Source organism: Podarcis vaucheri (genome assembly GCF_965113315.1).
Source record: "Podarcis vaucheri genome assembly, chromosome: 1".
Lineage (NCBI taxonomy): Eukaryota > Metazoa > Chordata > Lepidosauria > Squamata > Lacertidae > Podarcis > Podarcis vaucheri.
In genome coordinates this window covers 37774755-37918933 of record NC_138759.1, presented here as the reverse complement: position 1 = coordinate 37918933, position 144179 = coordinate 37774755, and the positions used below count along the sequence as shown (strand labels likewise).

The 144179-nt window shown below is 41.6% G+C and overlaps 1 protein-coding gene and 2 long non-coding RNA genes across 4 annotated transcripts; 2 read left to right on the top strand and 1 right to left on the bottom strand.

The window, feature by feature from the left end:
* Window positions 1-30626: 30626 nt before the first annotated feature.
* PRKD1 (protein kinase D1) lies at window positions 30627-124942 on the bottom strand. Of its 2 annotated transcripts, XM_082239573.1 has the most exons (20): window positions 124780-124942; window positions 122937-123125; window positions 75568-75706; window positions 63114-63245; window positions 62097-62257; window positions 56483-56506; window positions 53254-53461; window positions 51312-51389; window positions 49606-49807; window positions 48878-49001; window positions 46649-46726; window positions 44135-44414; window positions 43414-43466; window positions 42376-42448; window positions 40271-40377; window positions 38587-38748; window positions 37167-37265; window positions 34160-34427; window positions 32517-32602; window positions 30627-31675 (listed from the first exon to the last, which is right to left on the bottom strand). In XM_082239573.1, the coding sequence occupies exons 1-20, from the start codon at window positions 124795-124797 to the stop codon at window positions 31457-31459; spliced, it is 2700 nt and encodes an 899-aa protein (XP_082095699.1). In that variant the 5' UTR covers window positions 124798-124942; the 3' UTR covers window positions 30627-31456. The 2 variants fall into 2 exon arrangements, with proteins under 2 accessions (XP_082095699.1, XP_082095700.1); XM_082239574.1 differs by lacking the exons at window positions 75568-75706; window positions 122937-123125; window positions 124780-124942 and adding an exon at window positions 62424-62600 and having other exon boundaries at window positions 63114-63242.
* Window positions 32609-104238, top strand: LOC309542824. The gene is made up of 3 exons (XR_014224458.1): window positions 32609-33420; window positions 33566-33725; window positions 104206-104238. It is a non-coding gene; the product is annotated as an uncharacterized lncRNA (long non-coding RNA).
* Window positions 53469-54664, top strand: LOC309542856. The gene is made up of 2 exons (XR_014224470.1): window positions 53469-53864; window positions 54286-54664. It is a non-coding gene; the product is annotated as an uncharacterized lncRNA (long non-coding RNA).
* Window positions 124943-144179: the final 19237 nt, after the last annotated feature.

Below are 144179 nucleotides of genomic sequence, written 5' to 3'. Positions count from 1 at the left end.
TTAAAATGAACACATCACCGAATCGGCTCAGGACAACTTCCACTTATACTTCTAGGTTAGATTACAGTGGTACCTCGGGTTACAGATGCTTCAGGTTACAGACTCCGCTAACCCAGAAATAGTACCTCGGGTTAAGAACGTTGCTTCAGGATGAGAACAGAAATCGCACCGCTGCAGCTTGAGCAGGAGGCCCCATTATCTAAAGTGGTACCTCAGGTTAAGAAGACTTTCAGGTTAAGAACAGACCTCCAGAACGAATTAAGTTCTTAACCCGAGGTACCACTGTACTGCAATGTGCCAAACTTGGGTCTGCCTTTGAAGATAGTTCAGAAACTGCAGCTAGCACAGAATTCAGAAGCCAGATTGTTGTATGGAAGTAGGTTTGATCTTATAACACCGATCCTGTCCCAACTTGTTTCTGGGCACTCAGTTCAAAGTGCTAGTTTTCACCTATAAAGCTTGGGGATCCAATACCTTAGGGATTGCTTCTCTCCATGTGAACCTACTCAGACCCTGCATTCATCATCTGAGGCTGTTCTTCATGTGCCCCTTCCAAGGGAGATATGGAGGGTGGCAACACTAGACCAGGCCTTTCTCAGTGGTGTTTCCCCAAGAGTGGAATGCTCTCCCCTGGGGAGATGCACTTGTACCATCATTATCAGCCTTTAGGAGCCTGGTAAATATGTTATTTAGTCAGATATCCCACTCTTATTTGGTTTTCATCTTTTAGGTGGGTGGGGTAGGATGAGCACTTCTGGTCAATAATGCTTTTAATATTTTGATGTCTTTCAATTTGATATTGTATGCCTGGGATTTTAAATGTATGTCACTTTCAAGCAAACAAAAAATATAGTAAGTACCAAATAAGTGCAATTAACTCACAACAGCTATGATATTGGCTCCTACCGATTGTGAAACTGCATATGAGGCAATGTTTGTGTATGGGCCGGAATATTAAGGGAAAGAGTGGATATGAGGCAAATATGAGAATAAACCTAGTGAAGGGGTAAATATTAGATAAGCGTAGGAGGGTTGTGAAGAGCAGCTGTGGGACTCTATAACAGGCCTGGACTGGACTGGACTGGACAAAGATGGCAGAAGATACAGGAGAGGTAAATGACTATTCTGAATAGGAAGTGAGTTGCCATCTTGACCAACTTTTTCCATGGACAGTGGCTAGACAGAAATGCTTAAAAAACAAAGTCAAGCTCTGTTCACTGTTTATGGACTCACCTATCTCTAGGCAACGCTTTTATATACATTCTTACCATTTTGTGGAGATGTTGCTAATAATACAACATTTAAAAGCTTGGTAGGTTGAGAAATGGTTAGCTTTAAGTTCAGCTTTTCTTAAATTTAACTTGGAAATTTTGAATTTAGCTTAAAGGAGGAGGCATTATAAGATACATTTCTTCATCTTCAATCTGTTTTTCTACTTGTCACATAGCCTCCACCACATTTTCCTCAAACTCTTAAGAGATTTCTACAACCAGGAGTTTAAAGCAAGAGCATTAAGTGTATTGACTCAACCTGTGTCCCTGAATCCAGTTAGCATGCAGTGACAATATCCTAATGGCAGTTTGGAAGCCAGAACTCAGCAAGTCGCCAAGTGCTAAATGTGCCTAAAATGGAGCTCCCCTAAGTCAAAAGATAAGAGCTATTTACACCCAAGTGTGCATGTGTTCACATTTACAGTTATAGCCACATAAACACGGTAACAGATAGCCATGGGAAGACATCTGTTCTTTTTGTGGAAGGAAATTGCCACCCAAAAGAGGAAAGTTCAGAGGGAAAGGCTGGAGCAGCCATTTGTCTGGTAACAACATTAGCATAGCTGCAGTACAAAGGGCTTTTTTTCAGCCGGAACTTGCCGGAACTCAGTTCCAGCACCTCTCAGGTGGGCACCATTGCCATTCTAAGAGCATGAGGGAGATGTTCATTGTGAATTTTGGTGCCTCTTTTTCTAGAAAAATATCACTGGTAGTATGAAAAATACACCTTACATTAGTTGAACTACATTTGTGTTCTGAGGCCTCACATATGCAGTCATTTTGAACCGCAGTATGCTGTAGAACAAGGATAGTCAATGTGGTGTCCTCCATATGTTGTTGGACCACAACGCGTATCAGCCCCAGCCAGCATGATAATGTTGGGGATGATGGGAGTTGGAGTCCAACAACATGCGCTGAACACTATGCTGGCTACTGTAGGAGTAAAGAATATGCAGCCATCAGGGGGGCCAACTTGAATAAAATATTGGATGGGGCAGGTAAGCTCCACCCCGCAAAATCGATCACATGATGTGGTGCTCGCCCTCCATTTGAATGGCAATGCCCTATAATGAGGGGTGGGCTGAAGAGACCTTGGTCCCTAGGAGTTGGCTCCTATGGCAGCCATTTTGAACTGTAATTTTGTATTTGCCATGCTACTTGATAATCCCTGTGGGTGTTTGGCTTTGTGTTGGCAACCAAGAAAGGGGATGACTATCAGGGATAGATACAGCCCCCGAGGAATGTAGGAGAGTGGTAAGGAAGTGACGCTATACGCAGAACAAATCAGCACTGGTACTTTAATTTCCATTACAGTGGTACCTCGGGTTACATATGCTTCAGGTTACATACGCTTCAGTTACAGACTCCGCTAACCCAGAAATATTACCTTGGGTTAAGAACTTTGCTTCAGGATGAGAACAGAAATCACGGGGCCGTGGGGCGGCAGCAGCAGGAGGCCCCATTAGCTAAAGTGGTGCTTCAGGTTAAGAACAGTTTCAGGTTAAGAACGGACCTTCGGAACAAATTAAGTACTTAACCCGAGGTACAACTGTAGTGAAACTGGACACACAGCTTTGTCTTTTGTTATCGGGTCTACCAGCTCTTGCAGTATTACTAACTGGGCTTCAAATGGATAGATGTATGTGGAGAAAAATCTAACTTCCTAAATACCTACTGGGAACAAATATGTGCCTTGCAATGAGGTTAGCTTCATTTTTAAAACATTTTTTTAAATGAAAATTTTGCATCGCCATTCTTCACGGCCAGGTGAATCAGTGGTTCATGGTGGGACTAGGCCATGTGAGGGTTCTAACCATGCCAATACTTTTTTACATTTGTTCTAGTCCTATTGCTTTGGCCCTCCAATCCAGAAGCATGATGGGCCCTACACATGTATGTTTACTTTATATAAGATGGCCCAAACAAATCCTGCTTATACGGCATGAATTTTGTGTTCACTAGGGGCTTATCCACACTTCCGTTTGTCCTAGGCATGGGTTTGAGAGGTTTTTTGTTTGTCTTGTCACTTTCCCAAGCGAAACCTGCTGTTTACTGATAAATCAAAACAAACGTCAGTCAGGTTTTCTGCAGATTGTCATTCCTGGAAATCAAAGGACTTAAGAAAAAAATTGTGGAATAAACGGAAGTGCAGATGAGCTCTAAGATTCACAAGAAAGCACTGTAAATCTTCAAATGCTAATTTGAAATTTCTTTTTGTGATTCTCCTTTATCAATCAAGTGTTGGTTAGGTGTTTAAAGGGCGCTCTCTCTCTCTCTCTCTCTCTCTCTCTCTCTCTGTGTGTGTGTGTGTGTGTGTGTGTGTGTAACTGGTGGCCAGTCTTTAAGTCTACCTCTGTTCCTTGACATTGGAAAATACGTTTCCATTAGATTTCCAAATTATGAAATAGAAACCAGCATTAAATATATTTGATAAGTTTCAGACTCTAAAAGACAAAAGTGCATTCTAGCACAACCTAAAAGGTCATCTAGGCCAGGTTTATGATAGGCAGCAGGGCGATCTCATCAAAGATCAATCAGCCTAATGTAGTTTGATACAGCCACACTGTATCAAAGAGCACACATCAAAAATCTTTGCATGGCTTGAACACCAGAAACTGTAAACCTAAAAACATCAAGTATCTTAAGAATCTGATGCAAATTATATTTAATGCTCCTAAAGCTTTGCTGGGCTGCACAGGGGTTCCACAAGCACAGTGCAGGATTTGTAAAAGAGACTAATTATTTCGTGATATATGCACGGCAATAAATTTGCCTAATGATGTTCCTGATTCAAACGAGATAATTAAAATGTGTATCTATATGACCCCCAGCTTCTGTCAGTTTCCTAGAGCTGGTAAGCTGACAGAATTCCCTGTTTGTTTAGGCACAAGGAGTTAGTGTTCCGTAACAATAAAATAAGCATTTTGAGGGAGAAGTTTGGCTTTTAAATGTGAAGAAGCTGCAATGGTGGTGCAATTACACTCAATTTCATATAGTGCAGGGCCCTGCAGGAGTGCTGGCTGTTATTTGTGTGTGGGTTTTCTTCTCTCCCCCCAGCCCCATCCGTACAATGTGTTTTTTCCCCCTGGTGTGAAGCATAAACCCTTCTCTAGCATCATGTAAATCTAAGCTGCTTCTTTCAACACCGAGAAAATTAATTAGAAAGGAAAGGAAGCCAGCATGCTTATCATTTGATCAGGTCGTTGACACAAGTGGTTTGCGCTTTAAAAAAAATAAAAAAATGGAAAAAATGTCCAAGGCTTTTCATGTACACCTGCTCTGAAGGCCTCATCAATTTTATCTGAGTGGAGGTAGTAAGTTCCTCTAAGCTTGCCCACTAAAGAGGTGTCAATTGTGATGGAGGAAGGGGGGGTGGAGAAAGAAATGCTGCGAGGCCTTTATCTCTATCTGGCTGTTTGTTTTTGCCCTCACGTCTGTAATGAAACAAAGAGGATTTTAATCTTGTCAAACAAAAGCCTCTTGGTACCCAGAGGGATCTCATTTACTGTGCTCCAAGTCTTCTCGGTTCAGGTTGCAACATCTTCCTCTTTCGCTGATCCACTAGAATGCCTTTCTTACCTGGGGCTTAAAATTGCGAGGTGTGAAGCTCTTCTTTTGTTTTGACAGGTGCTCTTTGCTAAACATCCAGCTTGCATTGGTGGTGCTAATACACAGGGAGAGAAGGGGGGCGGGGGAGAAACACAACTTTGGATATGCTAATGACCACAGTTAGCAAACCTCTGACTTTAATGAGTTTTTATTAGCTCGCTTCACTTTTAGTTCTTAGGGTAAAGTGGGGAAACAATTTGTGCTGATAGGAAGAGTGTGAAACTTGGGCTCCTTGTTAGGAGATGCATGAACATCTTCTATTTTCTACACACACACACACACACACACACACACACACACACGTACAACCAGATTATCTTAATGGGAAATAATGGTAGTGGAGAGATTGGAGCAACTCACAGATCTGAACCCCTTGCATAGTACAGCTTGACAATGGCAGTACTTTCTGCAGGAAATCTGTGACATGTTGCCACAGTTTGAATTGGCTTGGCTCATCCACATACCAATTTATTTTTAATGGATCATTTGGTACTGGTATCGCTCTGTAATATCAGTGGAAACGGAAATGAATAGAGCAATCTGGTGAAGGGAGGGAGGCAAGAGGGCTATAGTGGCAATAGATTTCTGGCCCAGTCTACTGCTCAATATACTGAAGCTTTTAGAGATTTAAGACATAATTTGGATTGGCATGTGGGCATAATAAACTTCTCTTTGAACCCTGCATTTTAAAACACCAATAAATCAAAAACTCAGTGAGTCAGAAATGACAAACCAGTGACTCAAGAACTCCCCCCACACAGAAAGGAATTTATATACACTTATGTTTCCACATAAGTAAGTAAGTAACTCACACTATTTTAAGAAAGTAGAACTTGCTTCCAAGTAAACATGGCTAGCATTGGACTGCAAGTTTCCCCCAGTTGTGCTTTTAGCCATTTATTTTCCTCTACCATTCATCCACTTGTACAATCCATTACTCCCTTCATTTGGCTATCTTATTTCCACCTTATTTGCTTGGGCATTCTTTCAGCCCATCTCCTCTTAGGGATCTCTAGATATGCAAATAATAATAATAATAATAATAATAATAATAATAATAATAATAATAATTTATTTATATCCTGCCCATCTGACTGAGTTTCCCCAGTCACTCTGGGCAGCTCCCAATCAAATATTAAAAACGCAATACAGCATTAAACATTAAAAACTTCCCTAAACAGGGCTGCCTTCAGATGTCTTTTAAAAGTAGGATAGTTGCTTATTTCCTTGACATATGATGGGAGGGCGTTCCATAGGGCAGGCACCACCACTGAGAAGGCCCTCTGTCTGGTTCCCTGTAACCTCACTTCTCACAGTGAGGGAACCGCCAGAAGGCCCTCGGCGCTGGACCTCAGTGTCTGGGCTGAACAATGGGGATGGAGACACTCCTTCAGGTATACAGGACCAAGAAAGCATGTCTTTCAATCCAGAGAAGATAAATTCCTCTGAGAGATGCCATTTAAATCATTGGGACTTAAGCTCTTTGAGGATCACAGCTTAACAGCCTGATTCAGAACAAATCTATTCAGGAGTAACCCTGCATAGTCCAGTGGGACTTACTGCCAAGTAAATTGTGGAAGTCTCAGTTCTGTTTATTTCTGATATACTAAAATGTATCCTGCAATATTCCTCATCTCATTAATAGCACTACTTCTGCCCCCATTAGATGAAAGTTTACATGATGCAATAGGGATCAACAGAAGCTCATTGTATGGCTCATGGTTTTGTTGGCTTCTGTTGCCATGCGTTCTCCCCCGCTGTAGGGGGCAGGCATACAGCACTGGGTCCAGTTTTGGAGTGGAGGCGGCTCAACAATATGCCTTCTGGTGTGCAAATCACAGCTCTCCTCACAGGTGTTCACACATATAATGCTACTCTTCCTTCCTGTTTGGTCTATTCCTTTTGAATAGCTTATACCCCAGAATTATACCAATCATGTTATAGTTATAGTTATAGTTATAGTTATAGTTAGTTATAGTTATAGTTATAGTTATAGTTATAGTTATAGTTATAGTTATAGTTATAGTTATAGTTATAGTTATAGTTATAGTTAGTTATAGTTATAGTTATAGTTATAGTTATAGTTATAGTTATAGTTATAGTTATAGTTATAGTTATAGTTATAGTTATAGTTATATACCACTGTATCATAAAAATTCATCACAGCAGTTTCCAACAATACCTAAACATAAAACAAAGCAATCGCATCATAAACAGTTAAAAACAAGTTAAAAACAGTTAAAAACAAGCAAAAGATCTTTGAATGAATGGTGGTATATAAGTTTAGATGAAGGGTGGTAAATAAATAAAAGGAAATTAAAAATAAATATCAATCATCCATTGTGGGTGATGTACTGTTAATTGCCTGCTTGGGGCTGGTGGAATAGAAGAGTTTTTAGGCATTTAAAAGTTGGCACTGAAGGCATCTGCTGAATCTCTGTCGGGAGGGTGTTCCACAGGACTGGGCCGATGACACTAAAGGCGACTGGAGCGTAACTAGCTTTTTAAGAAAAGGTTATGGAAATGGGTGTGGTTGCACAGCTACCTGGACAACCATTATGTCACAAAACTCTCTCCAATTTCCCCAGGTATAAAATGTAGCATGTGAAGCAGAAGTCCAGTGTTTGAAGTTTATTTTATACAGTTTATTTCATACAATTTGTACACCACTTGTGTAAAAAAAAACCAGTAATAAAACAATAAAAACAGTTTGAAACAATTATTCAAAACAATCAACATAGTAAGCTGACATCTAAAACCATGTAGATAGAACACCTAGTTTGCATGTAGAAAGGCCCAATTCAATGCCTGGCATCTCCAGATAGGGCTTGAGGACACTCCTGAAACGCTGGAGAACCAGTGGTATGACTCAATATAAGTAAGTCAGCTTCCTGTGAATTGTGGCCTGGAAAGAATATCTAGAGTATTCTAGAACTTATATGAGCCAAACTGAAATATCATGTCCTGTGTGAAAGCAGTTTTGGGCAGCCCACAGACCTTCGCCATATTGGTATTTTTGGCCGATTGCTATCTTGAGGAAAGGAAGCTATTTAAAGAGAGAGAATGGCAGCCAGTATTTGCACTTAGAGATGACAAGCTGATTGTTGCAAGGATCATTTGCAAGGAGATGGGGGACATGACATAGGCATATAAAGTCATGTGTTGGGTGGAGAAAGCAGTTCCTCCCCCTCTTTCATAATGCTAGAACCAGGGATCATTGAATGCTGAGAGATTCCTGACAGAGAACAGGAAGTACTTCTCCCAGCACATAGTTAAGCAATGGATCTGCTATCACAAGATGTGCTGATGGCCACCAACTCGGAAAGCTTCAAAAGTGAATTAGACAAATTCACATACTGTCAATGACTACTAGTCAGTTCTTACAGTACTGGAGGCAGTAAAAAGGTAAAGGTAAAGGGACCCCTGACCGTTAGGTCCAGTCGTGGACGACTCTGGGGTTGCGGTGCTCATCTCACTCTATAGGCCGAGGGAGTTGGCGTTTGTCCGCAGACAGTTTCCGGGTCATGTGGCCAGCATGACTAAGCCGCTTCTGGTGAACCAGAGCAGCGCACAGAAACGCCGTTTACCTTCCCGCCGGAGTGGTACCTATTTATCTACTTGCACTTTGATGTGCTTTCGAACTGCTAGGTTGGAGGGAGCAGGGACCGAGCAACGGGAGCTCACCCCGTCGTGGGGATTCGAACCGCCGACCTTCTGATTGGCAACTCCTAGGCTCTGTGGTTTAACCCACAGCGCCACCCGCAGTAGGTCTCTGTATTTCAGTTGCTGGGCATCTTGCGCTCATGTCCTTCTTGTGGGTATCTAGCTGGCCACTGTGAGAACAGAATGCTGGACTAGATAGGCTTTCGGACTGATCCAGCAGGTCTCTTTTATATTTTTATTACTGCTGCTAATAATTCTATGCCTATCGCTGTTCAGCGTACAAAATCTTTTACCATTTCTATCTGATTTAGGATACTAGAGTTGATACATCACATATTTAAAGTTGAAGACCTAGACAGTAACACAAGTGGTCCATCTTGTCCAGCTCTTAAGAACCCTTTACTTGTCTCCCTCCTCATATGCAGTGGTCTATGTATACCCAGTATGAAACATATGAAAACCTGGGCCTGAATATTTCAAATTATCCACAGGAGGCTGTTTCCTGAATTGGAATGTCTTGCAAACAGTCGACTGAGGTTTCTGAAAAATCCAGTTTCTTTAGCTTTGTATCTGGTTACACTGGCACTGGATGAAAGATTCAGTTGTGTGGGTGAATGAACAATGGCAATCAACCAGAAGTTAGTTTGTTTTCTGACTCTGTGTGTGTGCTTGAGGAAGAGGGGATACACGTGATTCACAAAATCATTTGATTTAATTATTTTATCTTTTAAAACTATGCATTCTGGGCTCAGGATAAGTTATCTAGTTAAACTGACATGTGCTAAATGCAGAGAAATTTAAAACTGGGTCAACAAATGAAAATACCTTGTTACATCTAAAAAATGTTCACGTTTGGTATTGAGTAGCATAAGAAGAACCTGCTGGATTATGACAATGGCCCATATAATCCTATTCTCAAAGTGGCCAGATAGATGCCTCTAGGAAGCCTGAGTGAAACAGTTCTCCCACTTGTGATTTCTAGCAACTGGCATTCAGAGAAATACTGATTCTGGCAGTGGGGGGTAAAACATGGATATCATGGTTAGTTGCCACTGATGACCTTATCCCCCATGAATTTGCCTTATATTTTAAAAGCCATCCAAGATGTTGGTCCTCACTACCTCTTGTGGGTGTTCAGGAAGATGGTGGCAGGACAGCTTCAGGAATGCTTGAATAGAACTGGCTATCTAGTCCCATTTCAGTCTAGCTTAAGACGTGGTTTTGGGATTGGTTGTCCTGAGTGATGACCTCTGTCCTTGACCTTTCATCAGCTTTTGATACTATTGACCCCTTCTTGGACTGCCTAAGGGATCTGGGAGTTGGGGGTGCTGCTTAGCACTCATTCCACTTGTATTTCCAAGGTCATTTCCAGATAATAGCATTGGGTGATTTCCGCTCACCCCCCTGGAAATCAGCTTGCAGAGTCCCACAGGGTTCACTCTTATGACCCATGCTGTTAAACATCTTTATGAAGCTATTGGAAGCAGTCATCAGGGGACTTGGAGCAAAGTGTCTTCAATAGGCTTCTGATATCTATCTATATGTTTCATCAGTATCTCAGCACCAGAAATGGCCATGCAGGTCTTTAATCTGTGTCTGGAGGTGGTAATGGGTTAGATGTGGGCCAATAATTTGAAGCGCTATCCAAAGCAGATAGAGTTGCTGTAGATGGGTCGTTCCTGGGTCAGAGAGTTGGCAGAGCATCTTGTTCCTGATGGTGTTACATTTTCCTGGAAGGAGCAGTTATGTAGTTTGGGGGGAAGGGTGCTCCTTGTCAGGCTCACATGATCTTGGTGGCTAGGAATACCTATGCCAGGCTTCCATATATATATATATATATATATATATATATATATATATATATATATATGCAGGTTTTGGTGTCTTCGGGTGTCTTCCCGTGTAAGAGTCGGGGTGTCTGGGAAGACACCCGAAGACACCAAAACCTGCATTCCTGTACCCGTGAAAATCTACGAAAGCATATATATATATATATATATCCCCGCATTCTCACGTACCAACCTGCCCATGCCTTAAGGTTAGGGATGATGCTCAACTGGTGGTCTTTGTGCAGGATGATGTGTATTCCTGTGGGTTATGAAAGGGCCTTCTTGGTGGAGGCTCGATATCTGCTGAATGCTTTTCCCATGGAGGGGTGCCTAGAGGGTCCCTGTATTCTTTCAAGAAAGAGATGGTGATGCACTTCTTCCAACAACCTTCCAGATGAGGGGGATTGCCAAGGAATGAATTAATGAACTGTTCCTTTTATTATGAACTGTACTGAGATGCTATTAAGTTTTAAAGGCTTTTGAGCTTTACAGCTGTGTTACACTGTTTTTTGTGTTGTATACCACCCCATGGCCTGCTAGCAAAGGATGGCATCTGCATTTCTACATAAACAACTAATAAATAAATAACCCTACTGATTGCTTCATACTGTTTTTGTGAACTTGTGACCATTGTGTGTATTCTGTTGTGTTTGTGTTCCAGTTTTATAAACTGCTGTTAGGGATATGATTGAAAAGAGCTATAGGAAATGCCTAGCACAAAACAAATACGTAAAAAGAGAAAAATTATAAACACCTGATGTTCAAAACCTTCTGGGCTTCAGTTGGCACTTTTAAAGCCAATTCGGAGAACGGAGGGGAAAAGCAGAAGTCACTTGTGGAAGCTGCTTCTTTCACTGCTTCTGAAATGAAACTGAGGACTTGCAATCTAAGGTCCTCCAGAAAGATGGCTGAGGGACCACAGGAAGCAGCATTAGTACCATTTTGCCAGGATATAGGATGAATGTACACAGGTGTCATGATTCACTGCAGGAAGTCCCTACTTACATGCTAGCTTCACTAGCTTAGATATTCCACCAGCCAGTTAAGGGATGGTGGAAAGTATCAAGACAGGGTACAGCAGTGGCAGGTGTCAGAAGCCACTTTGGTAAAGGTAAAGGACGCCTAGACAGTTAAGTCCAGTCAAAGTTGACTATGGGGTTGCAGTGTTCATCTCACTTTCAGGTCGAGGAAGCCGGTGTTTGTCCACAGACAGCTTTCTGGGTCATGTGGCCAGCATGACTAAACAGCTTGTGGTGCAATGAAAAACCATGACAGAAGCCAGAGCGTGTGGAAATGCTGTTTACCTTCCCGCTGGAGCGGTACCTATATATCTACTTTCACTGGTGTACTTTCAAACTGCTAGGTTGGCAGGAGCTGGGACAGAGCAAAGGGAGCTCACCCCATTGTGTGGATTCGAACTGCCAACCTTCCAATAGGCAAGCCCAAGAGGCTAAGTGGTTTAGACCACAGCGCCACCTGGTCCATCTAGCTCAGTTTGGCCTGCACCATACCTGGCAATGCTGCAGGTTGACCCTGACACCTTCTGCATGCAAAGCCTGTGGTCTAACACTGAGCTGCAACCCATCATGTCCCTGACACACGCACAGAAATGATACAACTCTATGTCAGCTTTGGTGTTGAGTCAATTAATTCCTTCCCATCAGAGCCAATGGGAAGGAGGAAGAAGGAGCAGCTCCTACCTCCCGCCATGTCCAAAGCAAAATAACAGGGCACTTTATGTGACAGCTACAGATCTGCCTACACAGAGAAACTTGGTGAGCTTGTTTTATTAGGCTGCAATCCTACACTTAACGTAATTGAGAGTGAGTCCCAGTGAACCTAACAGAAATGGCATTCGAGTAGACACGGGTGGAGCTGTGGTCTAAAGCACAGAGCCTAGGGCTTGCTGATCAGAAGGTTGGTGGTTTGAATCCCTGCAATGGGGTGAGCTCCCATTGTTCAGTTCCAGCTCCTGCCCACATAGCAGTTTGAAAGCACGTCAAGTGCATGTAGATAAATAGGTACTGCACTGGCAGGAAGGTAAATGGCATTTCTGTGCACTGCTCTGGTTCGCCAGAAGTAGCTTAGTCATGCTGGCCACATGACCTGGAAGCAGTCTGCGGACAAACGCCGGCTCCCTTGGCCTATAGAGTGAGATGAGCGTGCAACCCCAGAGTCGGTCACGACTGGACCTAATGGTCAGGGGTAACTTTACCTTTACCTTTAGACACACATTGGGTTGTGCTGTGACAGATCTTACACGGATTGAGGTTTGTGAACCCCTGAAGTAATCTGAAGCTCACAGTCCCACTTGATAAAATACAGGAAAGATTCCTGAAGACACTTTCACTGCTGCTTTTCAGCCTGTCTTTGTAAGGTTTTGTGTTCCCTTCATCTGATGGCTTTCCAAATAACACTAAGGAGGAGGTAGGGCAGCAATACAGATACATTACTTTCATTAAAGGAACTGGAACAGAGCAGATCTACATTAGGAATCTGCAACTTATTTGACATTAAGCACTTACTGCAAGCCAGCCATAGCGCATATATATATATATATATATATATATATATATATATATATGAGAATATATAATATGATTTACTTATTAATTTATTAGATGTCTAGCCCGTTCATTGATCAGTAATCCCAGCTATGCATAATGAACATTTTGTTGATCAATACGAAGCTATTGTTGATGGTTTGTTGCATTTCCCCCTGAAATCGACCCCTTGTTGAGGGCGGTCCGTTAATACGAGCAGTTTTTCAACTAATATTGACAAATTCCAGTGTATTTCGCATGTTAAACTAGTCCAATGCGGCTGGATTGTGACCCAGTTCTTCCAGCTGGGTCAGTCTATTTATGGAACTTTCCCCAAGAACCACTGAGTCATCATTTGGATTCAGGTCACATGATTCAGACAATGAGTTAAAGGCAACACAATCACTGAAAAAAGGTTATATACACTGGTTTTGTATATTTAAAGAAAATGGGTTGCATGAATTGGTCTAGAGAGAAGTGTCTAATTTCCCCTTGACATATTGATTTTTGTTTGTGTAACATTTGTTGTATCATGTTAGTCACCTGCCTTTTGTTCTGTCATTTGTGTGGCATTTCATTAAGAATACTTGGATCCTGGGAAGGCTGATGAGTTCTCCTCTCATTAGATGAGTCCTCCGCCAACAGGGGTGTTTTAGAGCCCCAATATAGCTAAATCTCATTGTCGAGAAGTCATGAGTCAGCTCCTCAAACTTAGAAGGCTTTAAAACCTAAGAAGCGTGGGAACCTTTTGTATGGCTTGCTGAGGCTTTGGTACATCTAAAGAATACCTAGACTGCACACAAATCATGCTCATAGTTTTAGGATCTCCCATCACTGAACTAGCTCAGTAACACTGTTCCAAAAAGCATCACCCCCATTGTGGGGGAAATCACTAACTCCAATCATATGGTTTGCTGAATTTGCTGTTAATGGGGGGTTCTTATCCCAAAATGAAATGTAGATACTTAATATCCTAGCAATACAATCCTGCTCCGCCCTTAAGATCTTCTGTGGAAGCTCTTCTTAGCATCCCACCTTTAAGAACTATACATTTTGTGGTAAAGTGAAAGAGGATATTCATCATAGTGGCATCTTGACTCTAGTAGTAGTAGTAGTAGCAATAGCAGTACCTGCCCTTCATCCACAGGCCCCAGGATGGGTTACAACAATTTAATATTCAGCAATGAAAACACTTACAACAAATTACAGTCAGAGGAATAGGGTGGGTCCTCAAAACACAGGTCTCAGGTGTCAAGAGGTGTGTGTTGAATCCAGTCTAGAGACTTGTGATCCAGCTGGCACCTCTATTAATGGAAGTGGAAGGAAGACCATTGTTGCCCATTTCCCCTCCACCTGCACCCTCACAGAGCTACAGTTCTCATAGTTGCCTCTGAAGAGGAATTGATTGCTAAACCACTCTGGGAATTGTACCTCTGGGGAGGAGAACAGGGTTCTCCTAACAACTCTCAGCACATTTAACACAATGCGGCTCATCATTCTTTGGGAGAAGTCATGACTGTTTAAAGTGTTACGGTAAGTGCTTTAAATGCACAAGTGTGAATGTGCCGGAAGTGTGTTTAATACACATGTGGTGGTAGTGGTGTGACAGAGTCCATGGTGGACCTTGGTGCCTCAAATTTCAGTGGCACCCTGTGTGATGCTAAAATCCAGTGCCCCCTCACCTCTCACCTTCTGTTGGATGTCATAATTGTGGCACCTGCTATGGTCACTCTCCGCTAGATCCGCCTTTGATAGAGTTTATCTTGAAATCTAATAATCTTATTCACTTAACAACTTTCTGGGTGTCACAGAAGGTTGACACCACTATAAGGCATAAGCTGGGATTTCTTTCAACTGAAAAAAAAAATGAACTCCATTCGAACCTATGCAGAAGTAACACCTCTTGTGTTGCATAAAGTGGACAAAGATTCATTAATGACTTGTGACCCTTCAGGATGTCTGGAATTCAGTTCATTTCACACATAAGTTCATATGGATTCATATATCTTTGTAAGACATTCATTTCGACTGCGTTCATTTGGGTTTATTGCCCGGAAAGTGTTAAAAAGATTGCAAATTGAGAAACAGATAGACAACAGATTCAGTTTCCCAAGAAAGGAAGCTCTTTTCCCCTCCCCCAGAAGCTTTTTCACTTCAAAAGTTGCTACCAAAATGAGCCAAGTCTGCTTTTACCTGCTCATACAATCAGCAAGCCATAGCTTCCACAAGAGTGCAGTCAATTTTAGTGAGACACTCATAATGGAAGGCCTTCTTGCCTGAATACTAATTGACAGGATTGGGCCCATGGTGAACACCTGGGGCTGTCAATATATTCAGATAAACAGATGGCTGTGAAGAGTTTGTTTGTGGCTCTCAAAATTATTTTGTCAATGGTGCCATCTCCTGGTAGATAATTGCTAAGAATAGCTCCCCCACAAAAAAAATGAAAAAAGAAGCTTTTGCCCCTGAAACCTTGCTAGATGTTTACTCAGTTTATGCTAAAATTACAAAAAGCATTAACATGAAGGGATAAAACTACTTTAATCTGGCTGGGTTGACATCCTTATTTTCTTCCACACAGTTTCAAAAGGCCCTGTGGTTTTTTTCCCCCTTTGGTAATTACTTAAAGATCACTCAGAAGCACAGTTCAGAAGATCTTTGGATAATTAGCCGGTTTTCAGGGAAAGTATGTCTCAGCAAATGTGCTTATATTTTATTACATTTTAATAGCTTTTAACTGAAAAAAATCAATGCTTTTATATTCATAATAAATATTTTAGGTAAATTGTAGAGCAAGGGGAAAAGAGAAACAGCCCCAGAACCTATTTAGCTTTGGAGCATCGCATGATTGACCAATTTAATAGCAATTTCTCCAATCATTGTTATATCATATCTTTACTTACAGTGACTCAGATGTGATTAATTGAAACTCAGTATCATAATAGAGATTAAATTCTATAACTGTGTTAAGTTCTTCCACTCTGCCTCCTTCCTCTCTCTAGTCTTTCCTTCACATATGTCTGAAGAAACCCCACGTCAAGCCTAACCTTCTCTATTTCATTCTTTACCATTACAAGGTCATCAAAAACACCCTCATACCAACCCAAACCAGCTATTTCAGCGCAATCTGTCTTTTAAAAGGGGCCTGAGGAAAGGCTGTGACTTGATGGACAGTTGCATGCCATAGGCACCCAAAAGATTATAAGCCGCCTGCCTAGACTTGCAGACTTCACTTGTCCCCTTCAGAACCTTCTGGAAAGGATGACATTGAAATTCTCTTTGAGCAGAGGGAGGGCTAACTATGGCCTGTTTAAACAAATTCAGCCTGTAGGGAATCATATTCCTGCAGTTGTAGAGCCAGGATTCATAGAAAAGGCATCTTAGCTCTTCTTTCCTAGAGACTGTTCCCAGGTGATGTTCCTCTCACTAAATTATGAGCGGAGCCAAATCCAGCAGCAGTGCAGCTACAATGGTTGGTAGCTCCTCCGCTCTGGCACTCAACCTCCTCCTCCTGCCTCTGCCACCAGCCCAGAGCTGCTTCTCCCACCCTCCTTCCCCTATGTGGCAGGAGGAGCCTCCAGACACAGAAGCCACACCGTGCTCTTCTTGGCTCCACACTAGGCCTCCTCTGCCCCTGATTGTTTTTAATCCTGGAGGGGGAGCCCCCCAAATATCTTAGTGGGGGGGCTGAAGGGACCTTGGCCCCTTAGAGTTGGCATCTATGGTACCTAAGATTCCAGGAACAAGGTCCCCTTTTCTGCTGCCCAATTCCTTACCACGTCATCAGAAATGCAACAGCGTTCCTGCATTTGGAACTGCACTCAGAAAACCTGAGATCTTTTTTTTCAAAATTCTGTAGGGAAACAAATCAGTTTATCAAGCCCAAGAAGAGGTTGCACAGATATTTAACACTGGTTAGTAGAAATAATTAAATTGTGGGGCCCAGAATTCTCCTCAATAATGTAAACATCTTCAGAAGCCTTCTGTGTCAGGCACCAGGAAATGTTGGCAGTGCCCTCAGCTATCCTTGCTCCTCCTCTCCATTTGCAGTATAGTTTAGTAGATGAGGAGAGCAGAGAAAATGGCAGCTGGCACCAAACTATAACAAGCTGAGCTCTAGCATCCAGACAGGGTGGAGGAGTTAGGATCACAAGAACCCTGGCCTGGGGATTTCTAAACCGGAGGAGTTCAGTTCCTACATCTTTCATTTCCACAGCTTGCTGATATAACTCATAGGTAGATATGGGCATAATCTATAAAATGAGAAACTGAGAGAAACCAATCTAAAGTTCAGTTTGATCCATTTCTGTATGATGTTGAACTTTTTTAAAAAAAAATGGCTGCATGAAAATTTGTATACATTTTTCTGGACTTTTCTCCGAATACAGGCAGTTCTGCAAACACTTCGATATAATACATTTTTGTCACCATGAAGATCTTTGTGCACACGTCCTCCTGACGTATTCTTTTTTGCACGACTCTTTTGGTTGGAGAACTGCCTCACAAACCCCTAGCAGTAGCTGCATTTCAGCACCTTTATTTGTTTGCAAAGTGTGAATTTGGCAGGTTCACGCTATGTGAGGGGCAGAACTTGCCCCATTCCTAATCACAGGAATACTTAAAACCAGGCATAGGCAAACTTGGCCCTCCAGATGTTTTGAGACACCAATTCCCATCATCCCTGACCACTGGTCCTGTTAGCTAGGGATGATGGGAGTTGTAGTCCCAAAACAGCTAGAGGGTCAAGTTTGCCTATGCCTGCTTTAAAAGGATTTCACCCTTCTGAGGTTACCTTCTGTTTGGTAGGAGGTTCTTTTCACTGCTGAATATAGAAGAGAAGAGTTTGGATTTGATCACTCCCCTTCAGGAGTCTCAAAGTGGCTAACATTCTCCTTTCCCTTCCTCCCCCACAACAAACACTCTGTGAGGTGAGTGGGGCTGAGAGACTTCAAAGAAGTGTGATTGGCCCAAGGTCACCCAGCAGCTGCATGTGGAGGAGCGGAGACGTGAACCCGGTTCCCCAGATTGCAAGACTACCGCTCTTAACCACTACACCACACTGGCTCTCACACCTAGGATCCCCCAGGAAGCAAGTAGTGTGCTGAATAAAGTTTTGGACAAAATTCTTCCCTAATGACAGTGCCATCCGTGCAGACCCAGCAGTTTTTACAGTTTGCCATGCGGACTAATGGAGAGCATTCTAGGAAAGGTATGTAGAACCCTTTTCAACTCCACGAGGCCCACATTCTTCCCGAGGCCACATTCCAGCAGTGGGTGGGGCCAGAAGGAAAAGTGGGCGGAGCAATGGACAGGACTTACCTTTTTGCGGTAGGCTGCATTTCAGCCACACAAAAGTCAGAAGGTTCTATATCCACACACAGGCACGTACCTCTTCATCTTCCATCCAGGCAAGAAAGACACATCCCAGTTTTTCGAGCTAGGTAAAAGCAACATAGGAGAGTGTTGGTGTGGGCTGTGTTGTGGGAGAGAAGGAGGGGGCTGGGAAGAGTCCCAAAGGCTTGGGAGCACACTTTGAAGGGAAACATTTGGCCCCCGGGCCTGAGGTTCCCCACACCAGGCTAGGAACCGGCACAGCTGATGCAGTGCATTCTAGACTTAGTCCCATGCAGAAGCATCTACCCACCCACCCTCCCTGAAAGCTCTCTGGCTGTTGCTTCTAACTCAAGAGGCTGTGATTGCATCAAACTCCTCCAAATTAGACAATACCTAGGAATCAAGCACCTATTAATGAAAAGCCAAATGTCTATTTGCGCTTCTCTTTATGCCACAAATATGAATGCAGCATAAATAGCTATAAAGCAAAATCAGCATTTACAAGGCTTGCAAAACAAGGCTGGCAGATTACGCATTTCCATGAAGTACAGCTGAAACATGCTCTGCGGAGTCCATTTGTGCATACTGTTAAGTAGCTGTTAGCAGATTCATGTAAATATCGCAAACTGCCACAAGGTGGCAAGGTACACAAATACACCAAAGCAGAGAGAGAGAGAGAGAGAGAGAGAGAGAGAGAGAGAGAGAGAGAGAGTGTCTTCTGAGAACAGGTAAATTCCACACATATATGTATGAGGCAGCTTGAGTTGTATAACAATAACTGTACTCCAAGGTCTCTTTCTTGAACAGATTCGTCTTTTTTAGTTTTTGTTGACATCCATCTTTTCTTGGGAGACAATGTAAGAGTGTGCCTTTGGGGGTAAAGTCAACCATTGGAGAGTTATGTTGCCTGCTATGGTTGTAGAGACCAAATAGGAGAGACATGTATTATTGCAGGTGGGGCAGATGGAGGTGTCTGCTTGTGCTGCGGCAGATGCGCTGTGGCTTTTCTTCTCTCTGTGCTCCCCCAGTGGTCATTCCTCCTCTGGTCATTGCTATGGTAAGGGTAAAGGTAAACGACCCCTGGACGGTTAAGTCCAGTCAAAGGCAACTATGAGGTTGTGGCGGTCATCTCGCTTTCAGGCCAAGGGAGCAGGCATTTGTACACAGACAGCTTTCTGGGTCATGTGGCCAGCATGAGTAAACTGCTTCTGGTGCAACGGGACACTGTGACAGAAGCCAGAGCGCACGGAAATGCCATTTACCTTCCCGCCGCAGAAATACCTATTTATCTACTTGCACTGGTGTGCTTTCAAACTTCTAGGTTGGCAGGAGCTGTGACAGAGCAACGGGAGCTCACCCCATTGCATGCATTTGAACTGCCAACCTTCTGATCGGCAAGCCCAAGAGGCTCAGTGGTTTAGACCACAGCGCCACCCGCATCCCTTTTCATTGCTATGGATACATGACCTGACTGTCTCCAGGCACTTCAGTCGTCTGTCAAAGATTCCCATACAGTGGGATTAATGTGTTATCCTTCATGTCATGTTTGCAGACATCTTTCTAACACAGAGTTCAGTTACTCTATGAATATCATTTGTTGAATTTATGAATTGATATTTAAAATATTCTTTGGCTATATGCCTGCTGCTGCTATTATTTTTGTTTTTACCTACTGTGTTTAGAGCTACTGAAGCAAAATATTCAAACATTGTCCTTCTTTCAGCATGTAGGTACATCACAGGCATGATTCTTCATAAAGTAGATGAATGAATTATCAGATTAATTTAGAAATTCACCATCCATCCTTTATAGGTTCTTTCCAAATGATCATCTCAGCTATCAGCATGTACAGCAGAAGCAATACAGTGGTACCTCTGATTGCAAATGGGATCCATTCCAGAGGCCCGTTCGCAACCTGAAAAGCCCGCAACCTGAAGCGCCATATCTGTGCAGGTGTGCGGCGCAATTTGGCGCTTGTGAGCATGCACAAAGTGCAATTTAGCGCTTCTGTGCATGCGCGAGCAGCGAAACCTGGAAGTAACCCTTTCCAGTACTTCCGGGTTGCGCGGGACGCAACCTGAAAATACAAAACATGAAGCAAACGTAACATGAGGCATGACTGTATATATGTGAATGTAAAGCAATCCATAGTAGAAAGGAAGGAAACAGGTGTGTCTAAAACTACAAGGCAAGAAAATATATATATTAAAAAATCAGAAAAAAATAGATGCATGGGTCTATTAAGAACATCATTGTAGGTGATGCCCAAGGGCCACAACATGCCCACCATACTTTACTTTTCTCCCGTTGAGTGCCAGACCAATGTGCAATATCAGATGATCTGAAAGTCCCATGACTTTCCCAGCATAGCCCACTATGAAGCATGGTAGGCTGCTGTTTGGGAAACATAGGTGCAAAGCCCCTTTGAGCATTTAGGATTAATTGTGTGGTTCCTTGTATCCAGGAATGAGGGGAAGGGAGGGAGCAGCACTGAATGATTTTTGGAGCAATAAGCGACAATCTTTTGAAGATGAATTTCTCCTTACAATTAGATTTGATTGATTGATAACTGACTGTAAAGGAGGAGAAAAAATTAGACTCCATTTGCTCTTAAAGGATAAACTCCCTAATATTCACTTTCCAAAACAATACAAGAACTGAAGCACAGTTGTTAGTCAAAATTCACACTTTCCTGAATTTTGCAGTGCAGTTCTCCAGCCAGGTTGTGTGTACAAAAATGAACATTCTGTGGTAAAATGTGCATAAAAATCCATATTTTGGTGAAAGTAACATGCAAAAGTGAATTGAATTAGGGGAGACTGCTTTGCAAAAGTATGTGTACTAGTCAAAATTGCACACACATATGAATATTAGGAAAAATTGAAATGCTGATGAGTTTTCAAGGAAATCCCCCCCCCCCCGTTCTTTTTAAACAGCAAACTGATGTGGAAATGTGGAGGCCTGGACTTGATACTGAGAAAATGAACAATTGAGAGATGCTGAAACTGACAGATTGTCCCATTTCCACCACCACCACTGCCCCCACAGAAAGAGAGAGAGAATATTTAGTCAGTTTGTATGGGCTCCTTTTGTTTTCTTTTGATGGAAATATGCTGCCATGTCCAAATCCTTCTTCCATGTTCTGAATGCCCTTGTCCAAGAGCAGGTTTTGTTTCTCTGCTCAAGAAACAGCCACAGATTTAACACTCAGACTTATGGATCACAGTGCACTTTCTTCACGTGAGGAACTTTTTTCAGACTCAAGACTGTGTTTCATTATGTGCTGCATGCTGGTGATGAGTTGAACCACATCTGGCTCCTGTTCCTGAGGGTCTTCACCCCTTTTGTAGGCCTTTGGGATTCTGTTGTCAGATTGAGCAATTAGGTTTTATCGTCACTAGCATATCACATGTCACATTCAGAGTATGACATAAATATATGAAATTTGCTACTGGGGCAATGTCATATTAGCATATAAAGCCCTTAACAACTTGGGACCAGTTTTCCTTTGAGATCATCTGACCCCACATGTGCCCACACAACCTCTTCGACCGTCAGAACTGGTGCCACAAAATACCCATTGCAGATTTGTAAGAACTCAGTCATTCAGTCTTGCAGCACCTACACTTTGAAACTCCCTGCCTATTGAGATCAAACAGGTGCCCTCACTGAACAGTAAGTCCACAACTTACACAGGTGTTACAATCCTGGGATTGCACCTGAAGTGAAAATCACATATATTCAAAAGACATTGGGTGCAATGGCGGGTGGGATTGCCAAAGTCTTTTTTCCCAGACGCTTGCCCTCTTTCCACTTCCTTTTTAATTTCTTTTCATTGCCAAGTTCATAAGTTAAATGCATATAAGTTGTGGGCTTACTGTACTTTTTTCAGTGCCTGCTAAAAACATTCTTGTTTAGACAAGCCTACCCAGATGCTTAGACAGTTGAGGTAATTTTAAACTGCTTTAGTATTTTAACCTTTGTCTGTTTTAAAGTATGGTTGTGAATTCTTCTCAATTTTTATGTTTTATCCTTTTGAAAACTAAGGTTGTTGGGGTTTTTTTGCTATTTTTACAATCAAGTGGTGTATAAGTTTAATAGATTTTTTTAAAAAATAGGGTCTTATTACTGCAGTGCCTATCATAGCTATGAGGAGCAGGAGACATAATTTTTGGTTGACCAGATAGTGTGTTTGTTCCTTGTGGGATCCAGACCCCACTGTAATAAATCAGGAGAATTTGTACTAGTCGTAACCCACTGCCACCAGTGTGTTTTCTAACAAGTCAGAGTACATAAAGCATTTCTTAATCAGCCTTCGAGGAAAACAAGAATGTTGAGAAAGTTTGGGTTATAGCCAACTAGGTCGTACTCAGAGTAGCAGACCTATTGAAATTGCTAGACCTAAATTAGCCATGTGGGCTAACAGGGCTAACACCAGATACTTCTCAAATGCCACTCAAAGGCTTTTTGTCCTGCCTGGAGAAGAAACCGTTTAGAATCCCTCAGATATTGTCCAACAAATGTACGATGACTTACTGCAACCGTTGTTAAGCCACTTCATTCAAATAACTCAGCAAATCGCAAAGCAGTCCATGGATGATATTCTGTTGTGTATTTATACTTGCATAAAATTCTAAATTCTGGAATTATGGGGCAGGTTTTCCACATGATCTCATCAGTCATTTTGTGACCCAGCTGCTGAGTGTGAAGGTATCTATCTGATGCTCTTCAAAGCTTTCCACTACGAATGTTCAGTATAATCTGCACTGATGGTACCAGTGTTGCCATTACCTCCATTTCATTTCTTAATAAAGCAATGGTCTTTATAATAAAGTCCACGGTATTGGCGGTTAGGCATTGGTGGGGGTACTGCTCTATTGTTATGCAGATGAAGGGGGGAAGGAGTGCCATCACCTTCCCCCAAACAAAAGGGTAGTCCGGTAAAGGATTCCGGGGGGCGTGGCCTTGTCCTAAGCCTATGGAGGTGTGGGCCCACGGCACGCCCCCACGCGGTGACCCCGGGGGGAGGTCCTAGTTGACGTGCCTCAGCAGGACTCCTCCCACTGGTGGTTAACCCTCACCGGCCTTCAAGCATGCAGGCTGAAGCTGGTTAGTTTTAGGACCAATGCCTAAGGCCAATACCGCTCAGTTCCTGTTATCAATAAAGTTGTGGCCTAATTTGACCCATTAACTCAAATTCTTGTGTCCTGTGTCTTTATTTCTTGGGGGGAGGCGGGAACTTGCCACGCAAAGCATTTCACACATCTGGTTATCTAGAAAACGGTAAGCAAGCAAGCAAGCAAACAAACAAACAAACAGCATAAGGTAAATCTGCAGGTAAGGGGTCATGTTAGGGTGAGACCATATTATTGTCTCTTCATTTCAGTAAACAAGTTGCAATGTTCTTTTTCTAGTGATTTTGGCAAGCATTCGGTTATCTTAAGAATTCATGAGAGTGTCTGCCTGATTGATTTGCAAACAGTTCTGATTTCACAGCATAAGCTTTTTTTGGACAGCAGTGAGGGGAAATGCAATTTATTCTGTTGATTAATAATGACACATTCTAGTATAAAAACCAACAAATATTTGTACAAGAAGTTCTCTAACATGTTTGGCATGCTCGGTAGCTTGAGTGAGGAGGCTTGAGGACGGGGGCGGGGTGGTGGTGGTGGCGAGAATTCACTGCTTGCACACTGGAACAAAAGCTGATTGCGATCATAGTTCAATGAGCCTCAAATAAAATATCTGCTAAAAAAAGTGTAAAGCCATTATTCAGCTCTCTTTCTCATTTATATGTGAGAAATTATATGCTTTAAATCTATCTATGGTACTTCAGCAAATTAATTACTAGAACCCCTTAACAGTAACTGGGCTGGTAGTATTTGTAATTATTAAGCAGTGTTTGCCACATTTTGAGAAGAATTTGGTCAAACTGGAAATTATTGAAAGCCAGAGTGGATATTTTGAGTTCAGAAGGTGTGTAAGTTTTTATTTTTTTTATTTTACTTTAAAGTATTTCTAGCTTGCCTTTCTGCCTGACAACAGACATCCAAGTAAATATATCACAATCATTCCTTTTTAAAGGCAGTAATTACTTTTGAAGGCTTGTGGGATAGGGAGAAGATAGAAATATTGAAAAGGGTCCCTAGGCCTTTGACCAGGCCTGGAAAACCTGTGGTCCACCAGATGTTGAACTACAACTCCCATAATTCCTGATCATTGATCATGTTAGCTGGGGCTGATGGGAGATGCAGTCCAAGAACATCTGAAGGGGCACAGATTCTCTATCTTAATTTTATTATTATTAGTTATGAATTTATATACCAATTATGGGCCAACATGGCTTCTAAGCAAGTTGCAAAACAAACAAAACACAGCAGCAAAGAAAGACCCACACAGAGTGCATTGCAATAGTCCAGCCACGAGGATACCAACGCATGTGATAGATTGGCCAAGTTATCCCTCTCCAGGAAACGGTGTAGTTGACACACCAGCCAAAGCTGATGATAGCTACTTTTCACCACAGACGTTGCCTGGGCCTTCATGGACAAAGGTGGCTCCTAGAGAACCCATAAACTACCTGCCCATTCATCCAGAGGGAGTGCAATCCTGTCTGGCAGACTCCCAATTCTGAGATCTGGGAACCACTTACCAACAGTGCCTTCCTTACCGCTGCTGAAGCTCTTAGACTGCTGGTCTTTGAAGATTTAAGGATAACTAAAGGTACAAATAGACCCTGTCAGGGCCAGCTCAAGACATTTTACTGCCTGAGGCAAAGGACAATATAGCGCACACAGAAGCCAATTGGACTGGTAGTTGAATCTTACTCCAATACTGGTGAAAGGACAATGCCTTCCACTGCACTTGAGGTTAGCAGGCCACATGACACTCCCTTCCTTAGTAGCTACCGCCTAAGGCAGCTGCTTCACTCTGTCTAATCATAGGGCCCGCCCTGGTCTCTGTTCTCCAAGTGTGCTAACAACAGTGAGGACCAATATATATATCCTATATAAAAGGATGTCACATAGAGGAGGGAGAAAGGTTGTTTTCTGCTGCTCCAGAGAAGCGGACACGGAGCAATGGATCCAAACTACAAGAAAGAAGATTCCACCTAAACATTAGGAAGAACTTCCTGACAGTAAGAGCTGTTCGACAGTGGAATTTGCTGCCAAGGGGTGTGGTGGAGTCTCCTTCTTTGGAGGTCTTTAAGCAGAGGCTTGACAACCATATGTCAGGAGTGCTCTGATGGTGTTTCCTGCTTGGCAGGGGGTTGGGACTCGATGGCCCTTGTGGTCTCTTCCAACTCTATGATTCTATGATTCTATGATTCTATGACCAAGTAGCAACAATTTTCTATAGGATGTCCATCATCTGCTCCCAGATGTTCAGCCTTCTATCATGCTAAACCATGGTTACTCCTACAAAACATTGGGAACAGTGTAGTAAAAGCAAAGGACTGTAGAAAGCTGTTGTGAGTAGAGTCAAACCACCGACACATCTAACTCAATATTGTCTACAACAATGGGCTGGAGCTCTTCAGGATTTCAGACAGGCGATTTTATGGCCCTTCCTTGTGGCATGAGCTTCTATGCTGCATTTCTGCAGCAATGAATTTGGCTGAAGTGTGATTGTAACATCATTTATATCTTCGATAGTGCAATCCTGTGCATTCTGCACACTTTCTAAGAGCGTGTCAACTAAGAAGCAAGTCTTATTGGGCAGGATTGAGTTAATGAGGACTTCTGCAGGCTTCACCCCTCTCCTTCTCCTCCTGCAGACCAAATTGGCATGTGGGGGCATGGGGGAAACCTCTGGAACAGGGTGCAGGGAGAGAAGAGGGCAGATAGTTCAACCAGGCAACCAGAAATGCTTCTGCTGATAGATTGCTATGTTGGATTCCTCCCACTGATTACAGTGAGATTCGTGTATCCAGTGAGTATAGGATTATTGCAGCATCAGGGGCTTGCACATACACTCTTTCAATGCCAGCTCCATGAGGGAAATGAAAGGTCATTTTGCCTGAGCCCATGAAAAAGAAGAGCTACAGATTGCAGTCAGTCAGGACGAGACAGAAGATGTGGTGCTAGACAGGGAGGGCGGGAGGGCAATTATCAGGAAATGGAGCTGGAGGCAAGGTGACGGAATAGGGCAGGGGAAGCCTTGAGAATATAGGAAGACTTGGTGCCTGGGAAATGATCAAACAAGGAGCAAAGAGCAAGCTTAGGACACAAAACATTTGTTGGTCTTTAACCCCCTTAAAGTTTCAGGGGAAGACTAATAGTGGTAGTGGGAAGGGCCAGAGCTCAGAGACAGAGCATCTGTGCTGCAGGTTCAATCCATGGCATTTTCAGCTAGAGCTGGCAATATAAAACCCCATCTGATACCCTGAAGAACTACTGCCAGTTGGTGTAGACAGTGCTGAGGTAGACAGACCAACGGTCTTATCCAGTTTAAGGCAGCTTCCTAAATTCTTAAAGCCAGAAGTATAGGAAGAGAATTAGTTTAGATTTGAACCAGCCACCCAAATCTTGAGTTTCTAGCTTTATTTGTAGGTTATTTGGTTTCACCTTGCCTCCTTATGTCCCCATGAAGAGGCAGGGTATATAAATTCAAATCTATAAAAACAAACACATTACATTTTGGCACAGACCTCTCCTTTCTTCATTTCCCCTCGCCAGAGCTCGTTCCCCTTGCACTTCCATGAGAGTAATTCAAAGCAGGCCTCAGAAATGTGATCCAGTTGGAGTTGGAAGGCAAACAACTCATTCAAATTGCCTCCTTTTGAAAGATTATACTAATTTGCAGCCTCCTTTGTATTGGTTTTAATCTCTAGGTATAACTCCCAACAATAAACAGGTTTTGTAAGTTTCAGAACACAATAAAAGTTAACATACTTTGCAGATTTTATGTATCCCATTCACGTCAGAGCAAATTTAACTTAATTATAATAATTGTGCAAAATTAGCCATACAAAAGCCACAGTTGTGTTGTTTCCTTGCATGAGCCTCCAATCTTGACAAGTTTTCAAAAACAAATCCCCCTGCAGACCATTATAAGGGGATGAATGATTCAGTTGGTGTTCAATGGTTAAAGCGTTTTTTAAATGAAAACAAATACAATAACAGTTAATGAGACAATTTGTGCTGCAGCGGAGAAAGAAGTTGGTTCTCACGTGGCTGTGTATGCTTTCTTTATCTGCCACATCATTTAGAAACTGTAAAGAATAGCCTCTTTGTTTTGAAAATATTTGCAAAGATATCGTCTATGAAGCATTCACTTGACCCGACTTTGCCCAACTGCTTTGTGCAATGTAAAATCAAGCTCCCTTGCAGGTGCTTTGGAGATAACCACACAGAAGTGAAAGAGCAGTGATTTCGAGCAGTGGCTCTTCTTATAGCCCTCCCCCACCTTTTTGGTCATTTTTGTGAAGCAAAACTCTTGAGTTGGAGGAATCATGTCATGGGTGTGCCAGTCCAACATGGACAATTGCCAGGGTTGGTCTGCAGACAATTCATTTTGTAGAGGATATTGGGTGGCTCCTGAACAATGTAGGATAAAGCATTAAAAAAAACAAAAAAACATTTGTTTGCCACATCAATATCCTAGCTTTTGCTCCAAGGAACTCAAGATGACACATAAAGTTCTCCTCTTCTTCATTTAATCCCAACAACAACCCTATGAGGTATGCTAGGCCGAGAGGCAATGATTGGCCCAATATGACCCCATGAGCTGACTGGCCAAGCGAGGTTTTGAATCCTGCTCTCCCAATCTCCTAATCCGACACTCCAACCACTCTTCCACCCACTTTGTGATGTGTCTGCGGGGGGTGGGGGATCCATTATCTTCCTTATCATAGGACCTAAGCCCGAACTGAAGTTCATAGAATCGTAGAGGGTCATCCAGCAGCTGCCCCCATTTTTAAGAATGGCTTTCTAGGGCGGTACAAGTGGCAGCAGGGGTGAGGAACATGTAACTTTCATTTCATAAACTTCCTTCAGTTAACTTAATTTAGGATCCAGGCCTATGCATTTTAACCTATTTTTGAATGAGTCGAACTAAACAAGGTTGCCGCTTTTCACTAGGTGCTCATCAATCTACATTGGCATTGTACGGAGGTGGAATTCAACATCTTCCAGTCATTCCATCTGCATAAACATTGTAGCTTGCCAGATGGAATGATCTCCCATCTCTTTCCACCATGTAGCATCATGAGGTTTCTCCCAACCCCCCGAGTCAGTTTTAGGGGGCATGTAGGGTGGGGTGGAAGCTCCGCTGTACAAGTGGAAGACATCGCTTGGGGTTTTCACTGACAGGGCTGGTTAGGTGAGTCCTGTCTGGAAGAATCACCTATATTGACCACTGTCACAATATGCATTCATAGGCACACCATCAATTGTACATGATCCATCAAGGACTCTCTCAAAAGGCATACATATGAATCACAACATGATTGCTCCTAAGGATTACTAATGTAAAATAAATTGTTTCACTGATGTGCAAAGTACTTGAGCGTAACTGGGTGACTTCATGAAAATACAATTTTATTCCTATATACTGTAAGGTTGCGTCTCCTTTTGGTTACGCCTAACACTTCTTTGTAAATATTCCATTTGTCAATGGCCATCTGCCACTGATTCTTATTCCCTTTACATGCAGATTTTCAAACCTGAAAGCAAATTAATTTAAAAAGAGTAGATGAATTTCTTCCCAAAAAAGTAGTTGCTAAAAATGACTGTTATTGGTCTCTGTAAGTTCACACATTAAGCTGAGACAAACCCAGGTATACAACTGAGTGTACACTCAGCTGAAGCCAATCCTGGGACCTTGCCATGTAAGTTTGATGCAGATATTTGCAAGCAAAAAAACCCTATTTGTTGCAGTCAACACATTTTAGGTGTAAGCTTAAAACTTACGAAGTGGGAATCAACTAAGTTTTACTCAGGGTAGCCGCACTGAAATCAATGGCTCTGACTTAAGCCACAGCAATTAATTTCAGTGGATCTACTCTATTTGAATACCACCTTTTAGATAAGACACCTAAAACTATTGTGGGTGAAACTGCCTTCAGCATATTGGTTTGACATTCTATAACTTAATGTACTCACTTATGTTAATAGTTTTATGCTGAGGACTCATATTTCTTTTCCATTCCTGACCACTTACCCTTATCCAGTCCCATCTCTGTTTTGCCAGCATTTCCTGGATATCTCATCCATCAGCACATTGGATACATAGGTTTTTCAACCCAACCCTGCTCCTTCCAGCACGTCTAAGCCAAACATTAACTCCCTCTCTTCCAGAGCATCACATGTAATTTTGCATATCACATTCAATACCCTCCTCTTGTGTCCCTGACATACGGCTGGTTGTCATGCCGAGCCACCCATAACTGTGTCTACCCTTTTAAAACCTTTGCTGTATAAGGCACACCTGTCATTTAGACTCCAGCTACTTCCCCCTTGCTAGTTTTCCATCTGATCCTTCTCCTAATCACCTGTATGTTCACAGCAACTGTGTTCATATTACCTTTCTCTCCTTACCTATTAAGTCTTTGCAAGGATTCTCTGGCTGCTTTTCATATTTCAGTCACCATCACTATCACCTGCTAATAGGGGTAAGGAAAGAGACAGCCCTCACCACACCTGTGCACAACATTATAGGATAAGCATGAAGTGCCAGGTAAACCCAGACCTCAATTTCTGTATGTACACTACCCTAGGATGAGGGTAGCTATGTCTTTAAATGGCTATAAATAGAGGGTGGCTGTCCTCACGTTGCAATTGTGGCCCTCCCCAAGCATCTCGTTGGAACAGAATGCTGGACTTTGAAGGCTTTTGGTCTGACCCAGAAGGCCTCTTCTTATTGTACTTTTCTTCTTCATTCCACTGAAGTTTCAGAGCTATATAGTGAACATTTCAATGGATTCAACAATGGCATGTGGTGCAGCAATAAAACTGCTAGCACACTTGCAATGGGGACCACGGGTTGAGATTCCTGCATTGCCCTTTTTGGCACCTGCTTAAAACATTTTTGTTTCAGCAAGCCTACTCGGAAATGTATTATAATCTCTTTTGCTTACTGTCGATTTTAATTATCTTTGAAACGATTTTAATTCTAACTGTTGCTTTTTATGCATAATGTGTTGGTTCTGGAAACCGCTTAGAGGTTTCATTACAATCATGTGTTATATAAATTTTGTGAAATAAAATAAATAAATATGCTGCCTTGAGCTCCTTGGAAGAAAGGTAGAATATGAAATTAAGGAAATAAACGAATAATTATTTTGGGGGAGTGAAACACCTTTACAATCACAGTAACGTAATGCTTGGAAAAGGATTACTTATTCTTATTTGACAGAACCTCAAGCTTGACAAGTCTTTGGACTGGTAAAGTAATTTAATATTTTTTTTTAAAAAAAGTATTTTTCAGCAGAATTTTATTCAAAACATACACAAAGGCAACATATTGTCCAGCTTCTAAATGTATATGTTACAGCAGCATGTCATAAGAACAAGCAGGGGCTGCAATTTACATTACTAAGGCATTTAGGCTTAAAGAGAGGTTGCACCATGACTGGTTGGGGGCATCCATATAAATGTCCAAAATGCTAGGGCATCTCATCTGCAAATTTACAATGCTGTGTGCTGCTTTTACATTTAAAAAAAAAATGCTTCCTTGCATCAGTATCTCAACATATTGTTCCACAGCAAAAAGCAAAAACCAGAAACAGAAATCCCCAACCCCATCGAAAACGTTAAAAGTTGTTCACAGAACAGCAGTAGTAATCTACTCTTCAAGAGTTTGCAAACAAGTACAATACTAATTTCATGATGCACACAAAACCAGCGATCCACCTGCAAATGCTTCATGGTACCCCACAAAGTTATGAGTAAGAGGAGACACTTGTCTGAGAAGGCACAGTGGAGACAGGTTTGAATGCTCCGAGTACAACAGGAATCATCCACAACAACAGGTTGAGTGTTTCTGGGAACTTTTTGTTAATATAACACAGTTGCTCACACAAAATGGGGGGGGGATGCTTCTGTTGATTTGTCTTGGCAACTCCCATACATCAATGGTGGTAACAGAGTAACAGCTTTGTTCCCATCTGACAGAAAATAATGGCAGTTCTGCAAAGCAAATGTTAAACATGACCGTATGTATTTATTAGTTCCACAGTGTTTTGACAGATTACAAGGGCTGCAATTTAAAGGATGCTGACACGCTCACTGAGGGCTTTCATCTCTGCTTCTTCTGGCTCAGGGTTTTCATTGTGGTTAGCACTTGGGCTGATAAGGTGTGTTGGATACTGCAAGCCATTTTCTCCGGCATACTGTTCCCACCGTGAATCATCACTCTCATGGGTGATATAACGCTCGCCTATTTTAGATTCGAGCTCACGCAAGTCTAGCCAGGTTTGGTAATCCTGTAGGGAGAAAAACAACATGCTTAAATTAATATCTGAAAAGCAGTCTTACAGATAATACTATAGATGCCTGTTTCTCCATAATTCTGTTAAAATTTAAGTGATGCAGCACGTGTTAATTTCATAGCATCTTTTGTGAAAACGTTGGATATGAGAACACATCAATGTGTCTAGGTTCACTGGAAAGTATTTCTGAAAAGCTACGTTCCAGAACCAGGCCCAGAGGTTCATGGGGATTTTCCCTCAAAATTCTGCATGTATATGTAAGTATGTTCACCACACCTTTCTGCCTTCAAGACAATGAAACGACAATAAATCAATATAGACAAAAATAACTCAACAGCGTGAGAACAAAAAGCAAGAGCAGCACCAAGCAACAACAGGAATTGGGTGACCAGGGCAAACTTAGCCAACTGTTTCCTCCACACACACTTCTTATGCTTCAAGATTAGCAGAGGAAAACTCTGATGATTGAGCATGTGGTCAACCATTGAGCTATGACCCTGGCCAGCATAAAGATGCTGTATACTAATGATAGGAAACGTAGCCAGGGATGATGGGAGTTGTAGTCAGTCAGCCTCTAGAGGGCTATAGGCTCCAGATCCCTACTGTATGCAAAATACCTGTGGAGGGAAAACATTCTAATGTTACAGCCTGGCTCCCAGGGCCTCGCCTAGCAAAGTGGGCACACTTTCCCACAGTCTCCGGATGGGATTGTAATATTTAGCCTTCATCGAGGTAACTGTGCTGAAGTTTTGGAGTGGCTGTGGTAAACTTTTTGTCTGCGTTTGGTCTATCTTCACTACAAACAAGGTGAAAGGCATGAAATTTACAGCATTACCTGTAGCCATGGGTGGCTTAACGTCTTGTCCACACTATAGCGCTTTCTCATTTTCACTTGCAGCAAATTATTTATGAGATCAATAGCTAGAGAAAAAACATAATTTCAGAAGACATCACTCTCAAATACCTCTTGAAATCGCATACGGTTCAGAGGCAGTGACAGAACTAATACATTGCGAGACAGAACTGATAAATCTGTTTATGACAGCCATGCAGGTTGATTTAGCTGGATTTTTTAAAATGAATAAATAAAAACAACTTTTTTCCAAGTTACTACCTCACACAACTATAATGTTCACAACTCCCAAACTTGCTAATCAAGCGTCCATCACTGAAAATAGTAAACAGCTTTGTACTGAGTTAAAACATTAGTCAGTGTAGCCTAGCAATCATACATTTTGTTCTCTGCCTTATAACAAATAATATTGCCATGCATTTGGAGAGATGAAATTGGAGATATTGCGAGGAAATGCAAGGCAGCAATAAAGTGAATAGATCTCCATTCCAATTTTCGAAAGCTTTCTCTACAAGAATAATGCATTATTACTTCAAAAGCCCTAGATAACTTTGGACCTGGTTACCTGAAAGACTGTCTAATCCATTATGAATCTGTCTGTGTATTAAGATCTCTAGGAGAGGTTCTCCTTGCCAATATAATGTGACTGGCAGGGACATGGGAGAGTTCTTTTTAGCAGCTGCATTCATGCTCAGGAACTCTCTTCTCAGAGAGGCTGAGTCAAACTGCAGAGACCTTCCCTTCTGTTCTGTTCCCCTGCTGCAATATTCTCTAGTTTTTAGCTTACACTTGGCTGGGTTTAAATACACACTTTTGCAATTGTACACACTTGACCCTTACAATATTTCTCAGAGGCCCTTCTCTAAGGGCTCGATCATATATAACAGTGTTCCCCAACCTTGGGCCTCCAGCTGTTTTTGGACTACAACTCCCATCATCCCTCACTAGCAAGACCAGATCATCAAGGATGATGGGAATTGTAGTCCCAAAACAGCGGGAGGCCCAAGGTTGGGGAACACTGATATATAAAGTAAGGTGGGTAAGGGACAGGGCCATTTAAGTAACTGGACCCTGATTATGAAACAGCCGAGCAAGTTCGTTCACCTTTTCAGTCAGACCTTTTAAACAATCTATGTTTAACGGTTTGGGCCTCTCAGATTAATTTTTAGTTTCACTTTTCTAATTTTCATGGTTTTTCTTGTTTCACAATGTATTTTATTGGTATTTGTTTATTTGTTTATTTATTTATTTGGTGCTTTAAGAGCTACCCAGAGAACTCCTGTTATTGAGCATCTATATAAACACAGTAAAAAAATGAGCAGATGAGTTTTAGAAAGTGATTTTATTGGGTGGTATTCAGTTTTAGTCATACTCAGAATGTCTTACTCAGACCCGACCCCTTGAGGTTAATGGACATGATTCACTAAGGCTCTTTTCTTTCAACTGGTCTACCTTGAGGAGGAATTAATTGAATATTTTTATTGTATTTATGATCATTTTTTAAAATGGTGGTTAGCTGCTTTGGGAAGCTAGTGTGAAAAGATGAAATCTATATTTTCTATAAAAAATAAGTAAATATTTTGATTCTTCTCAAATATGTATGTACTAGAATTAAAAAAAAATACCTTCATGTGAGATTTCCTTCCAGGGGTTCGGTGGGTACATAAAAGCAGCATTCTGGATTTGATCATGAATGTCCTCATCTTCATTGAATGGAAACGTGCCACTAAGGCTGACATAGATAATAACCCCCACAGACCACATATCTAATGATCTATTGTACCCTTTGTTTCTCAGGACTTCGGGAGCGAGATAGGCTGGCGTACCCACAACTGAACGTCTGAATGATTTCTCTCCAATGATCCGTGCAAAACCAAAGTCGCAAAGTTTCACCTGTTTAGTATAAAGCCATTATATTAAAATTTGTATTTTTTGTTTTATTCCGATGTTTTTCAAAGAAACAATGTACAAGTCAACACGGTGCTTGTGTTATCTATAAGTCAATTTAGCATGTGCTAAAGCTGTTTCTCCCCCACATAACTGAGCAAAGAATGTTTCAAGCAGACAACAGTCTTTCCAAAAGGCCTATCGTTATTACAAAGTAAAACCATATGTAGTCCATAGTGCCTAGCAGTGTATTCAAAAAGGACAGAACCAGTCCCTACAGTTTGGGGATACAATAGAGAAGGGGTAAGGAAAGTGTGTTAGCCAATGTATGGGCCTCAACATTCACCTTGTAACTGCATTTAAAAAAAAAAAATCCAATCTCTTTCTATGCCGCCCTGTGTTCCTTCAGTTTCAGTTTATGTTTTGGGTTCTGTGTCGCTCTGTGTAAACTGAAGCTGCGTTCTTCACTGCAAAACTAAAAGCAGCTATAACTTTTCACCACTTTGAGCCAACTGTATTACATTTACAAGCATGGGAACACCCCCCAAAATGTAGACAAATAGGTTCAGGGGTTTTTTATGGGGGGAAATGAAAGGGATTGACTTTCCTCCATAATCCATAGTAGTTTCACATTTCTGAGAGGCTTTCTCTTTCTTACTTACTTTAAACAATTAGAGGTTGAAGCTTTTAACTTAAAAATAAATAAATCCCCCCACAACTTTGAGCTCTTCAGTGATCCACAGGCAATACGTTGGACAGCCTCAATACTTGCAAAGCACACAGACCAAGAGAAACTTACAGGAAAACATAAAGGAACAAGATATAGTGAAGTACAGAAACAGAGTGACAGAGGAACACAGGGCTTCGTGAGAGCCCTTATTTCACACAGTGGAAGTGTTATTGACACCATCTTTCAAACTGGTAGAGGGGGAGAGACCTCAAAATCACCCTCATTTGCTTTGTTATCTGGCTCCAACACAAACCCATTGCACGCCCCTAGTAAATGCAGAGTCACGTAGGTGTACTAAATGTCCACAAACCCAAGAGTTATATCATGTTTCCCCAGCAAGATGAGCCCAGCTTCCTGCTGTATTTGAAATATCAATGACAGATGCAACGATGTGCAGTTGATTGTCTTCCCCCTTCCTCTGTGCTTCATGCAAACTGCCTGTTTATACAATGTTTTAAAGCACAGGATAATACCTCCGATTACTTGTATGTTTGTTGCTTGACTTTAAAAACAAAAACAGCCTTCAATATTTTTTCCCCAACTTGAAAAACTGCTCCAGAGGAAGTGACCACATCATTATGTCAAAGGAAGCCAGCCATTCGCAACTTTGATAGCAGGCTTTGGCTATACACAGTAAGAACATATTTTAGCTTTTTTAGGCAAATGCACTTCCACAGCAGGTTCATTGTTGAAATTACGCACATCTGGGTGCACCCAAAAACTTATTGGCACTTGCAGATATAGTGTGTGTGTGGGGGGGAGATATCTCTGCTACTCTTCTTCACATTTTAAAAAACAACCAATTGGGATAGATTGGAGACTTGGGGGGGGGACATGGGTGGCGCTGTGGGTTAAACCACAGAGCCTAGGACTTGCCAATCAGAAGGTCGGTGGTTCGGACAGGGTGAGCTCCCATTGCTCGGTCCCTGCTCCTGCCCACATAGCAGTTTGAAAGCACATCAAAGTGCAAGTAGATAAATAGGTACCGCTCCGGCGGGAAGGTAAATGGCGTTTCCGTGCACTGCTCTGGTTCGCCAGAAGTGGCTGGCCACATGACCCAGAAGCTGTATGCTGGCTCCCTCAGCCAATAAAGCGAGATGAGTGCCGCAACCCCAGAGTTGGTCACGACTGGACCCAATAGTCAGGGGTCCCTTTACCTTTACCTTTAGAGACTTGGGGAGGCTGCTGAAAATAAGGACACACCTGTTTCCTACTTTCCTCTTGACTACAGCAGATTTGTGTACCAGTGTACCAAGTGGAAGCAAGTGGTATCTTCATGTGGTCTGGTCTGTGTATATACAGCTCAGACTGCAGAGTAGAGTCATTAATTTGCATATGCAGAGGTAAAAGGGACTTGTTAGGTATTAGGTGAGTGCTTGACTAAATCAAGCCATTTCACCTATTTATCAAACCGAAAAAGAACAAAGCACAAATCTCTTAGTAATAATAGTGTTGTGAGTTTGAGGGGGTTTTGCCCGGGTCCCTCCTAATTCCTGGTTCCAACAAGAATCCAACTGCTGCAATAGCCAGACAAGTTTCTTGGAAATGGTCCCTAAGCATGGGTTGCTAAGGTAACAAAGGAAGTGGCTCTGTGCCAAACAACAATGGGTGCCCCCCCCTCCCTCAACTGTCTGATAATTAGAAAGAAAAATCCAGAGTTGAGGGGTGTGAGCTAGAAGCTAGCAGCAGGATGGGCAGCTGACAGACAGAGCCATGCCTGCTTTTGGCTGGAATCCAAGGCTATGGCTGTGGGAGAAGCAAGATTCTTCTGGGGTGTTAACGCTGTGAGTCCCTCCATTGTAGGCTCAGCTTGTACACATGTGTAAATAAACCATATTTCCTAAAGACACCACTGTCTCTGCTGTCCCTCATTCCAAGGGAACCAAACCCCAGGTAAATAGCTAGACCCCTGGAGTCTCTTACCACATAGAGATTGGTGTGGCATTCAACAATCATTTGGCTTTATCTAAAGGAACTGTATGTTACCTGTACAATGTGAATTTATTTCTACTTGCCTGTGGGAAAGGATCAGCAGATGCCAGCAACACATTTTCAGGTTTGAGATCACAATGAACAATGTTTTTAAAATGAAGATGTCTCAAAGCAACCAGGATCTATAAAGAAACAAACCAGCCCTCTTGTAACATAGTTTGCACAATATTTACTTCTGTTTCAATGTTTTTCCCAGAGACGAGATGAAAAGTAGCAAGCGCAAGCAAGCTCAAGCACAACAGCTTAATTCATGCGATTTTATGCTCTTATTCCAAGCTGTGTAAATAAACAGGAATATAAATCACAAGGGACTTAATTTTAAAGGCATCCTCAAGTAGCAATACTTCCTACTATTATTACAAAGCATTCTTTTAGCAGCACGTACAGCTGTGCTCTTATTCGTTAGAGGAAGTTCTCCAACTTTAGTGATCAGCAGTTGGGGTACAGACAACTCCAGAAATTTAAAGGCTGGTACTATCTATTATAATGGGAGCAAAATTTTAATCTGGAAAATGGGGGAGTGGGGGGAAAATTAGGAGGCATTCACAACCTCTCAGAGTCATCCCATGGTTGGTGGAGGAGAGAATGCTGCATATAATGTGAGCTATAAGCTTAATTCTAAGAGGTCTTTGCCACTATCTAAATCAGAACTAGGGGCTGAATGCCATACATATATATATATATAGCACACCTAACCATACTAGCTTGCATATAGCTGCAAACCAGGTGAGAATATTTATGGATTATAAAGAACAAACTGAGGCAATGTAGCCATCAGTCATATCTGGCACTTATTGGGCACCCAAGTTCTGAGCACTAGCACAGCTTCTTTGAACCCATAGGAATGGTCTCCCAAATGTTTTGCTGGCTAACTTGGTTAAGCACCCCTGCCTGTGTCAGAGATGGAGAGGAGATGGGTCCATCGGAGACATGCAGGCTACATGCTAGCCCCAACATGCAAGAAGGATTTGGTGTAGACTTCCAAGTACCACACCTGAGAGATGCACTGTAGGTCATGATTTGTGGTTACCATCGTACATTAAGCTCAGAACAATACGGTCAAGCAGGCGACAACTAGTCTTTATCAGAGGGAAGATACAGAGAAAGGCACAGCACCCAGTCAACTTGATAAAGCCATGCTAGCAATGCAAAAGGAAGTTACCCTAATTAGACTTTACCCACTCTGGACAGCTCTCACTCTTTAAACCTTCACCCACATTGTGACCTGCTATCCATTTCAAGGGTATAAAATCATAGAGCTGTAGTGTTGGAAGGCCCCAGAAGGGTCATCTAGTCCAACCCCCTGCAGTGCAGGAATCTTTTGCCCAACATGGAGCTCAAACTCACAGCCCTGAGATTAAGAGTCTCATGCTGTGCTGTCTGAGCTATGACGTGAATATCATAGAAAAAGAAAACATTTGACACTGCTTAATGGGCCCTTACCTGCGTAATTAAAAACTTGGTGATTCGCTCTGGCAACCTCCCTTTTTCACTTGACAAGATCATCTCCAGCATGTCTCCATGGAGCTTCTCCATAACAACAAACACTCTTTCTGGTGTCTCAAACATGCATTCCAAATTTACAACCCCCAGGTGATGCAGATTCTATGAACAAAGAAAAACACTATTTGAATGAGCCCGATTTGTTTAGGTCCAATGACAAGGCTCAGGAAACATTAGGTAATGACATAGCCATTCATTTTTCAAGCCCTTTGGCACCAGTATAAAAATATAAACAGCCAGAATTATGCCACCAATGATTTGCTATGCAAAGTTTAACAGGACAGCCCAAATGTGCTTAGAAACTATCAAAAATATGCTTTGTCATTGATAACGTTTTAAACTTCTATATGGAAATGAGACCTTGTCCAAATCGATTTCTTTCAGAGTATCAGAATTGAGCCATGTTATCCTCAGGTTGTTTCCAGTACTCTGCTCTTGGATCTTAAAAGCAATCCCATACCTTGCATATCAACCTTGCATCAACTTTGCATCATCAACAGTCCATGCCCACCAAGTGTGATCAGTCCTTGTTAAGTGATTTTGGGAGGTTTCTCTATTAGGTTTTTGTTTGGAAGACATCCCAACCTGCTGATATCCCCCCCTCATGTTATATATGGATTGGAGCTCAGAGAATGAGTTCCCTATTGGTATACAGTAAAAAGGGACGTGGGTGGCGCTGTGGGTTAAAGGACTTGCCGATCAGAAGGTCGGCGGTTCGAATCCCCGCGACGGGGTGAGCTCCCGTTGCTCGGTCCCTGCTCCTGCCAACCTAGCAGATCAAAAGCACGTCAAAGTACAAGTAGATAAATAGGTACCGCTCCTGCGGGAAGGTAAACAGCATTTCTGTGCGCTGCTCTGGTTCGCCGGAAGCGACTTAGTCATGCTGGCCACATGACCCAGAAGCTGTACACTGGCTCACTTGGCCAATAAAGTGAGATGAGCGCTGCAACCCCAGAGTCGGTCACCACTGGACCTAATGGTCTGGGGTCCCTTTACCTTTATACAGTAAGTCCTCAACTTACGTGGGGGTTATGTTCCAGGGATAGAGCTTAAAGGCAAAATCGTGTATAGTCAAAATACAATGGGTTCAATGGTGGGTGGGAGGCCAAAGTCATTTCCCCCAGAATCTCACCCGCTTTCCACCCACTTTTGAATTTCTTAAAAGATTTTTGCCACATGTGTAAACTTGAACGCACACAAGTTAAATGTGCATAAGTTGTAGGCTTACGGTATACGAAGCAAAACTTAGGAATGCAGCCCTAACTCAACTCATAGCACAATAAATTGGGCTGACAATGCTTTATTTTTGTTACCACATGTGCAGAGACACACAACAGGATCTCGTAACAGCCACTGGGTAATTGTGCTAGATTATCTCAAAAGCAAATTTATTTCTGACTATGCAGATTAGCAAACTGCTGAAATTTTTGGTGCAAAGTTCCTATATTTAATGCAGATTAGACATTATTTCAGAAAGAGACATCACTTGAAAACTTTATCTGTAGTTCCAATGCTTAATGAGGTACATAGATTCCTACTGCCGAAACCTGTTCTCAAAGAGTTTTATTGCCCTGCTCTAAATTAAATACATACAGGATATAATTGGTAATTAAATAAAAGATACCTGTAAAATTGCAACCTCATTACGAAGTTGGCTTTCTTGCTTAGTTGGAAATCTCAGTTTGTCAATGATTTTAATTGCTACATCTCTTCCTGTTTTGCGATGTTTTCCTGTTTGATGAAAAATATGCCAATTAACATGATCAGCTCTGAGAAGCATCACCTTTCCAGAACTCAAGTATTTTTTGTGTGTTTTATACAAAACCTAACTGTCAAGGTATCCTCTGAGACAAGAATGCTCTAAACCATTCAGACTTCTTTCTTTAATTTCATGAAATTGTTAAGACAGATTTCGAGGCAAAAAAGGACCAGTATATTTCCTTTTATAGGTAAAAATCAGGAAGGTCAATTTTAGAAGAAGAAAAATGTGCAAGGGGAAAGGGTGAAAAGCCCATTATCCCTCCCCTACCCCACCCTAGTCTTCTGCATTAGTATGCATCCTGAGTCCTGCCTTTAATAAAAAGGAATATGAAAAGCTTGTGTGACATTCACATCTAGTTTGGCCCATAAATTTGGTATGTAATCCAGCACCACTAAATAAATAGGCATTGTTTATAGTACAAAGAACCCTGTATCCACAGGACTCCCATCATGTCATAGGAGGGAAAGGTCTGGAACATGGGTAGGCAACCTAAGGCCCGGAGGCCAGATCTGACCCAATCACCTTCTCAATCCGGCCTGCGGATGGCCCAGGAATCAGCATGTTTTTACATGAGTAGAATGTGTCCTTTTATTTAAAATGCATCTCTGGGTTATTTGTGGGGCCTGCCTGGTGTTTTTACATGAACAGAATATGTCCTTTTATTTAAAATGCATCGCTTGGTTATTTGTGGGGCACAGGAATTTGTTCATTTCCCCCCAAAAAAATATAGTCCAGCCCCCCACAAGATCTGAGGGATATTGGACCGGCCCCCTGCTGAAAAAGTTTGCTGACCCCTGGTCTGGAAGAATACAGGACACCTTTCCCAGCAATCCATCTGTGTACATAGTGTGTTTAATATTTCAACTTTCGAAATTCCCAAAATGAGGGGTGCTGAAATGTTGTCACATGACTTGGGAACTCAAAATATATTCTGGTTAAATTAATATAATTTAGTTTTACATGGCAAATGATGACATAAAATATTCACTTTTTACGTTGTTGTGGAATTTCCAATAATTTTAAACTTGTCTTCTTTTTTAAAAAAATGTGCATGAAATTGCATAAAATCATTAAAAATGATTGCCAAGTACTTGTAATTATATGATGCATTAATATTATTTTTATTATTTATATATTATACATATTTTGTATTAAATTGTATGTTACAATTACACACACACATATATAATTCACTAATGTTGTGTTGTAACTGTATTTGCTTCTTTCAGAGGTTGAGGAATTTTATCAGTGTGTTAAAAATTACTTTTCCATCAGTGCTGCTACTACTATCCTAACCAGTGGGAGTTAACCTACAATGGCTTCTAAACAAGAGAATAGGACTGGGGACGTGCAGGCATATGAGCAAACTAATTGGAACTGGCAGAGACTTGTTGCCAGTTCCTCACTGAAGAACTTAGCCGTGGCCCTGCTGTTTACATGGGCAATGCATTGGCAGGAGTGCCAGACTGGCTCTGTAGCCCTCTCGCCACCACTTTGGTCAACCTCTTGCAAAGCTAATAATAATAATAATAATAATAATAATAATAATAATAATAATAATAATTTATTTATTTATACCCTGCCCATCTGGCTGAGTTTCCCCAGCCACTCTGGGCGGCTTCCAATCAAGTGTTAAAAACAATACAACATTAAATATTAAAAACTTCCCTAAACAGGGCTGCCTTCAGATGTCTTTTAAAGAGAAGATAGTTGCTTATTTCCTTCACATCTGAAGGGAGGGCGTTCCACAGGGCGGGCACCATCTTAATTGCAATGATCTGGAAAACTTTAATGAAGTTTTAGAGCTTGTGTAGAATTTCAGACACACCTGAGTAGTCATCCTAACCATATTCCATGGGTCTTACTCCCAGGTTAGTGGGATTAGGATTGTCCAATGATTTGACAATGATTTGTCCAATGATTTCAGGCAATCTTCTCCGAGTATGACAGTGGGATGCCAGTCTTACCTCCATAAACAATTCCAAACTGTCCTGATCCCAGCACCTCATCTGGAAAGATTTGGTATACTGTACTGATATCCTGTTAGTACAAAGATGTTGCATGTTAAACATGATGAGTATGGAAATAAAGTCAATTCAGAAAACGATTGGACAGAAATGCTGCTGAATTCCATTAAAAATGCAGTTCGGTGGCAGAAGTCATGTTCTGGTAAGGCAACGCATCAGAACCTATCTGGCTTCATTTTGGAATTATGTGCAATGACTTTGGTCCTTCCTGAAGTGTATAAATGGACCCTGAATGTTTGTGCAGACACGCAGTACATTCAAAGTTACTAGGCATCAACAGAAGTGAAGGAGCTACCAAATACCCATCACATGTTCAGTAGCATTTAAGAACTCTGCATACTTTCTTCCCTACTCTGAAGAAACTTTGGGTTTGTGAGTCTGTGAGGTGGGGAGAGGCAACTCTTCTAAAGGGCTCTAAACTCCATCACATTCCAATGATGGAATGTAGTGTAGGCCCTAGGTTATTTGGAAGGTTCCCTGTATCAACTGAATTCCAAAAAGGAAGGTGGGATTTCAACAAGTCCAAGTAAATGGACTTGTGCGGTTAACATAAGAGCCCACTGGATCAGGCCAGTCTAGTTGAGCATCTTGTTCTCACAGAGGCCAACCAGAAGCCTGAAAGCAAGAGTGAAACACAACAGCACTCTCCCCACTTGTGATTGTGCAACTGGAATTCAGTGGAAAATATAATACAACCGTTTCATATGGTTCTAATCTCAGACCACTTACATTGGTGTAATCTTACTGTGGTGCTACAAAAGAGGAATATAAATTGACCCCCAAGATTTTGGCCTTTTTCAAAAAAACTGGAAACCAAAAATCAAAGCTGCTGTGAAAATCATTTCTTCAATGGCGACTTTTTTTGTCCTTCTCTAAAGAAAATGCCCAATTAGACATCGTCTCAAAGTTTTCCAAACAGATCAATGACTTTGCAAGCTGAGTTCTATCACATCTGTCACAAACACTGAGAAAACTTACCACATTTTCTTGGACCTGGCAATTAGACACCGAGATGCTGATGGATATATTTCCTAGAAAGAAAATGTATGGAAATTACTTCTGCTGTGAATGCACAGAATGATATGAATCCACTACTTAAGTGTGGTAGAGGAAAGCCCCACTGCCATAATACCGTGATCCTCACAGTATTACGGCAGTGATGGGCTCAGGGATGAGGTGTGTTGGAGGAAGGTACCTCTTCTTCTAGAATGAGCCTCCCCTTCTGGATAATGATGTATGTGATATACAGTTATTATTAAATTGATGTTGTTATATAGCAGAGGTATAACATTCCTGAACCTAACGACACCATCCATTAGGAAATATTTTTGGTTCTGAAGTAATACTGCCTGATCTGTGATTCCACAGCAATATGTCCACAGCCTTTCACAGCTCCTGCAACGGTCTGGGGACTGAGGGATGGGATTCACCCCTACACTGATCTTGTGCGAAATTAATCTGTATAACCATCATGATATCCAGACATCAGAGTACGTGTTAAACCTCCTTGGAAACCACATGCTGGATAATAACAGCATAAGTGAAAGGTTGATGTCCCTAGCTGCTTACCTTCGAATAATGTATACACCAAAGTGTCCGCGTAAAATTGCACAACGTACTTATACTGCCAACAAAGAGGGTCTAGTCCACATGGTTTCATCCAGTGGCTTATTTTAAAGTAGAAAATTAATTAGCTTACGGTGTAGACTTGGTCCTGAACCAGTGGATGCCCCTTTGGGAATAACAGGCATGAGGGCATGCTGGATTGCCATCTCCCACATCTTTGCAACATCTAGGCCACAACCACTTGGGAGAACATGGTTATTAGCTGGAGGGCTTGGCAGGTTTTCCACATTTTCCCCGACGTAGTATACGACATTTGCTGTGGTTATTTCAAAGCAATGGGGGTTAGCTTCCTGTGGCATTAAGTTGAAGTTTTTTGCAGGTTCCAGAGATAAAATCTCAGACAATGGAATTTCCTGTGAAAAATGATAATGGCGATTAATTTTGAAAACACTTTCTCATGAACAAAGAGTACTTCAAACACCTACTTGATTACAGTTTCTGAGACTCATCGCCAGCTTTTGGGATTCATGCTTTTCTGATGGCTCCCTGGGCTGACAATTACAAGATGTTGACAGAGAAGGAGAAAGTGAAAGGAGGAAATCTGCTGACCCCAGGGCTGTTTGACAGGGAAGGGAAGGGAAAGGTGTTTCAGGAGGTAGAGGTGGCAAGGAGTGATTTTGTGGACGAAGAGAGCTGGTGTGGACAAAACTGCAACATTTTCAGAACATGGTCCAAGGCAGGATTGGAATCTGATCCAAGACAGACAAACCCCATAAATCCTGTGGATCCTGCTAGTACTTAGGCATTGATCAGATTCCTGGCACAAATATTAGAATGGATTTCCTGGCTGCTGGGATAACAGCTGAATAGAGAAGCTAAGGAGTCTCTTTTGTCATTTCCCTTAATAAACACCAATGAAATAAATCAGAGGTGGTTTAGTTTTAGAGCCTGAAACAGCTACACTCAGGGAAGTCCATTTTGACATTACAGTGGTACCTCTGGATGCAAACGGGATCTGTTCCAGAGTCCCGTTCGGATCCTGAAGCGAACGCAACCCACATCTGTGGGTCGCGATTCACTGCTTCCGCACATGCGCGTGACATCATTTTGAGCGTCTGCGCATGCGGCAAAACCTGGAAGTAACGTGTTCCGTTACTTCCAGGTCGCTGCGGAGAGTAACCTGAAAACGCTCCACCTGAAGCTACTTCAGCCCGAGGTAGGACTGTACCATGATTCACAGTTAAATAATAACTATTAGCTTAACAATGTAGCTAAGTATTAGAGATGCCTAAGAAACTTTGGGGATCACGTAATGTTCGTTGAAAGAAAAGAAAAAGCTTTAAAATCCATTCTGGAAAATAATTCCCCTCTAAAAGGCTGTAACTCCCCAACCTGCTAAGGGGAATGGGGTGAGGACAAAAGTCCACTCTAATTGAGAACTCTTAGGAGAAGCTTAGTGGGCTGTGAGCCCCCATCCATGGTTTTCAGTCCTGTAGCCTCTCTTCTCTCTTTCTACAGTGGTACCTCAGGTTACAGACGCTTCAGGTTACAGACGCTTCAGGTTACAGACTCTGCTAACCCAGAAATAGTACCCCAGGTTAAGAACTTTGCTTCAGGATCAGAACAGAAATCGTGCGGTGGCAGTGGGAGGCCCCATTAGCTAAAGTGGTACCTCAGGTTAAGAACAGTTTCAGGTGAAGAACGGACCTCCAGAATGAATTAAGTTCTTAACCAGAGGTACCACTGTATAGCTCTTTTCACTAGCCAGGGTAATGAGCTTTAAATAAAGTGTGTGTGTGTGTGTGTGTGTGTGTGCGCGCGCGCATGTGATGTGCTGGTAGGATGAAAAGTGGCTAGCTGGATGGGAGAGGTTAGTGGTTTATTTAGATCATTTCTATATGGCTCTATCTACACACATACACAAGCACACACAAACAAGCACACACACATATATACCCTAATCAGTGTTCAAGAAAATAAAGCAACGGGCAACTAAAATATTACAGAAATACACCGCTACATATAAAAATGTTACATAAATAAAAAACTGTAATAAATACAAACTGATATCAACATGCCTCCCCTCTCAGCCTCCTGGCTCTCCCCCAGGACTCCACCCATCCTCCTTGGGCCCAAATAAACTCACAGCTCACCCACCAAAAATCTGACAAAGAGGAGGGTTGCTTGAAACTGTTGACATCAATCTAGTCTCTCACTCTAGGCTTCTTTTTTAGGAGCAGGCTCAAGATGGATGCAGCTTCCTCAGGCTACCCAGAAATCAGCTGCATTTTTCCAGGAACAGCAGGTTTGGTAAGTTTCCCAGGGGGTCCCAAGGATGGAAAAAGGACACCAGCCACAGATCTTTCTCTGGTGTCTCTGTGCACACTCCTTCTCCACCACCACCACCAGCTGCTGGTTCATGGTGGCACTGGTGAATTTGGATTGGTTTAGGCACAAGTCAAGCTATGTCCTGGTATGTCTGTATCTTTGGGAAACTATTCAGCTGATTTCCAATTCAATCAGATGTGCATGTGTGGGTGGGTGTATGGTGCTCATCCATCTCTTTGAAATATTAACAAACACAACATAAACTTTAATCATAGCTGCATTCTGGAATACACTATATAAAACCAGAACCCAATTTTACCTTGTAGTATTTGCTTTCAGTGTCATTTTGAAACAGTGTAATACATTTGCTGTCTAATCTCCAGTAGTGACGTTTCCTCTGTGTTGAAATAAAAACAATCAAAAATAATTTAAGAAAATTTGAAGAAACAATGAAATAAAATTAAATGAGATAATGCAACTTGAAGATTGTGAGGGATGACAAAGAGACACCAATTTCATTTTCAATACAGAGAAATACTCAATGGTATTGTTTTAAACTTATCCAAAAGTAATAGGTATTTTAAAAAACCTTTTTTCCCCTTGTTGTTCCCTGAAGACTGCATTTTCTTCTACATAAGTTTCATCAAAGATGTATACTTGGCTTTCTCCAGAAATATCTACATACAGCATGCCGTCACGGGAGTTTCAGAATGTTACTAGTAGCAACAGTTAGCATTCTACATTAATTGACCATATACAGACTGAATCTAACAGGTGAGTGATTGTTAAGATTACCTAGATATGTCTTTACCAGGCAGTAATGGAAGTTATGCTATGTTGTAAAAGGTAAAGGACCCCTGACAGTTAAGTCCAGTTGCAGACGACTCTGGGGTTGCGGCGCTCATCTCGCTTTACTGCTGAAGGAGCCAATGTCTGTCCACAGTTTTTCCAGGTCTTGTGGCCAGCATGACTAAGCTGCTTCTGGCGAAACCAGAGCAGCACACGGAAATGCCATTTACCTTCCTGCCAGAGTGGTACCTATTTATCTACTTGCACTTTGACGTGCTTTCAAACTGCTAGGTTGGCAGGAGCAGGGACCGAGCAACGGGAGCTCACCCCGTTGTGGGGATTCAAACTGCCGACCTTCCAATTGGCAAGCCCTAGGCTCAGTGGTTTAGACCACAGTGCCACCCGCATCCCATGCTATGTTGTAGCTGTAAAAAAAATGGGCAATTATGTTTCAACTAGAGTTAAGGTTAAGTTGTGGGTAAGAAAACGTAATTGGAAGCCTCTGTTTAATTGGAAGCTGGATAATTTGTGTGAATCTCTCTCCCTCTGTTGTACACTGGCATACTTACAAAGCTGACTGAGAATAGAATAGTGAGAGCCTGAAAGCCCATTCAGTATAGGACTTCCTTTCATTTATACCCATTCTGCTAAAAAGGTGATCAACCTGTGCATCACAGGTTAGACAGAATGATCAAGAGGGGAAAAAGGACTTTGTTGGAGTCTAAATGCTCCTTCCTCCTTCATGCATAATAGCTGGTCTGCACAGTGACAGCACCTTAGGGCTCCATCTGACTTTACTTGAGTTGTAAAGGCACCACTCTTGTCTGTGTCCCTCTCATGCAGCCCCAGGGCCTTGGAAGATATGGCCAATGTTTGCTGCCATGATGTGTCTTCTTCCTGTGCCAGCATAAACTGAGGCAATAATGTCATGGCAATAAGCCAAGGAGCATAGTCGACGGTCAGGACAATAGTGAGCCAGATGGACCAATTGTGTAAATCTGTATTATAAGGCAGTTTCCCATGTAATTAGGGCATAGACCATAGTTCTGAAAAAGATGAGCAACATAATCCAAGGTATTTTAAGGTACAAAAATAGTTGCTTTGTCCAAGGTATAACACAAAACTGGACTGACCCTCCAGGTCCAACAGATATGAAGGAAACTGGCCAATATCATTCCTCCAAAGTCTTATCTCAAAGTGTCTCATGTTACAGCATTGCACCACTGCATTGCATTGCGCAGGGCTATAATTCTCAATGTGCCCTATGAAAGCTATGGATTTCCTTTTTATCTAACAACAACAACAAAAAAGATAGTCAGATGAAAGCTGTTTTCCACATCTTGATTTGGTTTCCTTCAAAGTGCTTCACATTCTACAGCATGCCAGGGATAAATCTGACCCTTCTGTTTGTTTTGAAGTCTAATCTAGCCCTGACAAAGGTAGCAAATCTTCCTTAAAACATACTTCAAGCTGTTCACATTCAAAGTTTCCACTCTGCAGTCTGAAACAGCAAGCATACATGACTGACTTTCTCTCTTTAAAAGACTCTTTTGCTCTTACATAAAGTTGCTCAGGCATACCTCTGCTCAAGATTTTGTTCTGTGGCCTTGGTCTGCCTTTGGAGGGCCTCAAGGCATTTTGTACACGTGCAGTAATCCTTGACTGTCAAGGATAATGAGGGAAGCACCACCAAAATCATTTGGGAGTCACAATTTATCAGTGATGTTCAGAGACTTCTTTTGCTTAATATCTTTCTTACCAGAGTGTCTTTGCTTGTGTAGTGAACCATCCACCCCTCTTTCATCACTGTGCTGCTTCTCCTTTTTGTATGTTTAATAGATTGCACTACTCTCATTAATGGAATATTGTTGCTTGTCGAAGGGCTTAAAAGAAACCACACACCAGTCAATAGATTTTAATAAACATGCAAAACAAATCTTTCTAAAGTGAGATACGTTAATTTGTTGTCCTCTGTGGCTATGTCTCCAGGAGAACAAACAGAACAAGAGAAACAAAGAGTAAGGCTAGTACTGTTGGCCCATAAGAAAAATTCCATAAGAAAAAAGTCCTATCAGAGCAATACTTTTACTGGGCCAACCAAAATGACACGCAAATGAAGCATTAGGTAGCTCCTCCCACACTCCATGTATGCCATTCTGAGGGATTTTGGAGGAAGAGCAGCTGACATAAATATACTAAATAAACAATAAAAATTTATACATGGCTCTGGTTACAAACTGTAGCATTATTCTGGCACAAGGGCATTACACAGGGGTGCAAATGTGTGGGTTGGACTTTTAGATCTGCATTTTTCCACATCTATTCTTATACACTAATATTTGCAGGAGACACTAAATTTTTAGTGCCATGTTAAGTTTCACTAGAGGTGAAACCTATCACCTTACTCCTAGGGTGATATATTGACAGTTATAGCTAGCAGAGGTAACAGTGGAAACAAGTTCAACTATGTGCTGTGCAAAAACTCACCTGATCATCCTATTATTCTCATCCTGGTCAGGATCAGCATCCTGCATTTCTCCATTGTCATTCTGGTTCATGATTGCCATCTCAGCATCATGACCCACAGATTCCTCCATTTCATCCAAGAGTCCACTGTTTCTTTCACTGTCATTGTCATCACTTCCCTCTTCCATGACAACATCAGACTCAGCACCCGGGCTAAGCAAATCTGGAATTATTTTGACCACGTTATTGTGAAAGCCTTAAAAACAGATCCAGTGTTAACTCTGGCATGAAACTAAGCTCGTAGATATGAATACTGCTTCTAAAAGAGCATTTCCAGCAAACAAGCAAGACTTTAATTCTAAAATAGCTTTGAGAAATCTACTGGGGGGGAATGTCTAGTGTATTGAGAATGGGATGGAGAAGTTTCTTTTAACTAACAGCTAAAGCTTTAGAAAAATTCCCACAAAGCAAAGCAAATAGCACAGCGGAAAATGTTGAAAATGCAAAACTGTATCAATTACTGCATGTAATACTGGAATATGGGCTTCAAACACTTCTCCTCAACTTTCTTAAAAATAGCATTTTTCTAAGCATCAAGAGTGAATCTAGAACACTGCAGCTAAGTATGCCAGTGCATTTTCTTTTATGCTTTACCCAGAAATAACATCACACTGGTGGAATGGGGCCAGTTCTTTAGTTTCATTTCTATCTGCTGATACACGTTTTGTGCCAGGAGGAAATTGTTGAGTCTTTCCCCAATGATCCTTGCTTATTTATAATTCTACCAATCTTGCTTCCCACCTATGGAATGAACTTTTAATAAACATTTGTGTAATCCTTGGATGGATGACAATCCTCGGTGACAAACACTCTTCTGTCATTTCCTGCAAGGCACTTCCCTAAGACAAGGATTTGGCAGGCATAACAACCTCCACCAAGGCAAGGAGAAATGGTTCTCTTTCTAACAGTGGCATATGAGAGCTTGCTTTCACAGAAAGGACTGCCTACACACAGAGCAAGAGGACACAATCGGTTCTGGGGAACTTCTACTGGGGATAGAACACTAAATGAATCTAAATGTATGCAAGCAAAATGCCCATCTAGAGATGCTGGTGAAACTTGCTTATCCGAGGCTCAGATATGAGCTTTTATGGGACGTGCAATACTTATCTCAAAGAAGAGGCAAGTTTTAGGATTCCTAAAGTTTTCTCTAGGCATAAAACTACATTTTCAAAGGGCCAGTGGGACTTTTTTTGTCATGGTGGAATGTTACCAGACACTGGAGAAGAGAGGGGGTAGGAAGAGACACCCCTTCTCCCCTCTTTGTAGTTGTCCAGAACACAGTCACACATTTATATATAAGAAATATTGTATTCCTCTTCCTAGATTGTCTGACATGAGATTCAGGTATATGACCCTCCTTCTCTGCCTTTATAAAAGAAGCAACTACTTACATACATAGATAAAGTAGAAGACTCACATGTTCCAGACTTAACCTGCATTGGTTTTCCATTCTTTATAACTCAGGAAGTCTAAAAAATATGCTCACTTTGTCACATTTTAAAGCATCGTATTGACAGCTCATTCTCAATATATTTTAGTGTACAAGTGTATAATGCAACCTATGACTTTTCTTTAAAAATAACCCCACATCTACTTCTAAGTGTCTTCTCTCTATGCAATAGGCTTTTAGAACATGCATTGCTACAGCCCTCAATGCAACTTACCCCCATTAATGGCCACTTCCCCAAGGCAATTATTTGGCACTTTGGGTGCACAGCGTTTGTGACAATTGAACCTGCAATCTAATTAAAGATAAGATGCATAATTTCAGCCAATGATACTGCGACATCAACAGGTGTCGAGATTTGTACATTGCAGCATATAACAAAAGATAATTGTAAGATGGTCTCTTTTGGTTCGATCGTAAACAAGCGTGGGGTAGACCTCAGGCTTACAAAACCTGCACTTGCAATTCCCCACTTCCCTTCCATTGCATCCAATTCTGCTAAGTTTGGTTTGCATTTTCCCCGTGAACCAGGACTGTAAAACATGGTTTGATCTTAGGTTGCAGGGCAAATGCAAACCCTACTTTTCCGGCTGAATGATAGGACTTATTCACACAACACCAAATGTGGTTTGACATTGTATCTTACATGAGTCAGTATACAGAATGACATTTTTTTCCCTTTTAAAAAAAATATTATTAATAATAATAATTTTCAAGAAACAGGAAATAAGCATGACATTATCAAAACAATTGGTTTCCCCCCTCCCACCCCTCCCCCAGAATACAGCATACTTTCCCATAAATCTATATACGTAGTTGGAGGGTGTCAGTAATCAGGATGTTTATTTGAATACTTTTTTTAAAAAGCGATGCCATATTTTAACAAAAATGCCATTCAGCCACATCTATACCTCTGGGGGGGGGGGTCTGCACAAAAAATCTGAACTCTGTGATCTGCATTTTTTTATTCATTTAATTGAAAGTATTTCTACATGATTCAACATTTAAATACCTCTGAGCAGTATCCAAAAATGCAAAAGAAAAGCAATAAAAAAGAGTATCATAAAAACAAAGTTACAACATAAATACCAGTACAACAGTATTACAAAAGCCACATAATAGCAGATATTATAAAATCATCCAATCTTAGGGGGTCTAGGAAAGCCTTGGAAAAAGTATGTCTTTAGTCCAGGTTACCTGGCTATGATAAGGGACAAGTAGTCAGTGGTTTTATTACTGAGCCTGCAGCTGCCTGCCCACTACTGAGATCTCAATAGGCATTGCACATTCAGTTTCAAGCATATTTTTGCAGATATAAAGGCCAAAAAATATGGAGGGTTTGTTTACAGCTTAAAGCTGAAATTTTGAGCTGAATTCTATGTCAAATTCCACATACTGTGCTTTTTCTGCACCCCTGCAGAATCACATTACTCTCAGATTATATATAAACAGAAAAAGCAGAATGTTGTGTAAATAAGGTTCTCAGGAAGAGCATCTTTTCCTTAGGAGGTTTTGGTCCAGGAAGGTATACGGAAGCCTTGCATATTTCTGTATATTTTTGACTTATCTTCAAGGGTCAATGAACCGAAGCCTTACTTTGGCAGCTGATTTGATTGCCAAAGGTCACGCCCACTAATGATGAGAGCGGTATTATCAAAGCTGTGTGCAATCCACCATTCTGCATGAATGCTCAAAACTTCATGTTTTCATTTAAAAAAAAAATCTTGTTTTTTTACCTCCTGTGGCTATAGTCAATGTCAGATGAGTCTGTGGTCAATATATGGTGAAATTTCTAAAGTCATAATTGATGCAGTAGGGTTTCCAGAAGTTGTGGTCTAATGCTTCCATGTCCCACACAGCTCTTCTGAAGAGCACAGAAGGGAACTGGCAGAAATGGACTTTCTCATCCTTCCTTCCACCCTCAGCAGCCTCCCATCCTTGCCATAGGTCAGGGTCCTTGTTGCATGCGATGGCTTAGCATGGGGGAAGGGGTTCCCCTAAGATTAGACAGAGGCAACCTCTGCGTGCACTTATCTCTGGATCCAACCCCATAAGTAGCAGCAGCAAAACAAAAACACACATATGAACTTTTAAAAATACATAACTGGAATTCTTGGGAGCATATGACAGAGCTCCTCTGAGTTCTTAAATACACTTACCTTTGCACTGCAATCCCTGTCTAAAAAGTCCCTTGAGTAGCTTCTTACAATACTGACAGACCGTTGGCCGTGTATATGAATGGATCACAAACGTATGAGGCACTTTAACCTTGGAAAGCAAAATCTTGTCAAGTTGAATAGGTCGCCCAATGTATGACTGTGAATTGGATCTCTTCTCTCTCCCAAAAGACTCCGGAGGTGATTTTTGCTAGAATGTGCATATATGGAGGCAGATGTTTAAAAAGTCATTTTAGCAGACACTGTTTTTAACAAACATATACCTTGCACATTCAAATTTGGCTGTGTGTGTGTGCATATGTGCACATGTGTGTTTTATCTATATCTTTATCTATCTAGCCATTGCATGGGCTTGTCACTGCCCTCTCCACTCCCACGCCTTCCATGGCAGCTTTCGTTGTGATAATCAGACTTCAGGGAAGTGTGGTACCGAGAAATGTCAGGGAAAGTCTTGGGCGTTGCTGAAGGACTAGGTGCACAGTTGCTATTTTTGCATTGCATTTCTTCCCCAGAACGGATTGACTCAGTATACTTTAAAATGAGATATGCTTTTTCCTCTTCAGACCTTAACACATGCAAATTTATGCATTACCGTATTTTTCGCCCTATAAGACACACTTTTTCCCCTCCAAAAATGAAGGGGAAATGTGTGTGCGTCCTATGGGGCGAATGCAGGCTTCCGCTGAAGCCAGGAGAGCAGGGGGGGTCGGTGCGGACTGCTTGCCGGCACCCATAAGCTTGGGGTGCGCTGAGCTCCGCACGCCCCAAGCTTCGGGATTAGCGCAGCGCTCCGCTAGCCCTGGGAGAGCCGCGCGGCTCTCCCACGGCTAGTGGAGACCTTGCCGGAACCCAGAAGCTTGGGGCGCGCTGAGCTCCACACGCCCCAAGCTTTGGGATTAGCGCAGCGCACCTGGGGGGGGAAATAAATTTTTTTTTCCTTTATTTTCCCCCAAAAAAACTAGGTGCGTCCTATGGGCCGATGCGTCCTATGGGGCGAAAAATACGGTAATTGAGTAAGTAATAAATCAATTAGAAACACAATTAGCTAATTTTTTTTAAAAGCTGGGTGACAGCTACAAAATACCACCTTTGTCATTGGATGGAGTTTTGTGGACTCTCCTTCCTTGGAGGTTTTTAAGCAGAGGTTGGATGATCATCTGTCATGGATGCTTTAGTTGACATTCCTGCTTTGCAGGGGGTTGGACTAGATGACCCTTGGGGTTCCTTCCAACTCTACAGTTCTATGATTCTAACAATGTAGGGCAAGAGCTAAGGCTTTTCTCAGAAAATACAAATTTATTGTAAAAATGCCTGCTAAAAGTAAGATCTACTGCTCTGGACTCATACTTCTTTATCCAATGTGTTGGTGGTTAGTTAAAGAGAGATGTGAATATTTTTTTTTTCCGGGTAGCCAGCCAGATTCCTGACTCAGGAAGCCTGGACACTTACCAGGAAACAATTGCTTAACTAGATTACATTATGGAAACTACAGAAGCCAGCAACCCCTCCAGGCACTAAGCAAATCAGTACAATTATTTCTCAACAAGTATATTACTTTTAGACTGGACAGCACTGTATTTCAAGCACCTTCTGCAAATCCTAAGAAGGTTTCACATGTGCAGATATTTAATTGGACAGCTGCCCAGCTGTTTCAGTAAAGCTGATTCAACCCAAGCCATAAAAATATTATTAGACAGGCTGTATTGTACTTACGTGATTAAAAATAAGCAAGGAATGTTGCCTTCGGTACAATTTAGGAGAAAATCAAATTTTAAAAGATTTTTCAGCTTTGTGTCCTTTTTTAACAACAAAATTAAAAAGTTAGCTAAAGAGATCTGGGTAGGCTAACAGAAGCTACAACGCATCTAAAGCAATGGCATCTGTTTCTACATGACAACAGCAAGGTCTTTGTGGATGAATTGAAATATTGATTGAAATAAGAGAGTGACAGCTGCTAAATAGCAACAATGGCTTGTCTGTTCTCTCTTTTACTTGGTTCATTTAGGACTTACAAACCTGGAATATGCCTGGAGAGACAATTTTATGATGTCTATTAAAATATTAATATTTTTAAAATACTACCTTTAAAAACTTGAGTCAGAGCTGTTTGAAGGACTGCCTACACACATACCATAAGATCAAGATAGAGCCACTTGTCCACTACTAAGACCAATGAAACTGGTAGGCACAAGAGGGAGTTCTCAGTGGTGGCCCCACATCATAGGAATTCACTGCCACCTGATCTTTGTGAAGCTACCACCTATTTATTTTTGCTAGCTTATTTGGGAGCAATGTTCTGTGCTGCTATTGAACTTATTGGGTTGGTTGAAAATGCTGTTTTTGTTTTTGGTTATTTATTATCAGTGGTTTCATTAAAGTTGTGAGCTTTGCAGGAGCCTTTAATTGTATACTACTTTATTATTGTTGGAAATTATATTTATTTTATTTTAAGTAGCCGTTTGTGGGTTTTACTTATAAAAAACAGCCAACACACAGATACACACACACATCATACGAACATATAGCAGGAGCTCTCCAATGTCTTTTCTAACTGGAGATGTCATAGACTGAACATATGACTTATAAAGGCAAAGGAGGTAATTGCTTGCCCCTGCCCCAGCTTCAGAGCTGCTGTTTGAAAAAGAGCACCAACCACATGTGCATATCTATGTAGCATGCGGGTTTTCATGGACTCAAACAGCTGAGCAGTGGTAACTTCAAGCCCTTTTGTGAACAGTTAAACTCCTGAGAAATAGCTGATCTCTGCCAAAAGCGGGTATTGAAGTGACTTCAAAACCTACAGAGTTCTTTTACTGGTGTGGTTTGAATTCAAGATGTGCCTGCAAAGGAATATCGTATTTTATCCTTTACAGCCAAGCTTGAGCCATTGCCAGTGTGTGTGGATGCTAATGAACTAGAATAGTCCAATGGTCAGACTTCTTGTGTTCCTTTGATTTCAGTGAGTCAACTCTGAGAACGGGTTAGTTGGAGATCACACAAGACTGAACTACAAAAGAGCACCCGAACTTCTAATTTTGGGGTTGGAAATACATTTTAAGATCAAAATACATGAAAAGTATGACCACATTTCCAAATGAAAGAAATGTGGCACAGCACTACTTTCATTATGAAATTAATTCACTGCAAAATTTGAATTGCTAAGCATTTACCATTTAGCCATATTAGACAGGAGTATAAAAGAAGTACATACCTCAAAGCTAGGGCTTGTAGGAATCTAGATAAGGAAGACCACAGTCAAAACAAACAGAGAAAAACAAAACATAAAGCCATGTTATTTGGGAAGCAAATATAAAGTTCAATTGTTCAAATAATAAAAAAAAGTTTAACCAGTCTGCATTTATCTACCAACACTATTATTTGTTCAAACTTCTATTATATTTGTTTGCTTATTTTAAATATGTTGCCTTTGGGGCTTCAAATAGGATTCAGAGGGTAATAATAATAATAATAATAATAATAATAATAATAATAATAATTTATTTATACCCCGCCCATCTGGCTGGGCCTCCCCAGCCACTCTGGGCGGCTTCCATAAAAACAAAAAATACAATAAAATATCACACGTTAAAAACTTCCCTGAACAGGGCTGCCTTAAGATGTCTCCTGAATGTCAGGTAGTTGTTTATCGCCTTGACATCTGCTGGAAGGGTGTTCCACAGGGCGGGCGCCACTACCGAGAAGGCCCTCTGCCTGGTTCCCTGTAGCTTTGCTTCTCGCAGTGAGGGAACCGCCAAAAGGCCCTCGGCGCTGGACCTCAGCGTCCGGGCAGAATGATGGGGGTGGAGACGCTCCTTCAGGTATACTGGACCAAGGCCGTTTAGGGCTTTAAAGGTCAGCACCAACACTTTGAATTGTGCTCGGAAACGTACTGGGAGCCAATGCAGGTCTTTCAAGACCGGTGTTATATGGTCTCGGCGGCCGCTCCCAGTCACCAGTCTAGCTGCCGCATTCTGGATTAGTTGTAGTTTCCGAGTCACCTTCAGAGGTAGCCCCACGTAGAGTGCATTGCAGTAGTCCAAGCGGGAGATAACCAGAGCATGCACCACTCTGGCGAGACAGTCCGCAGGCAGATAGGGTCTCAGCCTACGTACCAGATGGAGCTGGTAAACAGCTGCCCTGGACACAGATTTGACCTGTGCCTCCATGGACAGCTGTGAGTCCAAAATGACTCCCAGGCTGCGCACCTGGTCCTTCAGGGGCACAGTTACCCCATTCAGGACCAGGGAATCCTCCACACCTGCCCGCCTTCTGTCCCCCAAAAACAGTACTTCTGTCTTGTCAGGATTCAACCTCAATCTGTTAGCCGCCATCCATCCTCCAACCGCCTCCAGACACTCACACAGGACCTTCACCGCCTTCACTGGTTCTGATTTAAAAGAGAGCTAGAGCTGGGTATCATCCGCATACTGATGAACACCCAGCCCAAACCTCCTGATGATCTCTCCCAGCGGCCGCATGTAGATGTTGAAAAGCATGGGGGAGAGGACAGAACCCTGAGGCACCCCACAAGTGAGAGCCCAGGGGTCTGAACACTCATCCCCCACCACCACTTTCTGAACACGGCCCAGGAGGAAGGAGCGGAACCACTGTATAACAGTGCCCCCAGCTCCCAGCCCCTCAAGACGGTCCAGGGTTAGACTATTTAGTAATGAAAACAACTTTCAAACATTGTCAAAAACAAAATGTATAGAACCTTTGGATTACAAAAAAAAGATGGTTAATCCCACTGATTTTTGTATGTACTTCCAACAAATGGGACCTGCAACAAAATGTTGAAGTGTGGAATGCCCCTGTTCCAACTAGGAGCTATAGTTTTCCCACCCCCACTACTGATTTGTGTACTTCTGCAAACCTGCTGATACTTCCCTTCTTGTGTTTAGATGGTGGCATATCTAGGAGATATAGATAGGCATTTTTTATATGGTCGAAAGCTACAAATCTGTACAAAATTACATGGAAATAAGTCCCATTGAACTCAATAGAAATTACTTCTGAGCAGACATGCATAGGATTACACATTTATTTAACTTTAAGTAAATAATATCTAGTTTTATTGTTTTTGTCTAGATGAAGTTTGCCTCTAAACTTATCTTAGAAGACTGTGCTTGTCCTAAAATGAAATCTATCCTGAAGCTTTAAAAAATATTTGCAAATGGACTTGTCAAATATTATCCCAGAGTCACTCCTCTCTTTGCTATCATGGTTATCAGGTGCTACCATGATACACTGATAAAGGCAGGTTGCCATTCTTGGGTGTCCTTGCCTTTGTGGAATCAACTGAAAATTTTCAAATAATAGAACTTCAATTGATAATACTTGACTGGTATTCACAACACAGATAAAATGTTTTGAATATACATTTAAATGCACAATTTAGATCATCAGGAGGTTTGGGCTGGGTGTTCATCAGTATGCGGATGATACCCAGCTCTACCTCTCTTTCAAATCAGAACCAGTGAAGGCGGTGAAGGTCCTGTGTGAGTGTCTGGAGGCGGTTGGAGGATGGATGGCGGCTAACAGATTGAGGTTGAATCCTGACAAGACAGAAGTACTGTTTTTGGGGGGCAGGAGGCGGGCAGGTGTGGAGGATTCCCTGGTCCTGAATGGGGTAACTGTGCCCCTGAAGGACCAGGTGCGCAGCCTGGGAGTCATTTTGGACTCACAGCTGTCCATGGAGGCACAGGTCAAATCTGTGTCCAGGGCAGCTGTTTACCAGCTCCATCTGGTACGTAGGCTGAGACCCTGTCTGCCTGCGGACTGTCTCGCCAGAGTGGTGCATGCTCTGGTTATCTCCCGCTTGGACTACTGCAATGCACTCTACGTGGGGCTACCTTTGAAGGTGACTCGGAAACTACAACTAATCCAGAATGCGGCAGCTAGACTGGTGACTGGGGGCGGCCGCCGAGACCATATAACACCGGTCTTGAAAGACCTGCATTGGCTCCCAGTACGTTTCCGAGCACAATTCAAAGTGTTGGTGCTGACCTTTAAAGCCCTAAACAGCCTTGGTCCAGTATACCCGAAGGAGCGTCTCCACCCCCATCATTCTGCCCGGACGCTGAGGTCCAGCGCCGAGGGCCTTCTGGCGGTTCCCTCATTGTGAGAAGCAAAGCTACAGGGAACTAGGCAGAGGGCCTTCTCGGTAGTGGCGCCCGCCCTGTGGAACGCCATTCCAGCAGATGTCAAAGCGATAAACAACTACCTGACATTCAGGAGACATCTTAAGGCAGCCCTGTTCAGGGAAGTTTATATTTTATTGTATTTTTGGTTTCTGTGGAAGCCGCCCAGAGTGGCTGGGGAGGCCCAGCCAGATGGGCGAGGTATAAATAATAAATTATTATTATTATTATTATTTTAAAACAAGAATCATTTTCCCCCGTTGTATTCTTGCCACGTATCACATGAGAAAGACATGTGAGAAAGTAATGTCTCACCCACACTTAAGATTTCCTGCATCAGAACAAAAGCACTTTGTATGAAGTGCCCCAAGAGCTATGCTGGCACAATCTCGCAAAATATGTCTTACAACGGGACTTTCTGAACTCTTCAAAGGTGCCAATGCAAATGTTTACACATTCTTATTTAGGTTATGGCCTTACTGCCACTTGAATTGCCAATAAATCTGTTATAAGTCCTGTAGTGAAATACAGCAATTTGTGTTGTATAAACGTGTCAGCCCCTTTGACCAAGCCAAAGAGCTTGAGATTGTCTAGTGAAATTTCTTCTTCTTCAAACAGTACATCCCAGTGATAAATCCCAACTATTGTTGGAAATGTCCAAGGAACATTGCAGGTACTTCCATGTGTTGAAGACAGTGAGCTTCTGATTTGTCACATTGGGACATGGAAGAAATATTTAAAGGCAGATTGTGACCCTGCTGCTTAAGAAGACAATGAAATCCTAGTAAGTGTCCTTAAGCCCCTGGGCTTGCCCTACAGCTCTTTAGTTCTCTGTGTATTAATTATTATAATTGTTCTTTATTATTCTTACATCTCACTTTCCAAGTGCAGTGTGCTTTATAAGATTTTATCTTTATCTCCATATGGAGATAAAGCAAGTCCACTAATTTTCTCATCTACCCTAGTAGCCTATAGCCTACTTTTGATGACAAATGACTCTCCAAGGCATCAGAGAAAAGGGGGTATTTTACAATCCTGCTATCCAGAGTTGCCAGAGAATGAACCTAGAGCCTTCATGGTGTGACCAGATGCAAAGGGTGGTCAGAGCTCCTACAGCTTTAATAGTTGTGTAGAAGAGAAAAAAATAAAAATTGCAGCCTGGGAAGTTTGTCATGCAACTATTAAAGCTTAGGAAAGCCTGTTCTCACTTGTATCTGGTCACAGCAATTCCTGTCAGCAGGTTCCTCTTGCAGGTCTTGCTGTTAACTGATTGGGAAGAGTCAATAGTATAGCAAGGCCAACCCAATGAATGTGTGTGCCTGAATGGGGATTTGAACCCAGGTATAGCTCCAGAGGTGCTGGGAAAGATTGATGGCACTAGGAGAAGGGGACGATAGAGGACAAGATGGTTGGACAGTGTTCTCAAAGCTACCAACATGAGTTTGACCAAACTGTGGGAGGCAGTGGAAGACAGGAGTGCCTGGCATGCTCTGGTCCATGGAGTCACGAAGAGTCAGAAACGACTAAAAGACTAAACAACAATAACAGCTCCAGTGCTAAGACCACTGAACCTTCATCGCTAAGACCACTAAAATTCACTGACAATTATTATGCGCCCCCCAAAAATATGAAAAGAATGCTGACAACACTTCTGTAGTGACCTTATTCATTGGGGCTGCGTTGCTACATTACTTAATCATGCATGCAACTAAGTAGCAACATATCACATTAAGAGAACAGGAATTACACCAGGGGTTTTTTTAAACCTTATTATTCTTCAGACTTTGCTAAGACAGTGGGTGCTCATAATTCTTATTGGAGCTTTTTAGTGCTGGCATATTATAAACAGACTCTGTTCTAATGGATATTACAGCTCAAATATGGAATGTGACTCTATAAGAAAAAGAAAGCTCAAACAGTTTCAGTTGGTAAAATATGTATTTGGGGGGGAGTGCACTGAGAAAAAATATGCATGGGAAAGATGCACATGCAAGAAAACATGTGGAATGTATAAGTAATTACTTTTTAAACCCCATGAGAGTTTATTTAGAGCAATGTTTGTATTTTGGATAAGGGAGGGGATTTTTTGTTATTTTTATTAATGTAATAGTTCAAACTATAATCTATATAGGTATAGCATGATAAGTGCAAGTAATAGATGTTTTTAAAGCTGATTAAGAGTGAATCTAGGTTTTGTTTTCTGTGGCAGGCTAGCTGATTATGGCATGCAATATTTTGCACATTAACATTTATATTAAAATTTTACCAGGTGTGAGTGTCTGTCAGGCCGACATGTATGGTGCCAGTATATAAATCGGTGAATAAGGAAGCATATGCATGCACGAGAGCTTTGTGAACACACTGGAACTTCCTTATGCACAAGGAATGTTTGATAAGAGCATCCATCTGTGTGGAATTCAATATCTGTCCAGTCAGCTTCTATATGTGAGAAGAGGAGGGACCTCCATCTTGCCCTTCATATCATCAAGACAAAGTCTTGAGCCAGCCCTGTTGCAGTAGTCTAGCACATAAAAACTGGTGTGTGTTTTTCATGGTATATTACTGTGTGCAGATTTCTGGAAATATATAAGCATGTTTACTGTGGAAAAGCAATGATCAAGCGTTCAAAAGTCATTCATTTATTATTATAGAACCTGCTATGTTTAATATTTATAAATTTTGTACCAGGAGAGTTTCATCTGTAGTAGTAGGTGAAAGTTCTGCAGACACTGTCCTGATATTACTAAGTCCTGTCAAGGAAACATTTGAAAGCCGTCTCTTCCGGACACAACTACAGTTGTTAGGGATCTTAAATGCACATCTCTTGTGGTAGTTTAGGCCACATCCTGAAAATTAAAAAAAATAATAATGCTGATTTCAGATTATGTCAATCTAAAGCAACAGATGAAAACTAGTAATTTGGAAAGGATTTCTTAAATGCCTGTTTTTGAATAAGCAAGTTTATTCAACAGTGTGGAGTTTAGGTGGTATCTCAGTAAGTTGGGCACTAACCCTTGATTTCCTGAGCCAGTTCAGAGTGCTTCCTTAGGACGGCTCTGGCTTGCATTTGGATCAGGGATAAAAGGAGGTGTCATTGTGAACTCTTTTGATGGCAACCAGCAGACCGTTTTCTTGCATTTCCCTACATTTCAGTAGGTCTACTGAAAGCATGGTTTAGTTGGGGATGACCTGGTTATGGTACATGAAAGAGGAAAAGAACAATTGTGTCTACCAAATCATGCAGCATGTATGGGGACAGGCGACAGATATGTTTAGGTGGGCACAAATGCGCATGCACATTTGAATGTGCATGCCTAAGTCAAGCTTAATGATTTTCCTCCCACCTTAGCAGCACCCCCTGTTGTAGCCTCTTTATCCCATAAAAGCAGATGTCTCCAATAGAAGTGAATGAGATTGTAAATCTGAGCATGAACCTCAGTAGTAATTAGTACTATTTATTTATTTTCGCAAGATTTATATACCAGTTGATTGTAGTAAGACTTCAAAGTGGTTTATTACTGAATTAATCATAATAAAATAAGAGAGAGCATAAAGAATTTTCCAAGGAGGGGGGTTATGGTTGTGTGGTCTAAACTTGATTGATTTCTTTGTTGCTGCCCAGAAATTTTTGAGCATTTATATCAGTTGCAACGTATTTGGAGACTTCTTTTGCAATTGCACAGAGGCCAATCTTTGACTCACCTTCACATTTGAGTCCCTGCCGTACAAGACCCCACAGCATTTCTCCGCAGTGGTCGCAAAAGGCTGGTGCTCTGTACGAATGAACAAACAGAGCATGGGGTCGAATCTGAAAGTCTTCAAATGTTGCAGAAGCTGGTGAAAGAAAAGATTTCCCAAAAGTTTAAAATGAAATGTGATGACGACTATTATGGAGGCCTAACTGTGCCTAATATTGCTACGTTAAAAAGCTACTCTTTTTCAGCAAGTGGTTTAGCTCAGATAAACTGATAATAGGTAAAGGTAAAGGGACCCCTAACCATTAGGTCCAGTCATGGCCGACTCTGGGGTTGCGGTGCTCATCTCGCTTTGTTGGCCGAGGGAGCCGGAATACAGCTTCGGGGTCATGTGGCCAGCATGACTAAGCCGCTTCTGGAGAACCAGAGCAGCGCACAGAAACGCTGTTTACCTTCCCGTCGGAGTGGTACCTATTTATCTAATTGCACTCTGATGTGCTTTCGAACTACTTGGTTGCCAGGAGAAACTGATAATAGCAGGGAGAAAAGAAAAAAACATATTGGGAAAAGATTTCTGGATTTTCTTTGGTTTCAATCATGAGTTCTTCTATATAAAACCAAACAATTGTTACCAATGGAAGCCCCAGTTACAGCTTAGATTGAACTTCATTCATTTCTAATCCCAACCCTACGACATTACTAAAAGCCTTATCCAACCACTAGGAGAAATCCTACTTTGGCACAAAGGATCTATTGATACTTCAGGCTCAATCACTGAAGGCTGTATCATTCATAGGAAGAATTCATATTCAGGGAAAGATACTGACCAGCAGTCTTTCTGTGCCTTAAATTTCATCATGTACTGTGTTGCTCATGCAAATTGGATGTAAATCTGTATTTTTTTTAATCCATAATTGCAGGGTTTGCCAACTTTTTTGGGTCCATTATCAAATTATATCATTGAGTAAGAACCATGGGCACCACCTGTTCTGGCTACTTATCTCCCCCTCTCAATTTGACGCCCCTCTCAAGAGGCAGAAAGAGAGAAACCGCACACAGAGAGACAATTCATTTTTCTAAGAGATTTGGGTCAAAGTCACATGCAACATTCTCCTTCAGTTCCACAAACCTGACAGAAGAGAAAATGTCACCTTATGACTAAGGGGACAGTGGGGGGGTGGACTCAAGAGGTTTTGTGGGTACCTGGGAAAGACTTGAAGGAGATCATTGCACTCACAAGCATGATGCTGGTGATCCTTTATTTACTGTCTGCAAAAAAATTCTGAGTCTCTCTGTGTGTGTAAATGTATAAATTGTATAAATGTGAAAAGTTATTCATCAGGAAATACTGTCAGATAGTCATAAGTGCTACACTTACAACTTACTTTATCACTGCGTCTTACTTGTCAAACAATAGAATGCCTGAGGCATTTTGGCACAAGAGTTTTAAGTTCTAAGAGCTTTGTTTGACTTAAGTATAAAACAAAGGTTTGCAATTTCAAGAGGACAGTAAAAGTGAAATTCTGCAGCATATGTGGAACGTAAACTGTATCATTCCAGCTAAAGTTACATTTCCAAAAGTATGCAGTGCTATAAAGTACAGAAAAGCAGATCAACCACTGTGTTGCAGGGTTAAAAGTGCAGTTTAAAATAAAAATTAAAAAAATTCAGCCTGGCAATAAGAAACTTCTATTCCACCGTCTCCAAAACAATTTTCACTGCAAACAAATATTTTTTTAAAAAAAAATGGAGAAAGAAGAATGCTGTTGGATCTTCTGAACTAGCTAAATGGAGGAGGGATTTCTAGGCCATGGCTGATAAATTAACCTGGTGCTTTCCAAAGGATTTGAACTACAGACTACAGCTCCCATAAGATCCAGGCATGTTTGGCTATGCTGGCTGGGTGTGAGAGTAAGTGTACATCAGGTTGGCGAAAGCTGGGCTAAGCACAAGTTGTGACGTTGGTATATATGTAATAGTGCCTGGTCTCTAATGTTAAGGAACACTTTGCAGGCTAGCACACCCCCAGCAATCTGACACATCTACACTTCCTTCCTCTCCTCCCTTACATGAACTCCTCTCCCCCCCCATCCCATTTAAATAGTTAAGATCATGATCATCACACATTTCTGACAACAGTAAATTCATTTTTCTTTAATCACTTATGTATATTTACTTCAACTTCTCTTCTGTACCTTCTTAAATGCTGGTAGTAATAACAGCTTAAGAGAACTACAAACAGAAAACTTAGTCAAATATATGTTATTTCCTGCTTGTTCATAATTAACAACACTTCTAAAAGATTATTCAGATTCTGGCAATGTACCCCAGAGGAAGGGATTTTCAAAACTGCACCACAGTCTCCTGGAATGCTTTTCTCTTTAGCTATTACCAGTTTAAAATGGAGCAAGGTCATTTTCCCCCTCTGCTGCGCTTCAAATTTCATTTGCACACTGCTGTACACATCAGATAGATTTGATGTGCTTCTAAGTCAGCCAGTTTGTCCACACCAGCGTGAGGAAAGGGAGAGGGATGCAAGTACCCTCTTAACTATTTGTGAAGTTGTCATCTGTGTATACACAGTTGTCTGCATGCACACCGCAGCTGTCTAAAGTGTACACACCTCAGTTTAACTACAAAGTGAACATGCCCTAAGTTTTCAATTCAGATGAAACTGAGGGAAAAAATGCAATTAAATATTTCTCACGAAACTACAGAATACAGTGGCTAATGTCATGTGCCTATTGCTTCAAAAACCAGCAGTGGGAGCTTAGTGGGTATAGAGTAAATAGTATTGTGTACATAGCCTTCTTCTTTTGTGTTCAGACAGTGAAGACACCATTCTGTTTTGATTATTAGGTCATGATGGAACAAAGGATAAAATGCTCTCTCTGTGCCACACAGGTGCCACACTACTGAGGGCTTGATGGGTCAAAATCAACATCTTGAATCATGTTCCGAAGTCAGAAGGAAGCAGTGCATTTTGTTATATTTTAAAAGAATAAATTATATTAACATTCTCTCTCTCTGATACACAGCTCCCATTTGTTTTGATAGACAGGGTCCCTTTCAGAGCAGCTTGTGTTCAGATTCTTACCCAAACTAAACAAAAAGAAGAATGCTTTAGTTAGTGTAACTCTTCCAAGTTACTCAAGCAACTGTGTTTCTTTTTTCTTTTATACTGGTTTATATCAAATAATGTTGCTCTGCTGAGTGAAGGCTATCTGATCCAGTAGAGGCTTCTGTTAGTCAAAAGGAGGGTGCTAAGCTGACCCTTACGTATCTCCCCCTTTTCCTGAAGTCTGCTGTGCTACCTACAATGCTGTTCCAGTGAGTTCCTCAAACCACTGGAGCAGATTAAAAAGATGGACGATGTAGCTGCAAAGGAAAGGGGGTTCAGCAAAAAGTACCACCACTCTTTCTGCTAATGGAAGTCCTGACAGATCAAGCAGCCTTTCGTCAGTAAAGAACACCACTGGATAAAATGCTTGGAATTCATGGAAACCACTCTTATTCGACTACCTTAATGATCTCATTACTGAGTCGTCTTAAACCCTTTCCATTTGGAACTTATGGATTCTTGAATCTGTTTTTTTCAGTACTGACTTCTACAACAACCACTTCCTAGGCTGCAGTCTTCTGCTACAAGTCAGCTAGCAATGAAGTAATTGGCACCTCTCCTATTAAAACTGTAAACTTATCCAGCTAGTTTCTCTGCAGATTAATTATGAGGTCAGCACAGCTCACAACCCTTGACATAAAAACAGCGCTTGTGAACATTTATGGAATACGTGAAAACACAGCATACACACAGAAACTAAACTCAAAACATTTAAAAAAAAAATCAAATAGACTTGTGAGAAGATTAAAGCTTTTACAAATCTCCTGTTCCATAATTTAACTCACTGGCCAGGGGTTATTATGAACCAGGGTTCAATAAGGCTTCAATACAGAACATATTTTGAGCCCCAAAGCACCTGAAAAAACAATATGAGTGCCTTTTAGGTCATACATACACTTCTCCCAAAGCAATTAGCAAAAAGCCAGTACAAAAGTAGGATGGAGGCAGGAAGAGGCTTCCTGTTCTTAAATTGTATTTGTTAGGAAGGTTAGATCTCCGACAGCTTTCCTTCTAGAAATTCAGCACCACTGATGTTCATAAACCTAAGTTTCTGGAGTTTTTCTTCAAGGAAATAAATGATACCAACACAGTCTCTTTGAAGGGTACAGGAATCTGTACTCTGCAAATATACTTACACTGTGATTGCCATCTCACAATGGCTTCAAAAGGAGAGGTGGCAATGAGAGAAACTGCAGTGGAGATTTATCAGTTCTTATAATGCATGCCACCACCTGATCTCTGAACCCAAGAATAGCCCAGAGGAATCACACAGAAGCCATTTACATAAGGGGGACCAGGCTTATTTAATTTGCCAATGCAAATTGTTCTTTGATAATTTAAAATGAACTTTTAAAATAGAAATGTAACAAGCTATGGGTGAAAGGCATCTGTAGATGATTTTGAATTAGAGGAATAGTCCAGTGGCTGAAGTCCTATACTGTACCTACATACTTGGAAGTAAACTTCATTGAATGCAATGGAATTACCTTCTGAGTAGGCATTGTAGAATTGTACTGTAAATAAAGCACATTTATTCCCCATTCATAACAATAGCAGAAATATCTTTCATTGACACTAGCTGAACTTAAAACTGATTGCCTATGACTAAATCCTTCACTCTGTTTTACTATGTGCCCTACTATGTCCTTACATTCAAGTTACCTCAATTTATCCCAGTACAATGGTACCTCAGGTTACAGACGCTTCAGGTTACAGACTCCGCTAACCCAGAAATAGTACCTCGGATAAAGAACTTTGCTTCAGGATGAGAACAGAAATCACGTGGCAGTGGTGCGGCAGCAGTGGGAGGCCCAATTAGCTAAAGTGGCACCTCAGGTTAAGAACAGTTTCAGGTTAAGAATGGACCTCCGGAACGAATTAAGTTCTTAACTGTACTAGTTTCACAAAGTAACTGCGAAACATTAACTATGTTCTCCCTTCTTCCTATATATCTCGCCTCTCAGCCTTGGATTAAAATATTTTCAAATGCAAACTTGCCAGATAAAATACACCCACCATGTTTATTCTTGTTTCTCTGTGGTTTGGTCAATTCCTAGTCTATTGTTCTGTTCCAAAAGGCATGAAAAAGGCAAACAGCAAGACATACTGACTCATATGTTCATGGGCTATACAATGATGTCATGAATTGCCAGCATGCTGCCCCCCATCCCCAGATGTTGACCCACAGCTCCTATCATCCCTAACTATTGGTCTTGCTGATTGGGGATGATGGGAACTGGAGCCCAACAACATTGGAAGGGCATCATGGTAATGCAAGTACTCTAGCAGCTCTTAGAAAACCCTTTAATAAGTTTTAATAAGATTGTTAGGTGAAAGCTGACAGGAGCTGGGGTGAAGCTGAAACAAAATATTGAAGAAAAAAATCAATGGCAGGGGAGTGGACTTGGGGTTGTGAGTGTAGGAGCACAGGACAGTAATTCAGAGACGCCAAAATGAAGTCCTAAAAGCAAATGTCATGAAGACAGTCACTGTACATAAGTGTTCATGCACTAATGGTGGTGTGTGGAACCTTTGGCCCTCCAGATGTTGCTGAACTACAACTCCCAGCAGCTCCAATAAGCCTGCTTAACAGCTGGTAATGTGGTGGGTGAAAGGTTCCCTGATCTATGCTAATTCTAGAGGCCTCTGAGCCAAGCTGGGCAGACTGAAGTGCTTTAGTCTTAAATGACACCACTGCTATAATGGACTTTCTGAGCAATTTGCTGTTTCCATGTATATTTAATTTAATAGCACTATGGTCACTGTTCCCAATTGGTTCATCTCACGCCAGGTCCTGGGTGCCATCCATTATTTAAGTCCAGAATTGCTGTCCCACTGGTTGGTTTCATGACCAATTTTTCTAGGGAACAATCATGCAGAGTATCTAGAAATTTTCCTTTTTTTGTAGCCAGTCTGTGTCACCCCTTATTATTACAACATTTCCTCTTTGGAATGCTTCCTTGATTTCACTCTTCATCCCAAGATTTCCCTGAGTGTTTTGACTAGGGGGGTGATAGCTCTGTTCCACTTTATGCCCAATACAATCACATTTACTTCAAAAGAGGAAACTTTCCAAAAATCTGGGGGTTGGTAAAAAGGAAGTTGGTAGGCAAAGTCAAAAGGATCACCTCTCTCCAAAAAGCTTGGGAGTTGTTAGAACTCAACAGATATATGTTAAGAAGTTTCAGTTGAATGAAACTCAAAGATGAAGACAAAAGTTACTCTTCTATATTTATATGTGTGTGCATGCACACAAAACTATATTGCAGTAAAACTTCTAAGTGGCTAACAAGAAAGAAAAAATCAACTCATCTCATGATACTCCAAAAAGAAACAATCATTTTTCTTTTAACTTATGATGCAAATTTTATATTTTTCCATAAAACAATCTCTTTTCAAAACATTTTTAACCAGAAAAAATGACATCATACAATTATCTACCAGTCTGACTTTACACTGATTCATAGAAGCTTGACAAAAATATGACTCACAGAACTATATGTATGGAATTATTTTCATTCAAAATGGCTGGTTTTTGTTCTCTTTAAAAAAAACAACCATGCATCTTGCAAAGAAAGGCAAAACTTCTCCCCTTTGAGTCAGAATGTGAATTTTATGCTTAATTTCACATTTCCTCCATCAATTGTAGTAATTACTGCTACATTCCTAGGAATGTACAGAAGAAGCATTTTTCTTTTAAAATAATAGTTTTACTTTTAGATACTATGAAACAGCATAAGGGAGCCCCACGTTGCTAACAGAGCTGTTGAAATGGGAGAGGGGTCTTCAAATATGAAACTACAAATATATCTACCAGCTTGATTCACAGAAGCAGTTGATAAGGAAATTTCTTGCTAACTCCAAAAGGCCACCGAATATTATTTTTCACTTCATGTTCTCATATCATAAATCAACTTTGCTCATTAGGTGACTACACCTTGAACAATTCCGTATTTCTACTTACTATCAAGGCATGTATTAGGGCAGTGTTCTTTCATATGATCCAATGTGGCATTCAGATATAGAAAAGAACTTAAATAAAACTCAATTACATTTGCTATCAATGGGTGAAAAAAACACCTCATGAAATTCTGTGTGAAAGCTCAATAACATCTCACTAGCTTCCCTTCTAAAGAAAAAAAAACTGTATTAAAAATCCCATTTTCTCTCTGATTATACAAAAGCAATATGCAATGATTTCCATGTGCCTTCAAGGACAAAATTTGGAAAATCTTATTGTTGTATCAGTCATGGTATAAAATTTAATATTTTAGGTAAAATCATACTATAATAGTTTTCATTTCTTTTGATGAAATTATGCTATGAATTTGGCTGGCAGGCACAGTGTCAACCTGGTTTTTTAATGTAAGTTTTAATCTATTAGTGTTTCACATAAGAAACTTGTGAAAACTCTTCCAAGCATATTACTTTTTCATTACATAAGAACCCTGTAATTTTACATGCCAGAGAAGACAGATCACCTCAAAATGAATGCCTATTCAAATCTATAGAACATTATTTTAGATGCACTGTTCTTTTTCTGAACCAAAAAGACCTGAAATGTGTGAGGAAACAAATGACTTCCAATCCAGCTTCAGTAAAATGTATTTATTGTGTTTTTTGTTTCCTCCTAAAAAAAAAATGACTGTGGAACCTGAAAAATTTAAGATGTACAACTTATACATAATAGATATTTGGAGGCAAATGCAAAAGGTAAAAATCTTTACATTAAGAAAGTGAACATTTAAAAGAAAAACAACTTTTCTTTCTCATTTTGATTTTGATTTTCTCTCTCTGCTGCATCATAAAATATTTGAGATTCGTTTACTTATGTACTGTTATCATCACATACGGCATGTTTTGGAGTTAGCAAAAGAAAAAGGGCCGATCCCTGCCCCAAGGAACTTACAATTTAAATTTCAGCAGAGGGAATAACAGAGAGAGGAGAGAAAGAGAGAGAAGGGAAACTAGACTAACACCAATAACTAAACACGTAGCCCAGGACTCTCAGAACTCTAATTGTAAGTGACTCCACCTGTAAAAAAGGTAAAGGGACCCCTGACCATTAGGTCCAGTCGTGACCGACTCTGGGGTTGCGGCGCTTATCTCGCCTTATTGGCCGAGGGAGCCGGCGTACAGCTTCTGGGTCATGTGGCCAGCATGACTAAGCCGCTTCTGGCGAACCAAAGCAGTGCACGGAAATGCCGTTTACCTTCCCACCGGAGCGGTACCTATTTATCTACTTGCACTTTTTGGGGTGCTTTCGAACTGCTAGGTGGGCAGGAGCAGGGACCGAGCAACGGGAGCTCACCCCGTTGTGGGGATTCAAACTGCCGACCTTCTGATCGGCAAGTCCTAGGCTCTGTGGTTTAACCCACAGCGCCACCCGCGTCCCAACGACTCCACCTGTAGTATTTGGTAAATTTACAATGATCCATCTCTGTCATTGGAGGCTGACTGACTATGTTACCTGGCCCAAATGGGGTTGTTGCTAAGATATAAGGCCTTGAAAAACATTATACTTAGGTATCTATTGGAATGTTTCTATGCTTATGAGCAAGCCCAGACCTTGAAGTCAGCTAGCAGTTTCCTTCTCATTGTGCTACTACAACGTGTTTGAGTTATGTAGGGGATAAGGAGGCTTTTCTTGGCATTTCACTAAGTCCCTACACAACTCACAACCATTGTGGTAAGACAACAGAAGGTAACATGTGAGATCACTTGAACTCCCCGGTATGTTCTTTTGATGTGTGAAGAGATAGTGCCAGCTAGTCACACTTCCCACCCCTTGAAAAGGCTATACACAAAAAAGTTGAAAAAGGCTTTTCCATGTGAGGTAAAACCCTGGTTGTCCCAGGATTCCTCTCCCATCATGAAGGAGCCCTAAACATGCACATACATAGGGCCACTTCACATGGCTGCCAAATTTACAGCCAGCATACCCATCCATAGGCCTGGAGGGGTGCCAGCAGTGTATGGGGGGTGTCTGAACACTCATCTCAAGTGGGAGGTTAAGGCCAACATTTGCTGACATTGCTGTCCAAGTAATGCTTAATGACAGCTGTGACAGAGAGGGGAAATTTGTTCTGGACTGGAGAAGAACCAGGGAAGGAGTGTGCATGATTAAAGAAGACGCTTTATTGCATTTGTGCTAGTAAATAATTTTGTGTAGCCAAATACATAACACTAAGTTGGTTGAAGTTTGTTGAACACACTACGAACTATCCCACAGACAGACAAACCATGTTTTGTTTCTTCAGCATTTAGGGTTGTTTCTCTCTCCCCCCATTGCTCTTGACTCATGCCTTCATAGTTTGGTGAAAGTCATATCTAAAACCAACCAAGGTTTATAAGCCAACAACAAACAATGGTTTTAGCTTGTGGTTAGTTGGCAGTAAACAAACCATAGTTAAGCCAATATGTAATGTATAACCAACCATGGTTTAGTGTTATGTGTGAACCAGGTCAGTAAAAACCCTCTTATTACATCAGGATCCACTAATAATTAAGAGTACAAAAAAGTCAATATTTTTGTCATTCTGACAAAATTTGGCATTCCTAAAGAATGATGAACATAAAATCTAGTCTACTGTATAATGAACATACAATAAAGTCCTTATACTTCCCTCTGCTGTTGGTAAGCAGTCCGCCTTTATCTTTTTACAGGATTCTGCAGGCACATTTAAATAATAATCATAATCATACAGCTCCTTTTGTAATTTCAGTAGAATGAAAAAATTCTGCGTGTCAGAGGAGAAATAACCATGTGCCAAATAGAAATCTTTATGTATTGTGGCAATATGGTAAAATAAACAGGACAGAAAGCATATTGCCAAAGGAACAAGCCATTTCTTGGAACAAAAAGGATGAATTTGCTATAACTGAACAAAAGGAAAGTTTGGATTTGATGTTTCCAAGCCATGTGCTTAAAGTCTGTGATCCTTTAGCAAATGCCTGGCAGTTGGCCTTCTTGTAATTCTAAGAGAATGTTATCTTATATATTGCAACTTGGTTTGGAAGATTAACAAGTATGATTTTATTTCTGCAGGTCAACTCAATGGAATTTCCTATATCAATAAAGTTTAGATTCAATAAGATTTAGTGAACTTACAAATGCTAATGTCTGAAATCTCTCTTTATTTTCTTTCTTTATCTTCGACTCTTTACCTAAAAAAAGAGGGGAAAGCCCCATCTACAGTATACATCTAGAGCAGTATCATGCCACCTTAAACAGTGGCGGCTTTCCCCCAAATAATCCTATACACTGTAGTTTGTTAATAGTGCTGAGAGTTTTTATGAGATCCCTATTCCGCTCACAAAGCCACAGTTCATAGAGTGGTTTAGCCATCAAACCCCCTTCCCAGTAATTGTAGCTCTGAGTTCCAAGGATGATTTGGGGGAAGCCAAGTCTCCTGCCAACCTAGCAGTTCGAAAGCACGTCAAAGTGCAAGTAGATAAATAGGTACTGCTCCGGCAGGAAGGTAAAAGGCGTTTCCGTGCACTGCTCTGGTTCGCCAGAAACGGCTTAGTCATGCTGGCCACATGACCCGGAAGCTATACGCCGGCTCCCTCGGCCAATAAAGCAAGATGAGCACCGCAACCCCAGAGTCGGTCACGACTGGACCTAATGGTCAGGGGTCCCTTTACCTTTACCTTTAAGTCTGTTTAAAGTGATATAATACCACATCAGAGGTGGATTGAGGGGCAGGGAACCTTGGGAGTGCCACAGGGGACGTTACAACTATTATTTAGAATGGAGTGTCGAAAGCAGGGGCCACCAAATCTTGCTGTCGCACAGAGTGCCACTCAAATCTGCGGGTCTGCCATGGACTACTTTAAATGTATAGCATGGATGGGCGCTAAATATATACCATACTTTTCTGTCTATAAGACGCTCCCATGTATAACCCCCCCCCTATTTTGGAGAACTCAATTTTAGGAAAATGATGGGAGAGGGCCCAAAGGTGTTGAGCCTCTCTTCCCCCATGCAGCTGCGGGCAGGAAACACTCCCTAGATGGTTCCCCACACGCAGCGGCATCAGGGGAGTTGCGCTCCCGCCAGCCATCCGGTTGGCGAGAGCGCAACCTCCTCTGATGCCGCCGTGCGGGGGAAACAATCCAGGGAGCGCCCACCGCACGCAGCGGCATCGGGGGAGGTTGCACTCCTGACAACGAGCTGGCTGGAGGTGTGCAACTTCTCCCCCACACACACACACACAGCTGCAGGCAGGAAACACCTCCCAGATCACTCCCCACTCGCTGCAGCATTGCGGGAAGCCGCATTCCTGCCAACGAGCTGGCTAGCAGAGCGCCACTCCCCCCCCCCATGCCACTATCCATGTATTGGATGACCCCAGCTTTTTGACATTGTTTTTGAGTCAAAAAACCTCGTCTAATACATGGAAAAGTACTTGGTTTTACTTATTACTTACTTTACAGTACTTATGGTGCATGCAGTACTTATGATGCATACAAATCAATGATACATTGCATGGGTTGGCAAACTAAGGCCCAGGGCTGGATCTGGCCCAATCGCCTTCTAAATCCGACCTGCGGACGGTCCGGGAATCAGTGTGTTTTTACATGAGTAGAATGTGTGCTTTTATTTAAAATGCATCTCTGGGTTATTTATGGGGCATAGGAATTCATTCATTCCACACACCCCCCCCCCAAAATATAGTCCGGCCTCCCACAAGGTCTGCGGGACAGTGGACCGGCCCCCTGCTGAAAAAGTTTGCTGACCCCTGCTACATTGTAAAGGCAATTTACAGGATAAATAAAGATTCATGTCTGCCTAACCTTTTTATCACTCTAACTTGACTGGTTGCTGTTTTCTAAAAGAAGTGAAGATTATTTTGATGATTATGATGACTAATAACATTTATCAATTGCTTTACTGATTAAAAATAACTCCAAGTGACTTACAATCACAATAGAGATACTAAAATCAATTACAATAAACACAATCAATAAAAACCTTAACACCAGATCATCTGCACAAATAAAGACATGTCATGCCAGAAAAAGCTGTGAATACTTAAAAACTCTTCAAACTAAGGGCCAAAAGGCCAGGTAAAAAGGAAGGCTTTTGCCTGGTGTTTAAAACAAGGTAACCTTGTTGGGTTCCTGGAAGTTGGAAACAGGATACTGGACTGGCTTGATCCAGAGTTATTCTTTGTTCTTAAGTTATAAAAAAAAAAATCTGACAAACTGCTGGTGGAGTCAGGAGACAGGCTTGGCGGCCAGAACTATTCCCAAATTAAGGGGAACTGTTACTGATTCCCACACTGAAGAAATTATAAAATACATAAAGTATAAAGCATAAAAATATTATATTTACCTGATAAGACAACTTCAACAAGATCACCTTCTTGGATATCAGTAGCTGACTTCACCAACTGGAGAATATTTTCAGTGGTAGGGTCATGGCGAAAAAGTAGAATTTTATCATACATTCCATAAAAGCCACATTCAGGAAACTGAAAATGAATAAAATTGAGAATTTGTTTCAGTGACAAGTAGTATGTAAGCATTCTTTGGTTAGTTTGAATCAGTACAGTAAGGGGGAAACAATGTTGACTGAGGTGCTAACTGAAGTTCCTGAGAAAGAAACCACAAATCATACCAGCAGCCCTTTTCTGCAAGAGTAGAGACGAAATTGCTTATACATTACATTTTAGATTCTTATATGGTGATTCTGAAAACACAGTCTTTTCAAAATTAACATTTAAACTTTCTATAGAAATACAAGAATACATATTGGTTTATTTGTTTTGGATTAATAATAATAATAATAATAATAATAATAATAATAATAATAATTTATTATTTATACCCCGCCCATCTGGCTGGGTTTCCCCAGCCACTCTGGGCGGCTTCCAAAAGAATATTAAAATACTATGATACATCAAACATTAAAAGCTTCCCTAAAGAGGGCTGCCTTCAGATGTCTTCTAAAAGTCTGGTAGTTGTTGTTCTCTTTGACATCTGGTGGGAGGGCGTTCCACAGGGAGGGCGCCACTACCGAGAAGGCCCTCTGCCTGGTTCCCTGTAACTTGGCTTCTCGCAGGGAGGGAACCGCCAGAAGGCCCTCAGCACTGGACCTCAGTGTCCGGGCAGAACGATGGGGGTGGAGACGCTCCTTCAGGTATACTGGACCGAGGCCGTTTAGGGCTTTAAAGGTCAGCACCAACACTTTGAATTGTGCTCGGAAACGTACTGGGAGCCAATGTAGGTCTTTCAAGACCGGTGTTATATGGTCTCGGCAGTATCCAATTTACTCATTTCATCAGTGAATGTGTTTTTCTTGTACAACAGAACTTTCCCCCCTCTTCTCCCTAAATCTGTTTTGGGGGTTACCTCAACCTCTGGAGCAGTTTTGGGGTGGGCGTGGGATACACACAAGGAGAGTAGAAGGGAGAATTCCCATTGCACAAACTGAAGTGCTTGTGTTTATTGGATATTACCCTATAGATCCATATAAGGTCTGTAAGAAGGGGAAGGTTTGTAACCAGCTTAAATGGTAGTAGGTTGCTTTAGTTTAAATCCCAAGTAGCACTTTCCTTTAGTTAACTTATCAAAGGCTTGAATAAGTTTCCTCAATGAGTAGAATAGGGAAACTAATAAATGTTTGCATTTTTTGCAAAAGGGGATGAAATTTGCAGGCATCAAAACACCTTTCGGAGTCCAAAATTTCAGACCGATGGGCATTTGCCTCAACCCCTCCCAGAAACTGCCTTGGGGACAACACCATTTTTTGCCCCATTCGTGCTCTAACCCTAATGTGGATGATACTTTACTGAATATGTGAAAGGGTACACTAGCATAGTGTTTTGTGCACTGTTATGCTGTATGTGTGTGATACTGTTTCACAACACAAGAAAGTACATAAGCAGACATTCCGGCTCCCGGACGATCGAAAACTGGGAGTGTTCCGGTTTTCGAACGTTCTTTTGGAAACAGAATGTCCGGCGGGGCTTCCACGGCTTCTGATTGGTTGCAGGAAGATCCAGCAGCCAATCGGAAGCTGCACCTTGGAAGTCAAACATTTTGGAAGTCAAACAGACTTCTGGAACGGATTCCGTTTGGCTTCCAATGTACGGCTGTAATGAGGTTTTTCTTTTTTTAAAAAAAAAAGATATTTATTAAAATTTTCAAAATATTACAAAATGAAAAAAGAAGAAAGAAAAATACAAAATAAAAAACAGTTAAAAACAACTCAATCTTTCCATTACTGATTTTTCATTGGCTTGTTTCCCGGACCTCCTCACGCCTCCCTTTTTTGTATTCCAGTTCAATTTGTTAGTTCAGCAAATCCTTCCCCTCTTTATTTATCCTAATCTTTAATCTTAAAATATTGTAACATTAAATTTTTACCTATTAGTAATCCATTTTTCATATCCCCTTATAGTGTTACAGCTAAAAACCACTTAATTTCTATCCAGCATCATTCTAACATTCATTAATTTTACAATATTTCTGTAAATAGTCTTTAAACTTTTTCCAATCTTCTTCCACCGACTCTTCTCCCTGGTCTCGGATTCTGCCAGTCATTTCCACCAATTCCATATAGTCCATCACCTCCATCTGCCATTCTTCCAGAGTGGGTAAATCTTGTGTCTTCCAGTACTTTGCACTAAGTATTCTTGCTGTTGTTGTGGCGTACATAAAAAAAGTTCTATCCTTCTTTAACACCAATTGGCCGACTATGCCCAGGAGAAAGGCCTCTGGTTTCTTCAGGAAGGTATATTTAAATACCTTTTTCATTTCATTATAAATCATCTCCCAGAAAGCCTTAATCCTTGGGCACGTCCACCAAAGGTGAAAGAATGTACCTTCAGTTTCTTTACATTTCCAACATTTATTGTCGGGCAAGTGATAAATTTTTGCAAGCTTGACTGGGGTCATGTACCACCTGTATATCATTTTCATAATATTCTCTCTTAAGGCATTACATGCCGTGAACTTCATACCTGTGGTCCATAACTGTTCCCAGTCAGCCATCATAATGTTATGTCCAACATCTTGTGCCCATTTAATCATAGCAGATTTCACAGTTTCATCCTGAGTGTTCCATTTCAACAGCAAGTTATACATCCTTGACAAAATCTTTGTTTTGGGTTCTAACAGTTCTGTTTCCAATTTTGATTTTTCCACCTGGAATCCAATTTTCTTGTCCAAATTGTATGCCTCCATTATTTGATAATAATGAAGCCAGTCTCGCACTTTGTTTTTTAATTTTTCAAAACTTTGCAATTTCAATTTGTCTCCCTCTTGTTCCAAAATTTCCCAATTTTTCGGCCATTTGGCCTCCATATTGAGCTTTTTCTGAGCCTTCGCTTCCATCGGTGACAACCACCTTGGGGTTTTATTTACAAATAAATCCTTATATCTTATTGTAATGTGATTTTTCACATACACATCAAAGACTTCAAATTAATAGACTTGCAATTTTTAACATGAACCCAGGATTGTGACTTATACACGCATGCAAACAAAGCACAGATATATAAATAAAATTCAATAGCTACGTTTGTAGTTCATACACATCACAAAAAGGTACAGGGTAGTCAATCTCCTGCAGACAGAAAAAATAAATAGCCTAAAAGTTTTAAAATAAGAGCCAGAAGAACTTTTATGTGCCTTCTAAAATCTTGTTTCAAAATAACAACAAAAAGCAAGCAAGTCTGCCCAGCTCCAGTTTGCTTCTCAGTCTTTCTCACCATAATACCTGCCAAGATTGTAAATTGCTCCAACAAGCACTTAGGAAAAGCAGTTTCCCTAAAATAAACATTGCTGCTAATATAACGTCAGCTTTTCCAAACACTTCAGGTAAACAAGTTTACTCACTATTTGGAAAATACCCAAAGAAAACACTGAGCAATCTAGCCACCAACAAGCTTTTCTTACCAAAGAAAAAAAAAAGGAGGGGAATAAGTATGAGTATCTATGCTGAAGGAGACACAGAGGTGCACTATGATTCTCAGGTGTCCTTGCTCTTCAAAACTGAAACAGGGAACTGAAAACTTAGATTTTGCTACTTTCCTATCTATTACCTCAGCTAACCAGTGATGTTGCTCTCAGTATTTCTGCACTTCTTTTTTGTTTTCATACTTAAGTTTATGTTCCTTTTTAAACAAGATTTGTCACCTCTCTTTTACCTCAGACTTCTGCTGCTATTGTTTTCTCACAGGAACCTCATTCACTTCATTCCTTAAGATGTTGTGGTGCTGAGTTGTTGCTTTAAAAAAAAAAAAGGTTTCTGTTTTCCTTGCTTTCTCCTTCTTTTGCAGGCATTCGGGCAGGGTGTGTATGTCAATTCTTTACCCATTTCCTTTCACACACTTTAAACTCCTGCACTGGAAGTCTGATATCTTCTTTCGACTTGCAGTACTATTCTTAAGCTGATGGGGTTCCAGCTCTATCTTTCCCTCCCTCTAGTCTTACTGATATTTCCAACTGCCTTCATAGACTCCCACATCACATCATTGTCTCAACCAGAAGAGTGCGTATTGTCTTGCCCCCTAAGCTTTAAATTTCACATTTGCTTTTCCCTTCCTTACAAATCACCATTCTTCTTTATTCACTGCAAGAACTTGGATTCTGTCTCACTTTTCACTTCACAAAACTGCTCTTATCAATCATATCTACATATTTTAAAAACAAATCCTTTCTTATCTACTGATTGTATAAACACCCTTATTCAGAGGCTCATTCCATCCCACGATGATTGCCATGATATATTTTACTTAGCAATTTTCCTGCTTTTCAGTTTAAGGATACAATCCTGTACACACTTAACTGGAAGTGAGCTCCTTTTAAACTTTATGAGACTGAAGTAGCAATCCCAACCATACCTACTCATAAGTCCCATTAAATTCAATACAGCTTACTCCCAGATTACTCACAAGTCTTAACAAACTACAATGCCCATAATCCTCTGAGAGAAAGAATGTGTCTTAAGGTATACAGTGGTACCTCGGGTTAAGAACTTAATTCGTTCCAGAGGTCTGTTCTTAACCTGAAACGGTTCTTAACCTCAAGCGTGCTTTTGCTAATGGGGCCTCCTGTTGCCACTGTGCCGCTGGTGCACAATTTCCGTTCATATCCTGGGGCAATGTTCTTAACCTGGAGTAACCACTTCCTGGTTAGCGGAGTTTGTAACCCGAAGTGTCTGTAACCTGAAGCATCTGTAACCCAAGGTACCACTGTAGTGTGTACATAGCCTCAGCTTTTCCTGGCTTCTTCTATTATCAATATTAAGATTAAACTACGCATTTTAAGTTCATTCTTGTTCCTGTCCCTTATCTTTTTTTATTTCTTCCTCTTGCTATTCATCAAATGCTAGTCCTCTTACCAAACCTCTGCTACCTTCTGCTATTTCTCATCTTGATGCTTTCACTCCCCTGTTCACATTTAGAAGGGCTTCTCTTTGTCCTCTTTTACAAAATGATTAAGGACTCCTCTCTTTTCTCTTGCTGCTGCTGATCTGTTTTGATTCTCTTGTTTGGGCCTTTTTTGCCACTCATTTCGTTTCCCATTAGTTTCTCCCTCCCTCTCTCCACATTCTCATGTTTTTTAATCTCCATTGCGAGACAGGAGGAAGAGGTCTCTGCATATTTAAGGTAAGAAGACAATGTCAAATTGAAGGTGTTGGCAAGAAAGCTTCTGAAAACTATGCAAGCTAATAACTCTGCTGATCTTGCAAGATTGAACTCGAATCACAATTCCCCTGCCTCTTTCTCAATAGTGTTAGTAGTTCCAAATATTAACTTTGACGCCAGACCACACATACTTCCCTTTGGATACTAGAGTATCCTTCCATAATTTTAAGATTAAAAACTATGTTTTGACAGTAATTCTATGGCTTCTATGAAATTCTGGAGAACACTGTGCAACCCACAAAAATATCAGAAGCCTTAATTTCAGACCTGCTTCCCCTTCTACAAGGGCTTCTGCTGATGCGGTTCATTAGGTTAACACTGCCCTAAACACACACATACAGTCTTCTTCTGCACCCATGTTTTGATGGATTGTTACCTGCCCATGTAAACAAATTAGAGATGACATTGTTCCCTTAAGATACAGGTGGGTAACCTTCAATGCTCAATGCTTTCTGAAGCTGCCCCATTCTTCCAACCCATAAATTCATTTCATTTCATTAGTTTCCTCCTTGTTATTTGCCGGCTTTTAAAACTATTCTCTCCTCCCCCAACCTCTTTCTATGTAGTTACAGAACAACTGGAAGGGGCAATGTTTTATTTAATAAAAATAAACTGATTTTTTAAACACGTATTTTCCTCGTTGAACTGCTCAGGTAAAAGCAGCTTTCCCCAGCTGTCTGAGAACAAATTAGGAGGCTTCTGGCCAAGAACAAAACAGCAGGTTTCTGTGCTCTGTGTGTGCATGTATAGCATACAAAAGTCAGAAAGGAACTCAGTGGGGCTTACTTCTGAGTAGATAGCAAATTGTAATTTGAAGTAGCCATGGTGAAAAATGCAGCAGGGTGGTCTTCATTCCCTCTTAATTAATCCAGAAGACTTTTGTCTCCACTCACCACCAACATACAACCCCCAACAGATTATCCTCAAATGTATGAGACCTTCAACAGAAACAAAATTGCCCACTCATGGTTTTAAAAAATAAATAAATGCAGCCCAAGAGGATCAGACGAAAAAGGCTGGCTACTACAGAATCCTGTTTCCAGCAGTGGTCAGCTACATATTTCCCAGGAATCCCTCCTGAAGTGATATTTAGTGGCATGGCTGATGGGTAGACTTACCACCCATGCATTTGTCCAATTCCTCTTTAGGCCATCTAAACCCATAGACATTATCACATACTGTGGCACTGAATTTTTTAAAAATGCATTCTGTTAAATACTTGCTTTTCTTTGTCTCAAATCTACTTCCAATGAAGTTCATTTAGAAAAGCAGACCCATAATAGCTGCCTGCAAAATAAAATTGGCACTCCCAATTCTATTAACAATGCAGAATTTGTTGTCTTAAGGTTCTGAACACCTTTGAGTGTGATGAAGGTTCCTTTGTGCACATCAGGCCCATCAGGAACTGTTTAGAAATAAGCACATCTATTTTTGCCACTGTGCTCTGAAGGTGCAAGGCAAGGACATGTTTTCGTTCTCAGACTGTTTCTGTGCATTCTTTTCCACACAAAGGTCTTCTCTTCTCATTCATGGAGATTCCTATAGCATTTCGTAGGCCTCGTTTCTATAAAAGCTTCAGAGTGGTAAAATGCAAGCCAGACAAGTCACTGTGACAGCTGAGTTTCAATCATTGTTTGGTTGCCATGGCAGCCCAACCAGGCTTTTTAGCAGATTAAACACTTTATTTATTGGACAGAACACACAAATGCATATTGGCTTAAAACTTACAAGATATGCAAACACCCGCCCCCAAAGTGTGGCAAGTATATCAAATAAGATTTAAGACCTCAAGGTTTTGTTGAGTTTTTCCATTAAAAAAAACTTTAGTAAGGGAAAGACAGGGAAATAAAACCAAAGTATCTCAGTGTGCATTAAACATGTTCAAAGTCTATGGAAAGCCGACTGTTTTAGAAGATATCTCTACAGGAAAGAGGAACAGTGGTACCTCAGGTTACAGATGCTTCAGGTTACAGACTCCACTAACCCAGAAATAGTACCTCGGGTTAAGAACTTTACCTCAGGATGAGAACAGAAATCCCATGGCGGTGGCACAGAGGCAATGGGAGGCCCCATTAGCTAAAGTGGTACCTCAGGTTAAGAACAGTTTCAGGTTAAGAACGGACCTCCAGAACGAATTAAGTTCTTAACCCGAGGTACCACTGTAAAGCTAGAAAGATGGGCTAGAGGTACAATGAGGGGGAGAGGAGAGAGAGGGAGAGGGAGAGAGGAGCCTTTAAAAAAAGTTCCCATTGGCATCCTACCTACACTTGGGAGTGGGAGTTCATCCTGATCAGGTGAGCAGGAGGGTCTCGGAAATAATTCACACAACCAACTTTTTACAATGTGTGGAGTAAACAGGACTAGCCCCCACCCCCAACTATTTTGGCTTCTTTTACTAGTCTTGGGAATGCTCCAACATGGATGAGCTTCTCTTCTGAAATGCATTCTTCAACTAGAGAAAACTTTATTTCTTGCCTAATGAAATTTTCTATGTACTTCAGTTCTGCAGACTGTCCATATATTAGGACTTGGTATTTAAAAAACACGCACACACAAAAATCAGACTATATTCCAAAGCCCTTCAGACAGCAGCCCTGTGGTAAATATTTGGAATGATTACAAGCCTACACATTCGCATTCAGTTGAAACAATCATTCCCAGTTAAAGATCTAAAAGAATAGGACAGTGTCAATATAAGGCACTTTTCAGTTCCATATTGCCCTTAGAAAGGCACATTCATGCCACATTTTTCGCTGCCCTCCAATATTTCCTTGGCACTTCCAAATGCTTACATCTTTTCCTCATTTCCTACAAGGAACTACTGGAATAAAATTGTTGACATATTACATTCAGCTCCATGGTGGGTGATAAAATAGCTGCCCCCAGTCAGTCAGTCAGTCATCACTGACAAAAGTTTTTTGACAGTCAAATTCCAATTAGTCCTTTGTGACCAAAACTGCTTTGAAAATGTTGAAATAATCAGTATTAAAGTTTCCTTCAACTGAACTGACTTTATTTTAATGCTCTCTACCATCCCGGAGCCTCACTTTACCCTCACATTCTTTTGCACAAGTCTTTTGCAATGCCATCCTATTCTTGTTTTACTCAGATGTAAATTCTACCATGGTTAGTCATGTTTAATCTCCTGCAAATGTCTCTAAGATTGCAGCTGAAGAGTAAGAATTCTTCACTGATGGAAGAACCCACCCTCTGGGTTCCTCCATGACTCACAGATCTGGAGGCACCTTTTCATTGGATGGAGGCAAGTCCAGCTAGTGACTGACACAGAGACAGAACTGGGAACCTCGTCTGAGAGCAAGGTACTTCTGTTTAACCTCTGGAATTTGGTGTTCTGGAGTAATCCATTCACACCCAAGTCAGAGCATTCAAGAACCATTCATCCCCATAGAGTCTGATGGGAAGGAGATATGGCTGGATGGACCCGATAATTATGCAGAGATGCAGCGGACAGCCTCTGTGCAAGTGGGTGCTTTGGGCTCATGTGAGCCTTTAATTAACTTTCTTACAGTGTGCTACACAGTGTAGCCTTGGTAGTAGCTCTTGATGGCATTCCTTTTGTGTGTACCTGCATCCCTATTTTTGTCCATGAAATGTTGGAAGTCTGCTGTTCCCACAAGGCAAAGCCAGTGCACTAGCATCTAGGAAGGAGCAAGCCACTGTATGCTAACAGAGGAAGTGTGGAAATGCTTTAGCACCATAGCAGGAGAGGACATCTACACCTCACTCTCTGTACACAGAGATAGCAAGGCTGCAGCTTTCAGTATCTGCATAAAAGTGATTAATAATTACTTCTTAACATATTTTGGACTGCTTAGATCATAATCTATACTGTATGTTCATTTCTGCATTCAACTTCTTACATTTTAAAACTAGCTTTCGTTGATGGATTTAAGACACCTAAAGCAGGTGAACTGAACTTGTTCTATTGTATTACAACTAGTTACTCACCTGGGATAAACACTAATTTCTTTTCTTGTGTGCAGCTAGTGTGGCTAGCAAGGTCTTTTTGCCAAAATATATATCTTTTAGAACAGAAAATACCATTGTATAGCCCTAGTACATTCTCGTAATAGATCCCTTTCTTATCCTCAAGAACAAAGAAATATGTAACCCTCTTATGTTACCTTGAATTCTTTTTTAAACCAATGTATTTTCAGAAGCATGTGTTGTTTGTTAATGATTATGCCTGTTCAGTGAACTTCACAAACACTTCAGTGCTCTGTCTAGGGTTAATTTATTCACAATCCACATCAACATTCCACAGTGACCCATGGCGTTCTCTCTACAAACACACCAGTAGAATATTTTGGAATGAATGTATCAGGTAATTCATCTCTTTAAAGAATGTTTTACCTGCTACAAAAACTATGGAAACTGAGTTGGTTAGGTAGAAGAAACAGAAACTGGGTCCACAACTAAAATTAGCCTCCCACCTCTTCTCTTTATTAAAATGCCTCATTAAACAAGGCAGTCATTAAACATGACCCAGAAATTGTTAACAATTTAATATGGGTGGACAAGAAAGCCAAGGGTGGGTTTTTGCCTCTTCAGAAGCAAAAACCCAAGGAGGAATATGAGACAAAGTTGTTTTGCCTATCATATTTAAATCTCTCTTAATGTTATGAAGATGTACAACTTTTTTAGCTTGTGCAATGGTTCTATCTAAATAACTTTTATGTTAACTATCTTACACTTTTATGTTGGAACTGAAACATGTCCTAACATGAAACCTTTGTCTGCAATCTGCTTTGTGATTCATTCAGTCAGTCAGTCAGTCATTCAGTCATTCATTCACTCACTCACACAGTGTACAGAGCTATACACAGAACTTGGTCCCACAGGAGGCAGTGAGGGCCACCAACCTAGATGGATTTAAAAGAAGATTAGACAAATTCATGCAAAAGGACGCTATCAATGGCTATTAGGCATGATGGCTATTGCTCTGCCTCTACAGTTGGAAGCAGCGGTACTTCTGAATTCGAGTTGCTGGAAACCACAAGACAGGAAAATGCTCCTGTGCTTGAATCCTGCATGCAGATTTCCCATAGGAATCTGGCCGGCCACTGTGAGAACAGAATGCTGGCCCAAATGGGCCATGGGCTTGATCCAGCAGGCTCTTACGTTCTTAAAAAAAAAACTGAATTTATTATTTTACTTTGGATGTAGATAAAGAAATAAATGATACAGAATGGCCTCAATGAATAAATTTTATCCACAGGGGAAAAAACAAATGATCCCAGAAGTTCATGAAGAATTTCTGATACCCAGCAATTCACAAATGTTAAAATCAAGGCCATGGTCCAAAAAAACTGCAACTAGTTGCATGGGCTAGAGACATTATTTATAATCCAGTTTAAATAATTCTATGTGTTTTGCCAGAATTGGTCCCAATGAGGTTTACTCAAAAAGGCTTTGAAGTTTTTCCTTTTTTTAAACAGCAACCCCAGCACACTGCATGGGACATCATTTATTAAACCAGATCGTAATATGGGATGAAAATCTGCTGTCCAGAGGAGGAAAGAGTCAACAATCCCATTGGACATGCTAAATCCTTGGGTGCACCTAACTGATAAACAGATTTTGCCTTATGAACAAGTATAACAAGATATCGCTGGAAGGAAATTTAAAAAATTCAGTATTTACGAATTAGACACTTTGGCATGGATCCTAACATTTTGCTCCATAATCTAAAAGAGCTTCTGCTCACGGAAGAGAGTTGTATTAGTGAAAGTAAAGAGTGAGTTCAACTCCACTTCTGTGAATAGAGGAAAAAGTTAGGATCCAAGCTTTTACGTTTGTGTTTTTATGCCTAAAAGTTCTAAGAAAGTAGTTAAAATCTTTGTTTCAAAATGCCTCTTGCCTTGCATTCATATATGCACACAAACATACCCCAATCATTCTATAGGAAGCGTCTTCTTTGTTGAAAGCATGGTGCCAAGTCATTGTTTATCAAATGGTGCAGGAACTTAGAAAATAAGAGGCTTGAACTAGCAATTTCAGAGGCAAGACTAAAATATCTTGCTTTATTTAGAGTGTCCCATGCCACTTATTACGCTTGGCAAGGCAAATGCCCTCTTTTCATTCTATCCCTGGCTATTCACAGAAAACTGAACTCCAAGAATGCCACAAAGAACTGGGATGAAGTGGTCCTCTTAGAGCCTCTCCATAGCTCAGATATGAACTACTCTGGCAAAGAAGGATGATAGAATAAGACTTTTACTATGGGGGGAATTACATTCAGACTCAATGCAGGCAAATGGAAACAGGAAGAGCCACTGGAGAGAAGGAAAGATGGAGTCAGGAATCTTGTATGGAATTAAGACCAGTCCCAACTACAGAAGAGGAAATGTACCCAACATTACACAGCTGTCAGTCGAAACATAATTGTGGTTCAGTGAATAAATAGTACTTTACAAATAAGTATAAACACATTAATCACCCAGGTTATTCCATACACTCTTTGATGGAAAGTGGAAGTTTGTAGCCTTCAAATTTCAACAAGACGAAAAGATTCTGATGACTCTGGAGTCCCACCATTATGACCTCAACCCTGAGCAGCAGCCAGGATTAGAGTGTTGAGTAGGAAGCAGACAGATCAATATAACCATGGTGCAACTTATGGCAATGCTGATACCAGCCCTAGCCCCAGCACTAAGCATGAACAAGAATTAAGCATGAACTGGAGTCCTGGAGGGAGGAATTCCAGAAACTGAGCCAATTTATTTTGAAGAACCTGCCCACTGGGAGCCTCATGCTCCCTACTGCCGGCTTGCCTGCATAAGCAAGGAGCTGACAGAGGCAATGGAGTGCTAGACTTTAGGCCAGAAGACTATCCTTTTAAGGCTACATTCTTGAAGAAAACAACAGAGCTTGGAAGGGAGAGTCTGGTGCAAAGGGAATGAAAGACCTCAACTGAGCTTGAGCTTTTTTCCCTTTCCTGTTTGGAGCTATCCAAGGTCCTGCAGCTTCATGCCAACCCTACCTGTCTCCCTAACCCACTTGTCTCACATACACTGCGCCCTACATGGGTTCCTAATTAAAATTTGAACAGCACAATATGAAACTGTAGAGGGGGGAAATAGGCGATAATCGCTAGTCTATACAAAAGTAGAATAAGCAGGCTTCTGTAGCACTGGAAAGTTTTCTCAACCAGGTCAGTATCAATAATGATGCAACCAGTCATCTTTTAAAGTTGGTTTCCAATTACATTCTCTCGTGGTTGAAGACAGCAAAGTCATAATTTAATCATTTGACAATCTCAAAACTGTAAGCATTCCATTTGATTGACCACTTTGTTCACCCTGGGTTTTGTAAATGATTTAACTTTAGTATGGGATGACCATCAAGCTCTCTTTTCACAATGGTGATAGATGGGTATAAATCATTTTGATGCGGGTCGGCCATATTTCTCCCCCTCTCTTGGAGTGGGGGCTGGATGTCAACAATGACTGCTCTCAAGCCAGGTGTCACCCATCTTGTATTTGTGCCTCTCATTTTTTTTGCACTTGGGCAAAAAAAATGAGAGGCACAAATACAAGATGGGTGACACCTGGCTTGAGAGCAGTACATGTGAAAAGGATCTAGGAGTCTTGGTTGACCACAAACTTGACATGAGCCAACAGTGTGACGCGGCAGCTAAAAAAGCCAATGCAATTCTGGGCTGCATCAATAGGAGTATAGCATCTAGATCAAGGGAAGTAATAATGCCACTGTATTCTGCTCTGGTCAGACCTTACCTGGAGTACGGTGTCCAGTTCTGGGCACCACAATTCAAGAAGGACACTGACAAACTGGAACGTGTCCAGAGGAGGGCAACCAAAATGGTCAAAGGCCTGGAAACGATGCCTTATGAGGAACGGCTAAGGGAGCTGGGCATGTTTAGCCTGGAGAAGAGGAGGTTAAGGGGTGATATGATAGCCATGTTCAAATATATAAAAGGATGTCACATAGAGGAGGGAGAAAGGTTGTTTTCTGCTGCTCCAGAGAAGCGGACACGGAGCAATGGCTCCAAACTACAAGAAAGAAGATTCCACCTAAACATTAGGAAGAACTTCCTGACAGTAAGAGCTGTTCGACAGTGGAATTTGCTGCCAAGGAGTGTGGTGGAGTCTCCTACTTTGGAGGTCTTTAAGCAGAGGCTTGACAACCATATGTCAGGAGTGCTCTGATGGTGTTTCCTGCTTGGCAGGGGGTTGGACTCGATGGCCCTTGCGGTCTCTTCCAACTCTATGATTCTATGATTCTATGATTCTATGATTCTATGAAAGGGATTTCAGTGCCACTGGCAATCACCTCGTTCCTTGAGGTTAATATTGGATTTTTTCCAGGTTGAAGTCCGGCAGATGAACTTTTGACTTTTCCAAGGCTGGGGTGAGTTCTAGAAATTGGCCTAATTCCTGTATTATAGGCATTGTTTATTGGAGAAGCCTTGCTCAAAGGAGATCAAGTCCTGGTGTCCTACGTTGATTACGGCATTGGGCTCCTCTTCTTGGTCATGAGCTAAAAGTAATTTGAACTTAGCTGCAATACTTTTATGGGACGGCTCTGGTTTAAGAATGAAAAGTAAAATACCAGTGGGCAACAAAAGAGGTTTAAAGAGGCTCTCAAGTTAAATCTTTAAAAATATAGTATAAGCACTGATAACTGAGAAGCACTGGCCTGTGAGCACTCCAATTGGAGAACAGCCTTTACGAAAGGTGCCATGGACTTTGAAAAAGCACAAACTCAGGGCAAAAAAGAGGAATGAGCTAAGAGGAAGGCACATTGGGCAAACTCTCACCATGATCAACTCCCACCCGGAAACCTATGTCCCCACTGTGGAAGGCCGTGTGGATCCAGAATTGGCCACAGTCACTTATGGACTCACTGTTAAGAACATGTTCATGGAAGATAATCTTACTCGGCTATGAGTGATCGCCAAAGAAAAAGTAGATTGCTATGTCAATACTCATCAAAGACAAAAGAAAGTCATTGTAATAGGAAACTGACATTTCAGGTTTAGTGCTTTGATACTAAAATGCTATTAGATTTGTTTTATACATCTGAGCCCAAAGGTACTTTAAATAACATAAGACACAAATGCAAATAGATCAATAACTTGAATCCAAGGGAATACAGAGTCTGTAATGTACAGCTACCTATCAGAAGGTTTGTACAGTAATACGCAAAAGACCCGTTTCACTTATCACAGAAAAGTAGACTTGTGTTTTCTACAAAGTATACATCCAACTGATAACTGCATTCTAGCTCGGCTCCTTGACAATCATACCTTAGATTTGTCAACAACATTCATTATGTTATGTGTTTAGATATACCGTATTTTTCGCTCTATAGGGCGCACTTTTTCCCTCCTAAAAAGCAAGGGAAAATGTGTGTGCGTCCTATGGAGCAAATGCAGGGGGGAGGCAGGCGGGAAAAGCCCCCAGAGCTGCACACAAGCTCTGTGCGGCTCTTGCGGGCTTTTCCCCAAGAGGGAGAAGAGACTGACTGGCCACCATCAGTCCCTTCTCCCACCTTGTTGAAAAGCCCACAGGAGCCACGCACCCTTTAAAGAGTGTGCGGCTTCTGCAGGCTTCTGCGGAAGGTGGGGGAATTCCCCCACCTCCCAGAAAAGCCAGCAGAAACCGCGCAACCCCTTTAAAGAGTGTGTGGCTTTTGCGGGAGGTGGGGGAATTACCCCACCTCGTAGAAAAGCCCGTAGGAGCCGCACACCCTTTAAAGAGCGCACCGCTCTTGGGGGCTTTTCCCTGAGGAGGGACAAGGGACTGACTGGCCGTATCAGTCCCTTCTCCCTCCTCGTAGAAAGCCTGCAGGAGCCGTGCGCTCCTTAAAGGGTGTGTGGCTCCTGTGGGCTTTTGCGGGAAATGGGGGAATTCCCCCACCTCCCGCAAAAGCAGGGTAAGGTCTGTGAGAAGCACACAGGCTGCCTGCAGCCTGTCCGCTGCTCCCAGAGCTGGGGGGGTGTCATTTTCCCCCCTTGATTTCCCCCTCTGAAAACTAGGTGCGCCCTATGGTCAGGTGCGCCCTATGGAGCGAAAAATACGGTATGTATAAAATTCTAGCTGTGCGCCTAAAATGTAATATGTAAGGTGGCCTAATGTACAGGTAGTCCTGCATTTTGTTTGTGTGATTTGTGTTTCTTAATTGTTTCTCAAAGCCGTGTTTTCTTAACACTCACAGTAAACTGAACAATTCAGTATAACAGATAAATAAGATAACTCACAGTAAGCTGAGTAATTTAGTGTAACAGTTGAAGGTCTAATTGGCAAAGTGTCCACTGCTCTTAGTGCTAATGGGCTTTGCACAGCTCTGAATAAAAGTTCTGTGTTAAGCAAAAGTTTTCACATCAACAGTCATCAACACTGGTTAGCCACTTGCTGCGTTTCCCGCTTATTTGAACAATTTTCAGTGTACTACAATACAGTCAAGACACACATGAAAAACTGGCTACTACTGCTTTTGCATGTGCAAGGTGAAAGAGAGTTGTGTCGTGCCCAAATGCGAAAGCCAAGCCATATCATTCTGTAAATACAAAATTTTTAATTATTTATGTTCTGAACATAATCACCTTTGGGGGGGGGGTAAAGGGGATTCTGGCTGTAAAATGTAATAAACCACACTGTCTGTTTCTATATACAAAACTATATTCAGCTTACAATTTAGTAAATTTCCATGATAAATTTAGAATGGTAGGCAGTAAATGGAGTCAACTGGGAGCCATTTTCATTATGGAAGTAAATAACAAGGGTGACTAAAAATATAGGATGTCCATACTGAAACTTTAAAGTTGCTGGGAGCTCAAAGCCTTCATAGTTATGCTGCAACAATTTTTGCTAATCGTGTCAAACCTACAAGGCTATATTATGAAGGAACTGGGACCTATTTGAAATTACATGGTATCTAAAGCCTTTTACAGATATGTATATGCAAAGCATCATGAATGTAAGGTATTGTATAAATTAAGATAGTGTAAAACTATCTAAATGGTATAGTTTATACATTGAAGAAAGCAGGAAAAGTGTAAATTATTTACACCCCTGAAATTGATTCACATTCTTGCCACAAGAGAGAGAACCCGTGAACTTCAGCCTTAGGACTCAATACTTACCTGTAATCTAAAAGTTCATTTCTCATTATTCTCATACTTTGAACATTTATTCACATGCAAAATATCACAATGAGGAACAAAGAAATAATATCAAATCTTGCCAAAATTTAGATGTGCTTTTTTCTTTCTTTCTTTTTCTTTCTACTTCTCAAAAGGTAACATTTTTACTCTGATACATTTACACAACTCTACATTCTAACTTTAGAACTTGGAGAGAGGAGGTAGCTCAATTTTGGGGAAGAAAATCTAGTTTAGTTTAAAACTCTCATGCAAATAATAAAAATAATTGAGAACACAGAAGACTTTATCTTTAACTAGCAATTATGTTAATAACAATTTGAACAAGAATCACATTGATGGTGCTGTCACACTTCTAAAATAGCTAATTTTTTATACATAAAAAAACCAGGAAATAAGCCAATAAGCAGATTTTAAACTTTAAAAAGATGACAACTCAATAAGCCAAGAATTTCATTTTATATTTGCATAATATTAAGTTAAAACTATAGTTGTAAGGATTTTGAATTAAGAAAGTTAGACTCTTTTACATATGCATGCATGCACACACGAATTAGAGAAAGAATAACTCTGAATGCAAATGCAAATCCTAAGAATAGATTCAACGAAGGTTTGGGCGACATCCAACTATGTCATTCTCTGAGTAGATCCACTGAAATCTATGGACCAAAATCAGACAAGGAATACATTTTATCTTGGGAATATTGACCTTACAAATTGAGCACATGGGCCCCAAGACTGACCTTGTATCTGTGCACATTTTAAAAATTCTAATCTGTTTCCATAATCTTTACTTCAATATATAATTTGGGTTTTGAGCTGCTCTATATAAAAACAATCTCTCTGTTCCCCATTGAGAATCTAAAAGGGGCTATAAATTTCCCCCTTTGGGCCGTGGATTAAAATTCAGGTACAAGAGGCCCTGCGGGATGAAGCCTGCCAAATTGCAGACAAATATATCCAGGGACTTTTTGTGAGGCTAGTTAGAGTGATTCACTTTCCTCCAAAATCTCATATGTGAAAGAAGAAGGGTTTTGTTCTTTCTAACCTTCAACTAATTAGGAGGCGGCCAAACAGTGTGCATTCTTCCTTTTATGCATTTTTAACCATGCAGTTTCACACCAAAGTATTCAGGTAGCAATATTTCATATCCTCAAGTATCTTTCTTAAAGTGGGGTATCTGTCCCTTTCCCCACCTTTTGGAATAGCAAACTCCAACATTTTGTAAGGCATTTCTAGAACAATAACTGTTAATAAATCTTAAATAATATAAAATAAATTTAAGGTAAGCTATCAGAATTGAATATGCTTCCATCTTTCTTGAGAGACAATGGAAGAGTGCCCCATCTGGGGGACAGTAAGCTGTTGGAGAGTTACAGCACCATTAATATATGATGATTCATTGTTACAATTTATTCACAGTGTTCCTTTCTCAGTGGGTTCTCCGTGGGTTGAAGAAAGAGGAACACTGGAACCAGTACATTTCATTTCCTGTTGAAATCCAAGCTTATTGGTTCCAAGGCTCCACTTGCTGGCTTCTGCCTAGCATATTTCTACAACATAATCCTTCCAAGTAAATGTCATTCTTATAAAAAGCAAGGTCTATGTCACCTTTAATTTCAACTATCAGGATGACAGCCATAAAAAATGCCTCAGGTCAGGTTTAAACTGTTTACTGTATCTGTCAAAACCATTCCTTGGTTTCATATTAAAGGATCTGTGTAACCAAGTGTTCTGGCTGCAGGCAAATGTGGGTTTTTTTGTAAGTGGACAAAGCATTTAAGATACGGAAATTGTTTCTGTATATGGAAGCAGCCTTTGGTGGAAGAGTTACAGATGAAGAATTAAGAACCGGCTATGACTACTGTAGCCTACATACTAGTTTCTTTTAAGAACTGGACAATTCCTAAATCAAAAAAAGATATGTCTAGAAAGAAAATAATACTCTTCATTAAGAAAAGCAATTAATATTTATGTTTGGTTGGTCTATTTCTGTAAAACTTTACTTCCACTTTCTGATTTGCTAGGAGAAATACCGAGCCCATACCGGGAACCTAATGTGTGATTAGATCTAGAATGCATCAACAAATTTAAAATGAACAAATCACTGATTCCAGATGGTAGCCATACAATAGTTCATAAAGAACTCAAATGCCAAATTGCCGATCTTCTAAGAAAAATATGTAACTGATCCCTAAGATTGGTCTCTGCATATAAGGGTTGGCAAGTGATCAATGAAACACTATGTTAGTTTGTTTTTAAAAAAGAAAAAGAAAAAGAAAGAAAGAAATATGGGGACTGCAGGAAATTACAGGCCATATAGCTTAACATCTGTTCCAGGTAAACTGGAAGAATTAATGAAGAAAAATGTCAAGCATATAGAGAAGAGGTTTTGAGGCAGTGTCATGGGTGCTACTGCACATGTCAGACCCTCCAAGTGTCCCTATTTTCCAGGGACGTCCCTGATTTAGAGAAGCCATCCAGGTTTCTGATTTGATCCCGGAATCTCCCGCTTTTCCTTAGGATGTCCCTATTTCCATTGGAGAAATGTTGGAGGGTATGGCGTAATTCAACCCCCAAGCCATCTGAAGGCAATCCTGTTTAATGTTTTATTATGCTTTAATATATGTTGGAAGCTGTGTGGGGTATAAATAGTAGAAGTATCATTATGGAATGGGACGTCCCTATTTTCATCAGAGAAATGTTGGAGTAGGTCCCACTGAACTTAATGGACTTCTGAATAGACCTCCATAGGACTGATCTTTCTGTCTAATCCACACTTCTTTCTCTGTCTCTATGCATTCAGATGTGGAGGTTTATTGCCTAAGTTTTACTGATGACAATGCTGGCCCTTCTGTTCCAGTTTCTAAAGTTCATTTCACACTGCAGGACCTTGCTGCATTATGGAACTATGGCATTTTGATCAATATACTGCCGTGCCATGCTAAATTTTAAATGGTGGGAAAGAACTGTAGGCCAGTATATCACCCCAAATTTCATCAGTGTGAAACTCCCACAATTATCCAAGTTAATGAAGTTGCAAATTGATGTTTTCTGGAAACAATTAAGACAGAAAAGAGTGCCAAACTACATTCCACTAGTTTTCCAGAAGTGGATTTTAAGTCATGTGGAAGATCAAGATAAAATGTAAAAAATGAACATGGGAACACCATAAAGATAGAATAAAGTAGCATCTGATTGCAGCCTGTCCCTCTCTCACACACTCTCATATGCAGGTATTTTAACAACACTCTCTCAGACTCTCAATACAGGATTGCCTTCAGACGGTTCAAGGTCAGCAAGTGATGCACATTGGGACACACATATTTGTGGGATCTGAAATGGCAACGACAATAGATCGTGGTAGATAGCTTGATGGAAATGTCAACCCCGTGTGCATCAGCTGGGAAAAGGTGAATTCCACATTAGGAATCATGAGAAAATGGTTTGAATATAAATCTGCAAATATTCTAACACCATTATGCAAATCTATGGTTTGACCACATTTAGAATACTGGGGGCCTGCAAGTGAAGGGCAGGTAATTAACAAACAAACAAATCCTGTTCTAGTTGCTGAACTACAAAGAGGATATTGTAGCAAAGGAAAGTGTTCAGAAAAGGGTAGCCAAAATGATAATGGATCTGGAACAACTCCCCTATGAAGAAAGATCACAACAACATTTGAGGCTTTCAGCTTAGAAAAATGGCATGTAAGCAGGTACATTACAGAGGTGTAAAAAGTTATACATGGTGTAGGGAAAGTGGCTAAAGAATAGTTTTCCTGCATCTCTCATACATGAAATGAAGCTGAATGTTGGAAGATTCAGGGCGGACAAATAGAAGTACTTGTTCAAACAGTGCAAACAAAGGAATTTGCTCCCATAAGAGGTACTGATGGCCACCAACTTGGAGGGATTTAAAGAGAGGATTCGACAAATTCATGGAAGATAAGGCTATCCATGGCTACTAACCATGATGCCTATGTTCTGCTTCTGAATATCAGTTGGTGGGAATCGAAGAGGGGTAGCTTACAGGCTTCCGATAGCCAACTCAGTGGCCACTATGAGGACAGGATGCAGACCTAGATGGGCCTTTGACCTGATCCAGGAGAGCTCTTCTTTCATTCTCAATATGGTCATGTTTTCCCCACAGTCATTGTCAACGCTAACATGAGTTACAAATGTCAATGAGAAGTAGAAGGAATTCAGCCATCTGGGTTTATCCTCCTGTAGAGCTGCCCAGATACCACACCTTGAATCCAACCACAGTGGTGGTGCCGTGCCAGGAGTTGCACCTTCATCAGTTCTCAACAACCTCAGCTGCCTACAGACGAGGAATGACAAACTCAAGATTCCCCACCCCATCTCCAGTGAGGCCAGTTGGGTGGGGTGAAAAGGCAGGAGGGCCATTCAACCCAGCCTCAAGCTCAAAGGCGGCCTCCAATTTAGACACTTGCTGCTGGAGGGGGATTTTATAGGTTTTACAACCTGTCTTTATGCATAATGGAGCAAAACATGACATACTCTCTCAGCTTAAGAGCTGCAAATAGAAGAAAACGAGAAATGTGATTTGGTAAGACTTTTTCTATTAACTAATACTGATTTTGTCCTATTAAAGAGTTTTAAAACATTAATAAATATTCATTTTAAAAACACATCAGTGCTCATGGCACAAGATCAGATCGTGCTGACTACATTGCCCCAGATAAGTTGATTATATATAAAGAAACTACCGGTACTCATTTTTGATGCCTTCTTTTGTCTTTGTTGTCATTTTCTAATTTTATAATGGCTCGGGGCCTCAAAAGCACCTTATTTTTATTCAATGGAAACTAGACGTTTCTTACAGGATCATTGACTGGATGTGAATTTTGTTTTAGGCCTAATTTTGATTCAATTTGAAGCATCTATTTGAGCAGTGGTGGGGAACTTCAAGGTGAGAGCAGCCCTTCAGGCCATTCTCATCTGTCCCTTGGGACAGTCCCTAGACTACACCACTTACCAGCCCTGCTCCTCATTCTTTGTGAGCACTTTTGCCTGGATGGAGCTGTGATAGTGCCTCTTGCTTGACTGGATGGAACATGGAAAGAAGAAGAAGAAGAAGAAGAGGAGGAGGAGGAGGAGGAGGAGGAGTTTGGATTTGATATCCCGCCTTTCACTCCCCTTCAGGAGTCTCAAAGCGGCTAACAATCTCCTTTCCCTTCCTCCCCCACAACAAACACTCTGTGAGGTGAGTGGGGCTGAGAGACTTCAAAGAAGTGTGACTGGCCCAAGGTCACCCAGCAGCTGCATGTGGAGGAGCGGAGACGCGAACCCGGTTACCCAGATTACGTGACTACCGCTCTTAGCCACTACACCACACTGGCAAGTACATCGGGCACCATCCACTACCAGCATGCAGCCCCTGAAATGTTGATGAGGATGGAGTGTGCTCCTTGAGCTGAAGTTCTCTAAAGCAGGCATGGGGAACCTGACACTTATTGATTCAAGGAACTCCTATGGTTATTATCTTCAGATGCAAAAGGAAACAAGAAAATTCAGGATATTTCCACTTTATCCCACTGCTGTTTTCACTAAGTCACAGATCACTGTGTTGGTTTATGGAACTCTTCCCACAAAATAACAACCCTGCTTAAAAGGGTGAATCAATAGCCTTGCTCCTACGAAGAGCTGTTGACTCTTCCACATTCATTCCACATTCTGACTCACTACTTCAATGTGCAAATAAAACAGAGGATGAATACAACTTATACAATACACAGAAGAAAGCAAAATGCAGTTTTTTGTATTTGGTTAACTTGAAAATCCACACAATCCAAGAGGGTTGTTAGAAATGAGCAATTCTGTTTTCTTGAACCGTTTTAGATTTTCTGTCACCACTTGCATAAACTACTTCTGTCTGCATTATAGTAAAAAGCAAATAGCAACCACAAATTGATTGATCGTGGGCCTTTTTGTTAAAAGAATATTAATGAAATAATATTTCAAACAGACAAGTTGCTCCTCTGCTTATATAATTTTGAAATACATTTTAAAGCTACAATCCTCTACACATGTATGAAGTCCCAGTTTTCAATAGGGCTTAGATATATGCAGAGAGGACAGGATTGTGGCCTTAATTAGCTAATTCAAGCTATCCAGAATTGCAAGCGCTAGTGGGTTTCTCATCCTGCACACATCATTCACTATACAAATCTTAAAATAGCAATTCTTCTGTGTTATGGGGCTGGCCGATGAATGCTGTAGTTAAAGCACATTGTCTGAGCATCTGGAAGACTAAAAATCTCCAAGACCTCATCCTTCCAAACATATCATTAGACAATAAGGGTAATCTTAAATTTGTTTAAAGTCATAGTAGTGAGCTGCATATAATCAGTCTGGGATACTTGTTTGTGTTAGCTAGCAAAACTTTTCAAGCTGTAAAATGTGAATTGCCATTGCTTTAAATCCAAATGCCTTTCTCTTTATTTAAAAATAAATGTTAACTGTTATCAGTAATATATTAACATGTCTTAAGTTATGATCTCTGCTGTTTTAAGTTCACTGGCTATTCTGATCAAGAAGCCACAATGCCTATCAGCTGCCTTATAACCATCATTATTGTGAAAAGGTCCCTCCACCACTTATAGTGAGCAGAGAGAGTTAGCCCCACCCCCCAGGCAGAGGGCCTTCTCGGTGATGGCGCCCACCCTGTGGAACACCCTCCCATCAAATGTCAAGGAAATAAACAACTATCTGACTTTTAGAAGACATGTGAAGGAAACCCTGTATGGGGAAGTTTTTAATGTTTGGTGTTTTATATTGTTTTTAATCTGTTGGGAGCCGCCCAGAGTGGCTAGGGAAACACAGCCATATAGGCAGGGTATAAATTTTATTATTATTATTATTATTATTATTATTATTATTATTATTATTATTATATTTAAAAGATTCATGGGATTTCACCTGGATGCTCCTTGGGATGCTACTTTTTTTGCTTGTTCCGTACTGTTCTGGTCTGGATTTTGTGGTTAATTTTGTGACAACTTTACATTTGGGGAGGACTGGGAAGGAATTTGACTTTAATGTCAGCACCCTGATGCACCTTTAGAGAAGGCTGCCTGACTAACCACCTCACATTACTGGTTGGCTTGAGGGCCTTGCTTGGTCTGATGATCTTGGGATGCGCGAGCCCACCCTACTGCCAACTCAGCTAGCAAAGATGAAGTAAAGGACTGTTCTGCCAATACATCATTATAACGGGGCTTAAGTGATTTACAATGTGAGCTGAATGAAAAGAATGGCATATGTCTCTCAGGAAAACATTTAATCAATTGCTTGTTATTTACAAGCAAGATGTACAGACACCAATTTCCCATAAAAGAGTCTTAATCATCTAGCACTTTTGGGTTTCTTTCTTGCGTGAATATGTTTTGTTAATTTGCCCATAGATACAATGCCCATAATTGTTTATACTATTATTCCATTGTGGGGGAATCTCCACTTTTCTCCCTACAACCCTTGCCAACTTTGTAGCACAATTACTTCACCCATATCTGCTTCATACCACTTCTTAGCCCTTCTAAATTGCCACTGAAGTAATGTTACAGATTTCATAGATCACCCTTTTAGTTGCATGAGAGCTCTGAAATACTGCTTTCTCGACTTCAATTAAGGAGATGGGAATGTGGCCTATTACTGTTTTCTTAAGTAGAGAAATGCTGCGCAAAGAAAATCTGAAAATATTTGGGCCTGGCTTTCCTAATTTTTGTACGAAGCCCTGCAAAAGAGAAAAGAATGGATCATTTACCAGATTGTGTATTCTGCATATCTCATAACTTCCAAAACAGCATAGCCTACATATAAAACAGGGATTAGAGACAACCAGAATGGTGGCTGTTGACTTGCCAAATTTTCCCCAAGACTAATAATACAGTTTTGGGAAAATGGATTACCAATCTCATGAAGTTTATGCAAACTTGCAAGAATAATAGGCACTGATTTCCATGAAGAACATTTATGTGGACTGATCCAAAAGGCAACCATTATAAGCCATAAATTTTGAGAGGTTAAGAGTTGCATTAGCTGAAATGCTCTGTAATAATTTCTTCAGTTAGATGCATCTAATCCCCCATAATGCTTCTATATAGAATTGCCTGAGATATCCACAGGTTTACATCCATTGTGATAAAGGAATTCAAAACGATCTGCTATTTCTTCAGCATCTGAGGTATAGATATTAAAAGGGTTAGGAAAAAATAAAACAAAGACTGGATGATGTCTTCATTTTTACGGCTGCAAACCTTCCCGACAGCAAAGTTTAATTTATGTCAGGATTTTATATCCTTACCTAGTAGTTTAGTAAGATCTCTAAAATTATTGACTTGTAACAGAATAATTTGAAGGGTGTTATTTATTTACACTGAGGGAACAGCACCCTTATGACACTATTTCCTAATATAAAAGTACATACAATCACAAACAAGGATACCCTCTAATTTTAACATTCAACCAGTTTCAAATGGAAGGAATGGTCAAGAGAGAGAGAAAAATAGAGTTTTGTTTCTACTTTGTTTTTAAAGAAGACAAAATTTGTGGAAATTAGGATAGCAACATTTAACAATATGTACAGGGAAACCTGTTGCCTTTGGAAGAAATTCTTAAATACTGGATTGATGTACAAGAACTGGCAAAGGATACTGCAGTTGCTGGTATTAAAACAAATGCTGTAAACTGTTGGCATGACAAGGGTAGGAGACTTCTGAAAAGTCAGCTGGTTTACTGTTTAAATGCTGTTACCCTTGTTCTGCCATTGCAACAGAGCATCAGCAAAGACCATTCTGTTTGTTAAGAGAGAAAGAGAGAAAGGTTAATGACATCAGGCCTAGGGTGAGTAAAGGCAGGGCTTGAAGAAACAATTCAGAGCTAGGCTCCCGATTGCTCTTTTGCACTAGAACAAGGCATGCTCCCAACCACTCACCAGCTAAGTGTGTTTTTCTCAAGGAGGCAGAAATGGTTTGTCGGACCACTTTTCTATCCCAGCAGCAGGGGTGCTGGGGCAGGTAGGTGTGTGTATGTGAAAGGAACAGACTTTATTCTGTTACTTATGCCAGCAGCAGCAGGGCAGGAGAGGAATGGGCGGTTCATATCTCTCCCCCAACCCCCTGATACTCCTCCAGAGTAAGCAACAGAATAAACCTGCATTTTAAAATGTGGGCTGCCACTTATTTCTCCCCTTTGCCCCACCTCCACCCTGCTGCTGCTCCTGAGGAAAGCAAGAGAAGAATATCAGCATTTTTCAAGTGAAGGCTTGCTTATACCAGCAGCAGGGAGAGAAGAGGGATCGGGAGGAGCTGAGAAGCCCCTCCCACCTGTCAGATTTGGCCTATGAGGCCAATTTTGATAAAGATATGGGCTGCAGAGCCTAAAAGGTTCCCCACATCAGGGTTATGTCCTGATTTGAAATTCCCAATACTCGTTATTGTGAGCCCAAAGTAAATAAATATACAAAGCAGTTACATGACTGAGCAAATCAGAAATGTTTCTTTTTACACATGTCTCTGGGAACCCATGTTTACAAGTACTTCCCATGTGACTTTGAACACGCTTGCAAAGGGGGAATTTTTTTACATGGGTCAACTGTGCACTGCAGGGAGGATGGGAAGCACTGTAAGGGGAAATAGGTGGGTCCAGTGAGGTCTAAGAGGAGTGGGGTTGGCAAAGGGTTGGGGGAGTAGTTGGGGTTGGTGAGTGAATCAAGCAGGGGCAGAGCCCCTAGTAATACACATACTTGCAATAGCTAATCTTCCATATGCCAAATCAGACCTGAAAATTCCGTAGCCTACTATTTCTATGCACATACATAAACATGGCAAAAACCAAGGTGACAACTGAAGACAACAGAAACTCCAGGAACACAGTCTAATTGCTTGACTGTGAGAACTGGTAACAATATTCCTCAGAATCCATGATCGTATCAGCAAGCTCCAAAATTTGTAAACTGGGACCTGGCCCAACAGGCCCTCTGAAGTATTGCACAAAAATGCAAACACCACACCAGCTGCATAGCGCAAATCTATCAAATAATCCTCTATGGTAAAAGCCTTTGTCACAGGATGGAGGAGGGAATCAATAGGTGAAAAACAAATGAAGAACAAACAGTAGATCAGAGGAACTGATTAAACTGAAATAATATGCAGCAAGAATACTCGGGAATGGAGTAATGTGATATTACTACTCCTTTGTGCCAACTGGTCTGCTTTCTTCATACACACAATACATAAAATCTTTTTACTAGTCCTGTAGACAAACAATGATTCAAATTTCAAAGGTCACTTTAAAATATTAACGAGCAAATCGCTTTCAACAGTGACAAATGTGTAAGATACAAAATAAAAGGCTGATTCACCCTTCAGTGACCAAACCCGAAATAAACTCATTCATTTTCTGAAACTTCATCAGCTCCACAAAAAACCTTTGCAATGCTCCTTATGAAGCTCCTCTCCAGCTCTTTCTCTCCTTACCTCAACTTCAGGGGCATAAGGATGTGCATGAAAAGCACCTAAAAGCCCACAAACCAGAGACACATTTGCGGAAGTGATTATCAGATCTGCCACAATGGTTTTGGGGGCAAAACAGGCCAAAGTAGGTGCAGCCTACCCTCTGGGTCTAGAAGCCAACAGCTGCACACTGACCTCTACACACATGCATTTAGCTCAGACCACAATGATGTTTTCTTTTCTTTTCTTTTTTTGCAAGGGAGTGTCTAGTGCCAATTTTACCATCCAAAACACAGTATTTTCAAAAAAGACAATTTCCTGCCATGCTAGACTTGCCATCATTTTTCTCATTTTCTATCAGTACTCAAACTGCAGGAATACAAAATAACCACTATAATGTACCCCCATTCAATTCTGCAGTTGTATGGCAACAGTATGGACATATTAAGAATAATCCAACTACTAGTAGCTCACCTTCTTAATTTTTCCACCCAGTTCTTAATTGTAAATATCCATCTAATTGCAATGTATCCTAGCTACATCACATGTGTTACTCTACCCACTGAAATATTTCCCTTTCCAGTTTAATGACACCTTTTCTTGCAGCACCACTCATTAATTATGATACTGACATATTGTTGAACCAGCCTCCTCCCCACTGCCTTCCTATTACTCCTCAAAATACATGGTTGTTGTTTTTTTTAACGGAAGCAGAAGAAAAAATGGGTGCAATCAAAACTGATAATAACCCTAGTTCAAATTCCCTCCACATTTTCATTCAATCCATGAAACAAATAAAAACCAAGATTAGGTTGCAGAGTATGATGAGCAACAGCACACCCCTTCAGCTGCAGTTCTTTTTCACACACATCCATGCATACTAATATCTTCAGATGTGATGCTGGGAGTTGGAGGCAATTACTGCTGCGAGGCATTTGTAAGATGTCAGTCATATCAGAGCAAACACCATGACAGTCAAATCCAAAATGTACATTTCAGCAAATCAAATATTTAGTCACATGAACTGCAGATGTCAAAAAAGAAAAAAAGAAGTGGGGGGAGGGGCGGGGAGATGCACAGCAAGCCTCAATGTGGACTGTTTTCTGAACACTTTTATAGGACAAGCTAATCAGGTCACCTTGAAATAAACACAGAAGAATGCTACTAGCATCACAAAATAAGTTCTCCTGTTAGTGAAACGTGAGAATTAGAAAACTATGTATAGGTAGCCATAGGTTTAACCCAAACCATCTCCACCTGACAAAGCACTCTATTAGCCTTATTGTATCTGTGATATACTGTGGGTGCTATAGTTCAATGTGGTCTATAAGTGCCTGTACATTATTTGATTTATCTGCTAAATTGGGGGAAAGGTGTTCAACTCATCTGTTTTACTCACTAGGAGGAGCTCTGTTGTGTCTGGATCAGCTTCAGTGTTCTCTGTCACTCAGGAAAGAGGTGGTCATATCACACTCTAATTCCCTAGACAACCTCCCTCATCTAAGGGATCACCCCACTTCTGCTTGCCCTGTGCCTTGAAAGCACGGGTCCAAGCAGTTTTCTGGAACTTCTACTTAGGAGCACCTCTGTACTAGGAATGACCCAAAATGCACCTCCTGCCTCTACACCAACTATAGCACCTAGATTGCAATGGATGAGAGGTTTTTTCCTACAAAGTGTCTTGTAAACTAGTTACAGATAGGTAGCCGTGTTGGTCTGCCATAGTCAAAATAAAAAAATTCCTTCCAGTAGCACCTTAAAGACCAACTAAGTTAGTTCTTGGTATGAGCTTTCGTGTGCATGCACACTTCTTCAGATACACAGTATTTCGTGTGCATGCACACTTCTTCAGATACACAGTGTATCTGAAGAAGTGTGCATGCACACGAAAGCTCATACCAGGAACTAACTTAGTTGGTCTTTAAGGTGCTACTGGAAGGAATTTTTTTTTATTTTGTCTTGTAAACTGTTCACCTACTGGTCCTCCTAACCACCTTGTGGAGCAAGACACAACAGCATTCTGACCACTCAGAACAACTCCATGGGATAATTCTAGTCTACATAGATGCAGAAGATGGAGGGAAGCAATGCTTCATTGCTACTATCACTGCCATGTATACAGTAGGCCCTAACTCAGTACTCTAGGCCATGCTTAGTTAGACTCTTCTGCCAACAGCACTGTAGTCACACCACTGTCATGTCATTGCCTGCAGGTCCTCAGAAAACTGGACAACCACTTTGGCTCCATCAAGTGGCAGAAGACACCTGGGGTGATCATGTCAACTGCCCTAAATATGTAGAGTATGTAGAGATTCATTGTGCTGTTTCACTCTGTTCATGCTCACATACTCATCTTCTCTACGACTGAAGCATTCCAAGACTGAACATTGATCCTGATAGCAGGAATTGAGGCTCAGCCATAGCCAGATGCTCATGTAACATGGGTGAGTGAAGCATCAGAAACAAAGTCCTTGGAAAGGAAGTTTGATAAATGTTTCTTTTCATCCAGACAAGCAAGCCAGGACCTGGGCTTTGTGGAAGATGAATTCCCCTACCCTCCCAAGTTCTGGTTTCAGTAAGGAGATAAAAGAAGGCAATTAAGTCGGCTTGTTATTTCCCATGCCACACAATCACTAGGCAAGCTCTTGGTGGGATGGGGGTGGGGAGTGTGGGCATGTAAAAAAGAAGCCAAAATTAAAGCAGACAAGTGCTGGCACTTGATGTCAGAAGTATTTGGTCTCTGCTAGTTCTCATATACAATATGACACCTGACATAGTAGTAGTAGTAGTAGTAGTAGTAGTAGTAGTAGTAATTTTATTATTTTTAATTTTATTATTTTTAATTTTAATTTTATTATTTATGCCCTGCCCATCTGGCTGGGTTTCCCCAGACACTCTGGGTGACTTGCAGCATATATAAAAACATAGTAAAACATCAAACATTAATTGCATCTGATTGCATCAAACACACACAGCTTAAGCTAATTATTTATTAGGGTTGCTACTCTATTAGTACTCTAGCATTATATGTGCGTATATGCACACACACAACATATATATATATATAGTTCCAGTAACAAGAAGCCGAAAGCACCAGCCTGAAGATGACGAGTGAGACCTCGTCGAAACGTCGCACAGACACCCCGACTCTTACACGGGAAGACACCCGAAGACACCAAAACCTGCATATATATATATATATATATATATGACTGTGTGTGTGTAATCATATTCACTAGTAGATCTGTTTAATAAAACAATAACATTACAACTCCACTTAAGTTGAATAATTAATTTGAGAGTGTCTGTATGCCCCCAAAAATCTATAGGTATTTTGTTACTTAATCAAACTGTTGACACATTTTCACAAAACTTTACATATCATCAAGCTCTCAGCCCTGCAGATGAATCAAAATACTCTCTTGGCCATGGCTCTGTGTTCCTACTCGCCGAAAGTGCGCCACTGCTGTTTAGAATGTGTGATGAACCCCAGCCTTCTTTCCAAACCTGGGAGCTGCAGAATGATGATGCAACATCCCCAATTGTTCAATGAAACATGCTGCCATCCTCAGCTCCACAGGTGGGAAGAGAGTATCCCAGGGCTGCATAGCCAAACAGACAAGCCTGCTGCTGCCATTCCCTTGCACCCACCCTCAAGAGCAGGGGTTTTTCTCCAATCTTGCACAGAAGCACACAGCCAGGGATGGGCAGGATCCCAATAATTGTTGGCCTGGCTACCAAGGTCAGTCAAGTCTTGGGGATCTTTGACAATGATCTACAGTGGGCATGGGAAACCTGTGGCCCTGCATAGGCTGTTGGGCTACAACTCCTATCATCCCTGAGCACTGACTATGCTGATGGAAATTACAGAGTCCAAAAACATCTGGAGTGCTACAGGTTTCCCATGGTTGGCCTACAGGCTTAAGAGTTGACTAGTTTTGAAGTCTCTGGGATAGACAAACAAATAAATGACACTTTATTTTATTCAAATATCAAAAAGGATTTTTATTTAAACTCAAGAGAAAGTAGTTTGCCAAGTTTACACCGCCTTCATAGGCCACTTAGCTTACAAAAAAACAAGAAAGGGATGCAAAGGTATCATTTGGTCTAAATTTAAACTTTCACAGGCTCTACGACTGTTTCAACAACACTTTAAAAAAGTAATTTTCAAGGAGAACTGTATGGGATCAGCCCACAAAACTTGCAAACCAGTGGCAAGCTGTATCCTTGAACTAACACAACCCTCCTTGATCTTTTCAAAGTCAGCTGTAATTATAATCTAATATAATGAATCCTATTCACAGACTACAGCAGGTAACAGAAGGGCTTTTGAACTGCCACGTTAATTGCAATTGTTAATGATTAAAAGTTAATAGGTACAAAGGCAAAAACACAGAAGTTTCATTTCTAGTCGACCTGCCGCAGTGGTGTGTAATATGTACCCACAGTGCCATTTTTCCAACCACACACCATTTTACTGGCAAGCTGCCACTGTTTCAGCCCCTCACACCTATTTTCCCCTGCAGCCGACACACAGAGAGAGTTCTCTGGATGGCGGTTGAGGACGCAGCATGTGTCTCTTCTGCTTTGAAGGGGAAGGGCTGTAGCTCAGTGGTAGAGCATCTGCAGAAGTTAAATCCCTGGCATCTCCAGACAGAAATGTGAGAGAATCCTGGAGAGTCGTTGCCTGTTAGTGTAGAAAACATTGAGATAGGTGGACCAATGGTCTAATTCTGTGTAAGGCAGCTTCCTATGTTTCTATGAAGTCCCAGGACAGTTAGACTGGTAGTTAGAGCAGACTGCTCTGGGAGGGATGGAGGAAGTAAGCCTCGGGATGGTTTTCCCTTCGCCATGATATTCTTTCTGAGAGGCACAGGGTGCAGCCTTCCATTGACCTCCGCTTCCCTGGCCAATGACAGAGAACAGAGTGCTTTCCATAAAGTCAGAATGAACATACTAAATCAGAACCCACTCAATTTATGGCATCAGCACATTTTTCCAGTTCCAAATTTTCCGGAAGACCTACATTACTAACGATATACGATATCTTTATTGTCATTGTCCCATGCAGACCAATGAAATTGAAAAACTACATAAAAACTACATAAAACATTCAAAAACCCCTAAAAACTCTGAAACCCCATTTTAAAATACACTATACTATAGAGACCCCTTATGCTGCGTTTAGAACCAGTTGCGTAGAAACTGTTTCTCAGGCGGCTAGTCCTGGCCTTTATAACCCTATACCTTCTTCCAGAAGGCAGAAGCTGAAAGAGATCATTTCCGGGGTGCGTACTATCCTGCGCTATCTCTGCCACTTTCTTATGGCACCTGGCAGCATAGATTTGATCTAAGGTGGGAAGAGTGCACCCAATTATTCTCTCTGCAGTCTTTACAACCCTGGATAGCATTGTTTTTTCCCTGGCCGTGCAGCTCCCAAACCACACACACAGACCATAAGTTAATACGCTCTCCACAGTGCAATGGTAAAATGCCATCAACAGGTCCTTTGAGAGATTGTTTTTCTGGAGGATTCTCAGAAAATATAACCTCTGCTGTGCTCTCTTCACCAGGTTTTTGCTGTTTTCTCCCCAGGTTAGGTCGTCTCTCAACTCCATTCCCAGAAATCGAAACACCGAGACCTGTTCCACACACTTCCGCTCAATAATAAGTGGCTGAATATTCAATTTACATTTCCTAAAGTCCACAATGATCTCTTTTGTTTTCTTTAAGTTAAGGAGTAAGTTGTTTTTCCTGCACCACTCCCCTAACTGCTCAACTTCCTTCCTATAGGCCTCCTCCCCCTTTCCAGCCATGATTAAACCAACCACTGTTGTATCATCTGCGAACTTAATGATCTTATTACTGGGGTATTTGGGGGCACACACAGCTGTATAGAGCATATATAAAAGCGGGCTCAACACGAACCCCTGCAGCATCCCCATATTCGTGATGAGATCCGCAGAGACGTGGGAACCTTAATACTAGTCAGTTTATATCATTTTCCACTACAAGAAATGAGAACAGCAGAGTCCTAACCATGTCTATACAGAAATATGTTCTATTGAATCCAGTGGGTTTTACTCCCAGGTAAGTGGCTAAAGGATTGCAACCTAAATCATCAGGAAGATCAATGATACCTTCATAGGGAGGATAATCTCCAGGACAGTCCATCTAAGGATAATTGCACAAATGCAATAAGAAGGCACCCATGATGTGAAATTATGAAACAAGTCTTCTCCCAGTAACCAAGAGGCATTTCACATCTATGTCCAACATGCTCCCCACTGGGATTCCAACCCAGATCAACACCTCCAATGGAAGATGCACTGTCAAATGGGAAATTAAAAATAGTATTCACAACATGTGATTCTAATCATACAATAACTTCTCCTAGAGATGTTGGGGGGGGGGAGGGTTGCAGTGATTTTGGCATAATTTTCCTTCCAGCCACTGCATACTTTATGTCATCCTCTTTATTGCTGAAGCAATTATGCTTCAACTGCTGCTGTTACATTTGGATGAGGTTTGACAGATGAAATGCTGTTAAAATTAGAGATTCCTCGTGCTCCCTTCATAACAATGCACCGAAGAATCTGTTAGCTAAAACTCTGGTGCCTGCCTGCCCGCCCGCCCCCCTCGCTCTTGCTTCCACGCTCTCTCTCTCTCTCTCTCTCTCTCTCACACACACACACACCGTGATTACTAACTTCAGTAGGTGAGGAAACTGCTTAAAAACCAAACATATTGAATCCTGTAGAAACTAAAGACTAACTGGAGAGTTGCCCCACCCACCTGTCAAAGTTGACCTGCAGGGGTGGGGATCAACAACATCTGGCCTGTCAGGCCAAAATGGTTCCCTGCCTCTGACACAGGAACATTGGAAATTGCCTTATATCAAGTAAGACTATCAGTCCATCTGACCCTGACTGATCGTGACTCTTCAGGGTAGAAGGTGGAGTTTTCACAAGTCCTACCTGGAGACGGCAGGGGAAATCTGGAACCTTAGGCATGCAAAAGCATGTGCTTTACCACTGAGCTAAAGCTCTTCCCTACTGGAATGTGTAGTCCAAAAAAACATCTGGACACATACAGCAAGAAAATGGAATTGAACCAATAATCATTTATTAGATCACCACACTACATTTATGGATGAGGATTGTGCCAAAGGAGATAATGTACTCCAGTTACAATATGGTAGCTGCACTCATATGTGATGAAACTGCATGTTGTTGTTTAGTCGTTTAGTCGTGTCCGACTCTTCATGACCCCATGGACCAGATAATGCCAGGCACGCCTGTCTTCCACTGCATCCCGCAGCTTGGTCAAACTCATGTTCGTGGCTTCGAGAACACTGTCCAACCATCATGTCCTCTGTCATCCCCTTCTCCTTGTGCCCTCCATCTTTCCCAACATCAGGGTCTTTTCCAGGGAGTCTTCTCTTCTCATGAGGTGGCCAAAGTATTGGAGTCTCAGCTTCAGGATCTGTCCTTCCAGCGAGCACTCAGGGCTGATTTCCTTAAGAATGGATAGGTTGGATCTTCTTTCAGTCCATGGGACTCTCAAGAGTCTCCTCCAGCACCATAATTCAAAAGCATCAATTCTTCAGCGATCAGCCTTCTTTATGGTCCAGCTCTCACTTCCACACATCACTACTGGGAAAACCATAGCTTTAACTATACAGACCTTTGTTGGCAAGGCAAGGTGATGTCTCTGCTTTTTAAGATGCTGCCTAGGTTTGTCATTGCTTTTCTCCCAAGAAGCAGGCGTCTTTTAATTTCGTGGCTGCTGTCACCATCTGCAGTGATCATGGAGCCCAAGAAAGTAAAATCTCTCACTGCCTCCATTTCTTCTCCTTCTAATGTTAATTAGTAATGCAGAAATGAGTAGTTTTCCCCCAAAGTGCATGTAGCTACATAAACAGTCAAAATACCACTCATTCTGTGTGGACAGATGTGTCTGCCTAGCCCTCCAAAATAACAGCAGCTTCATGCATGCATTTTTATCATGCAGCATTGGTTGCAAAAAAGGGGAAGGGGCTGTCTTCCATAGTCATTCTTATGTGGACCTTCTGCATCTCTGATGGACCAGAGAGAGAGAGGGAGAATGAACTAAAAAGATTGAAGTGCAGGGCTGGGAAAATTTTCTAAAAAGCTGAGGAACTAATGTCACAGCACTGCACTTGTGGGTGCCATTTCACCTTTAAAGGCCTCCAGTGTCACCCCCAAAATGAGACCCCAGAAGCGAAGTTTTCATTTTTATTTTTTTTAAAGCAAGTCTCTAGCCTACCTAGAATCAGTATTAGAAATAGATATGAAATCTAGGAGCTAAATGGCACCTTTAATCTAGGTTATGGGTGCAACAATGGAATGTCTAGGCCGTGCTCTTTTATAAGAATACAAAGCTGAAAATGAACCACAGCTAAAATATTACGTTCATTTTTCACATGGTCTAGTCCTTCTCCTACCCACCCCCTAATATTCTTAAGAGGGTCTCTTCTCCAGTCTTCAGGGAGTAGCTGGAAATCAGAAAGTCCTCCTTTCCTTCGACTCTGCAGTTTGAATCTGAAATCTTATGCACAGTACTGCACCCAGAGCTCAGAAACTGCTCTCGCTAATGAAATTCCCTGTCACAAAATGTGCCTAGAATGGGAGCTTTGAAAACTGCCTAGATTGAAAGTTTTGAAACAAACAGTGCTGGTACCCTTCTAAGCAATTTCTGAAAAATGAGCCAACCTAGCTACTCCTTCCTGTCAGTATTTTAGCCAATGAGTGAATTCAGTACTATGATTGATAAGTGAGTTGTTTGGACACCAGGCAATATGCATCCCTGAGTTCCTACAGAGCTGTGTGTTTTCGCCATAGTTTGCCCTTCCTTTTTTCCTAACACCCAGGATGCATCTTTTCTGTGGTGGGTTCATCTGAGATCAGCTACTCCCTAGATCAGTGCTTCACAACTGGAACACATGCCCCCCCCAAGGGGGGCATATGAAGATCTTGGGACAAGGGGCATGTTTCCAAAAATATGCACAATATAAGTTAAAAATTAAACGTCATGATATTTCAAGCTATTTGAATGTTTAAAAAATGATTATGGGAGCCAGGATTTAAGTGCATGTGGAATTTTTACATTAGCTGAAAGGCGGCATTGGTTTAAAAAGGCAGAGAAACACTGCCCTAGACAATATTTTTTGCAAATACTACTACACAGTAAGTGTGGGTGGATGTTAAGAATCCCCTTCCCAAATGGCAACTGCAAAATGTGAAACTTTTGCAAAGCAGCTTGGCCACTTGCTATGTAAACCCTAAAGCCAGGAGCCCATTAAAATTCATTGTATGGTTAACTTACAGTACAATGGCGCACGTGTCTACTCAGATGCAAGCCTCTCTGTGTTTAATGGGGCTTGCTACAGTATGGCAGCCTATGCTTCAGTTTAGGGTTGGCATGGGAAAAACAGGGTTCCTGTGCTTTTAACAGATGTTATCTCCACTATCAGGACAAGCAGAACACAGCTAACTTCCCATGGAAAGCATGATGTTGGGGATGGGGAGGGAAGCAGCAATGACTACGCTCTCTAACTCCCACTCAGCCATGAAGTTCACTGGGTGACCTTGGGCCAGTCAACATCTCTTAGCCTAACCTGCCTCACAGGGTTGTTGTGAGGTTGAAATGGGGAGGTGGAGCACCGTGTACACCACCTTAAGATCCTTGGAAGATAAAGGTGGTATATAAATGCAATAAATAAACTAAAATGAAATAAACTAGTTAATTACCAGCATTGTGACCGGAACTAGTTTTGCCCAGTAAATTGCCAGTGTAAGGGTAGCAGATGGAGCTAACACATAAGCTTGTCTGAAAACAAATATTTTTTTCTTTCTCATTGTATTATGACAATGCAATTAAAAGAGGCAGGAAAATGATTGTCCAAAACCATGTGAAGTTGGAACTATGATTTAAAAAGTGTGAAAATCTATTTTCCCTAATTTGGCAAACAAGCATAGTCTTGTTGCATGCAATGTTTCTCATTAATCTTTAACTTGAAGAAGTGGTTTTGTTATTTACAATGGGAGACTAAAACGCAACATTTCAAACAATTGTCTGCTAACTATAACATTTGTATCCTGCTGTATAAATCGCTCTCTTTCTGGAAGAGCTATTTTTCAAGTGCTGATAAAGTCACTGGATGACTTTTTAATCCTTTTCAACTACAAGGCCACTTGGATGATTTTCTACACTTGAGGTGATGAATGAGCAGAACCATATGAAGATACTCAAAGGCTTTTAAAAACTTCTTTCAGAGAATCCTCTATAAAAAAACAGAAGAATCCATCTTAATCATTTCTATAGCATTTTTAAGCATATGAAGCACTTTCCGACTCTTACTCAGAGTCCTGTAGGGCGGTTTAACTTGAGAAACTTGCCCAAGCCTACCCACAACCTCACTTGGTTATCGGTTTACAACAAATTATGCACCTGTTATTCTTTCAATATATAATCTGCGTACCACTCTGAAAGAAAAACATAACTTTAGGAAAATCTCATTTTCCAAATATTTCCAGTTGTTGGAAAATGAAAATGCTTTGTTCCAGATCCGAGGATGGTGACATGCCTGGAGTTGGGCAAGTACCACTGGGGACATATACTACAAAGGGGTCCTAGTCTGATGCAGTTTTACACATCCCAGTTTAAACTGAATGCAGTCCTTTATGCAGCAATGAAAGAAGCAGAAACGAAGGTCATGTGTTACTCTAGTTTGCTCAGATCTGTCATCCCTGCAGTGGGGACTGCCTTAAATCAAGGACTGTTTGCACAAGGGATTTTGAAAGGTGGGTGGGGCAACCTGTGTGTTAATCATGTGATATCATAGTGACATTATGTGATTGATGGGAGGATAGTTGTAGCATAAAAATTCTCTAACATCCTGAATTTCAGAATAGGGCCTATAATCCTATAATACCATATAAGCTGAGAACATGATTGCATAAATACAATGCATAACAAATGTATCGTTATGGGTTAGTGGGGAAACAGGGACACACACACACACACACCCCAGATCCCTGGGTGCCATATTTCCCCCTCTAGATTCTTGGATACTAGGGTTTAATCAAAGCTGGTATGCTGAACTGGTTTTTCTGCCAGACAGAGGTGCAGAGAGAGAGAGAGAGATGATAGTTCTGCCATTAAGCCATCCACAAGAAGAAAAAAACCTACAGGTTTCCAGGGCAACGTGGGTGTGGTGTCACAGAGGAAAATTGTCACAGAAGGTGGGAATTGCTTGGCAAGGGGTTTTCTGGGAAGGGGGAAGGAGGTGCCAGAACTCCAGGCACAGGTCATGTGGGGCAGAACCATTTTGGCAGGCTTGGACAGCCTTGGACTCCAATGCTGTGCTGCTGTGGGGAGCAAGACCCTCTTGAGATATAATGCTGTGAACTCAATTCTTCCATCTAGACCCAAGTGTATATAGGTGTAAAATAAACCATATATCTTAAAACACTACAGTCTCTGATGTGCCCAAATTCCCAAAGGAAACATGACCCTGACTAAGCGCCTGGAACTACCTGGAATCTTGCTACCTACCTCCTGGCAGAGATTGCTGGGTGGCGCACAACCTCTGTAAAAATATATTTTCATGATAAACAACTCAAAGAATATGTATTGGCAATTATCTTTGACCAGAGTCTTTATAAACATATACAGATGTGTAAAAAGCATTTCATACTGTGAAAGGTTTTTTGTTTTAAAAAAAGATCAAACAGAAGTTCTTCTTTATTTTAGCATATCAGGTCAATGCACACTGTACTACAATTCTAACTCCTCAAAGTTTGTGGTTCTCATGCTTCTTCAGTTGCAAACTTTAACTGTGGATGCTCAAGCAGAGTCTCAGAAAATTTGCATTCCACTCTTTGTCATTCTGCACACATGTAACATACAGCAGTAACATACCAAAAACCTCATAGATATACCTCATCCTAAAAAAATATTCAAAACAAAGTCAACTTTATGCAAACTATTGTATCATTCTAAAGCTTCAATCAATTCTCAAGTCACAAGGATACATTTAAAGTAGGAAAGGAGGCCTTGAGGCTAAGATTTTTGCCTTAAACTCAACTCTTCTCTTCTCTTCTCTCTCTCTCTCTCTCTCTCTCACACACACAAACAAACAAAACCAAGGCATTTATGCCACAAGCAAAAAGCATGGGCATCACAATCCGGGTACACAGAGCAAATTGTTCCATATGGCTCAAACAAGTGTGCCAAATGTACCCTGCTGTCAGCATTTGAATTCACAAGTGCCAGGAGACCAAAATAGAAGCAGCAGTCTGTCCACCAACACTTGAACACTGGGCACACACGCCAGAAACTTCCCAGGCCAGCAATGGTTTGTCCATTTGAATAACCAAAAGGTAGATATCTAATCATGAACTCATAGGTCTCTTGTGGCTTTCAAAAGTCACTTTTAAACATCTAAGTATGGCTTTATGGTACACAAACATCCTTAGTGTTATTTTTTTCATATTTGTAGTTGCTCTTCAGTGGCATCTCTAGCATTATGGGCTGAAGGTTGGAGACCCCCTGATCAAAGGTTGAATAAAGAAGGAAGGCATACAATTAAAGACAATTGCATCATGTTTGTTTGTTTTGGTACTTCAGACTCAGGAAGCAGGAGGGAACCATGCAGAACAAGTCAGGTAATGACTCCAGCTGGGATGCAGTCAGATAATCTCTCCTTCCCCCAACATGGCCATATGCGTATGTCAGAGATGATGGGCTGCTGGTCTCTCAGTCCAAGCTTAGCAGCTGTGCCTTTCTGCAAAGGTGCAACTTGTCTGTTGCACTGCCCAACAGCTGCACAATCAGAAGGTTGGAATCCATCTGTCTCAGGAGACAAAATGGAAGAGTGCATCTTCGGGGGTCAAGTCAAATTGTTGAGTTACAGAGCCTGCTGTGGCTGTAAAGACCAATATTGCTGCCTTTCCACACACATGCAACATCAGGCTCAAAGTGGCTTACAACAAAGAAACAGGGATGCATTTCAAAGAAACGCTACAAAAATTTCACAACAACGTAACAAAACAATAACATTGCAACAAGTTTATAACATAGCAAAACAATAACAAAATCATAGCATAGGAAAGCAATAGGGTTGTGTGCTGTCCTTTTCAAAAACTTATGGGTTCAAGAACTTATGCTAATACACCTTAATTTTTAAATGAGACATGCTGAGGCTTACTCAGTCTGAAGTCCATATTTCTTTCATATGGAAGTTATTGTTCCATCATTGCATACAGTGAGATAGTAGCTGCTTTTCATTGGAAGGAATTTTGTACATGATTAAAAGCACTTATTCCTGAACAAGTCAGGGGGAAAGATGCAAGCTTAAAACACTAAAACCCAACCAACTTCAAAAGAAACAAGCTTACTGCTCTTCCTCCAACAGTTTACATGGGGGTATATTTTATCCTCAGTATAACCCTGTTAGGGAGGTTGTGCTGAAACTTGCACAAAGTTACCCAGTGAGCTTCAGAATACAGTAGGATATAAAGCTGGATTTCTTACATCCAAAGCCACTGAAATCAGTGGAACTTACTTATAGGTAACTGATATTGTAATTAAGCTGTAAAACCATACTCTGGGATTAATCATGATACATTGAAAATAGGTGGGAAATTTAGCATAACTAATTGAAGTTTAGCAATTCTTTCCTAGATGCTTTCATCTTCTGTTCAGAATTTTTTAAAATAACAATTGTCAGAAGATCCTTGCAGTGCAAATCTAATCAGATTAACTTCATAATCACTTGTAGTACAGATTTAAAATATATGTGTGAGCAAGTATGACACTTCCCTGTGGAAACAGCACACAACCATGTTTTATTCACAAAATGTTTACAGATTTACAAGCGATACAAGTTTATGTGACATCATTTTTCAGAATACCAAATACCTGGAATCACATTGTATCAACTATGCAGAATATGCACGGGCTTCCTATAACATATCAAAATACAATTCCAACTACAAAGTTTAACCTAGACTGAACTAAGAAACTCAGAACCCTTCTAGAGAGGCAGTTTTATCATGTGATATTCTATAGATTGTGTGCTTACTTTTTTCATACAAAAGTTAGCACATCATTAAAGATGCACTATCCCACTTCTAGATCATTCCCACCTTTCCCCATTAGAATTCATTTCTTGAACTCTTATGCCAATCTACTTAGATGTCTTGTTAAGAGTGTCTGCATTTTAGTTTACAAAAGCTACACTGAAGTACTGTATTTTATTATTATTACATGCGTATACTGCCCTTCATCCAAAGATCACAGAGCTGTTCACAACATAAAAATACAAAATGAGAACACAGAATATATAATAAAACAAATACAAACCAATAATCTCCTCACAAACACATTTAAAAGGCCATTGGACATTAATCAGCCCAAGGCCTGGTTAGAGAGAAGCGTTTTCGCATGGCGCCAAAGGATATGTAAGGAAGGCGCCAGGCAAGCCTCCCTGGGGAAAGCATTCCATAAATAGGGAGCCACTGCAGAAAAGACCCATTCCCATGTTGCCACTCTCTTGTGGAGGTGGCACACAAAGAAGGGCCTCAGCTGATGATTGCTGAATCTGGGTTGCTTCACATGGGGAGAAGTGGTTCTTGAGGGTCTGCAGTTCATGTGGGGAAAGGTGGCCTTTGGGGTACTGCAGGAGTAAAGGACACTGTATTCAAGAGCATAGGATTACATCCTACTCTTATTCTTATTATTACACAGGATTGTATCCTTAGATTTAACACAACATACAATTCTCTTCATTTTTATTTTTTAAAATATACCTAAGTATCCAAGGACAAAAACAAACATATTTTCTTCCTATGCAAGAACTTTGAATTGAGCAATTTAGAGTGGGAAAGCAGGGGGTGGGTGGGATGATTAACCCATTTCCAACTCACGACATGGTTTTAAAATTATGGGTAAACTCCTGTAACAATACACAATGCACAAATTAATCTGCCAACATTTGGGGGACTAGAAAATAGAAACCATATGCAAACCAGAAGCTTCTATTAAAATGCAACCCAGTATTTTCATTTAATGAAGAAAACAGAGAATGCATCACCTTGTCCAGATGGAAAAGGGAGACAGAGATGGATGTCACCCACATAATGATGAAAACCCACACCAAACCTCAAAATGACCTCATTCACTGGTTTCATCTAGATATTAAGCAACATGGTACAGATCAAGGGCTCTAAGAGGAGGAACAACAATATCTCAGATTAACTTTCTAGAAACTCTCAGCAAAGTAGGTACTGAATTTCAAAGTACGGTACCCCTACCCTATTCCAGAAGGTACTGAATTTCAAAGTACAGTACTCCTACCCTATTCCAGAAGGACACCATAGTTTAGGATCAAAAACATGAAAGATTCGGGGAAATCAACAGGATTACATCAGCCTAGAGTCCCTGTGCTCAGCAGTGCTCAGAGACAACATATTATTTAATTCTAAATGTATGCCTTTTGCACAAGGCTCCATTTTATTAATCTCATGGTTCTAGCAAAACACAAAGCAGATCCCACAAGCCTTAAGCATGTCCTCCTCTGCTTCGTAGAACCAGTCAGTCACAAGATTTTGGATTTTTCCAAAATCACAAATTAAATACAAAATTTAGTGGCTGCATACTTTGGTTCCAAAGCAGGTAACAATTTCTATCCAGTGTTACAGCATCTTTGTCTTCAGCGGTTCTATAACTAGATAGTTCAGGCTGCTGACTAAGTGCTATTCAATTACCCTCATTATGCACAGAGGTCACCTGCCAATTCCCCAGGCTGAAATTCAGCACCAGCCCACTTGAAAGACTCCTGCCTACCTTCACATCCCTTTTGTCCAGGGCAGCCTGGGACCTGACACACTTATCATCACAGCCATTGGCACCAAGCTCAATTTGTCCCCCAAGAACAAGCTTTTCATAAGCATCAAAAAGCATGCTAAGCACACCGCAGGTGTCAGAACAAGAGAATGTGCTGTTTACTTTGCCTTCTCACAACTCCTATCACTTTACCACCTAGAAGGTGAAAACTTAGCCCTTTCCTTTCATAATGCCAGTAACTCTGCATTCCAGAGATGAGGACCAAAGAGGGGAGCAGGACCTAGAGAAGCAGAGTAAACACTGAAAACCAGTGTAGGACCAACTAGGGAAGAGTCATAGCTAAGTGGTACACCATCTGCTTTGCATGCAGGTTCAATCCCCAGCATCTCCAGATAGGACAGGGAGTGATTCCCTGTCCAATATCCTGGAGAATTAATACCAGTCAGTTTGGCCGAGCTAGGTGGACAGTATAAGGCAGCTTCCTATGTTGCTCTGTGGCTGAGTGATGGTGCAAGTGCTCCTTCTCCAGTAGTTTGTGCTCTGCAATCTCCCCAGGTGATCACACGTCCTGAAAACTTCATAACAGCCTTGGCTGGGCTTTTCTGTAAGAGCAGGAAGCCATGGAGGCCATCTACCATGCTCCTGACTGTCATTTCATTGTAATTTTGTAAAGTGAACTTTTAAAGAAATTAGTGAGTACCGGGGGGGGGGGGGCGGGAGGAGGAATTGTCAAAGTCAAAGTAAAGACTTCTCTTAACTATGAAATCAGAGAGTGCACCAATCCCAGAAGTTTGCTATTAAGCCTCTTTAGCTTCCCATACTTCAATTAAAGGGAAGGCAACATGATGCAACTCTTCCCTTTTTTTAGATCAATACATACAGGCAGCTGGGAAGGTTGAAGAGCTCGGGATAAATGTTTCATGGAAAGGAACACACACAAACCACTTTGGCTACCTCACCATGGTAAGGTGAGCTGAACCCTATACACACACATCCCCCCCAAAATCTAAAGCACCTTGTGAATATGGCAGGAGAACAGGAACCTCTTTCATGGAGGATGCTTTCAATAAATTGGGATGACAGGTTTTGGCACAGTGATACCAAAAATCCCACACCTTATATCCTGGATCCTGCTTGAGCCTTTTCAGGCAAAATCTTTCCAGTAGGAAAGAAAATGGGCAGCAAGTACACATAAGCTCCATATTTGTGCTGCTGCCATTTTCCCCTCCACAATCTAAAAAGTTTCAGTCTCCACCCTTCGGTTAACAGAATCATCTGCGTGAGGCTAGGAGGTGTCCCCTCCCAGCAAAATGATAAAATCAAAACTCCAGAAAGCATGTGAAACTTGCATGACTGCTCCTTGGAACTGTGATTGCCTGGAACAAGAATATCTGTTTTCATCATACATCTATCTAACCAAACAGGAAATTATGTTTTTAGGGCATCGTAACGATTTCCAATAGCTATTCCACAACTTTCCACGACTAGAAGTGCTTTGGCACCTTAGAGATTTTCAGGCTGTCATTTTTTCCCCCACATAATAGATATGCAGTCGGCACTGATTTGTTATGCAGCATTGGCATATCTTTCCTTGCAGTAGTGTTTCTGTTGCTCGATTTCACATTTCCCCAGTGTTCAAATCCACAACAGCTTGCAGCTAGAAAAATGCAATTTAAACAGAAGGTCAAAAAAAACCACAAACCAGTACACAGACATCTCTTTCCTCACCCCACCATCCTGCAATTTCACATCAACCTTTTACTCGATTTTCTTTCTTTCCCCCTTTTCTCATTGCAGAGTATGCTGAAACACTAACTCAGCTCTGCTTCAAAAGTTGCAAACTATATATAGCTAGCTACCCACACAGACACCCCATCTACTTACAGGCAGTGTAGAATATTGGACAGAGCGTTGGGCTTTGATGTGAGAAGTCCCTGTTCAAACACTCACTCGGCCATGAAGGTCACTTGATGGCCTTGAGCAAATCACCACCGCTCAGTTTTACCGAATTGCTACAAAGGGACTGAACTCTTTTTATCCTGCTCTGACCCCTAATAAAACAAATCTATGAAAAAGGAAGAGAGTGTGGCAATTTAGGTCATGGCTAACATAGGTAAGAGTAAAATAAGGTGGGACGTTGTCTGAGCATTGTATCTGACTGGCATATCCCCACACACACACACATACACAGTGAGCTATACGAAATTGCAAGATGCACTGGTCAAATCAGAGTATATAAGAACCTACTGTCCATTGCATATCCAACTTTCTGGTTTATTCAAGAAATATTAAAAAGGTGCATGTTGTAGACATAAGAATTTACTAAACTCTGCAGTTTATTTTGTCTATAGACCAGATTTTCTTGTTCCTTTTGACATCATGACACACTATTGTTAGAAGGATATTAAAAAGAACAGCTGCACACATGAGAAATTAGAAATCCAGGACTTTTATTACTATTTGACAGCATCATGACCTACCTCCCCCCGCCCCCCCCCAAAAAAAAGAAGGTACAAAGACAGAAATTTAGCAGGAAGGAAGCTGAACTATATAGGAAACAAATGGCAGTTAGCACCAAGATAGCAAAAAACTCAACAAACGGTGACATGTTGTTTTGGTGCTCCCCTGGACTCCCTGATTTCTAATGAGCCAAACTTTCATAGCCAACAGACTCCATCAGTTGCTGCCTTCTCGGTCCCTTTCACACACCTGAATATATGGTGTTGAAATTGGCTCATGCCTTAAGACTGTCTCTGAAGGTTTCCTGCGTGACTGCATGTCCTGAAGCAAACGCCATCATTTGCGAAGGGAAAGAGTCAAGCCTACCAACAAAATAGCCTGATGGCAGAACCATTCTGTTTTGCAATTTACAGTAAGGGAGAGTTGGCCCTAGAAGAGACCACCTGGAAACCTCATGTAAGGCACACACAGGTCTGCTTGGTGGAAATGGTATAAATAATAGTGAACACTCCACAAGTGTGCTGATTGTGAGCTCTGACTAGTCGTTTCCTCAGTCAAGTGTATGCCTCACATCTACAGATACACATCTCCCATTCAAACTTTGCAGCAGGGCTGGGGAACCTGTGGCCCGCCAGATATTTGCTGCACTACAACCCCCATCATCACTTACCATTGGCTATGCTTGCTGGGGCTGATGGGAGTTGGGAGTTCAGCAGCCATGAAAGGACTGCAAATTCCCTGCCCTGCTTTACAGTATTCACTAGAAGACAGCAAATTGACTCATGCATGGGGAGGGGGTATCAAAGTTTTGACACTGGAGGGAATGGGGTTAAAACAGGGCAGAGCACAATTAAGAAGTGTTGGGAGGTGGTAATAAGAAAATGACATTGAAAGTGTGTGACAGCACTTTAAGGTCTGCAGTTCACTTGCGGAATGAGCAAGACTGCTAAAAAGTGTGTGAAGTATAAAAATTCCACAACGCCCATATTATCTATTTGCCTACGGAGAAGTAAAGCCCATGTGAATTCAAAGGGACTTTCACCTAGGTAAGCTGTAAACAGAATTGCAACTTAAGGCTGAACTGAACAGTGCTTACTTCTGAGCAGGCGGGCATAAAAATGAGTTATAAGGCTGCAATTCTATGTACAGTACATTTATTCTTTGGCGGGGGGGTGGTTGGGGCTTGTTACGAGTAAACTTGTTCAGGATTGGGTGCCTAGCACCCTTCCTTGCGGCCATCCTACCCTCCTCACCTTTCAGCCTGGGGCTATACCTTGCAGCCTTCCTCTCCCCATAACCAAAAGGCCGGGTAAGCTCCCGTTCGCAAGGTCAGAGCTAGCAACCCACGTGCCCCAGCGCCGGCTTGCGGGCGTCGAATTGCTGGCCTGAGCTCAGCCTACCAAGCGTGCCGACTTTGTTTTGTTTTCTGGCTTGCAAAGTGGAAACTTTCCTTCCCCAGCGGGTCCTGCGGGGCCGGGTTGTTATTATTTAGACAGCTGCAGGGGAGCCCCTGCCTCAAAACGGCCCCTCCCCGTCTTCTTTCCAAACTGCCCCCTTTTTCAAAACCTTGGGGAGGAGATCGAGTGGGGAGCTGTACCTCTGTTAACTGGGGGAGGGGGGCGGGAGGTTAAAAGAAACCGGCCGCCGCGTGTAGCAATCGCAACCTTGCAGAGACGCAACGAGCACAAGTTGCAACGAAAAGTATAAAGAGGGCGGGGGGGGGTGATGAGTTGAAGGATGAGTTGCAATGCAGTAACCCGCCCTGGGACCTTCGGGTCTCTTAATTAATAGCAGACAAAGCGGTGTGACTATAGACACACGTGCATTTGAGACCCCCATCGCCTTTCCAAAATAAATGGTAGGTCCCCGGGGTGTAGACTTCTCTGAAACGAACGCTTTCTTGTCGCTTTACTCCGCCTCCCCCCAAAAAACCAAAACCCGTGTGGACAGCTGCCGGGGTAGGATCGGCAGGCATTCTGCACACGCTCAGAGCCACTCGATCCCAAGAATCCAAAGGCTGGGGGGGGGGGGAGGCGAGGGACGGAGGGAGAAAGGAAAGAAGCACACCCACCCAACAGGAGGCGCCTCACCTTTTGGTCGACGATGGAGCAAGCCATTTCCCGGACATGGGCCAGACTGAACTCCCCCGAGGAGTCTTGCAGCAAGAGCACCGGCTCCCGGCTGAGGCCGATCTGGAGGTGGAAGGAGATGCCGCCGCCGCCGCTGCCCGGCTGCGAGGGGCTGGGCGGCCGGATGACCGGCGGGGCGCTCATCGACAACTTCCCGCAGCACGGAGGGAGGAAGAGGCAAAGAGGGGGAGAGAAAGAGGGAGAAAGTCAGGCGGAGTTTGCAAGAGCAGGCCGGCAAAAGTTGGCTTCTGCAAAGTCCTCTCCGCTTCCCGGCTGAAAATGGCGGGGGTGGGGAGGGGTGGCGGCGTGAGGCGAAGGAAAGATGCCGAGGAGGAGGAGGAGGAGAGCGGCCAGGCGTGGTGGGGATGGCGCCGCCTCAGCGGCAGCAGCAGCAGCAGCTTCTCCCCCACCCTCCGACTCCCCAGCGCGGAGTCCCCGAGGCGGCAGCGGCCACTGGGCGGTCAAGCGCGCTCTGAGGGGGAGAAGAGGAAGGGCGGGAAAGTAGGCGCCAGAACCGCCGCCGCCGCCGCCACCCGGCGGCTTCAGGAGCAGCAGCAGCTCAGGCGGCGCCCGGGTGGCGGGGCAGGAGACGGGGCAGCGGCCCAGCTCCAGGGGGGCGGCCCGGCCTGCCAGGTGGCCCGAGGCTTAGTCGGCTCCGCCGTTTCTCTCTCTCTCGCCTCCCGCACCCCACCGCCGGCTGCTCTTGCCTGCGCTTCCCTTCCAAGCAAACGCGCGCAGCAGGAGCGGGCGCGTAACTTGAAGGGTCGCCCTTGCCTCGGCAGGCATCCAGCGCTGGTTAGCAGCCTTGCCCGTGGCCTAGCCGGATGTCACAGCCGGTTGCCAACTTCTGAGGGGGTTTTATGGGGGGGAGGTTGTCCCTTAGCGGGGCTCTTGTGACTTTTAAGGGCTCTGTGGAAAGTCAAATTGAGCAGATGAAGTTGATCCTGGTAGGAAGAAGAAAACTTCACCTGTGGTGCTTTGGTCTCTCTGGGTATCTGGTTGCTGTGAGAAGTTCAAGAGCCCTAGTGTGGAAAGAAGCTGACCACCCTATTTTTTCCCCTTTACTCTTCACCCAACTTCCTACATAGCTTTCTCATTCCATTTAATAATTAAAAAATAAAGTTTCTCCCTAACACCCAAGCCTTCTTCTGCTTCTTCCATACTCCTGAGATTCCACTTGCAGTGTTCCCATGCAATAGTTCCTAGCAAACATTTGGAGAGAACATTTTGATTCTGGGTCATTTTCCTCAGAGTTCAGTGGGACATGTTTTCATGCAGCAGGGTGCCTACAGTTACGCTCCCGTCCTTTGCATGTTGATTGGAACTTGCTTCCACTTGCACTGGCAGTCAATCCATTCAATATTTATTCAGATGCAAGTCCCAATGGGGCTTAATCCAGAGAAAGTGTATTTAATATTGCAAGTTTAGTCATCCCACTGACCTGGGTGAACCCATTCCTTTACTATCTCTCTCTCTCTCACACACACACACACACACACACCTGGACTCAGTTCCTTATAACTTTCTCCCTGTGACCCTTCATGGCCTTCAGAGTGTGCCATCCCATCCCAAAGTCTAAAACCCTTCTTCAACACCCCTGTGCCTTTCATTCCCAAGGCACTCAGGTCCATTGTTTATATACTTCTGCCTCAGCTCCTTTCCACCACCCAGCCATAAATAAGTATTTTCATTTTTTAAAAAAAACCCTCAACTTTGCCTTCCTTCCACAATTCTTTGGACCCCTCTCAAGACTGAAGACTTTGCAGCCAGGATCCCCTTGTCCCTTTAAATCAGCACTCTGTACCTTCAAAGCTGCCTTCATCCCAGCTGTAGCTGGTCCTTCCACCGCTGCCGCTGCTGTTCCTGTTGTATTAGTGAGAGATAACAGCAAGGCTAGCTGAGAGAGCCTGAAGAAACTCTGTGAATCCCTCCTGCTTTTGTGACTGCTTCTGGGCTGGGTTATGATTTGCATGTAAGTAGGAGCTTAAACCTGTCAGCCAACTCTTCCTAGCTGTCTCCATCCAGCAGAGTAGCAGTGAGTGGTGCCATCCCCCTTCTCCAAGAGCCAGTCACATGCTGATAAAGAGAGGGAGGAAGCTGTCACCACACAGAGCTATGGATCTATTTAGCTGACTGCTGTGTCTCTCATTTGAGCTGCTGCTGCTGCTCCTCAGTGATTTATTTGTGAGTGAAGAATAATCAAGGGGGAAAATCCCACCCACCACCTGTCATTTTTCTATTTACCAAACATGAAAAAACATCCTATCTATTGAATGTCGTTTACTAAGCAGAAGCTCTTTTACATCTCTTGGAGGAAAGAAGAGTTTGCCTTCCCGTTATTAGAGAAACTGCAAAACACATCTCTGTACTCCCATCTTCAAAGAATAAGACTCGAAGGAGTATGGAAACCTTCCCATTCATTACCCCAAAGTAAAGCACTGCCACTTTAACAGTCATTGCCTCTAGGGAAAGTTGTTAGGCGATCCCTCCTGTTGTTAGGCTATCCCTCCTGTTTCCTTAAGAAACTATAGTTCCCATTATTCTTTGTGGGAAGCCATGACAGTTAAAGTGATATACAAGTGCTTTAAATGTATGGTGCGGATCCCTCCATGGTCTTGTAGCACTTTAGAAACAAAACAAAAAAATTACAGCATAAGCTTTGGTGGGCTAAAGTCCACTTCCATTAGATGTGTTGCATGTCACCCTATGAGCACCCTAAATATCTGCCAACAAGAATTCATACAAAAGATGAAGTGGTCTCCAGTCTATGAAAACATACGATAAATTTGTCGGTCTTTAAGATGCCCACAAGATTCTAAGCACAAAAAGGTCTTAGACTCTCATGTTCCAGTCCAGTGCTACATTGTACAAGCCAAGGCACAGCAATTGTTTTGAGAAATGGGTCACAATGAATCTATTTCCTCCAAGAGTGCCTGCAGCTGATCTACCGCTAACCTCTCAAGTACCTTACCTTAAAAAGTCGATATTTGTGACCAGTTGGTAGTTGTCAAATACCTCTGGGGTCTGGGGGACTTCTTCAGGAGTGGTTGCACTACTGCCTCCTTCAAGGCACCAGGCACCATCATGGGCTAACACTCCTTCAACCCACCTGGCCAGCCACCCTCAGGTAGCTTGAATTAACCATGATGAGCAGGGGTCAAGAGAGCATATGGTGGGCTGAACTAGTTCAAGAACCTTGTCCATATCCTCAGAGTTCAATTGAAACTGATCCCACAAGATCAGGCAAGATGTTGTGTTGGACACCTCACCAGGCCCTGTAATAATATGCAATTCTGTCCAATATGCACATTTTTGCAAAGCAATTTCCCCCAAATGATCATTTTCAAAAACATATGCAGTTTATGCACACTTCACCCCAATATATGCATTTTTGTATGGATTATTTGGCTGTACAACTGCATTGCAAAATCTGATTACTGAGAATTTTCAAAGGATGGCTGGATATCAATTTGTTAAAACAAAGCAACTGTGATCTTTTGAGGCAGCAAATTCATTGTAAACTATGTACAAGAAAAGTCTGCTTGCCTGTGGTCACCCACATACACACGTTAAAATGAGTTTCCTGTACAAACCCCATTGAAATGAACAAGAACTGGGAAGGTCCTGTTCATTTAAGTATTCCTTATGCAGGAAAACTTCCTGGTGAACTGATTTGTTGGCTTCTGACATTAATGGTACCAAATTGCAATGGCTGCCTCTGGAGCATAGCACTCCAGAGCTTGCTCAAGCGAGCTGGTTATAAAGTTAATTGATGATGAGGCAGTGATTAATTTGTGCCTGTGTTTTGACTCCATCATCTTTGTTTGGGCAGCTGTAAATTAGACGCAAGCACAATAACTAACATATATTGGACCATCTAGTCTGAGAAAGAGACAACGAGCTTTTGAAATTCACAGGTTTTTGTTCATTTGGGGAATAATGTTTTTTTTAATTGGATTTTTAACAATAAATAAAACATAAATTGTAGCTTTCAATATACTTCAAATTGTTCTCAGTTATATGCAGATAGGTATGGAGACAAATTAATTCAACAGAGAGCCCCAAGCATCTTGGGCTAACATTCTATTCTCTTGACTCAGGCTACAAAATTGTATGAGTGTAAAAATGCCACAAGAAATGGTTTTTTAAATGTCTGCTGTAATAGGCAGGTAATCTAGCGAACTGTGCTAATTTCATTTCCATTTTATCTCAGTTTATTATGGTTTTATTGAAAAACAAAGCATTAAAAAAATTGGTGTTCTTATTCAGGGATGGGCTAACTCTGAGACATATGAAAAGCAGGATATGCATTTTAACAATAATTAAAATAAAACTTCATCCTCCTTTGGTTTACTGTTTTTTCCTCCCAAACCTCTGTGGGGTACCCACGTATTTCAACGTTACAAAGCAAGACTGCACAACATCTAGGGCAACCTCTAAAGTGGTATCATGATTATCTGGTTCTTTATATAATTTGTACAGCCTGTAATTCACAATCCATGCCCTTCCACACATGGCAGCTATTTGCAATGAGAATAAAACTCCACTGGTGATGGTAGGAACCTGGCTCCCAATGCAGTTACTAGCTGTGGGATTGAGAGGTCCAGAATGGTTCTGCAGTGGGAGCAAAGGGCTAAAACCCTTCTTTTCCTGCATCATGCCACAGTCTTGATCAGAGTCCTTGTTAGGGGTCCTTCAGCAGCTATTTACTATTTATAAATCACATCTAGTTTGGTTTTTGAGACATGTTAGTCCTGATAGTTTTGCTGTGGCTATGGAACAACACAGCCTCTCCAGATGACCTGTTTACTGTATATTCATCCTGATTTGCATGCACAAAACTCACAGGAAGGTTGGACTCTGTCCCCTTGGTGCTGAGCATTTATTCAGATTTGTTTGCATGGAGGTTGTATTACAATGAGCATTCATCCGGATTTGCTTCAGTGATGGTTATATCCTGTTAATCCTTTTAATCCAACACTTTTAATTTCTCTGTTGCACCAGGGTGACAGCATGTTTTAATCAGCTTTAATTGCACAGAACTAAATTTCAGGTGATCATTTGAATCCCTCCACAAAATACTGGCAGAGTCTGGAGAAAATCCTAATAAAATGTTGGGGTAATAGGAGGGGGTAGTGCCTCTGATGGGGGACATGTCGTGCTCCTTCTGGGATAGTTGGTTCACCTTTAGTCCCCACCTGTGGCTCCTAGAAGCTATCAGCATGCAACAGCAGCCACACCCAGGAAATGGCTTCAACTGGCTAGCTAAACCAGGTGAGGGTTGCCAATGGGTCTCAAACCCTCTGTGAGTTAGGGGCTTCCCTTGCATGTGAAAGCAGACCCTGGTGGATTGAGTGGAGAAGATCAACGGTGAGTACAACAGTCAAGAAGGCGGTTTCTGCACATGCTGTAGAAGAAAGTGAAGGGCAGATGGGGCTTCTCAACCTGGGAAGGTAGCCCATCCAGGAGAAGAAAAACTGATCTAGACCTCTACTGTTTTGCAATATATCTTTGGGAGAAGAAAAGGCTGAGGAGTAAACCCTACACAAATCTGGAATGGAGTTCCTAAGACAGTTGGATGGTGCTTTCTGGCAACTCCAAACATATTGCTGCGCTTTCCTTTGGATCACGTCAGTGAGGCCAAGAAGGGTGTCTTGTCATCTGGGCATCCCAGGACCTCCATACACACTCCACAGACTTTTGCCTTGGGGAGGTCACTTTGGTGTCACTAGCACAGTGATTTGACTTTGCCCCAGAGGCACACTCCATTGTCTCTCGAGACAGACAGATGCCAACAACAACGCGATCAAAGCAAAATATCCCCCCCCCCGTGTGAAGAACTCCATAGCTATTATTACAGGTGCCTTTGACCATCCATCATCTGTCCATTTGGGCTTCCCACCAAGGCACTTTGCAACCTCAAAGAATTACTATAAATGATCAAAGGGAAATAGTTACTACAGTACCACGAATTCAAAGGAATCAGTGCTTAATGTCTGTGTTTTAGCTCTCAACACCATAGGATTTAACCCTAATAACAGTTTGAACTAGAAAATGATACTCAAGTAAGCACTAACATTTTCTGCAGAGGGTTCTGGGAGCAAGCATAGACAGCAGCTTCTCATGTTGGTGTTGTAGTGGAAAGCCCAAACACATGAAATGACCTGGAGACCCCACCCCACTCCCATTCCACTCGCATTGTGCAAGAACCACACAGATGTATAATGTTTTGTCATCTTATTCAAAGGCACCAGAGCACCTGAACTACTTTATCCAGAGCACTGCTAGGCTTTCACCAGCTGGCCAGAAGTGAGGGCAGAGGAGCGTTCTTGCATTCCTCTATACTTTTTCAGTTCTTTAAAAAGAACTATTTTCCCCCCATTGGGAAGAGATGTACATATATGTAGGTGAATCAGTAACTTAAAAAGAGGGTAGGATGAGGGGTGTTCTTCTCACTACAATTATGGTTTCACTTTGAAAATTCTAGAACCCTCTCCCAACTTTGAAAATTCTATTATTCCCATCTCATTTTTAAAAATTAATATAGCCTTGCCGAATGATGGATTACTTTTATCAATTCCCACTGATATAAGAAGTTGCTTGACATCGCCAATACAACCAAGAGATGGTTAATGCTTGGAACTGAGAGGCATCTGCTGGGTATATCTGTTCCAGATGTTCTGTGATGCCATTATGGCTACTCTGCTTGAGAGTGTATCATTAAACTTAAACAAAAATATATACTACTTAAGTCTATTTAAGAAAGACCTCCTGCCTCTATTCAGACCTCCTGCCTCTATTTTATCTGGTGAAATTTTGGTTCTGGTTCCACACCCTGCAGAATATCATAGGGTGGAGACTGGAGAGACAGACATTTTTTGCTATTGCCCCTCTACTATGGAATAACCTCTCTGCCATATGCGAAGCATCAATGATCAGTTGCTTCAGGCATCTTATAATGACATACCTGTTTGCCCAGACTTTCCCAGACCCATAAGATTGGAGCCTGTTTTTTATTTCCTTGAATCTGTTTTTGCACTACTGTTTTACTAGTTTTGCTTCAATGTTATATTTTATTAGTTTTTATGTTGAGCACCACTTAAAGGTAAAGGGACATCTGACCATTAGGTCCAGTCGTGACCAACTCTGGGGTTGCGGTGCTCATCTTGCTTTATTGGCCGAGCGAGCCGGTGTACAGCTTCCGGGTCATGTGGCCAGCATGAATAAGCCGCTTCTGGTGAACCAGAGCAGCACACGGAAATGCCGTTTACCTTCCCGCCAGAGCGGTACCTTTATCATGTTTTTAATGTTCTGTGGGGAACTGCCCAGAGTGGCAGGGGGAACCCAGCCAGATGGGCAGGGTATAAATAATATATTATTATTATTAATTATTTTTTATTATTATTATTATTATTATTATTATTATTATTATTATTATTACAGTGGTACCTTGGTTTACGAACTTAATCCGTTCCAGAAGTCTGTTCTTAAACCAAAGTGTTCTTAAACCATGGTGTGCTTTCCCATAGCAGCGGGGGACTCAATTTACAAATGGAACTCACTCAACAGGAAGCAAAACATGTTCTTATTCCAACGCAAAGTTCACAAACCAAAACACTTACTTCCGGCTTTGCAGCGTTCTTAATCCAAATTGTTCATAAACTAAGCTGTTTTTAAACCAAGGTACCACTGTATTAGAAACTTTGCATTAAGGCTGCAGTCCTAAAAACATTTACCTGGTAGTAAGCCCCATTGAGCTCAGTGTTGTGGGACTTACCTTCTAGTAAACATGCACAGAATTATACTACAAAATTCTGCTCATATGCTAACAAAGTTAAATAACAAGAGCAAAGAACTTTGTCCAGATATCTAATTCAGGTGTTAAACAAAATTATGTGTATCCATGTTCATTTTATGCTTTCTTTCTATAGAAGGCCAAGTTATCTTCTACAGCAGTTTAAGCTCCAAGCCATGGATGCTGAGTGTATTTTAACATTTCTGTGGAAATGTACTTAAACTGCCCACATTCAGTCGGGGGAGTATAGAAGCAATACTGTGCTATATTTGCAATCACAAGGACACAACAAATGTGAAGAGAAACAGAAACAGATTTGTGATCAATCATCCCTTGAAAAAACGAGCACAGATGTCAAATGATTTTGAACAGCTTTGGTTAGAAGCTGACCATTCCCCCCCACTCCTCGGTTTAACTGAAGGTGACATGACAGGCATTGTTGTTATATAACACCCATTCCAAAAACATCACTGCTAAACAGATTGTAGGGTTTTGTTGTGATTCAAAAACTGCCAAACATTGATCACTGACAATGGTGGGACAATTAAATCTCCATATATTTATTTCACAAGATTTACATACTGCTTGATTATGATAAAACCTCAAAGCAGTTTACACAATAAAACAATAAAATTAGCAGGTGTTGAAAAGCGTACAGTGAAAACACCTTCCTATGTCAATAGGCAGAGCGTTCTATCACTTGGGTGACTAACCTGTGACCCACAGGCCATATCCAGACCCCTCTGTTTTTGCACTGGCATTTCGAGCTGTCCCAGGTTCTAGATTACAACTGTGGGATAATGTATTTATAAGGTTTAGTCACTAGGTGGTTGGATTCATGTGTTTCTTGTTGGTGTTATGTTCCTGTTTAAGAGAAGCAACAAAGTTCTTATATAGCTTCCTGACTGGTGTGTCCAGTAATGCTAATGTAAGGTTACCAGATCTTTTTCAATGAATCCAGGGACACTTTTCAACTTCAATGGATTTTGTATGGGGACTGATTTGTAAATCTGGGGACTGTCTCCGGGAAACGGGGACATCTGGTAACCTTATGCAAATGATCATAATCAGTTTCATGTTTTCCCAGATCCTGGATATGGGATAATCTTGAACTTCCCTACACGTAAATAGCACAGTGACTTGAGCAATGCTTCGTCTTCCTTCAGAACTCAGCTATTTTTTATTAATTGATCAAGTTATAGAAAATGGAGAAAATGCCTTCCCCCATTATTTATTTAAGCAATTTTTATCCTGCTTATCAGGTTGTTGTTGTTTAAAAAAAGGCTTCTAGAGCAAGTTACAAATCATTACACTTTCTGCCTTCAGGTTTACAATCTAAAAAGACACAGCACGAAAAGAAAATATTGGGAGGAAGGAGAAAATAATTAAACTGGAGTAGATTCATTGAAAAGTTCAAGGAGAGGAGTCAAAAGTCTCTCATCTGAGCTGTTGGCATGGTCTGGAATCCTGAATCCCTTCTCTGCTACAGCCTGATGAAATGTCTGCCACTAGGTGACAGGTGAAGGAAGGAAATGATGATGATGATGATGAATTTATTATTTATATGCTGCCTATCTGACTAGGTTGCCCCAGCTATTCTGGGTGGCTTCCAATAAATTGTAAAAAACCAGATGCTTGGTTCTTAGCTTCCAAGTGACCGAAGGAGCATTATGGATAGTTCATCCTCTTAAGTGAACTCTTGCTACCCAAATTTATCCAGATTTTTTCTTTCATCCCTTATATTCAGAGAGGACACAGTACTTTTCTGCCCAAAATATTAAGAATTAATTTAAAATGAGAATAAATAATGTAAGATCAGTTGCTGGCCACAACTGGAATTTTGTCTCATGCAAAATGTAAATCTAAATAGATGTGGTCTGTATATTATAATAGGGCACAATCTAGGTTGGAAAATGATCCTTTCCAAAAGTAACCCCTCAGCACTCGTTATATCCTGGCATCTAAAAACCAGCAAAGTGATTCTGAACAGTAGTGTGTATTCTTTGGGGACCCTGCTGTCACACTTGTAACTATGGCTCCACATCAAGAATGCTGCACCAGAACTCATCTCGCTTGTTCCCTTGTACATTGCATCCCACTCTGGAGTTACAAAACCAAAGGATTGTGGGGGTAGGAAAATAACAAAGGAGGAGTCGAGCATAGGGAGAGGCTGCATGCAACCCATTCTCTGAATGAAGGCTTCCTTTATGTCCAGCTGGCTACAGGATGCTGAGAGGTTACTGAAGGACAGCAGTGTAACAACCTTTGCAAGCTCGCTGCAGGCAGTAACATAAGTGAAAGGCTTCCATTCAGATCCAGGATCAAGCACAACAAGCACACTCCCAGAAGCCAAATAATTATATATGCATTTCAAAATGTGTCACTGACAGGGGGTTGATCTGAAATGATGGTGATTATGTATCAGTGGATGCTTTGCTTTTCCCTAGTGTAAATAGTTTAATTAATTGATTAGCTATTAAAGCACATTAATGATTGAGTATTGTGATATTTAGGTAACAGAAGGGAATGTGTATGGATTTAACAAAGGTGCTGGCGTGCAAAGAAAAGAACAGACCCCCTCAACCAACCAACGTCTTTCATATCCTTTCCATTGAAAATGTCTAGATCTTAGAAGGAACTCAAAACCCCATACGTGATGATGGAATGCCTTAATGGGGAAAATAGGAGGAAACCTTGATGATATCACTCAATAGTTCTGTCTTCACTTAAAAGCAGCCACAGGGTTGTTAGCTACATGGATTCCTTGACAGGATAAATATCACCTTGAGCAGGATTAGGGAATCGGTGTGGAGAAATGGATTAACTAGCAGTGCCATGTAAAACAGGAAATGGGGCTTTGAATCCTGCTGTGGAGAGATACAGAAAAGGGGAATAACCCAGGAAAGCACCTCTAGAAAGAAACACTCTAACCACATGGGCGCACAAGGGATACATGATGGGGCCCTCATAGCCCCACCAACCCTTCATATGGGCCGTGTCATAAAGGTGAGCATATGAGGAGCTGTAGGTCAGTGAAAAGGTGCAGCCTTAGCTCACATGAGGTGCTTTCTCTATTCCCTAGCTATGGTTTCCTAGCGAGCAGAGTTGGCAAAAGATACACACACCTGAAATGAGTATTGCTAGTGAGGTAGGTAGTGAGGTAGGGCATGTAACAATAGTGGGTAGGTATCACAACCTCCTATTGTTTCATAGTGCCTTTAATTTTGCTTCCTTGCCTTCAGCTATTCTCCATCATTTGATTGTTCGGTTGATCAATTGGCCGTAACTGATGTTCCGCTCAGCTCACCCTCCATTTCCCACCTTCCCTTCTTGGGCTCCCTCCATTGCTGTTTAGTTCAGCTCACCATCAGTCATAGAAGAATATCAGAGGAAAACAGAGTGACTGGCTCTTCGTGTCCCCCATAATCACTTTTGCTAGTGCCTCAGTGGAAAGAGTAAGGGCAGGATGCAGGCCCTCAACCTGGATGAGGTGTTGAACAAGAAAACCTACCCAGTGTCATAGAGATATCTGACAGCAGATTGACATGTTCAGCTGTCCCATACACTGCAACAATGCATTGGTTGGCATGGAACCTGTTACATTACTGTCTGACACACAACTGAGAAAGTCACAGTGACTATGCTGGAACAGAACAATGGCAACCTATAGGGTTTCATGGCCTAGCTGGATGCAGAGGAGTGATATGGGGCAGCTGGGGAACCCTCAAGGGAAGAAGGCTCAGAGCCAGGGGAGTTGCACAGAGGATGAGGAGCCTCTCCCTGGCCACTGTTGTTTCTTGGGCCTTCCTTGTTTATGGAACACCCTCTTCTTGGTGCATGTTGAATGATTGCCTATGGAGAAATGCAGGGCTAGGGAGGCTGCAATAACCATTATCTGGGAATAACTGGATATTTGGGTTGTTGAGCAAGTGACCAGGAGTATTATCACCTAGAGATCAAGAGTGGGGAGCCTGTGATCATGCAGATACTGATGGGCTGCAACTTCTCACATTCCTGACTATCAAGACAGGAATCGGGAGTAAGTCAGCAAAAACTCTCTTTATTGAGAGGAACAAAACAGCTCAGGTGTAATGAGCACAGGTCTTGCCCCAATGAGGCAGTTGCAAGGACTGAAGGTCCCCATTTTCCACCACTCTCTAAGGCTCCTCCTCCCACAAGTCCTTCCCCAGCAACCCTAGGCTCATTCATCTTATCTCTCTTTGCTCCGCCGTTTGTTCTCAGAGACTAGGGAAGAAGGGAGCTGGTCACAGCAGGAGGGGGAGATTCCCTGGCTTCTTCAGCAGCCTGCCTCATGTCTGCCTCTTGGTCTCCACTCCTCTCAAGCCTCCACTTCTGCCTCTGGACTGATATCTGCTACAGCCTCTTCCTGCTCACCAAACCCTGTTACCTCTTTAGCTTCTGACGCCGCCTCCTACCAGTCTGTTCCCTCTTCTCCCTCTGACCTGTCATCATCATCCCACCACCAATTCCTTGGCCTTCTTCCCTTGGGGGTTCCCTAGCTGGTACCTCCCACCAGTGCTCTGTATCCAGCCAGCCTATGACACTGACCACTGGCCATGCTGGCTGAGGCTGGTGGGAGCTTTAGTTCAGCAACACCTGGAGGGTCCTAGGTGCTCCTCCATTCCACATGTCTTTACTGAAGATCTCTTTGTTCCTCTGAATTAACCATGGCATTTCCCCATTGTGCTGCTCTCCTCATGCTAGGGCAAGCATAACACTGTGTTTTGGGTCATCCTGTTGAGCTGCATTCCTATGCATGCTTACTTGGGAGTAAATCCCATCGAACACAGTGGGAATGACGTCTGAAGAAATACGCATCAGGTTGGAGTGCAGCTTTAGTGACAACAGTCTAAGTTTGTAACATGCATTGTGTCATGGCAGCCCATGACACATGGGCCTGGTGTGCATGAAATATTAAGTCAAACTATGGCTAAGTATGAGCATGTGAGTGTACGGATACTGATGGTAAAAGCCATGGCTGCTTCACTGCTCCTCTGATCCCCCTGCTGCTCTGCTATCCATAGCTTGGCTTTGTGTTATGTCTGAACCCAGGTTTATAGTCTATCTCCAGACAATCCACAAGCTGTAGCCAAAGTTTCTTGGCTTACTGCAAATGGTTACTGTCAGTACCTGAACACTTGTGTACTCACACTTAGCCATGGTTTGGCTTAACATTACATGCAAACTGGGCCATTCTGTTTGTTTCCCATTATTCAATGTTTTATTCCCTCTACATTTTTCCCCCTAGCAACAATCTGTTGTTGTTGTTTTTAATAAAACTTGGTTATGCATTGTTATCTATTATATGCAATGAATCTGTTTAGAGAAATAGTGCACAATATTTACTGCTCCTGGTTGTGAAAATAGATCAGCAAATGAATTATTTGTGTTATTTTCTGAAGTTTGAAGAACTGTACCTGCCATCTGCTGGATACAGGAGGACAATGCATTTAAGCAGCCCTTCACTTCTCTAGTTCCACATATGTTTTAAAACATTGTTTTAATTTAATCTGTTTAAGGCAGCAGCTCAACTGCTTTTAATTACGCTCTGTCTTAAGTCCTTTTTTTCAGTTGTGATCTTAATCATTCGTATTATTAACATCCGAAAGGTTACATTTTCCGCATGCGTAATATGAAATGGCAATAAAGATCATATGAAAATATGTATGTGCCTTTTCACTGAACACTGCTTGTAAAGGTCAGTCACATGAGCTGTTACTGGGTGGGAAGATCAAAAGGTTGTTTACAAAATATGCTTCTTTCCAATCATCAATTTCTACACATTCATGGGAGGGGAAGGCAGCCCAATGCATTTTTGAATTGAAACCATTTTCATTTCAGGACTCACGTAAACTACAGGGCACATAAGTTATGTTCATCTTGTCTGTCTTCAGTTGCTTGTAGCAAAGCCCAAAGGTATCTTTTTGCAGCACAACCTTGGGGGCCAGTTTTAGTCATGCCCTCCAACATGCCCCAGAGTAAAACTGGACAGCCACCGTGTCCCTATAACACTGGTCCTAAAGGATCTACACTGGCTTCCAGTACATTTCCGAGCACAATTCAAAGTGTTGGTGCTCACCTTTAAAGTCCTAAACAGCCTTGGCCCTGCATACCTGAAGGAGCATCTCCCCACCCCACCGTCATTCAGGTGGACTCTGAGGTCCAGCTCTGAGGGCCTTCTGGCGGTTTTCTCACTGCGAGACGTAAAGCTATAGTGAACCAGGTAGAGGGCCTTCTGGGTAGTGGCGCCTACCCTGTGGAACACCCTCCCATCAGATGTCAAGTAGATAAATAGCTATACAAATTTTAGAAGACATCTGAAGGCAGCCCTGTATTGGGAAGTTGTTAATGTTTGAAATTTCATTATGTTTTTATATGTGTTGGAGGCTGCCCAGAGTATGGGGTATAATAATAATAATAATAATAATAATAATAATAATAATAATAATAATAATTTAGTGTTCACATACAGTGGTACCTTGGGTTAAGAACTTAATTCATTCTGGAGGTTTGTTCTTAACCTGAAACTGTTCTTAACCTGAGGTACCACTTTAGCTAATGGGGCCTCCTGCTGCCGCTGTGCCACCGCCATGTGATTTCTGTTCTCATCCTGAAGCAAAGTTCTTAGCCCGAAGTACTAATTCTGGGTTAGCAGAGTCTGTAACCTGAAGCGTCTGTAACCTGAAGCATCTGTAACCCGAGGTACCACTGTATTCACATTCACAGTTCTGTTTGGCTAAAGATATACACGGGTTTTTTATTATTGTTTCTATCCCACCTTTCCTACAAGGAGCTCAAGGTGATGTATGTGATTTCTCCACTCCTTGTTTTATCCTCACAACAGGCCAAGAGAGAGTGACTGGCCAAAGATCACCCAGTGATATTCATGTCTGAACAGGGATTCAAACCCTGGTCTCTCCAGGTCCCAGTCCCACACTAGAAGGGTCATAGTTCAGTAGCAGAGATGTGCTTTGCATGCAGGGCCTCCCAGGTTCTTTCATTCTGAAATCCTGGAGGGTCACAGGCACTCAGGGTAGACAGCACTGAGCCATATGGGCCAATGGTTTGAACTGGTATAAGGCATCTGCCCACGTTCTACTCTAATCGCCACATGACCCTGACTCTCTATAAAGCAGCAGAGAGAAATGTTCCTGGCAATGCAAAGATGGTGTCCACTAAGCCAAATATGGGGAAAACCAGTTTATACAAAAATGGCTAAATTATTCTTTCATCTGTAGATCTCAAGACAGTTCGCAACATAAAAGAATACAAGATAAATTAGGCAAAATTGCATAGAAACGGGAAATTTCATACAAATTCACACAAAAATGCTGATGGGTTTCCACAAGGACATTTCAAACTGATGCGGGGAACTGACCTTACGTCTGGAAAAATGGCAAAGTAGGAAAAACCAAAATTGACAGATGCGTTCATCCCTAGCCTCAGCCCTCCAAGCAAATATCCACTCAAGCCAGAGCAGTTGCAACATATCCATCCAAACTGGGCAAGCAGACCCCAAAGGTACCTCCATATATCCTGCTCTTAATGTGCACTCCAATTCAGAAGATGTGTGAGCAGCTTTATCAGCAAAATGGTTTGCAAACTGTTCCCAGAGAGGCACCAAGGACTCCATTTTGCCTCCTTGGGGGCCAAGATGTAGCAGCTCCTTCACATTTGTTTCCTATAAACAGAACTTCTTTAAACTGGAGGGGGGGGAAACATTAAACCCAGAAGTCAAAACATAATTTCCAGAAGAAATGTTTTCCTTGATTTTGGTACTGAATCTGAAGGGATAAATTCTCTGCAAGTCAGAGAGAGAGAGACAGAGAGAGATTCATTCCATTTGTTGACTTTTCCCTTCTCCCTTAGGACAATAAAAATGGAAACTTGATCTAGACAATGTGGTTACAATTGTTCCATGGGGAAGCAAATGCATGTGTTCTTGTGATAAAACCATTTCAAATCTGCTGGAATGTTTGGAAACTTTCATAAGGGACACAGACTCAACTGGGGCCACATGAATCTAACACTTGGCTGCGCTTTCAAGGCACAAAATGCAAGGCAGCTCACTGTTAAAACAAAGAGGAAAGAGTAAAATAAATAAAAACACTAGATGCTGCCCAGATCTATTAAAATCAAGGAAGATCTGTCAGTGGTTTCAATGGAGCATGAAGTGTACTTATTATTTCAGGATTTTGGCAAGGGAATATCTATCACTCCATAGCTATAATCTGCTGTGTTAGGAAATAAGCATGTTGCGTTCAAACATGGATGGCCAAAACAAGATCACAACAGAAGCCACGGAAGCATAACTGGTATGCTACCTCCTGAACACTTTAAAGAGCTTAAGTTCCACATGTTTTTGATATCCTGCTCCCAAGCTGCATAGGACTTTGTATATGAGTACAACACCATCTAGACAAAGGCTTCCTTATATACACAAAGGTTTTCATGCTGTACGCATGGGAGTGGGGCAACTGGCAAAGTATGGGGCTAGTCAGAAAAGACCCACAACCCGATCACACAACATTCTTCTGAACAGGGCTTAGGTCTCTTCTGTTATCATTGACTTCTTGGTGTTGTGTTGTCTATCTGCAAGAACATTTGTCATTTCATCTCGCCATCTCTTTGAAGTCACAATAATCCTGTGGTAGAGAAAAGTATTCTTGTAAAATGGGTGTGAATGTTTCTGTTGAAATGTACTATGGCTGAGGCACCATTGATTGTACCATAGAGTGTGGCTGTTTGGTATGATTGTACCATAGAGTGTGGCTGCTCAGCAGCTATTTATGAAATTCAATCATTAAAGCAGTTGCAGGCAGAAGATAAAGCTAGATCTACTGATAGATCTTGGGGGTAGCTTTCAATAGATCAGTAATTTAACATTTCCAACAACAGAGCCTCTCTCCTCCCCACCATTAAAAAATAGGTTGCTGAAACAAAGGACACTTCCAGGTGGCTTGTTTACTGAGCATTAATTCTGATTCGTTTGCAGGGAGATTTGATGACATTCACCATTTCATAAGCATTCATTTTGATTTGTTTGTGGGGAGGTTAAATGAAGTAGTGTCTGTTTTCCCATGGTTTCTAGTGCATTTTCCCACCACTTTGCCTATCATGTTGAACCTATTGGAACCCATGGAGACAATGGAGTATACCTCTAAGGGTGAAGTCAAACCACTGCATTAACAGCATCAAAGTGACCTCCCTGAGGTGCAAGCTTGGGTAGCATGTCCTGGGCTGCCCAGACGACAAGACCCCTCTCTCTCAGCCTCCCTTTCCAAAGCAAAGCAGAGCAATACCTTTAGCACCAGCTTGGCTGCAGGAGTTGCCAAAAGGTGGCATACAAGGTGCCATCCAACCACCTTAGCTTCTCCACTCTGGATTTGTATAGGGTTTATTCCTCAGCCTTTTCTTCTCCTGAAGATATCCCACAAGGCAGCAGAGGTTTAGGATCAGAGTTGGGGAAGCAGGTTTGCTGTGCAAGAGCTCCCAGTCAGCTATAGTTGAACAATCTGAATTTGCTTGTGTGTTATTGAATCCTACCTCAAAATAGCAACGTAGTATCCTTTGGTAGTGGCTGTCCAAGTTACGGTGGGTTGCACTGCTTTGCTGTGGTTCCAGTCCTACTTAGATAGTCATTTCCACAGGGTGATACTTGGGGAGTGCTCTTTGGCCCTATGGAGCCTTCAACGTGGGATTCCTCAGGGTTCTATTTTCTGGATCCATTGCTGTCACTTGGGGCTCAGGTGGCTTCGGTGAAGTGGAGTGCCTTCCGTCAGCTTTGACTGGTGGCCCTGTCCAGCTGTGCTCCTATCTGGATGGGAATAGCCTAATTTCTGTTGTCTATGCTCTGGTAAACTCTAGGTTAGATTACTGCAACACATTATACGTGGGCCTACCTCTGAAAGGAGTTCGGAAATTTCAGCTGGTGCAGATTTCAGCGGCCAGGTTGCTCACTGAGGGAAGACAGTTTGAGCATATACTACCAATCCTTGCCCAACAGCGCAGGCTGCTAATTAGTTTCTGGGCCCAATTCATAGTGCTGGTTTTGGCTTATAAAGCCTTAAATGGCTCAGGACTGCAATATCTCAAGAACCATTTCTCCCCATATGAACCAACCCAGATTCAGCAATCATCAGCTGAGGCCTTTCTTTGTTTGCCACCTCCACAAGAGGTCCAGAGTATGACAACATGGGAACTGGCCTTTTCTGCAGCATTTCTGTTGAATGCTCTCCTCAAGGAGGCTCGCCTGGCATCTTCCTTACATACCTTTTGGCACCATGCGAAAACACTTCTCTGTAACCAGGCCTTTAGCTGATAAACATTCAATAGCCTTTTAAATGTGTTTGTGGGGTGGTTATTGGTTTGTATTTGTTTTATCATGTGCTTTGTGTTCTCATTTTGTATTTTTATGTTGCAAACAGCTCTGTGATCTTTGGATGAAGGGCAGTATACGAATGTAATAAATAACAATAAAATACTGTACCTTCAGTATAGCTTTTGTAAACTAAAATGCAGACACTCTTAACAAGACATCTGCTGATCTGGAAGTTAACATTTCCCCGTTCCGGTTTTGCCCTTCAAGTTTTGGCACACCTATAATGTTTTCTACGATTCTCACGAACCTTTCTCCAGTTGCTTTCACCAATCCATCTGTAGTATATTATGTAAAATTAGCCACAACCCTCTCATTGCCTCTCAAGTACAGCTAATGTGATCCAAGGCTCTTTTTCTCATTTCTGATTAATATTTGGTTTTTCTTCAGGTCCTTGCATGATGTATGTTTTGCAGTTTTAAAAAACAATATTTCCTTGCCATTAGGAAGAATGTCAATTGGAGAGATCTAGATCTGTTCCTAAACTGGTCTACATCTTTTCCCAGTTTGGGGCATGTTGGGTAGCTCATATTACTTTGGATCCAAGCCATTTCCCAGTCCTGAACCATCCTAGAAATCCTTTTGTCTCTGCAGGTGTAAGAGCTCTGGTGTCAGTTGTACCAGAGCGCAGGAGGTTTCTGCAGCGGCAATGAGGAGGCATCCACTCTGCATCTCCCTCCCCAATGTCGGAGCTTTGTCTCCAGTATTGCTGAGGGAGAAATTATATGTCCTATGTCCTCTGGGACAACTTCCCAGGGGTCATAGGGTTGCAGCCTTAGCCCCTTCAGAAACTGTATTTGCTTCCTGCTCATTTCAGCTACCTTGAAATGTATCCACCCACATATACTTAAGCTCTAATTCTCTTTCTCTCTGTGTGTGTAAATGGAACAGAGTGATGAACATGGTAGCTGAGACAAGATGGGAATATAACTGGAAAATATCAAATTACAGAGTCTATTCTAGACTATTTGCTTCCATGTGCTTTATCAGCAGAGAATCATAATCTGACATCCATGTTGAAGCCCAAATAAAAGAAAACTACTCAGGCTTAATGACAGCTAGGAAATATGTGAAGCCAATAACAAACATCCATAAATTAAATGTGCATTTCATTTATACCCCGTGGCAATCTCCTTTTGCTCTGAGAAAAGCATGAAAAATGCAAGCAGACTAATATTTTTCTGAGTTTCCTTGGAATAACAAGAATGACACTTCGCCTTTCTTTCTTTCTCTTTCTTTTTCACCCCTTTAGAGCCATTCTCAGAAAGAGATGAGGGTTTTTCATATGAGAGAGATGACACTCCACCTCTATTTTATTGTGTATCTGGGGGAAATGTAGACAGCCAGCATCAAGCTTGTACACGAACTCTTGCCGAGTCTCTCCCAAACAGAATGAAAAATCATTAGTAGTCTGGATTTCAATCTCTCTTAGACAGCTCAGGTAACAATAAATGAGTAATTTACTCTCCTTGGCTTTAGGAAACTTACACTTAATGGTTACTAGGGACAGGATAATGGTTCCTTAGTGATTACACCATGTTTTTCTTCCACTTTCAGGGCCTTTGCTTTCTGCCCTAATGAAAAGACAGTCCCGGAAAAGGGGCCTATTCTTTATTAGAAGTGTTCTGAGAGACTGCACCTAGATAAAATGAACTCTCTCTTCAGGTTTATGTCATTCAGCAGAGCTGTAAAGTGGAAGAGATTCATGAGAAGAGTCAAAGGCATTGGCTAATTCCAAAAGTGTCTGGAAACTTTCATTCTGAAAAGTTTTTGATAAGATGGCATGACCGTCCGATCTTTTAGCACTAGTCAAGATGTTGTTTAGGCCTCAGGATAGGAGTTCTGGCCACACTTTTGTTTTCATCCACTCTAGCTTTGAAAGGCACTATCCCAGGTAGCAAAATAATAATTTGGACCCCATTCAAAGTCTAACCTCGAAGTCTGTGAGTTCAGAACAGGGCAATGTAAATTCATGAAGGAAAATGTTGCTTAGATGTCAAAGGCAGACACCTGCACCTAAACAACAAACACATAGGAGGTAAGAGGATGGGTTTTTTTCCCCTCTTGCCATGATCCAGACAGTGCCTAATGACAGCTATGAAATAGGTTGTCAGGGAACTGCCATCGGAGCCAGAGGGAGAGGGAAAGCTCCAGAGGGATTCCGGAGAGCGTCCCGGGAGGGAGAGAAGCAGCACATCTTCTGGGGAAGGAAATCAGCGTAACACCAGTGGAGAAGGGGGGCAGATGGGGGAATCAGCGAGGTGGCTCCAAGACTCTTCACCGGGAACCAGTGGGGAGAGCACGGGTCCTCCGATGCCCACACCCTCCCTGCGCAGAAGGCTTCCATGCAGGGAGGCTAGGAGGAGACTAAGCGTCAAAAAGCTTCTTTGCTGGAAGAAGTTCAAGAAACGCCCACTAACGGATTCTGCCAGCGATTGAGACAGCCACGGGCGTGTGGCTGTCCAGACAGAAAGGGTTCATTCAGGCAACCATCCAAGAGCTGTGTTGATTTACACACAAGCAACCCCTAGAACCAGTACATAGGTGAAGCCAATAAGAAACTTTCATAAAAGATCAGAACTGAATAATAAGGGGAGGAACTGCTCTCAACATTTCTCTGATGAAAATAGAGATGTCTTGTTCTATTAATTTTTATTCTTATTATTTCACTATTAATACCCCATTCATCTGACTGGGTTGCTTCCAACTTATGTAAAAACATAATAAAACATTTAAAAACTTTCCTATACAGGGCTGTCTAAATCAGATATCTCCATACCCTCCAACATTTCTCCAATGAAAATAGGGACGTTCTGAGGAAAAATGGGACATTCCAGGATCAAATCAGAAACTGGGATGGCTTCTGTGAATCTGGGACTGTCCCTGGAAAATAGGTACACTTGGCGGTTCTGTGGTCTGAGACAACAGGAGCTCACTCCTTGTGTCAAGGATGCATGTGACAAAGAAGACAAAAAGAAAGAATTATACTTTCAAAAGACAAATCCCACTG

What these genes read in the sequence shown, in the direction of transcription:
- PRKD1 (XM_082239573.1), bottom strand. An exon ending in GTTTGGAATTGTTTATGGAG is followed by an intron (nt 40,378 to 42,375) that starts GTAAGACTGGCA and finishes TTCATCAAACAG; the next exon opens with GAAAACATCGCAAAACAGGA. An exon ending in CTGCTGATCCTTTCCCACAG is followed by an intron (nt 34,428 to 37,166) that starts GCAAGTAGAAAT and finishes TATACTAAACAG; the next exon opens with GTGAAACTTTGCGACTTTGG.